Genomic DNA, 144,179 nt, shown 5'->3' with positions numbered 1-144,179 from the left:
TTTTGACATTTGTTTCGGTGGTTGTCCCATTTTAGCACGGATCAGTGTCTGGTGCACATCAATTTCACATGAGTTAGATCCAAAATAAAACACAGCCAGAGGAGTTATGGCTCCCTGGTTCTTGCATCTCTTGGAATGAGGCTTCTGGACATTCAGTACCAGAGAATGAGCAAACAACATATGCTTAGCAGCTAACCTGTGTCTCTTAATTGTATAATCTCTGTTGCATCAACAGGCAACATATGCTCGATGGGTCTTCTAACAGCAGGTATATGTTGAAATTTTTTGCTCTAAAAGCACCAGTAATAATGAAATCCTCTGTGGTACATTCAAACAAACAACAGGCCAACAATAAGAGTCCTCTGAGGGCCATATGTGTGGCTTAGCTTTTATTTCCTCATATGCAGCCTAAAGTTAAACGGATCTGCTTGAGACAATTATTGGAATGAATCAAAGGCAAAGATCTCTTTATATATTTATAAGCTTTCAACTACACTGTTACTCTTATTGACATTTCTTTTATTGGTTGTGTTAATCTTTATTGAAGAATGTCTCAAAATCGCATTAAAACCGTCGAAAGAACAGCCTGCTTTGTAATTTCAAGTTGCTCCCAAGTTGAGCATTACAAGAGCAGAGTCTTAAAGTTACAGCTCAGAGATGTTTACTGCAACAGGCAAAACAGGAGCTCTCTGAAGTGGAAGAGATAACACTGAGATGTGCTTGACAGTTTGTTGGAGTTCTACAAATTAAAGGGAGGCCATGGTCCTCAAGTGAAATAACAAATGCTATAGCAGATGGACAGATAGATTCTAGTCTTTGGGCAAAGTGAACCAAAAAGCAGCAGTAGATACATCATCAGAGAGCAGGAGCGTGGTGCATTCATATTAAGTTTACTAGATAGATAGATAGATAGATAGATAGATAGATAGATAGATAGATAGATAGATAGATAGATAGATAGATAGATAGATAGATAGATAGATAGATAGATAGACAGACAGACAGACAGACAGACAGACAGACAGACAGACAGACATTTCATAGTAAACTAATCTGAAACAACAGCTACAAAATAGGCCTCTGCTATCAGTGCATGTCATCTTATTTGATAATAGGACAATAACAATCAACAATCAGTCAGTTTCTGTCATCATAACTTATAAACGCTTTTATGAACACAGTTACTTAGGATATAAAACATGCTGAATGCCTGTTTCTGTATGAATTGTGGTATGTAGCTAAACCTTGAGACATCTTAGAGCTCCATAGAGCTAAAGATAAAGACTATTCATAATTCTAATTAGCTGTTTATCTAGTGATAGAAATGAGCTTTAAAAAAGGGAAAAGGAAAAACAAAGAAATGTTAGTTCCAGGTCTATTAAATGTTGAAACAATAATGAGCTGACTCATGATTATTCCTCAGTAATTAAAAGCACTACCTGCATTATATTATTTGATAAACCCTCATGGGGAAATTCATCCTCTTCACTTGACCTACACTGACTAAGCAGTGAGCAGCAGCTCCCTTTAACTGAAGAAGAGATTACACCCACGGAAGGGAAACACCAGAAATTCTTGGAAATGTAAGGACAGCAAAATGTGTCCATGTAAATTAACACCTCTCGTCTGAAGTTCTTAGTGAAAGCAGTCAACAATAAAACTTTAATGCGATGTTCCAGTTGTGCTGTGGAAATTGTGGTAGGCGGGCTAAATGCACGAACATAACATTAAGTTGGGAGGGTGTCGCTGAGAAGAGACAAAGCAGGTCCTGCTAGTTTCAACAGTCCTGGCTTAATGAACAGTGACATAAATAATCTCTGCAGCCAAGTCACAGGTGCACACTCCAGGCTGCTGTTAACTCAGTCAATCTGACAAACATTGATCAAAGGCAAACTGGCTCAGAGATCCCATACAACACTGCTTCTGTGTAGGTTATCGGTCACAGGTTTAACTGTAAGAGAGAAACTAGTGAACACTAAAAATGCACTGCAATTTTAAACCAGACATACCATTTCATGCTCTGCAGTGACACAAATAATAGAGGTAGCATATTTTGCAATGCGGTGTTCTCAGCGCCAATTACATAATTATTATGTGAGCTTAAAGCAGGAGAATCCCGATCTGCTAAATTTCATCATATTTAAGTACAGACATTATTAACGGACATCCCAAGAATCTAAGTTTGGAGTAAATGCAGCCATTTAAATTTTTAATTAAGCCCTTATCTCATGATGTGGCAGAGAATTTTTACGTACTTTTACATTTACGATCCCCATCACCCACTGACGATTCTGTGTGTCTTGTAAAGAACTAGATTCACGTTCTACCACATCTTACTGTGAACTGAAAGAATCGCATGATTAAACAGGTCTGTCTGTTATTGCTCAAACCTGTTGTGCAATTAAAGTGCAATTAAAGGAAATCATTATATTTAATGAAATACTGAAGTGGTGGTCCACTCCTTCAAAGGTTTTCCTCATTGGCCCTGCAAGGTCAAGTGTATGTGATTCTGCTCTGTTCTCTATATGAGTTTGGCTCACCAACTTATTGAGAGTACTTAATGACAGCTGTCTCCGCATACATACGGCATTAAAATAGCTTTTAAGCAAATCCTGTTTCAATCATTTGAGTAACAGTCTATGATAAATTGATATCTCACACTGCCACTCATCACTCAGACATGCTTTTTTATTTTACATATTTCATGATCCAACAAATAGAACGTAAACATTTTCAGTTTTCACTCATGTGTAGCTGATTGTGGCTAATGTATTTACTCTTGCTTCCTAAGGTGCAGGCTCATTTCACACCAAAAGCGATGCGTTTTTGTGAAAAATTCACTCTCGAAAAATACACTGTGGAAAAAAACACATCAAGCGACGTTGCACATCGGGATATTAGAGCCACATAAAAAAAAATATTTAAATTGGTGTTAATTTAGAGATAAAACTGAAAAAATATTTTGAGAATAAAATTGAAAAGTACAGATTACAGTTCTTGTTTGAAGTCATACAACTAACACAGCTGCTAAAGACCACCCTGTACAAAATGCCTGTGTGTACAAGTTATTGAAATGACTTAATCAGCTGTTTTTTTTCCGAGTGAGCATCTGGTGTTTTCCACTGCCTGCCTGTGTTTACCTGTGTCCGCTTTCTGGGTGGAGTTATTGTTCTGAAACTTACCCTACTTACCTGACATCCATCCATCCATCTATTCTCTTCTGCTAATGGCAATTAGTGAGGCTGTTTAAAAGACCAGCCCTGCCATCATTGCTCCACCAGTCTGTCAGCTACCTCATGGTGGTAACTTGGCCTCAATGCTTCTTGTGATTTTGCTCATGCTTTGTACTTACCATGGTTTCCCCCTGTCTACAGGTCTCCTCATCAAGTCATCACTTTGCTCACCTGCAGTTAATTATCTGGACGCCGGTCATATCTGCAAGATTCACCACACCTCTCTGCATCTAATCTAATCTAATCCTTGGAATCTAAAGTACTCGCCGTGTTCACCTACTTGTCCTCCTGCCCGCCTCCTCTGGATCGTCAGGAACATAAAGTTGGAACCTCACTCACTCAATCACCTTCCGGATGCTCACTCGACTGCCTTCCCTTAAAGCTTCACAACCTCCACCTGCAAGTAAGCACTAAGATCAGTATTCTTGTCACCTTCTGGTACTCATTCCTCACTCCCAAGTCTAACTACACTCTCTACCTCTGTTGTGGTGCCTCATGTCAGAGACCCCACGTGTCGTACCCACGCCTTGTAATTGTTGTCCTTGTGTTTGCAATAAATCTTAGTGTTGTTTCTGCTTGGTCTCTGCGCTTGGTCCTCTCCCATGTACTGGCCTCCAGGCCCCTCTGACACTTTTTGTGTTTTGCGATACAGCATGTAACCTCTTTACTGCATGAGGGTTTAACCATTGGTACCCTTGCACCTGTCCGTTGCCAGCTATTTCATTTTTCACAAATCTGGCCAACTCTTCCAATATTGATGCAGCTTTCTGCACCATCTCTTGAATGTCATTATACTTAACGATTTTGAAGTACACCCTTAAAACAGATGTGTTAATACTAACACAATTATTAAAGTGATGCCAATTCCTAACACAATGTGTCTACATCAAAGTAAGGAAACAATAAGTTCCCATTTTTTTCCCGAATATCTACAATAGAAATATGCAGTTTTTACAATGCCCGTACAACTTTATCATTATAAGACTGAGCAATGAGCTACCAGAACTTTTTCTTTAATTTTATAGATTTATTTCTATAATCTAAGCCTATCTAAAAGATTTGTGCGTAAAGATTTAATTCCTTAACTACAGTAGTAATACTTTATCATGTAGAAAAACTGAGTACTGTTAAAATTACACTTCTTTTCAAGAAGTCAGGGGATATCAGAGGGATTAAATATGCAGTTAAATTTCTTTATACTCAGGATTTTTACCAGTCCAGCCCACTTAAATTGAAGTGGGCAGTATGTGGCCACGGTGTATAATGAGTTTGACATCTCTGGTTTACAACAAATATAAACCACTGGTTAAGCTCAACAACAGGAGGGTCAGATTAGACTTTGCCAGCAAGTATCTAAAACAGCTTGCACAGTTCTGAAGGGGAAAAAAAAACATTTGGACAAGTCACACAAATCGTAACTTGCACCAAAATGATGAGATGAGAAAAATATAGAGAAGTAAGAATTCTGGCGTGTGCAGGATTATACTCTTTGCTCAGATTCGAGCCCAACCTTACAAATCTGACTGAACTGTCCTTCAAAATGCAGTAAGCTGAAGGCAGAAAGGAAGTATTCTTCAATGACTAAGTCAGGCAGCTGATTGCAACCCAACAGAGAATGCTTTTCAGTCAGGATAGACACACAACCAAGCAATAACTTAAGGTCCTTGTAGTAACAGACGACAGACGACACAGCCATCATGGGGTGTATCTGGGATGATCAGGAAGAGGAGTACAGAAGTCTGGTGAGGAACTTTGTCGCATGGAGTCACACAAACCACCTGCAACTCAACACCTCAAAGACTAAGGAACTGGTTGTGGACTTTGGGAGGTCCAGAGCAGGTCCACTGCCGGTTCAGATAGAGGGGGAGGAGGTGGAGGTGGTCAACAAGTACAAGTACCTCGGGCTGTGGGTGGACAACAAACTGGACTGGTCATGCAACACAGAGCACCTGTATAAAAAAGCCCAAAGCCGACTGTACTTCCTCAGGAGGCTGAGGTCTTTTAACATCTGCAGGAAGCTCCTGAGGATGTTTTACCAGTCGGTGGTTGCTGGAGTACTTTTCTATGCTGTGGTGTGCTGGGGGAGCAGCACAGCAAAGAAGGACTCATCCAGGCTGGAAAAACTGATCAGGAAGGCTGGCTCTGTGGTCGGCATGAAGCTGGACACTCTGGTGACAGTGGCAGAGAAAAGGACACTAAAGAAACTGCTGGACATTATGGACAATGCTGGGCATCCTCTGCACACGGCCATAAACAACCAGAAGAGCCTGTTCAGTGACAGGTTGCTTCTCCCCAAGACAAGAACCAACAGACTTAAAAACTCCTTTGTCCCACACGCCATCAGACTGTTTAACTCCTCTCTGGAGGGGAGAGGGAGGGGAAACAGGAGGACAAAGGAGGGGGGAACAACTAAGCTGTAGTGCCTCTTCACCTCACTGTGCAATTACCTTTGTGCAATACTTTTTGTTAATAGTCAACGGTGCAATAGACTCCATACTTGAAATGTGCAATCCACTTGTATTTTTATTTTTATTTTATTCCTATTTATTCTATTTATCCCCTTTGTATATTTTTATCTATATATGTCTTTGTATTTATATATGTGTGTGTATGTATATATATATATATATATATATATATATATATATATATATATATATATATATATATATATATAATATTCTGTAACTCTATAACTTCTGTCGGTGCTGTGCTTATTTGGAACCGAATTTCCCAGAGGAACCCACCCGAGGGATTAATAAAGTTTTATCTTATCTTATCTTAAAGGCCTAGCAGAGCATCTCAAGGGAAAGAAACACAGCACTTGGTGATGTCTGTGGGTTCTAGACTTCAGGCAGTCAAAATCTGCAAAAGATTTTCATCAAAGTATTGAAACCAATCCTTACATCAGATATTATGTTGATTTAAAGTCCAATGTGGTGATGCACAGAGGTAAGATTACAAACCTGTTTCCTTGTCCAAGTACTAATTGTAGATGTTAGTCCTTGTCAGGCAACTTGTGTAGTCAGTGTGAAAATGGTCAGTGACCACCAAAAAAACTATACATACTATTACAGCACTGCCATTTCTATCTTCCAACAAATCATTTTACTAAACTGGAAAAAGTCAACTAAATGACTTGAATGGACAGCTGAACTTTCTATTTATAGAAGAGGGTGCTCTAATTCTTGTAGACAATGATAGGCCTGTTGTTTCAATGGCTGCTGAAACGCCGTGAAATCTTGCAAGAAGCTCAAACAAATTCTGAATTATTGAACATTTCTTATAGTCTATAACAGGGTCAGTCACCCTGGTGAACATGAATGTCTGTCCCGCTCTGGCTGGCTAAGTGACTAAGTGATGAAGTCACACCATTGGCTGTTTCGCAAACTGACCACTGTTCACTCAAACAGTGAAGTAGCCATCAATAGTGACATTTGATGCACTGAAAAGATCCTTCACAGATTTACCACCATACTGAGCACTAAGTAGGGTTCAAAAGTCTGGTCAGCATAGAACTGAATGGTTTTAAACTCTGAGTCCGAGTCAGAAACCAAATTATATTTCAGTTCAAGCGGACTCTCTGCTTCTAAGACTTTAATCAAGAACATCAGTGCCATTTCCAAATTCTTTGTTAACAAATGATCTTTTTATCCATCAGTCTCTTAGATTTAGATTTGCAATAAATTTAAAAGCTGGATGCTTCTTGTTGGAAGTTGCTTCATCTGAAGCCCAAGCTCACTAATTAGGAATACGCCAATATCAGGTTGCCCTGGGCACCAGCCTTGGATAAGCATTTGTGAAGGTCATCCCACTCAATCAGTTTGGCTTGTTATTAAGTCAGTCAAAAATTCACGACTCACAACACTTTCATAGGCTGTGAACATCAACACCTGTGACTCTATTTCTTTTAATTCATAAATAACGAACAGATAGGGAAGGTATGTTTGGGTCATTTGAAAACAAACACAGGTTTATACCCTAAGAGAGCAAAGCAAAACATACCCTTAAACATCCTGCACATCTTTTGTGATGTCCTGTCCTCCTTTCACTTTGATTAAATCTCTATTACCCAGATGGTGTTTTGCAAATTTCCCACACATTTCTGCACACTTAAAGTATATTAATTTCACATCTTTCTTTTTAAATCAGACATTCTCTTCTATCAAAGCAGCAGCTTTGAATTACAACTAGAGGCTGACCTCCTGTGCAGATTTTTTAAGACAAGATGTGACCTGAATGTGGCATCTAAACTTAGCCATTGGCATACAGTCAGTTACATAGTGAAATGCACTGATATCTTTCAAAAGCAGGCACAATAAATTTATTTAACATATGTCTTTGTGCTCTACTGGTTTAATCACTGTGTCATAGCAGCGTACATATTCTTGTACATGAACACAGCAAGAGCCTTATACTTTTTGCAAATATAGGTATAAATCAGTGCAGGAACACAAACAAAAAGCCTGGAATAACTTAATGGTATCAAACAGCAAGCCTAAGACTTAAGACAGATTGTGCTGTAAATGGTTGATTATTGAATAAATAGGACAAGCATATGAGGCAGCCTATAGTGTCTGATTTTCATCCTTCTTGAAGCGTAGGTAGGACTCCTGAATTTGATTCTTCTCTTATGCTCTGGTGCCACACTGCCAGAAGCAAGGAAATGGCAAGTTGGAATGAACAGCAATGTGACAGGCTTGAAATTTAAGTGCTGGATGAAGGTAATTTTAAAAAAAGAAGAAGAAGAAGAAGAAAGAAAAAACGGCTATACTGAGCTGAACATCAGTATAAGCATGAAAAGGGTAACAATTTAACCATGTTCTCATTTTTCGCCAGGAAACGTACACATTTTGATGTCATTCGTGACATAAAGATCCTGAATGAAGATCTGTTAGTGATTGAAAAGCACTGTCTTCAAGTTTACGGAACAAACAATGCAATGTTAAATGTAAATAGACATGACAAATGAATGCTTCCAGTGTGGAGATAATTTAATGCACGAATAACACTTGAATGAATGAGGGTCCAAGCACCACCTATATGACAGAATCCTGCCAAAATGATTGAACTACTGAGTCAGTGATTGAATTATCAGCAAAATAAATGTACTGTATTTGTAAATGGGCAAAAAGTAAGTGAATAAAAAAATGCACTAGTGCCATGATTGGCACAAGTGTTTGTATAAGACCACATATAGATTATCTTGTTTCATGAGGTGAATACATGCATGCATAAACCCACTTTAAAAAGATGCACCTTCGTTGTTAGCAGGTTATTCACATCCTAGTCAGATCTGCTTGTTTGCAACCAGTTTCATTTCAGGTGCTCTTGCAAGAGTGAGTTGGTCATCACTGAAAAAAACTTGCTGCGTTTGCATTCATAAATCTGCAGATTGTTGGCAGAAAACTTTCCACTCAGTGCTTTTCTGAATTGTGACCGCAAGCAAGAAGTCTAGCTCATAGTGTTATAAAGTTGTCAGAGTAGCTGACACGACCACCAGAGACATGAGAAACTATCACTCGTGATACATGACCTACAGCTTTGGAAGCCACCAGTCGATATCTTTGTTTTCCAGTAATAAATAAAGAGGGAAAGAATGTCATCATGGCTGTGCATTTATTCAAGTTGACCAAAAAATTATCACTACTTGTATACCAGGACATATATAAATACTGTGTTGGTCTGACAAGACCAGTATTTTTCCTCATTTCTTTGTTTTTTGTTTTCTTTTGTTTTGTTCTGGGTTTTTTTCTGTTTTTTTCTAATAATGCATTCTTACTATGACCAAAGAAGGCCATGTGTTTTTAAACTTTGAACATGATATAAGACCTGAAAGCTTTTAGCAGTGAGTTTTTGGGTTACAATGACACTGTGAGACCAGTGGCCCACTTCTTTTTGTTTTTTGGGTGTCAAATATGTGGCACAGGGGCCAGAATTGTGGGGGTTTTTTTTGTTTGTTTCTTTGTTTTTGTTTTCTTTTTTACAATCCAAAATGAAATTCTGTTTTTCAAAATTTGGCCACAGTGAACACATTTTATGTGAATTAACAGAAGCTTTCCATTTCATAATTACAGCACAGTCTGGCCAATAAGCTACCAGCACTTTTTTCTGTAATTTTACACATTTCTCACAATTTAAGTCTCAAAGAGTTGTGCTGACAAATTTCTTCATTTGCCGCAACAGCATTTCTTTATCATGTACAAAAATTGAGACTCACTGTGAATTTCCAGGTCTCCCTTGAAAAAGAGGTTTTTAATCTCAATGGGATCTTCCTGGTTAAATAAAGGTTAAATAAAAAATATATATATATTTTCTTTAAATTTAAATAGCGAGAGGTTAAATGGGTAGCTAACTTTCTTTAGACAGAAAGGGGAGCTTCACCCGTCTGGACCACTAGAGATCAAAGTGGGGTGTATGTTGACCACGGTGGCTTTTGTGATGTTTTGTATGTATGTAGTCATGGGTTGATTATAAGGACATTAGTTACCCTCTGACTCTTCTTCTAGCTTTGCTTTGATACTGACATTTTTGCTTGTTTGTCTTTGTTTTGTTTTCTAAGATAAAGTGCATTTAAGGGGTGTATGTTTGATCCACAGCAACACAAACACTTCTAAATAGTATGGCGTGTATTGTATCGCTTTAATTATATAAATGTGCTTCAGGAATGACATTCTTCCCTTTGCTAGGTGTTTTATCTGAAGTTGTTCAGTACAACTTTACCTGTTCTACAAAATGAAACACAGCTTGGAAACTATTCCCTTATTGAACATCACTGAGAATACAAATATCTGCCTTTACCCTCAGGTGCTCCATGTCATGAACAATGAAAGTCTTTTGGAAAAAGGAGAGAAATCTGAGAAGTACAACACACAAATGCACTTGAGACAATCTGGCCACATACCAGACTGCTTTTGATTTATAGTTTGTTTTTTCCCCATCCCTTTTTCTAGAATTTTCCTGCATTACTTAAATGGGAATACTTAATTGTAGCTTCTTTTTAAGCTACATTTCTCTCATCTGTACATGCTGACTACATAATCACACTAAGACAACAATAGAGGGAAGAAGGTGGTTTAATACATCAAAACATGTTACAGAAGCAGAGTGATAAAATAAGCAATTATCGCTGTCATGTTTCTCATTGAGCTTTCCTGTCGCTGCTCAGCGTGCACGCCCAATATTGATATCTCTATCTACCTTGATCCTAATTATGCTCAGAATAATAGCTTGCTGACATGCGAAAAGCATGGCCTTATGGGAGCAGGATACTAAGCATAGTCTTCAGAAGCTTTCATTATGATGTTCTAGGGGCCTGTAATTTACCACTAAAATCTGTTTTGCTGTTCAAGGAGATAGGAGTTCACAGTCATTTACAAACCATAGGCTTTTTTTACATGTACCACTGGCAGTGATTTGGTTTTGCAATATTTTTTATTTGCTTTGCACCTTAGCAACAAATCCCAAATGGGAAAACGTTTGGTAAAACTGAAAGGAGCGTCAATTTAGTCTCGTAATAAGCACTATCAGGGTGATTTTAAGCAACATACTCATACATACACATGCTTATCTCAAGCTGAGTGTAGACAAATCATTCTAAATACTACCTAAATCACCACTAAAAATACTGCTACTTGACATTTAGAGTACGTTACTTTCATGCCAAGTCTGCTTTAGCACAAGGAGAATGTGTATTTGGTTTCTCCCCCAGATTTCCGGCTTCACTTTTGACTAACAGACCAATAAATAGTCTGGTACATCTGCGCAAATTCCAGATAAGTGAGGCTTTCGGCTAATTTTAGCAATATTTTGTGACTTTTTTAGGTCTGGTGTCTCAATGGTTGCACAGTTGCATTTTTTCTGAACTAAAATATATCACTATGGGATTTCCACAGTTAACAGCTTACATTAAAACAAGATTATATTACAAGACTCCTGAAATACTGTTTATAAATATGAAAAAGATGCCGTAAGTTTGAATTAAATTGCATACATTTTCAACTCGGAAAATTGTTGGACACTGGTAGAAAACATTTGCTCACAAGGCAGAAGGGACAGAAAAGGAACACATACATGTAAGGAAAGGTCTTAAAATATGGGTTATCCCAACTGGATCTTCATCAAGTCGGGGAATATGCACTGGAAAGAAGGTCAGACGCCAACTAGGGAGAAACAGGATGACAAACAGAACAACAAAGTCATACCTTATGTAACAGGTTTGTGGACAAATTTTCTCGAAACGCGACATCCAAGTGTACTTCTGACCCTGCTACACCCTCAGACAAAAAACTAGTTCATCCCAAGCAGTGTTGCCAACTCCTCAGTAAGGAAAATTGCTATTGGCTGTCCTAAAAGTCGCTAGAAGTCGCCAAATGACGTCATCGCCTAATTTGCATAATTGGTCATGCTAATGTAATTGTAACCTGTGTTGTTGGAGAGAGAAATAACATCGTGGAAGAGACATAAAGTGAGTAAAAATCGTCCTAAATGCAGTTAGAATTTATTTAGAACTACAAATTTATATCAGCTGTGAACATCAGAGTGAATTCAAACAGCATCACTTCACTCAGGTAAACACCAGGCTTCAAACAAAAAGAAACCAACTCAGCTATAAGGCGCGGTTTGCCCTGTGCATGTCCATCACATTTCTAACAGGTATTTCAAACTGTCTCTTCCTCTTTGTGAAAGCTTATTCAGGATTTCTTCCTTTGTGTAATAAACAATTTAGCAGGATATTAATAGATGCATCTGCAACTGACACAAAGGATTTGGTCTCTTTGAAGCATGGTTAGTTGGCTCATCGTGCTTTGAAGACTCATATCAAAGAGCTAATCGGCATGCTTTACAGTTGATAAATGCTGTTAATTGCCTTTGAAAATTCTAATGCTCATGTTTATTGAGGAATTTATGAATAAATGAAAATTAAAAAGTGACTTTTACATTCAAGTGTAGATGTCATTTCCTCTGCTTCTCTAGAAATTGTGTAAAGATAATCTAATCAGCATTTTTGTTGTCTGAGTGATAAAGCAGTCCTCATTAGCTGCAGTGTAACACCCATCACCTGAATCAGTGGATGACACCAAGTCATGAAATGCTTACTCCCAAAGGGTTATGTAGCTGCATCGCAACTAAATTGCTTGCAGTAACTATCACATTAACTTCCAAATTATTTAAACACTAACATTTAAAAATGATTCATCGTACAGAGATTTAAACAATCTTAACATTTTCACGGATTATTTCATAAGTTTTCTGATAGCTTTATTATCCATCTTTCTAAAAATGATGTCTTATTGTAATCACAACTTATCAATTCTAGTGTAGGTACCACAGAAAACTATGATAAACTATGTATAAAATGAAATTTACTTGATTAGTATGCATTTACATTATATCTAATGATTCAACGTTTAAATATATATATTTCAGTTGCATTTCATGCAAAATTATTCCTTTATGTTTATTTTTTACACCAACACTTTTGCACCAGTCAAACACAGATTCTACATGTTTTAGCCTGACGCCATCCCCACAGGGCTGCAGATCAGTGGCCCTGAAGTGAACACTTTGGGTCACAATCATACTTTTAGTTCAACTCCAAAGAGCAACACTTACCTGATGACTTTGTGCTAGGCTTAGATTTAAAGCTGTTTGATAAGCAATTTGCAGAACTAATAAGAGCGGAACAGCTTTGTTAACAGTAGTCTTGGGAGGGGCAACATTCAGCTCGTATTTCATCAGGCCTCTGATTGCAGGGATTAATTAACTCTGCAATCGCTGCATATGTCTCGGAAGAGTGTTTCCATTTTGATGTGGGAATTCTTGATGCAGATTTACTGTAGCCTAATTGGTTTTGGCAAGATTACATAGATTTTTTTTTTTTTCTTTAACTTACATAAAGAAACAGTTTTTTTTGAAAGACGAAACATGCTGAAGTAGCACACTCCATGACATTGCCCCATATGATTTGTGAACCTGCCATTCATGTTACATTTCACTAAAGAAAGTAAATAAACAATGCTTTAACCCACAACGCTTAGCAATGTAGTAAGGAGATAATAATTGCCTGCTGCACATCAGTCACACACCCCACCGCATTCCCTGTAAATTTTATATTTACAACCAAAAAGAATGTAAGAACCAAAATACATCCACAAGCATTAGTGTAGCCCATCATAAAATGCTATACAAATAAACACATTATTATGTTTCAGTAAGACATCATAGTGAGACTCTATACTGCTGTTTTGCTCCTTTTCTGTGTTCTTTATTGCAACATGGGAGATTTCTCTTCTGCCAAATGTGAAATAAAATGAATGTAAATAAACATGTTGATAACATTAAAATAACACTAGTTATCTTTGGCTTTGGCCTGGTTTTGGGTGATGTAGCTCAGGAGGTAGAGTAGGTCTTCTACTAGTTCGATGGTTAGTGAATTGTTCCCTGGCTGCTCCAGTCTGCATGCATAAGCATCCTGGGCAAGATACTGAACTCCAAGTAGCTCTGTGTATGTGAATGGGTTAATAAGGCATGTTTATGTACAGTACTCAAGTAGAGAAGAACTGCCAACCTGTCCTGAACTACTGAGATAGGTAAGTACGAAAGGTGTTTGTTTGCTTCATGTTTTGCTTTTTAATTGCATCACCTATAACTGCAAAGAGGTTTAGGGAATAGTGCAGGCGCATTGATGGATGTATGCTAGCTTGCACTAGCACAAGGTTTTATGTGCAATAATGTTTCCAAGAAATACAGGCTTGTTATGTGGTTGTAAATATCCTCAATATCCTATCCTTGTGTTTTGGACAAAATATCAATGTTTTATGTTTTAGCAGGAGGTGCCATACAGTTACGTTTACACTGTTATGGTCTTCTTTTGGGTTTTGTTGGGGGGTGTTCTTCTTTTCTTCTTATTGTTTTAATGCAGCAGTGCTGTTTGTTTGTGACAATCTGCATACATTTTTTTTTTAAATTTATTTATTTTTGACTGAGTATTATTTCTAAAATTCCGATCAATGAACCCACAGATCATTTCTGTTCAGAGCTGATTGATTTCATCAGGGTACGTATATATATTTCGAACAGATAAAAGTTGCAATACACGAGTAAGAGAAGTGCTACTTCCAGTTGATGTAAAGTAATTTTAATAAAAACAGACACTGCTAGCTAAATGAGCCTGTTAGTGTGACCTGCATGTTTTTGACATTCATCATTTGTTAAGCTGTGGCTCCATTAGTACCATGCTTACTATGCATATGAAATGGACCAACCCAGCAGAAAGTAAAAGAAAAACACATCCTTCTGGGTGCAGTGCAGTGTTCTCTGAACAACATTTAATCTGCAGTTGTAATTATAGTCTTTTAAACAGTGTTTTGTTTTCTAACAATGGATAAATAGTTAGAAACTGAACTCTCTCTGGATTCATATTCATCTTTTCAGCAGCACCTGTAGCTACACGCCCACACCAACAGCCTCTTTTGTTTTATGCTTTATTTCTTTTTTTTTTCTTCCATAGTGCTATTTCTGGTTTGAATGCCCACTACAGGAGGTTGTGCTTGCCAACAGAGGATATCGTCACACTTTTTATCTTGACCTCAGGTCCACCTTTGTCATGGTTTTCACACTTTCTCTCTCCTAGCATGAACCTGGGGGTACAGAAATGGTAAAATGTTCAAACCTGCCAAAATATCTAAAGGGATAAAGGGTAAAGAGGTCATGTAGTTTCATGTAACCGCAAAAAGTTTGGCTGCCCAGTGGAAGGACATATCTGGCAGTATATGTCTGCGCCTAGGCCAGTGTGCAGACAGGACTGAGTGGTCCTCCCTCGGGGCTGCCACTCTCTGCCTGCCAAGAGGATGAGGCACACTGTTGAGGTCTCTCTACACAGCAGCACCCCTGGGACCTGAGTGTATGGGTGTCATGTGAGCAGTGAGCACCCACACCAGGTTTGGTTTACTCTTTTAGATATATTCCAACAGAGGCTTTAATGAGTTTCAGTTTTATCAGGCACAAAGAAATGAATTTTCCTTTCAACAATCTTCCTCCTGCCATTTCAAAGAAACCAGGAAATAAATCCTTTCAACCAGTTTGAAAGGTTGACAAAACCTGAATGTCTATCATATATTCCTGCGATATGAGTTTCTGCAGTGTTTACCAAATAAATATTTTTATTACCACATTTTTAATGCCAGTGTTATTTCATCTTTGTCAAAGGAACAAGGTTTATATTAAGCAAATATACTATGTGTTTGTAAGAGTTTTTCAGTACTTTTCAACACTAATTCTTATCAATGTAAATGATTATCTTGATCTGGAGCTCACATAGTAACATTAACCCCCAAAAATAGCTAATTTTAAGTTTTGGTTCAAAAGGGCTTCCCTTGTATTAAGAATCATTTACTTTTTAGCAGGTTTGACTAGAGTTTGACTAGAGGACAGAGCAGTGTTTGCAATAGGCCTGAATTAAAGAGGACTGGGCTGCCAGGTTCATGAATAACTTATCGTGACAGCAACAGAAAGCGAGAAAAATGCATTTCATGATCTGCACATGTAGTGAGAAAAACCCAAACTGCAACCTGTTGCACTTTTATTAAAGAGCAAAGTCATTCAAATCTACTACAAAATTGCTCTATAAGAATAGATCTGAAAAATAAAGCCAGTCAGTCCCTGGAGCCCCATCCTGTCTTCACCTAGGGCCCAATTAGAGGAGTTGTAGTGACAAGTGAAGCATTACTGCCCTGAGCCAGCCAGAGAGATCTGGACTCTTGTTTATCTCTTATTTCAATTGTAGAAACCACATTAGAATTCTTCTTGGCACACTATTAATAAGTGCCAAAACAACGTAAGCCACATGGCCAATATATGTTCAATTAGGATTACCCAGAGACACAATTCATTGAGAGTGTGGAGTTCAAGTCTTTGTGGAGCTTGTCAAACTGCACAAACTTCCATACAGCTTTAAAGGGTTCGGATTTGCAATTAACTAAAGCAACAGCGAGGAGAACAATGCACCTACCCAGCCACCCCCGCCCCAAAGCCTTTCCATTATTTTAACAAGCACAACAACATATTGTATGCTAATAGATTTCCTCCCAGTCCTCTAGAGCTCACCCTGCCTGTTGTCAGTCTTGTTGATTAACAGGAACACAATTAGAATTTCAGGCTCCTGTTTAGCATTAGTATTCTTGATATACAGCTTAATGCAGCTACACGGTGCTCTAAGGTGTCACCCACATCCTTTACCTGGCTATTTCATCCTCTGGAGGTGTATTTATTTGACCTCAGATGAGTATCATTCTTAACCCCTTTATTGTGTTAGTTTGAGTGATTGCATCTCAAACAAAGCCCCTAGCCCTTCCAAGCGCATTCTAATTCTAATATACAATACTGTACATGGAAAAATTGAAGAAGATGCTACTGTAATTTGACTTTTACTGAGCAGGCTAATTCAAGGCACAGTTTTAGTACAAAAACAAAAAGGTCTGGGGGAAAACAAGTATTACTAACATTTTTAAACATAAAAAACACATCGTGCGGTCTTGTAAAACAAAGTTAATTAGAGCTCCATCCATCCATTCATTTTCTTTCACTTATCCATTTCAAGGCATCAGCAGGTGGGTGCCCATTGCAGATGTCATAAAGCAAGTGCTAGGGTACACCCTGGACAGGTCACCAGTCTAATACAGAAAGACAGACAGTCATCACATTCACGTGTAAAGCCAAATTTGAATCATTAGTTAACCTAAGAAAGCAGCTCTATGGATTGTGGGACACCCACACAAGCACAAGGACCACATGCAAACTCCACACTGAAAGACAGCCAGTGGATTCAAACCCAGCACAGTGCTTATCTATCAAAAAGAAAAAAGAATGAGGAAAAAATTAGATAAACTCATTTCTGATAAGTTAAAAATTTGATATTTAGAAACTGTCCTACAGTTCACTGGCGAAAACTGTCAACTTTGTCAGCCATGGCAGTCCGCTGTAGTTCTTGTGGTCTAATTTGTGGTGGAATTCATGAACTTTTCTAAAGGATTCCCCCTTGTTAAGGCACTACAAGCCATTTTCATCCATCCCCACACACATTAATGCAGTGCTTTATTCTGTGCACTTTAAGCACTCTCACATCCACACCAATGCCTTAACTTAATCTAACATGTATCTCTTTTTACTGGAGGAAACTGAAGCACCCAGATAAAGCCAAGGAGGGAGAGAGCTTACCACTGCATAATCCTGCTGACCATTATGATACTGCTATAAGCCTCAAATTAAATAAGTGTTTACTAAACTATGACAATCCCCTGTCACACAGACCTCAAAACTGTTTGGCAGCAACCAGTTGTCAACCACCAGTTTGGGGGAAAACTAGATGAATGCAAGTGGTTCCTGGCAGTGACTCTGAACTTGATTGTTAACAGCCCATTCATGAAGGTGAAGTGGACAGTTGGTGTCATAACCAATGAGACTGAATACGCAGGACTCAGGAGATCAGATTTAGTGAGTTTATTTACAGTGCTAGAAAAAGTAGCTATTTACAAAACCGTCATGAAGGGACAAATCCACAGTCTCTATTTACAAAGCCCTTGACAAGAAAGGCCCATTGGTCCATTAATAATAATGGATTGCATTTATATAGCGCTTTTTGAGACCCTCAAAGCGCTTTACAATTCCATTATTCATTCACTCTCACATTCACACACTGGTGGAGGCAAGCTACAGTTGTAACCACAGCTGCCCTGGGGCAGACTGACAGAAGCGAGGCTTCCATATCGCGCCATCGGCCCCTCTGGCCATCACCAGTAGGCGGTAGGTGAAGTGTCTTGCCCAAGGACACAACGACCGAGACTGTCCGAGCTGGGGCTCAAACTGGCAACCTTCCGATTACAAGACAAACTGTCAACTCTTGAGCCACGATCGCAGCATTAGCGCTGCAAGGGTTTCTCCACAAAAGACAGAAACGGGTAAAATGATTGTGGCACGTAAAACAGTTGCACTAACATGTTTAGTTCAACACCCAGGCGACAACTGAAGGTTTGCTCCCAGCATAAGTAGTGGCAAACTGATCGGCAAATGCAAACATGTGAGCTTGATTGCTTCAGGTGTACTGGAGAGGAGGGTGGGAATCTCAGAAGAATCCCACCCCTTCGAGGCAACACACACACATAAACACACACAAACATCCACACACTCATATTCAGAGAGAGGAGAAAAAGAAGCCAAAGATCCACAGGAGACTGGAAGACCATGAAGTGTCAGTAATCACCAGTCACTAGAGAAAAGTGTATTCTGTGACCAGCTGAACAGTGTTTGCTGGAGGATGCTTGCTGTCAATCAGCAACATCCAGTAACCACAAATTGTTGATGCTGCACTGAAAACCCACTTGCTTTGGTCATTAATATTTAGTCTTAGTCACCCAGCAAATACTCACCAAGTGGTAATGCAACTGTATGCTCAGCCTTGACCTTCAATGTAAAAGTTGCAACTTTTGAAATGTTGGTTACAACCCGAAGGAACAACTTTGACTTTCCTTAGGGCTTCCTTGAACATTCTTAATTTCCAATTTGCATTGCACTTTTTCAGATTTCGCTACGGTTAATAAAGTAAATCACAGGCAACCATCACATTCTGCTAGCAACCAACCAACTGTAGCCTTTGTGATCAGTTTTAACTAGGAACAGCCAATAACCTCCAACAACTATTCACCAGCAAATCTGGGAATAGTTTCTTTTTTTACCTTTGTTTTTATACAGATATTTCATTACAATACTACATGGCATATTTATGTAGTGTTAAGATAAAATCACTGATGAAAATAAGAAAAAACAGACAGACAGATAGATAGATAGATAGATAGATAGATAGATAGATAGATAGATAGATAGATAGATAGATAGATAGATAGATAGATAGATAGATAGATAGATAGATAGATAGATAGATAGATAGATAGATAGATAGATAGAAGCTGTGCTACCATGTGAGAGACGTTCCTCTGTAGCTCCTCACATCAATATTTATGTCAGCCTTGAAACCTTCAATACCGGTAAGGTTCTAATCAAGAACTCTTTGAAGTTGTTAACAGAATAAAAATTCCTCTACAGAGGATTCACTGTTTTCTCCTCCATTTTATATCACTAAAATTGTTTTTTGTTTGTTTTTTGCTTTTTTACTAATGCTGTTCCAAATCAGAATTTACTGTATGAACGTGTAGCATGATTGTTCAAATAAAAGCTTGTTGCAAATGAGACATTAGCTGTTGTTAGTCATATTAGTTGTAATTCAGTAGATCCTGCTTCTATCCCCACTCCTCCACAGACATCCCACACAGTTATCAGGCTCTATGAATAATATATTCAGAGCACTCTACCAGTATGATAATATGTTCGAGGGACCTGCCAGTTAATGATACACTTGTGATTCTGTGTATGAAAGGTTTACAGACACTGAAAAGTACACCATCTGGTAGTCTGAAATTTTACTTTTCAGTTCCTGAATCCTGAGTCCATGAATCCAGCTACATGTTTTGCTTAAGAACAACAAGACACATGTAATGTATGTTGTACATGTTTAACATTGATCCGTTTACTAACACCAGGGTTAGTTACAGTAGATACCATTTTATACACATTTTAGAATAGCAATTAACTCTTCCTACACACCCATGGAACAGAAGGACAATTATGGTTGCGTATTGTGCAGCTGTTTGTTTGCCTATAGGGCACTATTCTCAAGAAACACACAGTCAAATTATCACCTAGATAATGTGTTTGGTTTATGGAGCTTAGTATGTGATTTTATTTAATTTTCCGCTGGTGATGTTACTATGCTTGAAGCCTAAGAAAACTGAACCAGTGACCAAAATATTGACGTACCATCACCATTTGAGCTGCTATGGCATTAAGTGGTCAATATTTTATAATAAGGAATCTGATAACTATGTGTGAACAAGAGATTCGGTTGAATCTCAAAGAGAAAAATCACAAAATGACAATGCAGAGTAGTTTAAGTATTTTGTTCTGTTGTTATTTATTTATGTATTGGATTAATTCTTAACATAGTCACCAAATTTGACAAGCAAGAACAGATAGCTGCTCTGATGAACTACTTGTAAACTACCTGCACTGACTTGTGACATCACCAGCTTGATATCACAAGTTCAGTGTCCAGTGAAAAGTGTCACTTCATGTACATGTTTAATACTTGCCCAGATACAACCACTATGGTGTGCATCATTTTTAGTTTGGCTAAACAAAATGGCAAACTATTTATGGATGTTACATTTTGTGATCTGTCACAAAATACATACGTGAAAGGGAAGTAATAACAAAAGCAAACATTAGCAGAGGTCTAAATACAAAATCCACATGACAGGAATCCAAAAAAGTCTCAGCTATAGAAAAATACATGGATAGCAAACAGTCTGAAAAGGTACAAAGAAGAAGACAGCATGATACATATACAAGACGCGTTTTAACCAACATGTCATAGATGTAAGTATGAAAGTAACGTTTATTCATTAAGCACTTTTCGTGGACAGGCAGTCACAAAGCGCTGTACACGGAGGTTAAAATAAACACAACGTTAAAGAGTGAGACACAGGTGAGCAAGACACAGGTGAAAACAGTCAAGCCACAGCAGCAAATCACATTAAAAGAACTCACACGTGAGAGCATCAGGAAATCAGTTAGAAGGCAAAAACAGGAAGTAAATATGAAAGGCAACACACAAAGAAAAGCAAGAACCAAAGTAAAGCCGGACGAAAACCAGGTTTTCTGCAACTAATTTTGAGTTTGACAGTCTCGTCCCACTCCACCTGAACCAGCTGACAGATGCTTTGATTAATTTCGTCATTCTTGAAGTCGCTGTCAAACCTCAGAGCAGAGTGAATTAATCTGTTTTCTTCTTACAAACACTGAAATCCCAGTTAGACATTAGTTTGGTGTGTTTTGTACTTAACGTGATTGCTTTATATTCAATCAGTAGTTAGTGCAAGGTTACAAACAGCAATTACATCAGATTTATTATAAGCGAAGAATAAACTCTATTAACTCTGTGACTCTGGGCAGTAGGGAAGCTGTCAGGCTGCCTGCCAGTTTCCTTGAACTGGACACATTTATGTTACTGTAGCAATAAATGTTTAAATCACACTTCTCCGTATCAAGCTTTAGACACATAACGCACTCATCTGTGATATCTCATTTACTGTGTTGCAATCAGTCGCAGTGGTGGAAAAATGTCTGTCACAGTTGGAATCTTGGAGATGTTGTGAATCAAAGTAAAAATGACTTTAAGATTGTAAGACCTGGGTTAAATGTGCTTTAAAGTGTTTTTTAAAATACAGCCTGCAGACAGTCTGACTGTGTTCTGAACATCTCTGGTTAAATTTTGTTTCAGATTCAGTCAAAAGAAATAACCATGTCAAACAACCTTTTCCAAGGTTTAGAACCTAAAATTTAAAGTATGAACCTCACTAGCTCATTTTTCACTGAAAATCACCTAAATCAGCCTCAGTGGGTCTAAAACGAACCAGACCAACCCAAAGGTAGTTTATCATGGCTCCATAAGCAAACCATATCTGACATAACTGAGGGAGGATTCAGGGTCACCTGATCCAGCCCTAACTATAAGCTTTTTCAAAAATCAAAGTTTTAAGTCATATCTTAAAAGTAGAGAAGGTGTGTGTCTTCTAAATCCAAACTGGGAGCTGGTTTCACAGAGGAGGGAAAACTGAAGGCACTACCTCCAATTCTACTTATACTATTGGGCTGATGCAGTTCTATGAGGTTAAGATGGGGCCTGAATTTTCAAGATGTCGTGTGTCAGGAGAATGATTTTAAATTTAAACTGTGAATTTAACAGGTATCCAATGAAAAGAAGCCAATATGGGGAATTTACTATATAATGTTATACAATAACATTATGCAGTAACTCTGTGTAATGGCTGTAATAGATTATAAAGTGAGAAAAATATAAGAATAGTTTTTCTATGAATCTTATCAAACTTTAATGGCAGAAATAATAAAATCTTCTAAAAAAGATTTTTACAGCTCATAAGTGTTTTATGTCTTTACTGAATTTTTTCAAAAACTGGTGCAAAAATTGTTTTGGTTTTTCATTTTATGCAATAAAAAACAGACTTGAGAGCAGATCTGCCCAGAGTTTATTGATGTCTGAGTTACTGCATCACTGGTCCATCAGTGAACTGTGGCCGATCTGTTTCTCCACATTTTTATTTTCAGTCACCTAAATTTTGGTCCTGTCAGGTTACACCTGAATAATTTGATTTAAAACCTAAATAAGATTCCAACTTCTAATAAAAAAGTATGTGTGGATAAATTATATCCACACATGACAACAGAGTGGTCCAAGGTAATTAAAATCAATATTTTCTCCCATCCTGTTTTTTTTTTAAGATAAACCTACACTGACACACATACATATTGTTCAGTCCACTGGATTAAAATGGAAAGTCTGCTTTTTATTTAGCCATTGGTGAATTGTGCTATCAAAGCTTTATTGGTGATTGCTTTCTTTCTACAGCATGCGGATGTTTAACTCATGGTGAACATACTCAGAGTTGATTGGACTTATTTTTAAAGCCACAGTTTATTGAAAATGCTTCCAGGAACAGGGCCTTGTTCTTTTCAATGTGGCAGAAAATGTTACTGCTCTTTCCTGGTGAAAGAACAGCAGTAATACATATATAATTTTATCATTATAAAACGTGGCTAGATTTAGTATTAATGTGATTGCCTTAATTGGAACTGGATACTTTTAATCTTACATTTTGGTTTTAGATTATATTAAATTATAGCACTTCACCTTTTCTTTCGGTTGCATTAAAAAAACGAGATGCCAATGAAACCAAAAAATATGAGCTTTACATCAAAATGACATCCAAACTGACAATTCATGGAAAGTGCAAGGCTGACATTTTGGTTTGTTGAGCTTAAATGCATTGGTGTTGACATTTTGGTAAATTCTTGCTCCTTTCAGACTTACATTGATGTCAGTGAAACTATTTATTTCAAATGGCTCTCTTTGATTTACCTTCAGTTTTCTCTCTGCCTATTTATAGCTCCAAACTGCTGAGATTTCAACCTTGTAAACTTTAATCTTTAGATTTACCAAGCCAAGAACCACTTTGTCTTAAAGCTCAAAGTTGCTGCTTCTATCTTTAATGAGCCAAGTTCATCCCAATTATGTAAACATCAGAAGACACTCACAAAGCAGTGAGCTTTATGCAGATTAAAGGAAATGAGATGATCTTGACAGACTTGTATTCCAATGTTTATCCCATTTTAAAGGGTCCTAATACTCTGAAGCCTTTTTTTGGTGGGTTTTTTGTTCCTTGTTTTTTATGTCTCGCAATGCCAGCATCTTCGTTTTTATCCTGATAAAGTTAGTGTTCATTAAACAACAGTTTGATATTATGCACTCCTGAGAGACATATTTTTACAGTCTTATAAGCCGCTTTTTTTTCCTGTTTAAGCAACTCCACTTTCTATCTCACGTGAAACTTTAAAAAGCAGCTAGGTTGGACTTTTTTACTTTTGCTAGATGGCACAGAAAATCTAGTGATTTAAAACTAATTAGTACAATTTAATTAATGTACAACACCGGTTAATTTTTGTCCATAAAGTAACACATCCACCCTACACTCAATGGCAGCATCTCTCTCTTCCTCTGCGACAGGAAGTCTGTTGCTGTGCTAGAGTAGGCTGGCATATAACCATACAACCACCCATACAACCACACACGGCACAGAGTGGAAGAAAGAAGGCTTTTGTCACAACCGTTGCCAACACTTGCCAGATTCAACAAACTAATGTGTGTACGCAATATAATCCACTACACAATTCACGCCAAAGTAAAAATACAATTATTGGAGAATTTGATTAAGAATTAAGGATTTGATTTGGATGTTTGTAAATAAAATGAATTAAATAAAATAAAAATTTTCACTTTTTGACTGATGTTTTTGCTTTGGTGTAACTGAGGACAACAATTAGAAACAAGTAACATCCTTAGTGTGTGTGTGTGTGTGTGTGTGTGTGTGTGTGTGTGTGTGTGTGTGTGTGTGTGTGTGTGTGTGTGTGTTCATTATCATTATTATTCAACTTCATTAATGTGTTAATTAGATTGACTGGCTGCCTGGGTGGCTTTCACCAATTCCCCATTTTCCCCATGAGTTTCTGCTTCCTCACTGCAAATAGTTAATCTCATTCACTTTAACCTTATTCCCTTAAGAAGGGCCACCATGGGGAGTCAAACTAATGAAGCGATTTTATTTATAGAACCTGCTTGTTTTTAGTGCCAGTGTTTCGAAAAAGTATTGCAAGAAAACGCGATAAAGTCTTTTTATAATTTGTCATACCCCTCATTTGAAATCTGCATTGATGTATTACACTGCTGTGCTATGGTCTAATTTGCAGTACCATATTCAGGTAAAAAAAATGTGAATGTCAGTAGGACAAAGACAAAATATAATATAAAATCTATTTACACAGAATAAGTCACATTAATGACTGATTACCTAATTATAATTATGCAGAACTAATCAGTATCCCTCAAGTGCTGTAATTTTTTTGCCTTTTACTGTGGACCGCTGTAAGACATATTACTAACTATGTTATCTTTTTTTTTTTTTTTTTTTGAGTAACTACTTTTGTACTTTCAAGCATTTTCTGTGACAAAATACATTTTTGAGTTTAGATTTTTACAAAGCACTCTTTTTCCCCTCCTCTGGTCTCCACAGGAATTTCTCTCCGCAAGTAATCTTTTCTGGACATCTTAACATCCGTACATTCAATTCAATCAATACTTTCCATTTGGACAATGAATGGATTTACGTAATTGAACCTCTGGGGTCTGCCAGTATACCATTCAGTCAAGTAAATGGTTCAACAGCTTACTGATATCACAAATTTTGTTGCACTGAGCTGAAAACAGTGAAAACTGCAATATAATGACTAGAATAGTGTTCAGAGAATATACAGACGTACAGTGTAGCACTCACAGATGTTACACTGTATACAAACAGTAAGCACTCAAGCCAGCTGAAGGAATTTCCTCTGATGTCGCATTATCCTTTGATAAGCCTGTCAAAGACTCTGTAACATCTCTGACAAATCATGTGCAATTTCAGGAAGAATATGGCATTTTTTGAGGGGGGTTCTGTCATTTTAGCAAACAGCATGAACTCTGGTAGTTCTACCTGCATACAAACTTAATTCAGTAGTGCATTTTTCTCACAAAAGAAACAGACGTCACAGTTTCCTTTGCACCTGCAGCTGATGCTTTCCTTCCAATAGCTCTTTTTTTTCTCAACTGCACTGCTTGCCTAAATGCAGCAATTAGATGAAGTCATTTACACCCTAGGGCTCTTTAGCAGGCAAGACTTCTCTTATCTGAATACATTTGTATTTCTGAATTGCATGTTAAAGTGTCATAAAAAGTGAGGAAATGTATTTGTGTATATTTAAGCACGTTTTTGTCTGTAAAAGACATCTTAGGCTATCTGATGTTTTGTCATCGTCACAGATTCATCCACAATTGCAAAAATCTTGAGGAAAAAGTGACATAGGTGTGTTGTTACTTATTCTCAGAGGGATGGAACAGACTCCAATTCTGATATTTTCAAGCAAACGTCTAACTTTGATGTTGCAGTTTTACAGAACTGCCACACTCAGTCTGAATAGTTTGCGGTGCATGAATCCCATCAAAAATTATGGAAACATGACAGGAAGCAGCCTCAAGAGATTACTGTAGATTTTCAGTCCAGTCGAGAATGCCTGAAATACATTTTTCTGCTCACAGAGCGTGGAGTTGTTCAGCTTTCATGTAAACTAAAAGGAATTTCGAAATTAAGCATTCTTTAGAGAAGCAAAGGTAAAATGTAAATTAACAGTTAAATGTCACACAACAGGTGGTTCCTTTTTCATCCAGCTCTACCTGCGTTTGTCATTCATTCAGTGCAAAACAATGATGTTGAATAATTATGACATTTTAGCAAAACGTCCACAGGACTGTGAAAGCACTACCCCACCCACAATAACACTAAACAAAACAACAGAACATATATTCATTTCACTACCTAATATAAGACACATTTCTTCTTATACTTCTTTAAGATTGTAGGCTTTATCCCTGCCCTTTAGTTATTTTCCTGTTCTGTAAAGTGCAGCAAACTCAGGAATTACTGATCTGCTCCCAGTAACAGGATGAACACTATATCAAAACAATAATTTGCACTACTTGTGATGCTTACATCCTTGCTTGACCATTTGAATCTCCGATCTGATTAAAAGGCGACGAGCCTTTCTTAACACATTTGCACAACCTACTTTTATTCATGCAGATGTCATGCATGTCTTCAGAGGTGCATATGAGATGTGCTTGGTTTCAACTAACTGCTCCATGTCACATGTACTGAAAGCATGAAGCCAGCAATTAAAATTACCTTTTAGAAACTGTACATTGGAAGATATTCCTGCATAATGCAGACACTGCTAAGTTGTGATCCATCTCACTAACTACCCCCCATTTTCAAAGTCAGGGTGGTTTCATCACCAATCATCACCATATTCCCACACTAAGCTGCAATGTAACAATAAGGTGATATTCACTTAATATTTAAAGCAATTCAACCCAGTACAAATACGTTTATGTGTTACTATAATACACAAATCTGTAATTGTTTGCCTCGAGGTCCTACTACACCAACAGGAGTAAAGAAACCAAAATTAGCACCTGAAGGTTCTCATCCAAATCGAATATTATCGACAACAGCATCTAATTTATGCAGGTTATATTATGCCATCATCATGTTGCCTAGCAACCACCTATGAATGGGCTAAAAAATAACTCAAGGTGTTTTGGAGTTTATGAACCTACAATACCTTTATAAAAATTACCTATCATTTTAATTCCCAAGCAATAACATGCAATTTGTGTCTGCAAAACTTGAATGCATCCATGCATGATATTTTATGATGTCATCGTGATATTTAGCAACCACCTAATAATGGGCTAAAATCACAGGTCAAAGTTTTCAGATCATCTATCAGTTTTGAAAAAAACCTAAAAAGGCTCAAGAACAAACCCCAACATAGAAAAGAACTACGATTCATTTCAATCCCAATAAAGCAAAAATAAATGCCCTTTATTTGTGATGGTAAGCATGACTGTAAAAGAAATACGTTCAATAAGAAGTTCAATAAGGAGAGATCATTTGAAAGGACAGGACCCCACAGAGTCTAGATGCTGGTGGTGGTGAAGATGATTGAGGCCTTGGTGGAACACTGAGTGATTTGGGTCAGGTGCAGATGGGGAGGAGGTGACTGATGGGCTCAAAGATTGTCTCATAGAAAGTGGGTGAGAAGATGATTTGACTAAAGAAATAGTGTCGGTTTTGAGATTGACAGTGTGGGAAAGTAGTAGTGATGAACAAACTAGCAGCCTGACACCCAGAAAAGCAGGCAGATGAGTGACTTAGATCTTCCTTACTAAACTTATTAAACAGTATGTAATACATCTATTTTTTGCCGCTTAACGGAGAAAATAGATAGGGTCATAGGGTGGGCTGGAGCCTATCCCATCTGTCACAGGACAAGAGACAGGTCAGTTGAACAGGTTGTCAATCTGTCACAGGGCTAGCACAGAGAGACTATTCACACTCACATTCAGACTTATTCAGGATTGCCAATTAACCTATCTCCATGCTTGTCTTTGGATTATGGGAGGAAACCAGAGTACAGGGAGAAAACCGACGCAGACACGGGGAGAACATCCAGCCAGATGGTGGTTCGTGCTGTGAAGACATGGCTAATCACCACTGTGCCACCCTGTTTTTGTTAGTACATTTTTAAAGCTCTTCTGACAGCATATATTGACCACGCAACTTTAACCAATTTGTTTTCTAAATGGAAGTTAAGTGGAAAATATCACAGAAAGTCAAAATATATTCTCCTAATATTCAATCAAACTAGAAGCATTACAATTGCATTCATGAAGCCAAATGAACGGTGGTGCAGTGGTTAGCACTGTTGACTCACTGAAAGAAGGTGGAGTTTCACTCCACCATCTGGCCAGGTGTGTGTCTGTGTGAAGTTTGCATGTTCTCACTGTGTTTGCGTGGGATCTTCCAGGGTGCTCTGGCTTCCTCCCACTGTCGGTGGGACCAATTAGTTAGTTGGTGATTCTAAATTTTCCATAGGTGTGAATGGTTGTCTGTCTGTGACCATAATAAGAATAAGCGGAAGAGAATGGAAGGATGGAAGAAAAATTAATAAACAGTTTTATCGTTCATGAATTGCCATTAATCTACAGTATATGGAACCTGCTACTTCTATTTCCCAGAACTTATTTTAATTTATGTATTTATTTAGCACATAGAGGAAAGTTTGAACCCCAGGTAAGGTATTAAATAAAAACAATTTTACCAGCTTTAGTGTAGCAGAGAATTTGGCTCCCCTGTTAATGGCCCTAATTAAGGAGCCCTAATTAATAATACAACGTCTTAAAAAACAACATAAGTGGTGGATGTTACTGAAGCTTTAGTGCCATTACAATGTAACTGCGTTATTAAGTGTTTTTAAAGAAGCTTGAATACTATCAGTCAGTTATGAAAAAGTTCTACATAAATATTATACCATAGTAATTTTTTACAGAATACTGTTTGTTGTTGATAATAACTGATATAACGTCTATTTCCCAACTGTGATGCTCCAATAAATTTGGAAAGGGAAGTTTTAAACCTTTTTGTTAAACAGCGAATGTTTTATTAAAAGGACCTTTTTATATTTTTCATTTTAGAATATGAAATAGTGTGTGTCTGATATGGTTGGATAATACACTGGGGAATGTTTCACACCCCAACAAGCATGAATTACTGGGCCAGTAGCGTAAATTAATAAAGGGAATGTTTATCTTCCACAGGACATGTGTTGCTTAAATTTAACCACATAATCTTTCTCAAATTTGATACAAAATGCACACAAAACTGCTGCAGGTCACACAGTTTCAGTTAGCTCATTAATTTTGTAGTAATTATGAAAACAAATCCTTTGGGCTGTGTTCTCTGTATTCTCCAACTGTAAAAAAGAAAAAAAAAAGCTCTTTAATATTATTTAGTCGTACACTTTTTATTTCTTACATTCGCTATATTTCATCACATTGTACATATTTACGTTTTTTAAAAAACACTTGTGAGAAACCACAAGACAGACTATTCTAACAGTGAAACAAGAAAAAATCAAACTAATCAACTGTTGTGTGTCAGATGACTGTTATCATTGTTTTTGCATTTCAAATTTTATGGATGAAAGCATAAATTCTAAAATATCTCAGGGAAATCCAGCCATAACCAACTTTAAGATGAGAGGAAAATAATCTTTACACATTAGTCTAAATTCTGAGACTCTCTCTGGGTTATTTTCACCGCAGAAGAATGCTGATTTAATGTGAAGGGGTGTATATTCATTTCAGGGCACAGCAACAAAGCTGCAAATGGAACAATTTTCTGGCATCGCTGACTCCGCTGTGAGATGCCAATGATGAAAGCATAAAGATGGCTTCATTCAACAGAACTTCACAAAATTGCATTAACATACTGAACATTCAACCGCCCTCTACCCACTTTGTTAGGTGTATGCCACTAATGCAAGGTTAGTTCCGTTTTTTCTTTTAATTCTTCATGGCATACATTCAGTGAGGTGTCGAAAACACGCCTCACATATTTTGGTCCATGCTGACATGATAGCGTCATGCAGTTGTTGCAGATTTATCAGCTGCATATCGATGATGTGAATCTCCCATTGCAACACATCCCAAAGGTATAAGATCTGGTGACCGTGGAGGCCATTTGAGTACAGTGAACTTTTGTCACGTTAAAGAAAGCGGCTTTTTTATCCTGCTGGAAGCAGAAAAATGATCATAAAATGATGGATATGGTCAGCAACAATACTGGGGTCACTTGGTACTTAGGGGCCGAAGGGTGCTAAGAATATATCCCTACAACATTATACTCCCTCTACAAGCATGAATGGTTGGTAAAAGGCAGGATGAACCCATGCTTTTATGTTTTTTATACCAAATTCTGACCCCACCTTGCAAATGTCACAATAGAAATCTAGACCCATTAAACCCGACAACATTTTTCCTAGCTTGCTTAATTTTGTTGAGCTTCTGCAAATTGTAGCCTCAGTTTCCTGTTTTCCCCTTAATTTTTTTTTTTTTTGGTCTTCAGCTGCTGTGCTGTACATATTTTAGTGATATCACCTCAATGAATGGCCTCAGTCTGGTCATTCTCCTCTCACCTCTGGCATTAGCGAGGCATTTTTGCCTGCAGAACTGCCACTCGCTGGATATTTTCTCTTTTTCAGACCATTCCCTGTAAACCCCAGAACCCTACACCCTAGCTCCTTAAATAGTCAGACAAGACCAACTGGCAACACTAACCATGCCACCTTTCTTTCATCATATTGATGCTCAGCTTTAACTTCACCAAGTTGTTTTAAGGATATATACATGTCTACAGCGGGTTCCTGCCTTGTAATTGGCTGATGAGATATTCCTATATATACAAGCAACTGAACAGGTTTTCCTAGTAAAGTGACTGTTGAGTGTACATTTGAACATTTTGTTTTATATTTTAAGATCTTCTTTTCCTCCACTGCTCTCCTTTATTTATTTATTGCTGTTACTTAACAAAACAGTTTTTTAATGCCTTTCAACTATACTTCAAACATCTATCGATTTTATCATTAGGCTACACCACACTACACACAGTAGTGTGATGTGGCTCAAGAGTTGGGAGTTTGCCTTGTAATCGGAAGGTTGCTGGTTCGAGCCCCGGCTCGGACAGTCTCGGCCGTTGTGTCCTTGGGCAAGACACTTCACCCACCACTACTGGTGGTGGTCAGAGGGCCCGGTGGCGCCAGTGTCCGGCAGCCTCGCCTCTGTCAGTCTGCCCCAGGGTGGCTGTGGCTACAATGTAGCTTGCCATCACCTGTGTGTGAATGGGCGGATGACTGTAAAGCGCTTAGGGTCCTTAGGGACTAGTAAAGCGCTATACAAATACAGGCCATTTACCATGTGGCCCATCTAGCTGCTAACAGTGAACCTCGGGAGGGAGCAAATGTCAAATTCCTCACTTTTTGGGGGAATAGCTCTGGAGTTTAAACTTTCATAACAACTGGACACTTCACCTGCCTGAACCTTTTTCCTTCTTTTGTAGGAAATTGTCTTTCACTTAAGTGTTTTCTGTTAATGCCAATATATTCATGTCTTTTATGCCCTCAACATAAGAATAATATCAGTTAACAAAACAGCTAAAACTGGTAACTGTTACATTCCTTGCCACCTGCTGTTTTTGACAATCTTGGGGAGGTTTAGTCAGCTATGATGGCTAAACCTCCTTCCTTATTTGGAAAGAAACCTAAATGTCTTTCTGTACTGCTATTTTATTACAGGGGAGGATCTGGGGAAATGTATAATACCATGTTTTTTCCTTCCCTGACTCAGTGGCTGGCCTGAGTCAGGGACTCTAGGTCTACATGGTATTACAATAACACTTTCACATCTCGTATTAGCAGTTTTTTTCTCATTATTTTGTTTATATGACATAAATTAACAGCTGTTATGTAAATTAATTGTCATCTGTGTTATTTCTGTACAAACTTTACAAGATTTAATTAGTTGCAGGCCTGTATTGTAGCCGTTGTCATTACAGATTAATCTGCTGATTATTGTCTCCATAAATTAATTCAGTCTATAACAGGGGTGGGCAATTCCAGGCCCCGAGGGCCGGTGTCCTGCAGGTTTTAGATCTCACCTTGGGTCAACACACCTAAATCACATGATTAGTTCGTTACCAGGCCTCTGGAGAACTGCAGGAGCTGATTTAGCCATTTAAATAAGCTGTGTTGGTTCAAGGACACATCTAAAACCTGCAGGGACACCGGCCCTCGAGGCCTGGAGTTGCCCACCCCTGGTCTATACCCTATCAGAGGATGGTGAAAAATTATTTTCCAGGGTCTAAGCTGATATACTGCAGGCATTAAGCTTTTTTTTTTATTGTATATCAAATATTCCGATAAAACATTCAGTACACTGGGATGAGAGGGTTGGGGTGTGGTCCCTGTTTAAGTAGACATAAACACTAATGTATCTCACACAATTTGCTAAGTGAAGTGTTATAACAGTTATCAAAAATAAATAGCTATAAATAGCCATTTATTTATTTATTTACCACATGTGTTTGCAGCTGCCACTAAAAAAAGTAGAGTATGGCATTGTGTGCTAAGACAATTTTGTTAACATAAAATGAATGGCAAAAAGAATAAAGAAATTTCATATTCTCCGCTTTTTATTGGAAATTAATTCTGCTAAGATACAGCAGTATGGTGTCAGAGCATGTCAGGCAGCAAGACGGTACAGTGGTTAGAAGGTTCTACATAGGTACTCTGTCTTCTTCCCACAGTTTCACTAAGTATGTTAAATGGTGATTCTAAATTAGCTGTAGGTGTGAATGGTTGTTTGTCTGTTCTATGTTAGTTCTGCAATAAACTGGAGACATGTCCAGTGTGTACATAAAACCATCTGTCCTTTTGTACCCATTCATCTTGGCAACTGTATAATAGGAGGGATTAACCACATGTAAAATGCCACCAAAAGGGATTATGCTGTTTTATTGATTAAACTATTGTGTAAGGTGCTGTATATGGATTACGCGTGCCTAGTTTATGTTTGGTCACGTATGTTTTTCGAGGATTATCGAAGTATTTGTGGGCTGACACATAGAAACGGACAGCCTTGTGCCTCGTGTCTGTGGAGTGTTTAGCATTACACAGTATATTGGACAGTCTTTGGCACACGAAGTCTATGTGCAAGTCAAGTAACTAAAAAGTGGTGTGATACAACAGTCCCTGAGTTCAACATGGAAAAGTGAGTGCACTATTGCAGTACTCAAACATGTTCCTCTATTTTTTGACCAACACGTTTTGGAATCTGGCCATAACCCATAGCACACTGGTGATATGAAGATTTCCTATATATTATGTTTGCAGCGTCAAAGATCAATTCTAAGATTTTATGTTTCAAGACAAAATTTTAAAAGATCATCTGGAACATTACTGCTCTTAAAATTAAATGCAACCTCAGATTAACAACAAAATGTGACATATTACACTATGCCAATATTTATTTAATAAAAATGCATCAAAATGTAGATGCAATGTGTGGAAAAACAAGAGGGTGAGTAGCACTAGGTACTGCTAATGAAATAAATCTGATTAACTGGTGATCAAGTTTTGGCAGTTTGCTGAGATGGAGCATTCATGTGTGTGTTAGCACAATGCCAAAGAGGAAAAGCATCAGCAATGATCTTAAAGAGGCTATTGTTGCTACCCGTCAATCTGAAAAGCGCTGTAAGGCCATGTCCAAACAATTTGAAGCCCATCTTTCTACCGTGAGAAAGATTATTCACAAGTCTAAAACATTCTAGACAGATGCTAATTTTCCCAAGAGTGGAATCCCCAGCAAATTCATCCCAAGATCAGACCGTGCAATGCAAAAAATCTAAGCGCTACATTTCAAACTCTACAGGTCTCAGTTAGCATGATAAATATTAAAGTTCATGACAGTACAATTAGAAAAAGACTGAACAAATATAGCTTATTTGGAAGGGGTGCCAGGAGAAAACCTCTTCTCTCTAAACATGATATGGCAGCATGACTTAGGTTTGCAAAATTGCATCTGAACAAACCACGAGACTTTTTGAATAATGTCCTTTGAACAGATGAGATGGTTTTGCACCCACGGGTAAAAAACTGATCATTGTCAGACAGAAAACAATTACTTTAAGTTATTGCTGCTAAAGGTGGTTCCACAAGCTATTGAAGCATGGGGTGTCCTTAGTTTTTCCACACAGTGCTTCTGCATGTTGGCTTAGTTTTTGTTAAAGAAATCATGACCTGGTATACTACGTCATGTGGTGTTGTTCTTCTGAAGATGAGTTGAAATCATTTTAAAACCCTTTAAGGACCAGATCATCTTTTTTTAATAATGTCCTGATTAGGGATGGGTATCGAAAACCGGTTCTTGTTGAGAACCGGTTCCCACTGTTTCAATTCCTTGGAATTGTTTGCCATTTTTGCAAACGATTCCCTTATCGATTCCAGTCGCCCGGAATGACGTCACCACGTTGCGGAGCTTCATTTACCTGGCAGGAAACATGGCGGCTCAAACGCTCAAAAGTTTGGTTATACTTTACAAGAGCGGATGACAACAGGGCAACTTGCAATACTTGCAAAGTAGATATTTCATTTAAGGGAGGAAACACTACGAATATGCAAAAGCATTTGCTCACAAAACACGCGATGACCTGAAATGAATGTCGTAATTTTAATTCCGCTCCGGACTCGTGAATCTCAACCCAGCAGCAGCTTGCACCTATTTGCCACAGCAGATGCCCCGATTTTCGGTAAGTGAATGTGTTTAATTGTAGGCAGGGACATTACTGGATATTCTTGTGTAATTGCTATGGAATAATTTATGTTATACTTTGTTATTGCTACAGAAGAATATTTATTTTATTATTTTACATTTACTATTTTTTTTTTCCTGGGGACCCTGTGACACCCCATGGAAGAGCCATAGGCTGGATCTCTTAAGATCTCACTGTTGGGTTTGTAAGGCCATGTTACTCCTAAATTTCTATCTTGTTCAAAGAGAAGATATAAAACAAAGTTCTAAGCTAATCGACCTTAGTGTTCTCCTTTTTTTAAAAAAGAATCGATAGAGAATCGATAAAGAATCGAATCGTTAAACAGAATCGAAACTGGAATCGGAATCGTGAAAATCTTATCAATACCCATCCCTAGTCCTGATATGTAAAACCTTCTATTTCACATGATTATGGCTTGGAGCCACTGATATACAAGATGAATCTATAAATGAAGGAATGTTTGCTAGGAATAGTTTTGGTGATTTGCAGTGCAAAAGTGTGCGAGAGGTCAAAATCTATCAATTTTGCATTTTCATTTAGAAATGTAAAACAGATTAGACTGTAATGATTAGACATTATTCACTAAATTAAAACAAAATAAATAGTATGAAAGCTATCAAAACAGTCGATATTGTTATAAAGAAAGTGCCACCTTGGTCACACTCTGTAATTGAAAGGGGCGCCTCAGAAAGTACATACGTCCCCGAAGAAGGAGGGGTGACTGGAAACTGGCTGTAAACCACTGGGCAGTTGGCTGTCAGCTGGCTTGGTGTAGTTGTAGCTTTATATGATCCCAATGTGCAAATGGGGTTTTTAGGACAGCGTCCTTTTAATCCACTTAAGAATTAATCTGCAGGTTGCTGCAAGACCTAAAATCATAAACAACTTAAGAGCAGCAACCTTTTAAAGTTTTTTATTGAGCAGCAGAGTGCCATGTCAGCTCTAAAAGATGATGTAGTGTATTAGAAACCTGTAGAGCTCACAGTTTTTGAAGTTTGCTGTGTTAACTCAAAGAAAGTTTAAGTTTGGTTTGTCCTTTCCCATCTTTTTTGATTTTCACATAGAATATACAGTAACTAAAAGTATACAGTAACCGTTTAACAATAAAAGCACAGAGGTTTTGTGCAAAAACATATTTGTAAATTTCTTCTTATTGCAAACATAAATCTCTACTACTGCTGGATTTGGTGTAAGACATAAAATTCTGAGTCTGCTACAACCAAAGGAGCCAGTAAGTCAACCAGCAGACTCTAGTTTTTATATTCAGAAATAACATGGCCATTACCCTTACTGTAATGACTGTACATGGCAGCTCACTCAAATTTATCTCTGTAATATGAGAATCGCCACCTCCTCAGGTCATAAACCCTCGCAAATATTATATAAAGGAGGAGGAGAATTACTATGTGGTTAACAGTCATATAATAAGACGATTCCGCTGCAGATGAGTTACAGGTTTCATAACTTTATTGAACAAGCTGGAAAACTGCAATATCCAGTGGCCGATAATGACGCTATGTGTTTTTGTCTTGCGACGCGTCTTGCAGCATGAAAGTATACTTCTCAAACACCTCAAAATTTGAAAAGAACCAAAATAATAATGTAGTTGAACAAGATTAATGCCTCCATTAACTGTTATCATCCAGTCAGGAGCAGCGTCACGAAGTCTAAGATACTCAAGATTTACAGCGCCACCTGATGGAGCAGATCTGGCAAGCAGTGTGTTCAAACAGTGGTTCATTTACACGTGTGATAATACTAAATAATATAAGTTCAATGGCCATGTTTTGGTCTCTATTCACTCATCAGAGAAATATGCGGCTCTTTAGGAGGTAATTGCTCTGTTTTGTTTAACAACTAGTTGCAAACTTTGTTTTTCTGACATTTCTTGCTGGACAGGTACCGAAAGTGGATTTCTGGAACCAGTAAACAGTTGTTTACTGGTTCCAAAAGGTCAGGGAATTAGGCAGAAAATAAAAATAAATAGTAAAAAGCTTGGAAAATGAATTCAATAAGGTCAGTCAGGGCATAAATAATTGTGAGTAAACCACTAGAAGCTTAATAAACGTTTGTGATTAGAGCACTTTTAAGCATGAAATTGAAATGTTAATGAAAGCAATAAAGACACACGCACTGCTTTCAGTTCAACAGGCTGGACCTGCAGTCACCTGCTAATGTAACGCACATGTAGATATTTTAAACAAGTTTCACTTGCTGAGCGTCAGCGCTAAAGATACATAAAAGTGCCTGACTGCTGGCCTGAATTAGTTGTATGCCGGGGGCTGTGCCCAAAGAACTTCTGCAATCAGTCAGTCAGGTGGGGAAAAGTACAAATACCGTGAATCAAGGAAAAATTGAGTAAAGTCCATGACATTTAAATGTTTCATGCTACATATGATATAAACATCTTTCCTTTATTATTTCATCTATTAAATATTAACATGAATGTAAATATTCAGTAGATATTAATAAGCCCAAAGAACCTGGAATAATGCATATAATTCATACAAAAACATACTACCATAAAATATCAGTGAATATTGCTGTTTCATTTTGTTTTTTTGTTTTTGTTTGTCTATTACTTTCATACAAAAATGATTTTCTCAGTAAATACTAATAACCGTCTTCCCTAAAACAGTAGCAGAAATGCCTTCAGGGCAGATTACTACCTTTCCGCAAGGTTTAGAAATGCAATTAAAGTTATGAACAAAATTACTCAGCCAAAGTAGATTTGTTTTTGTCTCCTCCAGTTTAAGAACAACCCTCCGATGATAAGTTACTCATCCATTGTCACTGTGATTGCACATCCAGTTCCATGATAGAGAATAAGCTCATTTCAGTTTTGTCATGGATAATGTCACCTGATTTTATGCTGCTGAATCACAACAAAACAGCGATCAAAGTATCCACATAAATCATCACTGACAGGGCATTTAAAAACAAATATACATTAAAATTTCAGATGCAAACTCATACCGTGCCTTGGCTGTGCGCAGACGTAAGCTTGGCAACAGCACACCCACATCTGGCACCAGATCATCAGTTGCATCTTTGTCTTCTACTTCTATCAGTATATTGATTAATAGTGACATTTTATTTATTTATTTATTTATTTATTTATTTATTTATTTCATAACTGTAATCGCTTTGTGTGCAACAATGTAAACAATAAGCAGCAGAATACAAAACCAGATGGACAGCAGTATGGTGCGTGCGTAACTTCCCTGGCAGTCAGTTTGGATCAGTTATACCTTTCAGCTACATGACTCATCAATTTGGATGAACACACAGAATCAGGATATCATCAAACTCGGATGCACCATTGGCACAGAGACAAATTTCCTGCTTCTTGGAAACATGCAAAACATTGGCCAGGAATAATCAGCGAGTATGCTCTGCCATTTCTTTCACAATTCACACTGAATGACCTGGAAACATGCTGGTGTTCTTCTCTCCGACGAATAACAATAATATCTACCTATAGTCCTGTTGAGAAGGAGCAGCTATTTCCATGTTTAGTGCTGCAGTTGTTTGTCTGTAACACTGGAAATGAACCGATAAGACAATAGAACTTTTTTGTCATTGAGAGCAAAATGCAACAATCCAACTCAGTCTCCCCGAGAAATGACTCTATAGTCATAAGATTCAGCAGTGATATTATGTCATTTTCAGCCCTGATGGCGGCGTATCAGTCGTTCAGTTCACTGCTGTGCTTCAGACTGAAATGTCCCATCAGCTGTTGGAGGGATTACTGTGAAATTTTGTGAAAATAAGGCTCCATCAAGAAAAGAGTGTCTCATGCTGAGCCTCTAGAGATAAATTTCCTGTCTGAGTGCTGTGCTTTTTCTTTAAATTCTTTAGATGCATTAATATATTACTTAAAACAAACATTGTCCATGCTTTTCATTGCCTTATAAGTCACACAAGGCTAGTCAATAATAGGTCAATGACCCCCAACGACCACAGGTTATTTGGGAAAAATCTATGTATGTAATATGCGTATTCCCTGACTGGGTGGCAGGTAGATTCTGAAGATTGTGGTAGTCACTAGGTGAAACTAATCATAAAGGTTTAATATATTGCACCAAAAACCTCCTTGCGCTTGATTTGGACACTAGCAGGTTGTTGTGGTCACCCATTATTTGCATAGAAGATACCAATTTGTGCAATACACTCTTTGTCAGAATACACATTTTTAACTAGCAACCAGTGGTTCCCGTTAACTGGTCTCTAGACCTGTATGACTAACAGGGGATTTATACTTAAGAGTTTAATCTATATGTAGGTATGTCACAACCTCAAACTCTACCCTAAACCCCTACCCTGATGTGCAGCTTCCAGGAGGTGATACTACACATCACATCAGCACTGCTCACCACTACTGCAATTTGCCTGTTCTGTGCTTTTAATACCTCCTATGCATTTCTGGTTACTTTTTTGTGCCAATTTTTAAATTTTTATCAGTGAGAGAGCCTGAACATAAGGGAAAATAATAATAGCCTCAATAGAAGGACTCGCAGCTGTCAGCTAATACCTGTAAGGAGATTGCTGAAACAGAATGGACGCGAGGGAAAGTACAAAGAAGTGGAAAAACTGGGAAAACTTGTTTGCTTACAAAAAAAAAAAGAAATCACCACAACAAAGAGTGGGAACTCTAAAAAAAAAAAGGTGCATCATTTTACTTGTGGCTATTGTGGCTGGCACCACATTAAAAACGTGGAGCAAAAAACATAAAACACCAAGCAAAAGCATGAGTGCTGGTAATGACATCAGCCACTAACAAAGCTTAGATCTTAGGCTCTACAAATATTTACTACAGAAGTCTAAATCAGCCACAAGGCTTTACTAGTGACCTTAAACAACATGTATCTCCCATTTACATGGGTGTTTTCCATCTGCTTTGTCTTGGTACATACTTTTTCACATACTTTATTTTACGATGGCATTCACTGCTTGTCTTGATCTCCCTCTGTATTTATCTTTCTTCAGTCATAACCAAATGGTTCTGTCTTGTTCTTAATCACAAACTTGGAGTTGTAATGAGCACTTTTTTCCCTAATCAGCGCACAACTGATTGCCACCCCTCTTACAGCAGCTGAAATGCCTTCCATATGAAACAAAACTCTTTCATATGGAGGGCACTGTACTGTAATGGCTTTTCGAAACAACAATGTTAAAACAATCTGTTGTTGTTTGTCGTTTCGTTCCAGTGAGCCGTGACTCATGCTGGCAGCTGCCCTTTAAGAAAAGGACTGGCGCAGGTGTGTATGTATATGTGCGTGTGGGCCGTGTTCGGTGAGCACAGCGATACAGTTCATGTGTGTAAATGTACTCAAAAAATGGGGAGAAAAAGTTGAATTGAAGATGAACATTTTGATGTTTTCTATTTTATGTCTTTATTTATGCAGGGAATGTGAAGAAGAATTGCCTAAAAACGCTCCAGGGCATTAAATAGTGCCACTCTCCAGGCAGCGTGTTGTACAAAATGAATACAGCAGTGTAATATGTGCAGTCATATGCATCTATCAAAAACGTTAGAAATGGCAAATAGCTTAGCATTTTACTTGAAAACGGTGCATCCCATAGACTATTGCAAGGTGTAATGAATTCATCCGTCATAAGACACAACGACAACCACACGCACAAAAGCAAAAATGTCAGCACATCAAAACTTTCGGTTAAAACACTAGCAGGTATAGTTTTGGTTGGATGGAAGAAGTGACTTGCCCTTTAAACAGGTGTGAAGATGACTTTTCTGGTTACTGTGAAGAAGGGACAAAAATAATGAATTTACTGAATCGATGAAGTCCTTGATAGTTTAAAGTAAATTTGCCAGATAATGCTGGGATGAGCATGATGTCATAAAGTTTCATTTGGAGTGAAAAGCTGTTCAAAGTAGTCACCCTATGTTTTGGAGTCCTGCTGGCACAGGTTCACTCATGCTGTGTGTTTTCTGTCATCTCCTGAAGCTTTTGTGGTTTAATTGCCATTCTGTCATAGTTAATGACGATTTCCTCATTCGCTGGCCTGGTTCGTTGCGGGTCTGATTGCTTCTTCCTTAGCAATTCAGAGATGTCTTCGGTTAGACAAATTACAGTTTTCTTGAGGTAAATTCTTGCTTAAATTGTTTTGGTGCTCTTTTGTGCTCTTGATTTCATGACATTTTGTCCTGGTTTAACTTACTATTGCAATGAGTTTGTTTCAAAATACTTTGGAAACATGCAGCTCTTCTGACATTTGTGTTTCCTATAACAATATTCACAATGCTTCTATTGTTCTAAAAAATCAGACATATTTTAGATTTCAGATTTCATACAATGAGAGGACACTCAGGCCATAAATGTATGCTTTACAGAACTGAAGGCTGGTTTTGACCTGCTGGACCTTACTATGATTCTGGCAGTTTCAGAAATCATCTTGGTTTATAAAGAACAGGAAGTCCACTTCTCATCTAATGAGCATTTCCATATAGAATACCTTATGTTGTTTCATCATGTCTCTTATAGTCTCTGCTGAGACGATATAATTACCGCTGCAGAAGATGTTTGCCTGCTGTTGCAGTTTCACGGGGTGCATTTTCAACACCAAAGTGGTCCCCCGGGGTCTTGTCAGTTCATGTGATTGTCATTTGCTTATGGTGATCCTGACACAACAGAGGGGGCAGGCTGAGGGGAGATGGATGCACCATTTATTAGAAGTTGCAAAAATGCATAACTTTTCGCTACTTTCTCCATAGCAAGTTGTGATTTTCAAAAGTCCAGAAATGAAAATATTCAGGTGTTAAAACTATAAAGAACATAGTTAAAGCAAGTCTGGAGCTCAAGCTGATTTAGCTGCCAATTTTGTCTGCTGCTATTAGCTGTGTTTTCCTGAATTAAATGTGAAGCAACTGTGGCATTATTGACTGAGAAGTCCCATTTCAACACTCAGCAGTGGAAGAATTGTGTTATCACCATGACTGCAAGCTACATAAACTTTCACTCTTGAGTAATAATGCTTTAGATTAATCAGGCAAATTGTGTTGTTGTGTGTGTTTCACCAACACACAGCAAGCCAATACTTGGTCCTTTCCAGGAATGAACAGCCACACTTTGGAAAGTTTTTTCTTCTTTTCACATCGTGAATGAGGAATTGAATTGGGCTTTAGTGGAGTTCTCAACAATGTACCATAAATTGAGGCTGTGGGCTCCAGAGCATTCTAGCTTCCTCATTCCAGCAGCAATTGGTCACAAGTGATGAAAATCAGAGCTAAAATGTTCCTAAAACAGACAATCAGTCTACAAAAAAACCTGAAAATACACAAATATGTGAAACTAAAAGTTTTAACTGTCCTTGCTCTGTGGAAACATAAATTATGTAAAAGATTATCTATTATGAATTAATGTTTTAAATACATCCTTATGATACTTAATTTTAAATGTTATAAATCTTATAATAACTTTTTAAAAAAATCTGAAATCATCTCTAGCCATAACTGGATTATCAACAGGCCTAACAAACACAGGCCTAGGAGCCCAAAGAGTCAGAAGTTTGGGGGGCAATCTGCAAAACCATCGACTTTCATACCAATTTATCCTCTTCGTTCTTGGGGCTTTTAATTTAGCCAGCTGATATTCAGGCCAAGACTTCCTGTTACACATTGCTCTGACACAGGAAGTATGGCAGGCATTTCAACTGCCTGTGGCCCGTGTTCTTTGGCACATCATCCTCCCATGCCACTAGATGTGAAATTAAAACCAAACAAGTTCCTCTGAACACGCAGAAAATCAAGCCAAAAAGAAAAACCACTGGTATTAAAAGTCATATTTTTAAAGACGACTAGCATTTTACTGTAATGTTGTTTGGATCTGCTGGGTCAGGAACCAGAAAGCCTGTCAAAAGGCAATATTAATAGTTATTATACCCTTCCATTATATGAACCATCAATACTATGGATGTTTTTCTACAACTTGCTGCTATGATTAACTCACTATATTAGGACTCCTGGGCTTATTTCACTTCCAACCGCAATCAGTGCCTTTTCTCTTTGTTAATGGTCACATGATCCTGAATCGTATTTTTAGCAGCAGAAACATTTACTGCTTTGCTGACATGCTGAATCTGGATTATGTGATAAATTTCTCATGCCTGCTTTAAAAATGGAAAAACACCATTGTCAAGCATTTCATTTTAGTCAGTCAATGAACAATTTATTGCAAAAGGAAGAATTAATGCAGAGCTATTTTAGTCATCTCTCTTCATTAAAAAGAAAGTCCACTACAATTCAGTATTGAAACATGCTATTCCCTTGACTTTCAGAGTGACCTAACTTCATAATGATCCAGTTCTTATGAGTGAGTTTGGATTACTTTTCTGTCTTACAGCTCAAGCAGCAGAGCCACGAATCTGTATCTGAGTGGCTGATATGAAGCCTAGTGGTCAGAAACATTTTGTCATTTTCATACAACTACAATATTAAAAAAAACTATAATTTCCATGCATTGTATTGCTGCATCTAAAAGCATGCAAAGATTTAAAGATTAATTAGTATGCACACTTATTATAAGACTTATTTACCAGCAGAGCAAATGCATTAGACTTTTCAGCAATATTACAAGCTTAAATATCAGTGCTGAGGTCTCCAGCAGTGTGCCATCAAGTCTTTTGGAGCAAACTGACAATAAACCTGCACTGATCATTTATCCAGCCAGACAGACACAGGGGCTTTCTCAGCAGAGGTTAAAATTTTGCTTCATTAGTCATTCTTTTTTCATTAATTCACATTCAAATTGCATCTCCTGTTGAGAAAAACATCCAATTGTTCAACATCAACAAAATGCACCAATTTCTTTTTTTTTCTTTTTGTATGACATAGTCGATTTAACACGAACATGTTTTAAAAGAAAAGCAACCAAAAATACTGCCTTGGTTTTCAACTAAGCTGCTGCATTTTGTGTGGATTTTACTCAAACAACAGTGTCCAACGATACTGGTGGTGTTAGTATCTGAATATATTTTACTGCCTGATTCGTAAGCTCTGAGTTGCTGGTGTGTTGTAATGGATGAAAATTGATGCTTCATCCGGGATGCCTCCAGAAGAAAGACTAGCATGCTAGAATTGTATTGAGTCTTCTACCATGGTTCCCTCAGGTAAGGTCAGGAAGGGGTCGCCATCGATCATGTTTGGAGACTACATCTTTAGTGAAAGTAGAGAACATGTGGAAGATAGTCTGGAGTGGTGGGTGTGTGCACTGGAAACAATAGGAAGCAACACAGAATACACCGATCAAGTATAACATTTTGACCGACAAAAAGGAGTAAATAACATTGATTATCTTTTCATCATGGCACCTGTTAGAGGACAGTATAGAAAATTTTCCCCTCAAAGTGGGACTGCATAGCCTCAGACCAGTCAGGGTGCCCACGCTGACCTCTGTCCAGTGCCAAAAGCACCAACAATTGATGCATTTGAACTTGACCAAGAAGCCATGGAAAAAAGTGGCCTGTCTGATGAGTCATATTTTCTTTTAGTAACATGGATAGCAAGGTACGTGTGTGTCACTTACCTTAGGGACACCTCTCATAAGAATGCACTATGGGAAGAAGGTAAAAGCCAGTGGAAACAGTGTGATGCTTTGGACAATGTCCTGGTAGCAAACCAATTTCAAAATGTCAAGATGGAGATGGCAAACAACTTGAGGTTTTATAATGACTAATAACTAATAAGCTGACTAATTAACAGGTGATGCAATGGTGATTAGGTTTGTCATTTAGAATCTCTTGATTTGAAATAAACACCATGAGACTTTGGACACCCATGTTGCACACAGGAAAAAATTGCCTTCTATTGTATGATTAAAGTTGTGAAAGAGTGCAACTCTGGCCACTGTAATTTATGGCATTGCCAGCCCTCCATTATTATCTCCAACCAGAAAGTGATGGTGGCAAATAGTTGGTTTTCATATTTCATCTGGCAAAAGAGCAACAGCCTGTACTGATGCTAAAGGGGTAAAACAGTGCTGAGAAAATAAACTGTGGGTAATAACACAAAAGTTTCATTTATTTATTTATTTTTAGGTATTTTCTGATTAATAATAAGTCTAAAAAATACACTTAAAAGAGATTGTGGTGCATTCTTTTTATTGCAGCTTGCTGTGGAAACTTTCCAGTCAGCAATGCAACGAGGTTGATCGACTGACAAACTCATTTTGCCATCTCTAGAGCTTTGACAATTGGGTGGGAAAATATTTTCATCCAGCAGCAACAGTGTTTTCTTCAACTTATACAGGCTGTGTTTAATATTCAAAGATATGGCTGAGCACCTCATCCGAAAAAATATAAACTGATTATGAATATAATGCAGATATTCTGATGCAGCACATGTAATGGCCACAGTATCACAGCAGGCCACTGATATGAATAATTAATCAGATCCCTCTCTTAAAAAGCAGTACATAAACTAAAACTCAAGAAAAGGCGGTGAGAGCAGAGCTCTACACCGACTGCACAGACCAGCCAAATAAAAGAACAGGAAATTGTATCAGAGAGAGTTTGTTGTTCATCATGCTTTCAGTCCAACTGAGAACATTTTCTGCAAGAGATAGGATACCTTCATCCAACCAAGGTTATTTATGAGATGGAAATCTACTTTGAAGGAAGTCCTGGCCAAACTGCAGCACAATTACATTATATAAAGCTAAGGAATCAGCACAATCATAAAGAATAATCACAACAAAAGCAACAAAATAACAAAAAACTATATATTAAGTCTCCATTTACATAAGTCTCCATTTACAAATTGCTAAGACAGACAGACAGACCCAGCCAACATGTATATATGGGCCCCACCTGGTTTTTGCTCGGGCTGGATGGGTACCATGTGGGCATGGGCTCAAACTGGGCTTTTTGTATGGGGCCTACTTGGGTTCTTCACATTAAACCCATATGGGCCATCCCAAGTGAGCACTTTTAGTAGGTCCTAGCTGGGTCAAACATGGGAAACACTTAACTTGGTCCAAAATGGGAAACACATGTAGGACCCACTTGGGTTTTCCACCTGGGTTCGACATGGGCAAACACAGTCATTTAAGGATAGGCTGTTGTTGTGTGCCCCAGGTGGGGCAAAGTGAGGTAATCAATATATTTTTTTAGCACTGATGACATAGGTGGGGCCCACCTGGTCAAACTAAATGGGTCACACATGGGCAAATGCAAGTCAGACCCTGAAAACATGTCTATGTGGGCCCCAGGTGGGGCAAAGGTGAGGTAGTCAATATATTTTTTAGCACTGATGACACACGTGGGGCCCACCTGGTCAAACTATATGGGTCGCACATGGGCAAATGCAAGTCAGACCCTGAAAACATGTCTATGTGGGCCCCATATGGGTTATGTTAAGTTAATATGGGCATATATTTTACGTGGGCTCAAGATTGTTTAGTATATATGGGACCAACTTGGGTTTCTCACATGAAAGCCATATGGGCAAAACCAAGTGGAAACATATAGTAGGTCCTGGCTGGGTCAAACATGGGAAACACTTCACTTGTTTCAAAATGGGAAACACACGTAGGACCCACTTGGGTTTTTCACCTGGGTTACACATGGGCAAACACAGTCATTTAAAGAAAAGCGTTTGCTGTGTGCCCCAGGTGGGGCAAAGTTAGGTAATCAGTATATATTTTTTAGTACTGATGACACAGGTGGGGCCTACCTGGCCAAACTATATGGGTCACACATGGGCAAATGCAAGTCAGACCCTGAAAACATGTCTATGTGGGCCCCATATGGGTTATGTTAAGTTAATATGGGCATATAGTTTATGTGGGCTCAAGATTGTTTAGTATATATGGGACCCACTTGGGTTTCTCACATGAAAGCCATATGGGCAAAACCAAGTGGAAACATATAGTAGGTCCTGGCTGGGTCAAACATGGGAAACAGTTCACTTGTTTCAAAATGGGAAACACACGTAGGACCCACTTGGGTTTTTCACCTGGGTTACACATGGGCAAACACAGTCATTTAAAGAAAAGCATTTGCTGTGTGCCCCAGGTGGGGCAAAGTGAGGTAATCAGTATATATTTTTTGGTACTGATGACATAGGTGGGGCCCACCTGGTCAAACTATATGTGTCACACATGGGCAAATGCAAGTCAGACCCTGAAAACATGTCTATGTGGGCCCCAAATGGGTTATGTTAAATTAATATGGGCATATATTTTACATGGGCTCAAGATTGTTTAGTATATATGGGACCCACTTGGGTTTCTAACATCAAATCCATATGGGTGGGCATCCAATGTAGGTCCTAGTTGGGTTAGTGATGGTAAATGTGTACATTGGTTCAAAATGGTAGCACATGCTTATGTGAGGATTCTTCTTCTGTGAAGAGCCTGAGAAAGTGTTATTTGAATAAAGGAGGATTTATTCCAAACAAGCCCATCACAGATTGCACACAACCCAGGGAGTTCTGAAAGTCAAATTGTAAAAAGAATCTCAAAAGACAGTATGAACATAACTCTCTTTTATAACCTGCAGACGGCACCCATGGGGTACCATTCTCTAACAAATCACCCTAACTTTAACATATTTGGCACAACCTCAGTCTATCACTTTTGCTACCCGTACGTACAGTCAGATGTTCTTTACCCTTCATTTTTGACCCTCTCAGTATTTAGCCTTGGCTAGCAAATGTACTCAAAGTCCACATTGAGACCTCAAGATGTTATGTGTTATCAGACACTACAACCCAGCTGTCAAGTGAGACTATAGGAACTTTGGTGTTTTTGAACATTCAATGTTACTCAAAACACTCTGCACACTATTCCAAATAACTGGTTTGAAACTGGTTACTTTTTAATTTTAGATTTCATTTTAAGTACTTAATGTGAACTTTCAGCGCTCTGCATGGTAGGCTGCATGGTGAGGCTCAGATAAGATAAGATAAGGACTTCATGATTCTTCTTAGGTAAATTCACTTGTCACAGCAGCAATAATAAGTGATTAAAACAGACACAAGAGTAGAAAAAAAGAAAAGCAAAAAATACAAATAAAAAACCTAAGATAAAAGCGAATTACACCGACAAAATCCAGATTTGGCATTTGCAAATTAAGGATTACTGGTTGTTCAAACAATTAAGACTATTTACTTGAGCAAACATGCAGTTGAGGATTTTTAGTAGATCAGACACACTCTACTGTACTAGAGAAAAGACAGTTAGCTACATGGAAGATGGAAGTTTTGGTTAATCAGATCCAGTAAAGCTCCTGAAGTATATTACCGATCTGTTAAAATGTTACTCTTCAAACTTGTGCCCTCAAATTATATAACCAGAAATAATTTATATTTTCTTTGAACTAGTGGAAAGGAGAGGGAATGGGGTCTTTCAAGCAGTCACACTTCAACTGTGAAACTCCCTTGTCCTTATGGTGTATTGACACTATTGAAACTTTTCAAAAGCAGTCTAATGTTAGAAGAGCTTTTAGGTAAACTGTTATTCTTCTTCTTATCATTATTATATTTTTATTAATTATATTTTTATTATGATGTTGATTTGGGTGACAATTTTTGATAAATATTATATATTACTTTTTTAAACATATTAACCATCCCTATGCTTAAAAAACACTTAAAAATAAAATTGTTCTTTTAAACTTGTGCATTGTTTGACTTTTAAAATTTTTGTATCAGGTGTAAAACGACTTTTTAAATAAAGTTGTTTTTAATGTGAGCAGCTCCTATTGGCTCGTTTAAAAAGAGGGAGGAGCCGATTGCACCGCCTAGCGTCTAGTCTTCGCGGTCTTTCGTCAGTTGCCGCCTTTTCTCTCCCTGGTGTTTGAGAACGTGGAGGACAAAAGGATACCAAAGAATCGAAAACTATGACAAAGGTAAATACTTAAAGTTTGATACGTTTTCATCAATGGTTATTTTAGTAACTTTCTAAAGTCGTCCTAAACGGTATAAGGGGGAGAAGCATAACATCTTTAGCTAGCAGGTAGAACTGGGTTAATTTACTGCATTGTCTTTGGCAAACATAATTTAAAGTTAATTACAAAACTCTTACTGCCTATATTCTACTCAATAAAGTTCATCTTATCTTATTCTGTTTTCATTGCACCATTCTCTCTATACAGTTTTTGAATTTACACACTATAACGTACACGGCAGTTTTTTTTTCTGTGCTTCTGCAACTGTTTCTTAGGTTTTCCTATAAGGTTTTTGTAATTAATTAAAAAAAATTATATTATTTTTTTGGCTTTAGTGGATTCCTGCTCTGCTAACTCGGCCATTATGCACTACCCAGTAAACAAAATGGCTGAACAGTAGTAGATGCCTGCAGCTGGAACAGTTTTCTGATCTGAACGTTTACGGTAATGTTACCAGGTATGCATTGTACTATAGGAAAACGGTGGTGGATCAGTGTGCAAAAAGCCCCCAAAAGAAACACACAGCTTCTTTAGCTCAAACACTGTCTGATCTCTTAGATACTGTGCTGTTCCATCTAGTTATTGGTTACTGAGAAATGTTAGGTCATTAATTAATTAAGAGAGTGCAGGTGTTCAGATCAGATGGTGAAGTAGGAAAATGCAGAACATGTTACTATAGCTGAATGCTGTGTAAAATACTAGTAATAAATCTAACTCCCATTTATGGCTTTTACTACTGTGGTGCTAAATTAAAAATTACAGACATAATGAAATCTGCTACAATTACAAAGCTTAAGTTTAAAACAATTATTATATATTAAGCATTTTTTTGCTCTTTTTTTTTTATATTCTTTTTGCTAATAATGGACTCAATTTTATTATCAACTTCAAAGACCTATTAAACTTTTAAACCATTAAATCCAGGAAATTAGATGCCCGTAAATGTACGAGACCCTCTTTATGGCTAGTATCCCCAAATATTTAATAATCCTTTCTAAAAGTACACAAATTTTGTTCTTTTCAATTAAATAGTGCATGTTTAATGTATTCTTGAGCAGGTAAAAATTCCACTAAATTAGTTTTTGCATATTTTTAAGTATAATCAAATTTTTATAGTTTGCGAGTACTTTTAATTTGGAGATTTTGCCACTTGATTTGAAGTTTGGATAGTGCTTTACAGTAATTTGTAAATGTTTTGAACTCATCTGGCTTCTTAATAATTTAATAAAAAATTAACAAGCCATGTAATAATTTGAAAACCACTAGGGACCACTTATTACTATGTCACCAATTTTTTACTTAAAGGAATTTAGGATTTATGTCTGTCAAGTCATTTCTTCTGGCATAAGTCACCATTTTGATATATCTTTACCTGTGACTTTAAAGTCTGTCAGCTAGTTAGATACATTTTTGCACTGCTAGTGTTTGCTGCTTGAATTAGTCAGTTTATCATATAAACACATGCAGTGCCTTTCAAACTTTTAATTACACTGTTCATTTTGTGCATTAGTAAGAGAATCTTTTATATTGAATTATCCTGGGAAAAAACAAAAATGTTTGTATTTTCTCATGCACTTTCTTTCATTTCCTTATCACGTTTAGATTCTTCAAGATCACAAGCACCATCTTTGACATGTAAGTAACTTTCATATTATTTGTATTACTTATTATTATTATTATTTTTGAAAAGTGATGGTCTTTGGGGCATCCTTTTTTTACTGGTATTCAGTATATATATATATATATATATATATTTATATTTATATTTAGGCACAGGAGGCAATGATCAATTTTAAAATTTAACATTTATTTAAATTTCCATCTTTTATGCTAACAATAATGCCAACAGTGTTCTCTTCACTTGTCCCACAACTCTGACAGTTTTGGTCCTCTGCTCTCCTCACAATTGGCTGATTTCCATCTGAGCTGCTACTGTCAACTGCATTAAACTGATTTTACATTGCCTTGTTATTCTAATCTTTATCTGCGTTTTGGACTCCAAAAATTCACACCTGCTGTTAGTAACCAGAGCTCACAAGAGTGTAAGGCGTGTAGTTCAATAAAGTGATCGATGTGTTCACTAGCTGATTTCAATAAACCGGTAACTTATCAAATCCATATTTTATAGGAAGTACATTACTGATAAAAGTGGTAATAAACACGGTAACCAATAAAAATTTAAATTTCCTGTTATAAAAAAAAATACTGCTGTGAGCTCGGTTTTCTAACACCAGGTGTGAACATCTACAGTCTTTAAGCGCTGGTAAAGATGTAAAAATAAAAGCATTCAATAACATAACATTAAACACTAAATTAGTTTGATGGTGTTGACTGCAGCAGCTCAATGTTAATCAGCTGATGGTGATGGAAGCAGATGAGCGTTTTTCATCATGGTTGTTAGTGATGTGTTGGTCAAAACGAAACGTCTCTTAGAGCCAACTCTTTGAAGTGAACGACACAAGCGTGTTTTTTTTTTTTCTCTCTCACCCTCTCTCTCGCACTTTTTTCCCGCTTCACTCCGCACACGAGCCTTGTGCTTTGCGCTGGGAAGAGGGGGGAGGGGCGGTAGTTACACACGCAGTAGCACAGTAACAGAGCAGGAGGGAGAGAGAGAGAAAGAGAGCCAGGGACAACAACGTCACATTAGAAAGGTATAGTAATCATCCACAACTATTTTCAATTGCGGATGATAAAGGATTCAGAAAGTTTATTCATGCAGGCCCATATGACAGAGAATGTGCATATTCTTTTTGTTTTCATATTTTAATTTATATTTGTGTTGTGGTTTGCAGTGTTTTGTGTTGTTTCACTTTAAATTTGTTTAAAAGGAAAAAGCTGAAAATTTAAATAGTTAAAAGTTGAAATGTAAATAGTTGTTTTTTGTATTATATGATTTATTTATTACATTTTATGTGGAGAGAATAAATAAAAGTATATTGACGGTGCCCGCTAGAGACAAAGCACGTACAAACCCGAAAACACGTAAAAATTCCAAAACACGTAAAAACTCCATAGCACGTACAAACTCCAAAGCACGTACAAAACACAACAGAAGTGCTCCAGGATGCTAGGCACAGTGTTGAGCTTTTGTTACCTAGTGGCTACACAAGCCAGGAAGTACCAACGACCGGATTTGGTGTGTGGTAGTAACAGGTAAATGAACAGTTTTTGGAATTTTTTATGAATATATATGAGTGCTTGTGTATAAATACACAAACAATACACATATGATTTCAATTGTGTAAATTAAGTGATCTAGATAGCTCTGTTTTGGAAGTTCAGTTAACGCTAGAAATGGGTTTTGGAGTTTGTACATGCTTTGTCTCTAGGGGCCACCATATATATTTATATATAAACATATATAAATAAAACCACGTTTCTTTTTTTACATTAGTAATTCCTTTTGTGCATAATTTTATATTGTTGTTAATAATAAATTAATTAAAGCAACAAAACAACCTGAAGAGCCGGTTGGGAGCCGAAAGAGCCGGCTTTCTAAAAAGAGACGAAAATCCCATCACTAGTTGTGTAATATGCTGGTATTGATATGATCAAAAATGAACTGAGTTGTTTCGTATTCTATAGAAATTGTACATCTAATTAATAACAAGGCTTTCTGCTGATGTTATTAATTAAAAATTTATTGTTTTAATTTTAAGCAACAACTTTTTAGCATGCAATCAGTCCATGCTGTACAGGACAGATTTGTAAACTGTGCATACAAAAACAGACTATTTTACAAAATTGCTCTTTCAACAAATGTAAATCACAGCAGATTTTTTTTGTTGTAGGTACACTGTCACAACTAGAAATGTGGGGGGAAGTCCTCAAAATTGAAGGCAGAACAGGAAAATACATGGAAATTTTCCTTTAAGCACATCAGTAAAGGTCGATCTGGATACTTGATAACTGTTGGTATAGGTATGACATGAATTTGAATCTCCATTATCACAGGTTTTAATTGGGAGGCAACATGCAGATATAAAGGAGGACTATAAACAGCAATTCCTATTGCATACAACTGTTTTAGAAAATACCAACAACACTGTTAATTTATCAATTGCTGGTCTATAGACTTTACAGTGTGGATGGATGGAAAATCCATCTGGCTCCACTCTGGCTGAATTGGTGCTACAAACAACTCTGCGCTCGGCTTTCCTGGCTGTGTGTGGATTTATACTTACACATCCAAATTTTGACCCTATTTTTCTTCCTTTCAGCTGATTGGTCAATTTCATGTCAATCACCAATTAAACAATCCAATCAGAGAACATCTCCAGAAGTTGATTCTGTTCATCTGGACGTAGCATTTTCAGTGGGAGAAAATGCTGCAAGCGCTACGTCCAGATGAACAGAATCAACTTTTGGAGATTTACTTACCTGGATGATTGAGCATGCATCAAGACAATCAGAGAACAGATAGGTTTGGCTGTTGGAGGGCTGCATTACGGAGCTTCAGGTCCTGGAAGAATAAATTCCCTTTTACATACCAGACCAGCATTTTTCTTCATTAGCACGAAGGAAAACAGTCTGTGCGTGTCAGAGTTCAGTGGTTTTTGTGTCCCAGGGCTTATAATATGTGTAAAAATCTGGCCAGGGACCATCACATGACACTGCTATCATATTTTTCTGTTGCTATCATGTTTCTTTTCTGAGATGTTGTTACTTTTATGACAGATGTAACGAGAAATCTTCCAGAAAGTTAAATTTTTTATTCTAATCAAATATTTGATTCTGATAACAGATAAAGATTTTTTTTTTTACTTTTGTTCTGCTATTTCATAGTTTATACAAATTTTGGCCAATTCCTAGTTATTTTAACCCTTTAGCCCCCAAAAAGTCGCCAGCGACAGGTTTTTCCAAACCTGTCTCGTCAAACCTGAGCTCTGCCAGGGGCCCAACACGCCTGGACTTTTAGAAGAAAAGACATGTCCGAAAATAAACCACAGGGTCAAATACTTGATTTTGTTCAGTGTTTTAGAGTTATTAATTTGAATTGACTAATTTAAATATTTTATTCATGTACATTTTGATTGCCTTTAGTAAAAATGGCAAAATTTCAATTTCTTTTTTTTTTCTGTTATTAATCCTTGATTACATTCATATAGTATACAGTAGAGGAAAAAACCTACCAGACCTACCAGTTATCCTGCGTAACATTATTGGGGATAAAGGGTTAAGGAACCGCAATTAATTTTTTTAGTTTAGCTTGTGTTTACTACCATATTTTTTTTTATCACCACACAGTAAACATTAAGTAATATGTAAAGCGTCCATTTATCCTCCATTCCGGTCCATTATCTTAAGCTTAGGCTGCTGCCCCTCGACCCAATCCGGTACTAAGTAGAGAGGCCCAAACTTCGCTCTCTCCAGGCACTTGGCCCAGCTCTTCCGGGGGAATCCCAAGGCATTCCCAGGCCAGCCGAAAAACATAGTCCCTCCAGCATGTCCTGGGTGTTCTGGGTGCCCAAAACACCTCACCAGGGAGGCATCCTAACCAGATGCCAGTATCTAATCTGTCCTTTTTGTATGTTCCCCTCAGGTTGCCATGGTAGCAGATACAGGGGAAACAAGTGTAGACGATGCCACAAGAAGGATGATGAAATTCCTCATATCACCTGAGCTGGCTGTGGAGTACAACATGCTTGGCCGACATGGGGAAAAAAAGTTCAGAGATTTGCGTCTTTTTAATGTTGTGTATGGTAAGTTAGTTTCACTTGAGACATTTGAACTTTAGAAAACGAAACTTTTTTAATAAAGTGTTTGAAAGTATAACTGAGATTGGTTATCATGCAATTTGTATATATTTTTTGAGGCAATAAAGTGAAATAAACATTGTTCTTTGCAAATCATCACCAAATGAAGTAAGCTAAGGTTAACTTTACTTTGGCTTGCCCATTTTTCTTCTTCTTCATTTGCAGAGGCACTGAAGAATTATTTAACATCAAAAGTCAACTTGCAAGAAGCAGAGAAGGCTCTGTCCAAGTGGTTCACTGGAGCTAAAGACAGAGGAGGACCGAGGGCTGCAAGGGTACAAAATAGACTTACGGCTCTGTAAAAAAACAAAAAAAGAAACCCTGCTGATTCAAGATAAGCTTTTGAGTTTTCCATCTGACTTTTTCCCCATGTTGCTGCAGTTCCAAATATCTAAGGAATTTTGCTGTAGTTTGACATTTCTAGTTTTTAAACATTTACGCACTTTGGAATACAGTTACGTAAAATCACAGTTGTTGGACAAAATAAATGTGAAAAAATGTTGTTTTGTGTACCCTCGTGATTTTTGAAATGGTTTTATTTACAAACTAGATTTTGTTTGCGGTCAGCTTTAATATATTTGGTGTCTTTGTGTCACAGAACCTGTATTAGCCGTCTGAAAAATTGATTTTGTGACTGTTTTACTACGTGGGGCCCACTCAGTGCCAGAACTTAGTCAATTCAAACTAGAAGTAAGATGCAAATACAGAACCCACTGCTAATGCCATTACAACTTTTTAGCTCATGTTTTCCTCATGTTGTACCCACTAAGAACTTGAAAAATGGGGCCTAGGTGGGTTTCATTGTACTTTGCCCAGTTGGGGTCCATTTAGTTCCCAGATTTTACCAATATAACACCAAAATGGGCTTATAGAATGGGGCCATTATGGAACCCGCAGACAATCCCACTTAAAACCCACTTTTTAGCCTATGTGGTGCCCACATGGTACCCACAAAACAACTTGAAAGATGGGGCCCGGGTGGGTTTCTGTGTACTTTGCCCAGTTGGGGCCCATTTAGTTCCCAGATTTTCCTAACATAACACCTATATGGGCATTTAATATGGGGCCATTACGGAACCCGCGGACAATCCTATATGGGGCCCATTTTTCAGCCCATTTCCAAACCATATGGGCCCCACATATAAATGTTGGCTGGGGACAGATGGACAGATAGACAGATAGATATGTGTGTGTACACACACGGAAATGTGTGCCGGGTTTCGGCAAATGGCAGTTTTTAAGTACTTTCCCCTACGGATCAATAAAGTATTCTGATTCTGATAAATATGGAGGGAGAGAGAGAGAGCTTGGATCCTATAAATGAATCACAATTGATAACACAAAAGGTTCTTGCATGTTTTGCTGCTGTGCGTCTGAGAGCCTCTGTTTATTTGGGAGGCAAAAGGATGGCAAAAAAGAGACAAGGACAAAGTGACCTGTGTAGTTATTATGTTGATGAGAGATCATATCATTTTGGCTGCTTTGACAATGGTGATTTTTCACTATTAGGTTCCATTAGTTTTAGTTTAAGACTTTATCAAGGAAATTACCCAGCATAATTTTCCATCACAGCACATGAGATATTGTAGTTTGGCAGTTACACAGCCTCCCCAACAAGAGTTGTTACAGATTTATGCTGTGGAAGAGCAAAAAAAAGTCACATTAAGGGTGAAACACCTTTTATATATTCTGAGATAGAGGCTTGAGGTCAAATTTAACAATAAGCTTGGTAATAAATATGACAAAAAGACACCTATATTCATTTAAGAAGAAAACTCACATTTGTTTCAAATAGAAATATTTCTTTCAACATACAGGAAGGACTACTTAATGCTATTTTCCCAAATCTATAGCACTATTGTGAGGAAACAGAGGAGAGAGGACTCAAAAGCAGGATGCTGGCAACAGACTGAAAAAGTAAGATGAAATTATTTTATTCAGACTAAGAAGATTGACAAACAAGTCCAAAAAATAGGTATCACCAAAAAAGGAGAAAACAGGAGGAATCATAGAAAGCAGAAAACTGAGGAGCTCAACAGAAACGTTGACAATGCACAACACGAAGACTTCTACTACTTATACACAAAGGGCTGCTTAAACAACAGGAGACATGTGGGGAATGACAACAGCTGAACACAATTAACACAGGTGAGAACAATCAGGGAGTCAGGGGAGATAGAGACAGGAAGCAAAGCCAACAGAAGGCATGAAAGAAAACTAACCTTCAAAGTAAAATAGGAAGCGTCCCAAAAGACACATTTTAGATAATAAGACAAAAGTGAGAACAGATGAAGGGAACACTGGAGGAACAGATGGGGAAAAAGTAACAAAGTCATGAAAAAAGTACAGAACGTAAAAACCAAAGCTCATCACTGGAATAACCATGAGCTAAAAAGCCTTATAAACTAAAAAGCTGATTTGCCAGAAGAGAAGGCAACGGAATGTTTTGTGGGGGTTTTGTTCATGAAGACATTGGTGAAGAGTCCCAGATATTTAACCCTTAGTGGGGTTTTCCCCACAAAGGATGTGTGAAGGTGAAATGTCTTCACATGTGTGACTGGGTGAATAAAACAAGCAGAAAGTCATTTGATTGCTCATGTTATGCTAAGTGATTAAGATGCAGACACATTATAACTCAACATGTCTCTTAATGTTAACATGATTAACATGATTACCTTTTAAGAGTCATAAATATGTAGTTATAATTAGAGATGGACCGATCCGATATTACGTATCGGTATCGGTCCGATACTGACGTAAATTACTGGATCGGATATCGGAGAAAAATAAAAAATGTAATCCGATCCATTAAATATCAAAAAAGCACCTCACAAAACTTTCGACACGGCGTAACTCTCCTCATAACCATAGCACGTTGGAGCAGTGTGCTCACGTGATAGAGCGGCTGTGTGTATTTGTAGCCTCGCTACCAATCCGGCATTTCATCTCCGAGGAAGTGATCCCAGAGAGAAGTAAAGCAAGCTTGTAAGTTCATCTCTGAATGTTTGTAAAGCATTCCCGCGTTAAGCTTAACAACCAATATATGGAGCGACTGCCTCTTCTCTCCCCCTCCCTCTCCTGCTGCTACTTCAATCATGAAACTGATCAGTGATCAGCTGATCGGCTTTTCTGTCGCAAGTCCCTCCCTCTTGTTTGTTTATCTCCCACTTTGCACCAGAAAGAGGAAACCAGCGGCTGAATAACAGCAGCACGTTTAAGCTTGATAATCTGTTGTTAGAATTTATTTAATATTACTTTCTAGACCAGGATCCTTTTCTACATAGCTGACGGCTGGTAACTGTGCAGGGGCGGATCTAGCAAAGTTTAGCCAGGGGGGCCGATAGGGCATGAACAGGGAGAAGGGGGCACAAAGACATACTTTTCTTTCTTATTCTCATTTAAAATGTCTAGCTTTTATTAAATAATTATCTGAATCTTACACCCAAAGTTTTAATCTGATGTAAAATGAATAGAAGTCCATTACTGTATATAGTAACTATTAAGTCTAATATACCCTAGTAAGCTATAGTACTTTTTCCTTTGGGAAGGTACCATCTGTGCAGTCTGCAGTTCTGTTGAAGAAAGATGTTGAATCTATTTAATTATTCTTGAAAAATAATTTATTTCTGTGCATTTTTTTTCACACTGCATCAAATTAAAGTTGATTACGTCGATTAAGCATCATGAGGTGGAGGGTGGTTCCTTATTTTTTCGTTTTGTTTTTTTTTTTGCTGGGAGTTTTAGAGCCCTATTAGTTAGGTTGCTTACCTTTTAAAATACCAGAATAGGGAGGATGGAGTAGGTTTAAGTTTATTAGATTGATCAGTATTGCTGAACTATGAAATATTTTGGGTGCAGTGCATTTTTTGCATACAGGTATAACAGAATAGCTTTAGTGTTTTTTTTTGTTTTTTTTAACTTGAGTATGAACTTATACAAAAAGCAGCAAGATATTAAAAAAACAGTTTTATTGATTAAAAACACACTATATCGGATTCATATCGGTATCGGCCGATATCCAAATTTATGATATCGGTATAGGACATAAAAAAGTGGTATCGTGCCATCTCTAGTTATAATAACTCTGTTGTGGTGATGGAGGGCAGGCGATGTATCTTGCCTTGTTTTCTCCAGAGCTCAGAATTATACCTTACAAACCTCCAATTCAGACAAATTAACATCATCTATCTTGTGCTGTACTAGTTCTTGGCAAACAACAGAGATATAGAAAAAAAATACAAGCACAAAATTTGATTGAGTCACCCAATCAAATTTTGCTTTGAAAATGGGAAATAGGAGTTTATTGAAATATGTGCAAACGTGAATGAAAATAAAGTAATATAAGGCAAGAATGCAGTATGTACAATTCTGATGAGCTTTGAAGATCCTAAGGCTACGTCCACACGTACCCGGGTATTTTTGAAAACGCAGATTTTTCTATGTGTTTGCACCTTTCGTCCACACGTAAACGGCGTTTTCGGTCACTGAAAGCGGAGATTTTTAAAAACTCCTGCCAGGGTGGATATTTATGAAAACTCCGTTTTTGCGTTTAGGTGTGGACAAGAAAAACGGAGAAAACGCAGCGTCAAAGGTGTGCGCATTTTTTGACATCACACTGTGCGCCAGGTTATTGTTTCGGTGAAATGAATTTCTACAATGGCGGAGTTACACAAAATACCATTACTGTTAATTTTACTCTCTGCAGTGTTTAAATGCTTACATATACACACACAGTTACTGTCCCTCCACACATAGGACTCAGTTCTGCTTCTATGCGCCATCTTTGTTTACGCTTTCCCACCCAGGCTGACTTCTGATTGGCCAACATTTCTACACGGATAGGAATATAGCGCCACCTGCTGCTTTGGCATGTTCCTAGCAGCGTTTTCTTTCGTTTTTGGCTTTTACGTGTGGACTGGATTTTTTTTTTTTTAAGACGAAAACGGAAAATCTCCGTTTTCAAAAATACCCGTGTATGTGTGGACATAGCCTAAGAAAGACTGGAGATCCACTGCTCAAGACCATTAAGAAAAAAAAGGAACACCTGGCTCCTTGGAAGCAAAATATAAAGACATTAGGAGTGATCTGAGACTTTTACACAGTAAATATCTTTAAAACGATGAAGTTCGTAATGATAACATCTGATACATATTGCTTTAACTGTGTAGGAAGATTGAATAAATGACTCAGACTCCAGGTGTGCAATAAAGTATAACACAGGCAATGATGCATAAGGTTGTGCCCCAAAAATCCATACTGCATAATGACACTGAATCCCTGCCACAGAAATAACAAAATAAAGAATATTCAAAAGAGACATCATGCCTACTAAATACAGTAGATTTGAGTGCAGTCGATACAGAATATTCTCCCACACAAAGCGAATGGAAGAGCTCCAACTGAAGAAGACATAAAACACTGTGGGTGGTGGTGAAACACCTCAAAAAGAAGTCGTGCAAAAACAAACAAAAAAAAAAAAGTAACTGAAGTTTTGTAGACAGTATTTTGATGTTTAATTCTCAGTTGCTTTGCAAAGTTGGCGTTTGAGTCACGTTCAACATAGTTTGACAGTAAAAATGCTTAGGAGCACTGATATTTTGTTAAAGTGTGCAAAATCAGTCTCTACAATAACAGTGTCTACACTGTGAGGGAGCATAAAGTACAGGGAATAGAATTAGTATGAACTTGAAACTAAGCATCAGTCATCTTAAACTCATGTGCACAGAAGCTTAAAAAAAAAAAAAAAAAGTCACTCAGCTGCCCTTTCCCCATACTCTTCTTTTCCAGTTTAATCTTATTCCATTCCAACTCAACTCAGCAACCTAAGCCAAACCTAGTAAAACTACTATGATGCCCCCAGGAAAAGAGGCGCACAGCAACAAGCCCAAAACACCAGAGGGATGTTTTTCTTTCTTTTTCCTGAACTCTTGCTCTTTCTTTCCTCTTTCATTTCTCCCAACCAAAGGACATAGCAAGAGAGGTTCATTCATTTACCAGCGAGCTGAGGAAAATGGATGATAGAGCAATTCTGAAACAAAATCAGAACAATAAAATGGGAAACAAAAGGATTGCTCATCCCGCAGGGGTAGGCGAGTCTTGTCACAATTGGAGAAGTTTTCGAAACGTCTCCTGCTGAGCCTCTCCTGCACCTGAAAAGAAATGAAAAGAGGAGGACGGCAGCAAAAGATTATTTTCATGAAATAAAGCCCATACAGCAAAAGATGAAGCCACCATATGGCGAAGCAGTGGGAATAGGTTGTAACTGTGCTGAAGGACGGGGACAGATATGGAGAGTTAATGGGACTCAGCTGCTGCTCATTGCCTCATCAGGCCACCCCTCACCTCTCTCCGCCTCCTGACCAACAACCTGACGCGACCTTGGTTGCCACATGCATCCATCTTTTAGGGAACTTATTTCTTTGGTAGTTTTCATACCGATTGAATCAATGTAGTATTCTTGAATATTAGTTTTTTCAAACATGTCAAATAGAGAAATAAGCTAACGTGAGACATCTTTCCCTTGTTGTTTCTCAAAGCACTCATATGGAGATGAGGGTTTCATTAGCAGCCTCCTATACAGTTCACTTCAAAGCCTTTTTTGCAAGTTCCTGTGGCATTAAGGCAAAACAAGAAACATCCCACAACATCCACTGTAAACACACAAAATTCCCTCTTAAATCCCAGCTGATTATTTTCTCTGGAGACAAACACTGGATTAAAATCTGTGGGATACTGCAGAAAAGCATATGCACCAAATAGTTAAAAAGAAAAGAAAAGTGAGTAAAACATAAATAATGGCCTGGATTTTAGCTTCTGTATCTGTGTATCAGTGATGCAATGTTTATTCTCATAGCTTATTGTATCTCAACACTGATACTGATGCACTGTCCTGAAATTGGATAGTGCTTCAAGTTAACACAAGATCATTGCAAATTATATGAATATTTAAATTCACAGCTTGAATCAACCAAATGCAGTATCTATAACAACTATAATTCAGTCTTCTTGCATAACAATGAGGACATGTTTTTCCTCTACATTCATCAACCTCCTGCTGCTCTCCTCTCTGAGAGAATGTTAGATGCCTTGCCAAAAGTGTTATCTTCCTCTCCTGCTGATAGAATGACAACTCCCCCAATAGGTGAAGTTTTGCACCTTCCAGAAATGAGACAAGTCGACCATAACAACCAATAGAGCACTGCTGGAGCCGGCAGACACCTCATCGGACCTGTTTTTCATTCTGCATGAGAAAAACAAAACCCAACACAGCGCCTCTGGTTGTACAACCATCTCTCAGTACAGCGCTGACATGAACCCAAGGGGCGCTCACTGTACAACCACGTGAAGTCCTGCCTTCAGCATCTCTAGAAAAATTAATGAGCATGCCCACTCCAGAAGATCCCCTTGCTTCATCTCTCACTTATAAGTAATCCAGTGGGCTTATAGTCATTACCTGAGTTGCTAAATGGATGAACTTTACTTCAAAGGCTCAGATTTGATAAACATTTTTCATTTATATAACTACCGCTAAGCAGACTTACATAAGCTTTAACACAATGGGAATATTGCCCGATCTACTGAAACATTTTTCAGCATTAAATGAAACAATATTCACCAGCTGCAAGAAAATGTGTATCTGCAAGCAACAGAGCGTGGTGTAATAAATCTGCTCAAAGCAGCTCCTCTTATATTTCATAACCTGGAATTAAAATAAATTAAGTGCCTCTGTCTGGTCACAGTTACATGAAGTAAGATGTCATACAATTTGCCATTGCACCATCTGTCTTTAACCCAGTCTTCAATCCCAGTTGTATTTTCTCATTTGTCTGCTCACCAGCAAGCAGACTGGCTACAAGATCCCCAGAAGATAGATCCGCACCTGTCCCATGGTAAGTTAATTAAATGGAAAAGAAAACAACATTTAAACTTGGATTTCATAATTCTGTTGTTTATGGAGAGTTGCTACTTACAATCTTAATTCCAAAAAGCTGTTATGCTGTCTGAAACATAGATTAAATGTGTTAATAATATGTTAAAATATGTTAATAAAATACGAATAAGTTAACTAGCAACACAAGGGTGGAAAAGTAAGTGGCACTAAAAAGAAACAGCTTGAAGAACATTTTGCAACTAATTAGGTTAACTGGCAGTTGGTTGGTAACATGACTGGGTATAAAAATAGCATCATAGAGAGGCAGAGGTTCACCGATCAGCAAAAAAAAACTGCGTCTATAACTTGGAAAACAATTTCAGAACACAGAACAAGACTTTGAATATCTCATCATATATAGTAAACAATATCATAAAAAGATTCTGAGAATCTGGAGAAATCTCTGAGTGCAAGGGACAAGGCCAAAAATAAATATTAGATGCCTTCAGGTGGGACTACATTAAAAACAGGCATGGGCTGAGGAACATTTTAGGGAGAAAATATAAGTGCCACATTCTTCTGACAAAAGAGAAGAGGGACCATCTAGACTGTTATCGGTGCTGCATCTCTGTTGGTATAGGGGTGCCTTAGTGCCTATTGGCAACCCCCGCATGTTGAAAGGCACTATCAGTATGTACTAGTCTTAGGGTAACGGATGCTTTCATCCAGATGAGATTTTTTCATCAAAGGCCTTGGGTATTTCACCAAGACAATGCTAAAATGCATACTGCATATATTGCAACAGTGTAGCTTCATAGTAGAAGAGTCCAGGTTCTAAACTGGCCTGCCTGTAGTCCAGACCTTTCACCAGCTGGAAGCATTTGATACAGCATGAAATGAAAAATACAACAAAGAAGATCTAGGACTCTTTAGCTGCTAGAGTCCTATATGAGATAAGAATGAGACAACGTTCTCCTCCCAAAAGCCCAGAAACAGATCTTTTCAGTTCTCGGGCATTTGTGGAGTGTTGTTAAAAGAAAAGAGGATGGTACTCTGTGGTAAAGATGACACTGACCCAACTTTTTAAAGACATGTTCTTGCCATCAAATTCAAAATTAACTTTTTGTTCTTTAAATGGTTCGTTTTTTTTAGTGTAAGCATTTGAATTTCATATGTTCAATGCTCAGTGTTCCTATGTTCAATCAGATTTTGTTTACATTTTCACAGCAGCTTTTCTTTCTTTTGTTGCATATTCTAAAACAATGTTGATACAGCATAAGGATTCTGCAGCAAAAATTATTTGTTTCTAAAATATCTAATTGGGGAAAATGGAAAATTATGACATAAAAACAACATGTTAGTTAAAATAAAGTATATTTGTGTAGCCTGTGGTCCAATAATCAGTGGTCCAACAACACTCCTAGTAGTAGACTGAGGATTTTATGACTATGTCCCCACATCAGATCTGGCCACATATATTTCATGTGACATTTCTTCCAATTGAAAAAAAAAAAACTAAAGTTGATATTTCTGTATAAATAATTACCTAAAACTACCTGAGTTTAACACATCCAATGAAATTAAAATAAAAGAACTCAACTGAACCAAAGAAAATATTGCACTTAGCCATATATTTGTTTAAGACAGACACTTCTGAAGGAAAGCGACTGAGAAGGAAAAAAATATGTGGATCCTGAGGATATGCAGTAAAACTGCAAGAGAAATAAGAATCCGGTGGTCTCAGTCAGTAGAATAACAATCAGGCATGAGTGTGTGCACTGGTTTTATTCAAAGAACCAGGATCTATGAAAGTCTGATCCTCACACTACATATTTGAAGTGAATTATTATCATGAGCAAAAGAAGATTTATGAGTTCTTCAGGGGAAACAAAACATAATGTGCTGATCATGACTCAAATTCACAGTCAGACACACTGTGTGCAAATGATTGCGATTCAAAAACAGTATTAACCTCTACAGAACCAACAAAGATTGCTCCAAGAGCAAGACGTGTGATAGCCCTGAAAGTCAAAAAGGTAATTTCTAATAAATCCTATCTAACACTGGCCACTGTCCATGCTCACAAGTCCACCATCAGGAGAACACTGAACAGCAATGGTGTCCTTGGCATGGCTGCAAGGAGAAATCGAGCACTCCTCAAAAAGAACACTGCTGCCTATCTACAGTTTGCTAATCATGAGGACAAGCCAGAAGGCTGCTGAAACAATGTTTGTGGGTGGATGAAGCCAAAATTAAAGTTTTATTTTTAAAATGAAAAGCACTGTTTGGATAAAGGAAAACACTGCATACCAGTAGTATTACTGTGTCCCAGCAATGAAACATGGTGAATGAATGACAGCTTTATTTGTCGCAAGCAGGTTGCCCTGCAGCGAGATGGTAACCCCCCCCCCCCCGACCTTACACACATAACACAGACATCACATGGGATTACAAGTCGGAGATCGGTAGCGTTACAAGAAAAACACTGAAATGTACACAACAACGGGAAGGTACAAGAGGAAAAAAAGAGACCTCCACTCATGCTGTGCTTCCATGGTAGGACAGCACGAGAACAGGAAACAAAAAAACTCCTCTGCACAAAAAAGCACATAAATGTCCACAGCACAACATTATGGAAGACATGACAAGCCACAGGGATGGGTAGGGGATGAGGAGTAACCCCAGGCAACACAGCAGCCATCCTGCGACGGCGCCGTCATCTCTTCGACAGCACGGGCCCGGACCCGCCTCGTGTTCCCAGGGGGCAACAAGCATCGAAGGCGTTGGAAAGGGAGGGGGGATGAGTGAATGCTTATCAGTGTAAGTGTATGTGTGTGCGTGTCCATAGTTCAGCTGAGACAGTGTCCTTCGGCCTATCAGGCTAAGTAAACAGTCCTCCAGCCAATCCAGGTGTCCTTGCATGGGACGGGAAGAATAGCCGTAACACAGTCGTTATCAGGGAGTGATTGTTCGGCTCCAGCCTTGGGCCTGCAGCTGGCGCCGTGATGGGGGTCCGCAATGTTGATGTTGATTTTGTAAATTTCCATGCGAGCAGCCCAGGAGAATTTTCAGGCTGCCCTAACACTCTGACACTGGTCTCTCGATCTCCCGTTGGAGAGTCGCGAGCCTCCCCATGATGGTATCAAACTTCTGTTCCATGGTGTTGTCATTCTTTTGATTCTGAGACCTCACAACTGCAGTGATCCGTTCCGCGATGTCTTCCAACTGTCGCTCAAGGGTCGCATTTTGAGCAGGCCTCTCTCTGATGTATCCCCCCATACGCTCAATGTTGTTGCTTTGAGCCTTCACAGCCGATGCAAGCGTCTCCAAGGTGTTGACCATATTACGTTCGTTGTGAGAGGTCGCGCCTCGTCCCATCACTTCAATTCCAGCGGGCAGCCTTGGGGGGGTTTGAACAGCCGGTTCCGCTCTCTTATTTCTCCGATAAACCAGGGCTAAGCCAACTCCGATCAGCAAGAACCCTGTTATCACGGTTCCGAATAGATAGATATCTTCAGCGTCCTCGATCAACAGTCCCGCCAGGCACATGACCCTCCAGTTCTGCCACCCGTCCATCGTGTATCCGGCAGGGAAAGTCCCTCCAGGGCACTCAGGCTCTCCCGAGCCCAGACTTCTCGTTGAGAAAAGGGTGTTAATAGCATTCAGAGACCAGTTGATCATGGTGTGAGTATCATGGTTTCAGTGGTATTTTTGCATCTTATAACAGAACTAAGCTTAATTTTAAGTGAAAATGGATTATGCAGCATGACAAAAAGCACACATTGCACCAAATACTTGACAAAGAAGAATGAAGTCGTTTTGGATTTTTCTCCAACATTGGTCTGGAAATCCACCAAAATTCCCAATATCATAATAAATTTACTCCTGAAAAAATCATATTCACTTGACTACATTTCAAGGATCCGGGCAGAATGCTGATTTAAAACTGATTTAAGACTAGGATCATTCAGGAAAAGAAATTTGTTCAATATTAAATAAATCACAATTACTATTTAAAAGAGCAATGATTGATATTGTTTTTCAGTTAAATGAATATTAACACTGCCAAGAGATGTGAGATATTTCTTGGGTTTGAGTATACCAGAGATCTTCTACAGTGGGATTTGGAGATCAGGGAAGAAAGAGAGAATTTACAGTCTAATGCAACATTCTGAGTCATATTTCAACTGTGTGACCTTTAGTCAACAGATATTCCAGCGATGTACCTGATCGAACTAGTCTGGTCTTTGATGTTTGTTATTTTGACTTTTCATGCCAGAGTTAAAAGTCCTATATTTTTTTTTTTATATAATTTAATATGTGTTAAATATATATTGTATGTGTTATTTTTAGAACCATTATTAACCTCCTATTTTAGCAAAACTGAAAGGTTTTAAATGATACAAAGCGATTAGACATGGAGGAGGGCTTCACAAAGAAAAACCGAAGGAAATCAAATCATATGTACTCTTTAGCTGATTCATGGGGAACCTGGTGTTAAGATCTAACCATTTCAAATGCTTGAAGTGTTTGCAAAGACTGATAAGTGGTGTTCAGTCTTCAAAAGATAGCTGATGGTAATAATGAAGCATTATTATTCCAGAGCTCCAATGGGTTTAAATCTAAACGTCAAAGGGCGTATTTTTTTAAGAGCAGCCATTTTTTTCTCTTTAAATATTTTTATTGTGAAGCACAAATAACAATCACAAATTGTCCCATAGACTGACATTGCTTCCTATTTACAGTTTTGGTATCAAAAAAAAAGGGAAAAACAAAGCGAACAACAACAACAGCAACAAAAAAACAAAACAAACCCAAACAACAGAAACAAGAAAAAACAAAACGTACCGAAAAGGGCGGTCAAAAAAAAAAAAAAAAAAACCCTCCTCCCTACACCCTTCCCTTATCCCAAAGTGCTATCAGCTTATTTTAAGCAATGGTGAAGTCCACATAATAACTCTCATTTGTTCATAATTTCCAGGTGCTCAATGAGCGGCCTCCAAATCTGATCGAAGTCCTCCAGTTTGTCATTTATAATGTAGCGGATCCTTTCCAGATGAAGAGTATCTGTCAATACTGAAATCCAGGCTTTCAAGGAGGGCACTTCTTTTCCCTTCCACAGGAGGAGAATCGGTCTCTTTGCACACATCAGGCCATAGGACAGGAGGGGGATCTGTGTGCTCTTAAGTTTTTTAGATTGTCCCAATAGTCCAATAAGAATCAAAATGGGGTCAGGGTCTAACTGCACATCAAAAAGTTTGGAAAAAAAAGAAAAAACTGAAGCCCAAAAACTTTGTAATTTGGTACACATTACAAAACTGTGAAGCAGATCAGCTTCTGCACATTGACATTTATCACAGATGGGTGACGTTTCAGGAAATATTCGATGTAATCTGGTCTTCGAGTAGTGCAATCTGTGCAAAATTTTAAACTGAATTAACCTATGTCGGGCATTGATAGAGCAAGAATTAACATAGCGTAGCCCTTTAGTCCAGATATCATTATGAATTTCTGACCCTAATTCCTTTTCCCAAGCTGATTTTATTTTACCTGTATCCTTCTGCCGGAGTGACTGTAATATCTCATATATAGAAGCAACCGCATGCTTTTCTGTTATACAATCTGCCAGGCATTGGTCAAGCTTACCTGGAGTTGCAAACTCAAATTGTTGTAGTTGGGACCTTACATAGCTCCTTATTTGAAGGTATCTAAAAAAATCACAGGCTAGTAAATTGTACTTCTCCTTAAGCTGTTGAAATGAAGCAAAAGAGCCCTGAAAATACAGGTGTCCCACATTTCGCAACCCCATTTCCTTCCAGCAATCAAATGTCCCATCTAAAACTGAGGGTTTGAATGCAGGATTAGCTGTAATAGGTGTCAAAAGCGAGAAGGCTCTGAGTCTATACTCTTTCACGATCTGTCTCCAGATTTGAATTGTATTGTGAATAACTGGATTACAGTTGTAGTATGTCTTTTTAAAACGAACAGGAGACAATGCAATTGCACCAAGAGAATAAGGCACACAGTCCTCTCGCTCCATGTCCAACCAACTTCCCATTATAACTGTATCATCTATCCAATAAGCTATGTATTGCATATTAGCTGCGAAGTAATAATTTTTAAATCAAGATTACTGCATTTAATTGGCATCAGTTGGCTCTTCCCCCAATTTACTTTGTAACCTGAAAAAGAGCTAAATAAATCTATTGTTACTAGCACCTTAGGGATTGAATCTAATGGTCTGGTTACAAACAGCAGAATATCATCAGCATACAGTGAGATCTTATTGGAGGTGTATCCTGTATTATAGCCATGTATTTCTTTATGTTTCCGAATTGTTTCTGCCAACGGCTCTAATGCAAGGTCAAACAATAAAGGGCTCAGCGCACATCCTTGTCTTGTGCCACGAAATAGCTTAATTGGTTCGGAAAGGGAATTGTTTGTGAGTATTCTGGCACACGGATTACTATATAACAATTGAATCCAGGAATCAAATTTAGGTCCAACTCCGAACTTACTTAATACTGCATATAGATATGAGCAGCCATTTTTTTAACATAATGTTTCATCAGCTCAGACCTCTTAGAGTAAATGTTGCAGTTATCAGTTTACAGAGTGCTGCCTATAAAAAGCAGTAAGTGCAACAGTAGTGCAGACATTATGTTACCGGGAGATGTGGACATTATGTAATATTCAAAGCATAAACACAATTGGCATATTGTAGTAATAATGTTGATCAAGCACAGACAAACAACCAAGACAGAATAGCAAGGCACTTTGATAACTAGTAGGGGGGAAAAAATTAAACGCATAAAAGGTGCAAATCATATAAGGAGCCAAATGAAGACATGAAAGCTGAAAGTGGGAATCCTAACAAGGAAGCTGACAACAGAACAGACACAGACTAATGAAGAAAAGGTAATCAGACACAACAAGGGTGGAAAAAAGTTGGGAAGTAAAAACAAAGAAGCCAAATGAGGGACTAATCTTCAAAGTAAAACAAGAAGTAAACTGAAAGGGAGACCAAGAGTGCAGTCAGATGATTAAATTTGCAGAGGGACACTACTAACCGAGTGAAGTGACCTGGAAAAATCTCTCTGACAGCCATAATTGTTTGATTTCTCTAAATAATAAGGAAGGATCCCTCATTGGAACAGATTAAAGGTTAACTACAAACAATACAGTGCTGTGATGAAATCTGCTTCTTATCAAGAAATGATCTTGCATTATAGAAGCTCTCTAAATCAATATTATGAGCTACATTAACTGATCAAAGTGGTTTTGCATTTTGCTATAGTTCAGTTGGCATTAGTCATGTCCATTCCTGTATTTTCAGTCTTTAGGATTATCATAAAGTGAACTTTGGGTCATCTTGGATAGGTGATGGAGGGGAGCAGGGAATTTTATTTTGTGCACAGAAATCTTCAACAAAAAGGTGGAAAGGGGTTACCCTGGATCAGTCTCCAGCACAAAATATTTCATTTCAAAAATGAATATATTTCATTTTTTTAGGCAATACTTTACTTTTTCTGCGATTTGCAATTTCATTTTTTGTAAGTTCATCTTCTGGACATTCTAGTTTCAAAAGGACAGACATTCATCATCACATTGTTAAGAAGTCTAGTGCAAGTGCAGTCAGATTGTCCACATACTTCACATTTCCTAAGCTTTTATAAATTCAGTTTCCCACCTTTTCATGACATTTTCCACTGAGGTCAAGGAAAAGTGATTAGGAGAAGGATTTAGGAGGTCAGTTTTCTGGACTATATGTCTGTACTCAAAGACAGTGGGAACATAAAAATGGCAAACACCCTCAAATACATAAGGAAAGGAAAAAAAAAGATAAGAATTGAAAACACAAACAACAGCTTATTAATAAGACCGTGACAATAATATTTGATCACCATCTTCTCCTTCTCTGCACTCTTTTATCACACATTAGTTTACTAACCCAGTGTGACAAATCACCAGAAAACATCCACACTTGCAAAAATCTTAACACAAAGTTAGTTCAAAGTTTTTATCTCTCGGTTTCCCTTTTCCGCTCTGCCCCGTAAATGTCAGTAGATATGGGGTTACAAATGTACACCGTGCTTTGTTTATCCTCAGTCTCTTTAACCCTCGTACCACATCCAACCTTCACCCTGTTTGCAATAATGTTCCTGACATTTTTCTGCAGGACTGCTGCAGCCCCCGATGAGCAAAGATCAAGATTGTTCACTGATATGCGTCCTTTTGTATAACAATGCCAGGGAAACAGACACAAAATACCTGTAAGTTTTTGTGTTTTGTTTTGTTTTTTTAAAGTTGTCTGAGAGGCAATGAGGCACTATAAAAATGATGTCTGAAGAGAATATTTTCCCTCCCACGTATTCTTAGAAACACGCTTGTTTACCAGAAAATTTCCATTATATTAAATGGCTTGCCCATCATGAACTAAAAGAGTTTCCAGTAAAAAAAAGAGTTGCGGTCTTCATACAGCCCTAAGATTTCAGATTCTTTTTTTCCCCCTGTGAAGATGGTATGAAATTATCATCATAATAGTATTCATTACTTTACGTCAGTGAATGCCTGCTTGGCTCAGTCTGCTAACATTCAGGGACAGGCACTGGGAATGATGAATGTTGTCAGACGAGCAATTCATTTTGGCAACTCAGGTCAGCCAAGGGAATGAAAGGCACGATGGTTAGAAAAGATATTTCCATTTCTTTAATTTCCTGCCAATTTGAGAGTTCCACTGTGTTAATATTAGAGGCAATGTTTGTTTTTATTAGTGGGACAGAGCAAAATTCAAAAAGGAGGTCTTTTTTCCAGAAAGATTCAGAGTTTTTTTTAAACCGTTTTTCCAAAAAAATCTGTTTGGTAAGAGATCAACTCTCTTTTCAAATCATTTGAGGGCTTTTCTAATTGGCAGTCCTCTGCACTCTTTTGCCACCAGAGTAAATAATGTCAGATTACACAGGAAGAGGCTTAAATGTATTTATTATTCATGTGAACACATTTTTATTTATAATGTAAGAAAGGTAAGAAATTTCAAATTAATTCCTGATTAGGATGACACTGAATAGCTGTTAATTATATTCTTCTGCCTTTTCAACAAACTTGTCAGTAGTACTTTTACTTCTTGTCTTACAGTCAAGGTAAAAAGCATAAATTATAAGGTTTACATATCAAGACATAATAAAAGAAATATCTGGTCTTTAGTAGGTCTTAAATACAACCTGAGATTAAAAATAAAACATGTATTATACAGATTCATTATTTAATAAAAACTAAACCAAAACACAGAAGAAGTATGAAAAAAACTTAGTAGACCCTTATTGCTTCCGTGGGAATTAATAGGGTTAGTAGCAGCCAGGTGGTAATTATAAAATGAAGTTGATTAATTGATCATGAGCAAGTGTCTGTAAATCAGACGTTTTGCCAGTTTGCTGGTCTGGACTATTCAGGTGTGTATTATTACAATACCAAGGAGGAAATACATCAGCGGTGATCTGAAAGAAGCGCTTGTTGCATCCTGTCAATCTGGGAAGGGTTATAAGGCCATTTCCAAACAATGTGAAGCCTATTGCTTCTACAGTGAGAAAGATTATTCACAGGTGCAAAACATTCCAGACAGATGCTAATCTTTCCAGGAGTGGACACCCCAGCAAATTCACCCCAAGGTCAGAGCGTGCAATTCTTAAAGAAATTGCAAAAAACCCTTGAGCTACATCTAAGACTCTACAAGCCTCAGATAGCATGCTAAATGTTAGAGTCCATGACAGTACAATTAGAAAGACTTGGCAAGTGTTTCTTGTTTGCCAGGAGAAACCCACTTCTATCTAAAAAGAACATGGCAACATGACAAAGGTTTGCAAAGTTGCATCTAAACAAACCACAAGACTACTTGAACAATGTCCTTTGGACAGATGAGACCAACATGAAGATATATGGACCTAATGCACAGCATCACATTTAGATAAAAACCAAACACAAAGCATAGGCAAAAAAAAACAACTTTGTGCCACCTGTCAAGCACAGTGATCGAGGGATGATGATTTAGGCTTGTTTTGCAGCCATATGAACTAGGCACATTGTACTCACTGAGCTGACCATGAACTCCTCTGTATACTAAAGTAAACAGGATAATAATCCCAATCACACCAGAAATCTACGATAGATGCTGCTAAAGGACGTTGGAATGTACTTAGAGTTGTAGTTTTTCACACATTCTGCATTTTGGCTTTGTTTTTGTTAAATAATATGTCATGTTTTGGAGTTCATCTGAGATTAAATGCTCCAGATTTCGAGACCTGCTAAGGATAGAATACTTTTTATGAAAAGTAAAGTTCATATAATCCTATGCAGCAATAACAAACCAAAGCAGTTAAAACTGGTGTTACGTGGCAGATTGTAAAGGTAATTACCACATCTCAGCAGACAGATCTGAATATCAAAATTTGTGGCTTTCTGTTTTCCTCTCTTCATTTACTATTATTTACAACGATACCTGCAGCTGTCCAGGGAAGAATGAATTAGCCTGTGAATGAATCATCATTTATCCTGAGCCGAAACACTCGGGTCCAATGGAATTTACATAAATCCCACAGTAATTCTGAAATAATTTAAATCTAAATAGCAAAGGGTTGAATAATCAACAAGTAATGAGAAGTAAAATTGGTCATCTGTTCACATCTTGCACGATCAGCTTCATCAACAGGCATGGCTGCTCCCGTTCATTCTAAGCAATCATCTTTAGGGGTCAGCCTCCCTTCTATGCAGTTAATTTTACCAAGAGGCATGAATGTTTCAGTTCACACTGTATTACTCATCACTCCTGAGACAGAAAGGCCAGATAACAGCCATATTAATTTATTCATGTGAGCAATCTCTTTCTTTGGTGCTTAAATGCAAATTTGAGCTCGATTAGGATTTTAATTTTCTTTTTATGGCAGGATCAGACTTGGAAAAAAAAAAACAATTTAGGACTAAACTGATTTCAAAACAAGAACAGCTTGTGAGTCATTTATTATATTGTATTTTCATAAGGAATAAAATATTTTCAGTTACCGTTTGTGACATAGATATATTCAGATATACATTCAGCATTAAACACATTTGGGGGAAAAAGGCAAACATGAAATTTAACAAAATATTCATATTCAGTAAAATTACATTCAGACTCGAGCCACTTCTTTTTTTGTGTGTTTTCATTGAAGTAGTTTTGTTTCTGCATCAGTTCTTCTTTCTTTCTGAAGGTTTTTAAGGCCTTTTAGTTTTCTTTCTTTGGACATTGGCTGGTTTCTTCACTCATTCTCAGTCCCATCTTTGCACCTCACCAGGTTTCTTTTGTCTTGTTTTGTTTGTTTGTTAAGCCAAAGCACTGACCTATAAATCATTTAAGCACCAAAGAAACCAAAATCAGTGGATGAACCAGTGTTGTGCATACACATAACAGTAAGCAAATAATCCATTTGAAAATGTATCTTTGGGTAATTTGTTACCAACAACCTGTCAACAAAACATAATTGGTTCCCATTTCTTGCCAAAGATAAAACAGTTTGAAAAAAATACTATTTTCTGACCAACAAGGTGATTCCCAAAAAACTATTAGCTAAAAATGTCACATGTTGGCAGGGTGTGTGTTATATTCTTTAAAAAAAAAAAATTGGAAACTGGACAAGTAGAGGACAAAAGAAGTGTCAGGCCTAAAAAGCAAACTACAGCAGATTGCACATGGTCCTTCAGTTGATCCATCTACTGTTCGCTGAATCTTCATCGCAAATGGTCTCGGTGGAAGGGTGACTGATGTGAATTCCTTCTTAAGAAAGGAAAATAGGGAGAAAAGACTGAGGTATGCCAAAGCAGAAAAGAACTTGACCAGGCACACCAGGAAAAAAAAAAAAAAAAAAAAAAAAAAAAAAATCAGGAAAAAATAAATCATTGCCCCCATTTGAGATTTTTCTAGCAAAACATTAGGAAATATGAGGTGGCTCAACATTTTTGCACAAATTTAGAATCTAAAAAGCAACATGCACATCCTCTAAATGTTATGCATCTTTGACCTCATTACTCAACTGTTGTAAATTACTAACTTCCAAACATTTCTACCCAAAACCATAAGAGAGCCTCTTTAGGCTGTTTATCTCTCTAGAAACTGGATTCGCTTTGACTGCAGTACTAAGGATTACTATACCTTTAAAAGCAAATTTAAAGAACTTTATTTTTATGGTAGACTTGTTACAAATCCACCCACAAATTAATCAGAATTCAAAAGAAAAATACTTATTTTACTTGAGATCAAGCTATCGTCTGGCTTGACCTATAACTTTTTACTAAAGAACCAAATGTTTGCCAACACAGATGTTAATCTTTTGTACCGATTTATTTAACCATGAAAGACATACGAGCTGTAGAAGTATTCAGCAAATTGCATCTCTGTTTATAAAATGAATGGAGATTTTTCCTTTTAGAACCAGGGGTGCCTGAAATAATTCCTTCTCCTTTGAACCTCTGCGCATGGTTGCATTTCATTGTTATTCACTCATTTGTACATGACAGAGCCCTTTTGGCCAAAGGGTAAAGCAACATCCCAAGTACGTGTCCAGCTGGAGACCTTTGTGGCAAGTCATTCCCAATCTATTTCTGTCAGTGGACTAAAAGCATAAAATGCCCTCCAAGAATGATAGTTGCTTGTACATACATGAAAACGAATGCACTAAGACGGGAAGAGAAGATAAAGATATCGTATATGCATCTGGCTCTGGTGAATGGCGCTTCAAGTCAGGACAAGACTGTGACACTATACGACTACAAAATGTGCTTTTATTTCATGACCAGTTGTACTAAAAAATAAAAACAAATGAAAGTGTTCACCTCAGTGATTTAAAGGAGATCTGTGAAAATATGAAGGAAAAAAAGAAAAGAAAAACTGAAATGACTGTGCTTATCACATTTTCACAGGAAATGGACATGTTTTCACTGTCAGAACCCAATAACACTTGAGTAGCATCCCACTTCCAGTTAGTCATACTGTGTTTGACTCTTATGTATTAGTTTTCCCTCTCTGTGAGCTCTCAGTGAGAGAATTATTACATATTTCTACATGGCTGGCAGTGCAAATTATTAGCATAAGCACCACTGGTAGATGACTTTCTGTAACAAAGCAAATACCAGTCTGAGTGTGTAGAACAAACACTTGGGGCAAACAATAACTTCAGAGAAGCACTGCATTGGGCTCTTGAGGAATATCAAACTGATTCTTGCATAGGTTTACATATTACTGATTCACTGCTGCTGTGTTAAGTTTGCAGGGCTTAAAAGCCAGCATCACAGTGTTTAATGTGTTTGCTTCTGTGCCTGGAGCAGTCAGCCTTACTGATGCCTCAACAGTGCCATCTTTTGATGACAGCCACTAAGAGAGCCCCTTCGTCATGCTCAGACTGAACGGAGCACACACTCCATAATTAAACATCACTTTATTGGCCTTCTGTACATTCTAGCAAGGAAATATCGTTCAGCTGAGTCTTTTCTGCTGGAATCTGGCTTTAAAGTCCGAACACTACTGAACACACTTGAGAGCGTTTCCTGCAGTTTATGAGCAAGGATCCCGTCCCAGTATTTACAAAGAAGAGAACCCTGGGGCTGTAAAATTTTCTCAGCCAAGTCTATCAAAGACAAACACATTGTGATGAGTCTCTCGTGGTCCATCTCTCTGAAACCGCTGGCATTGGGTGCCATGTCACTCAGGATGACATGAGCCTTGCCGTGGGGGAGAAGCTCCAACAGCTTGGCATGTGTGGCAGGGTCTGTGACATCGCAACTGGACAGGAAGTGAGCACCATCCAGAGGCGGTATGTTCAGCAAATCAATGCCAACAACCATACCACGAGGCAACTCTGGATCTAAGGTAATAGGAAAGATAGTGACTTTAATTTACAAGCTTATTTTTTCTGTTATTTAAGGCTGAGCTACAAGAAAGACAAGTCTGGACATAAAAGCCAGTCTATTTCCTTGCACAATCAACTAGAGAAGCAAGACAACTCATTTGATAATTATAATAACACATAATTATATCAAATTATAATAGCACGTGTTCTATATTATCATCAATACACGTTTCTTTTGTGAATTTTCTGCTTTTATTAATGCATCTGCCATAGGCTTCAATAACTTTCAGCTTGGTAATACATCACAGTCTATCACATCTGCTTCTGTTTTTTGCAGAGCACTGCTTTTTGTTTGTGTGGTAAATGTAGTGCAGACTCTTCCCATCAATCTGCATCACTAGGAATAAACGCCGACATGATGGATATTAAGACCGGCTTCGGTTTCTGAATGCTAATATTCAAACCACACTACAGATATTTAAAAACAAAATCAATCAATATGACATTTTAGGATGCCTATATAATCTTATTAGGAAAATTAGGCATGAGCCACAATACTTTACGCTTGGAAAACTACAGAAGCACTACGCAATAGGGAAAAATCGGACAAAATACTGTAAGGTTGGGCTCAATGTCGTCCCTGACATACAGTCTTAGCAAAATCACAAACTCTAGGTTAAACGTTGTAACAATCATATCATGGCGCCCCTCCCACTAACCTGTGTGATCTCACCTGTCCTCTCACCTGTCACAGCTGAATTGACCCTCTGGACTGCCACCTGGCTCCAGGCTCCAGGAGCAGCTCCGCAGTCCACCACAGTGTATCCAGGCTGTAAGAGCCTGAACTTGTCATCTATCTCCAGAAGCTTGAAAGCGCTCCTGCATCGAAAGTTTTGGGCGTGGGAAGCTTTGACATACGGGTCTTTAAGCTGCCGTCGGAGCCAGCGCTGCTCCCCTGGCGTCTTACCCTTCAGTTTCTTCATCAAACACAACGAGGAGTGCAGATATCTCCTCTGCAAGGAAAACATCCACATTGTTATTACAGTGCGCAGTCACGTGTACCGCATGCTGAACTGCGCTTGCGTCGAAATACACGAGCCCCCCCTCCTCATTGGTTAAGGGCAAAATCGTTAGGTGCGTGCCTATATACGTCCCCTTACTGCAAAACATGTACACAACAAGTGTTCCTATCTGGGACAGATTGAAGCTAATGTGCCTAATTTATTTTTCCATTTGTTTTAAGTTTATACAATACTGAGAAACCCTGGTCACATTTCTTTATTTATTTTTTACTGTGTACAAAATCTTTTAATGTGTGAGAAGACAGGCAGGCTATATTAAGCCAGTTCAGCATCCAGACTCTTATTACAGTGCTGTAATATGTGCAGAAGGTGTGACACTGTCAAAGACAGACGAGGCCTCCCCTAATGGAATAGATTGCAGCATATGTAAAGCACAAATGTACGGTGGCCCCTAGAGACAAAACACATGCAAAATCCAAAACACTTGCAAACTCCAAAACACTTGCAAAATCCAAAACACTTGCAAACTCCAAAACACTTGCAAAATCCAAAACACTTGCAAAATCCAAAACACTTGCAAACTCCAAAACACTTGCAAACTCCAAAACACTTGCAAAATCCAAAACACATACAAATTCCAAAACACAACGGAAGTGCTCCAGGACGCTAGGGGCAGTGTTGAGCTCGATTTGCAAAATAAACGGCAAGTTTGTCTGTATGGGACGGTCTAGTCTCCGTCTCGCTTCCCAGGTTGCCTAGCAACCATGATGAACCGCTGGAAACGTGTCATACAACTTTGTTTGACAGAAATGAAGGAGAACATATTTTGTTAATTTGTTTGTTTGTTTCTACAAGAGCTTTGTGTGATTTGATAAGTATCTGAGGCTGAGACCACAGGACAGTAAAACATGATTTTTGGGCTTCATTTCTGTACTGAACAGTCATTTAAGATTAGTTAGTAAATAACAATTAGCTAATGTTGTTCATGAGACTAAAGTCATATCACTTTGGTAATGTAAATATAATATGGCCAATATTATAGTTATTATATTAATCATTATTAGCTATTACAGCAGTGAACATGAACTCTGTGTCAAATACTGAGCCTCAGTACAGATTCAAGTTGCAGTTATTTATATGTCTTATCACCTTAAATCTTCACTCAAAGACAAGTGTCTTTGACAGTGTATATATAGGTGTATCATATATAAGAGACAAATGTTGTTCCTTCAGTATGTTGGCATTACTAAATTTGGCTCATTGCTTACATATATTTATAAAAAGAAAATGTACAAGCTGTGATAACTGTTTCTGATAGAATGAAGAGTAGACTGAAATATTGAATATTCCTTTATTGGGTGAGAAAATCAGACCATGTCATAACTGCTTTAAGTCATACAGAATAGATATCAGAGCCTTAAACAGGCTGACTTCTGCTAAATGGGTCAAACTGGGCAGAAAGTATACAAACACATAACATCCTTATAAAATATGATGTAACACTATAGATCAACTTACCTCAGAATATATAAAGCATATAAACAATTACAGCAATATGATGCAACAAACACAGCAGTGCTACTAATCCAAAATACTCAAAGCTTCATAGAACTGAAACAAACATTTATTTTTAGGTCCATTCTGCTGCTGATACATACTTTAGGTTTCTGAATGTTAAACTTGTTGCTGCCTTTCATAGTGTGTAACTTGAAGGCCCTGAGTACTTTCTCCCACACTGAAAACACTGGGAGGATAAAATTATTTGAACATTACCTAATAAGACTGATTCAGGACAGACAATTAGTGATTCTAAACTTTTCTAGCAGTCCTTCACAAACAGGGAACAGTCTGTCTATTCTCTCCATCTGTCAGCTGCTGCTGGCTCTTCCTCCTCCTCTTCCTCACACACTGCTGAGTTTGTCCTGGTCGATCATCAGGGGTGCAAAGCCTCACAGATGATGTGCAGCAGTGGGTCCCTCAGTCTGTCCTCACTCTGGACACTTGGAGTTGTCACACATGGAAATCAAATGTGTGATAAGCTGCAGGATTCAAACACAAGTGTAACTTATAAATGAATGTTCATACTTTTATTACACAATCAGAGAGAAAGAAACAGAGAGAGAGAGTGAAGGACAGACAGACAGGTGACAGTCTCAGGTGTACACACTGCTACAAAACAACACAAAAGAAGGAGGATTTAGTTTGTGTTATTACGAAACAAAAAGAGTTCCCAGATGGTACAGTGGACACATGTGTGACTCCTGTGATTAAAGCATCTTTCTTTCAGCTTAACGAGTGAACCGTCAGCTCGTTCAAACACACGTTAAAGTCCGTTTGGCTCGACACCACCGAACAGAGGCAGCAATATAACATTAACAGTGCAGTGAATCCTGCTTGTGCCGTGATATTCAGGACTGCAAACCGAGCAGCATCACTGACTTTCAGCTTGTTGTGTTTGTGGATATATGACTGACTTTAATTATCCATAAAATCATTACATTCTCTGTAAGATTAAAGTCAACTATTGAACGGCGTATATTTTGAAGTAAAGGCTTTAAAACCAAGTTAGTACAAACATCGCTAATGTCACATAACTTTCCCGACATGTGGCCAACAGTAATGTTTTAATGTTCTTCATTATAAAAACATTTGCGCATAAATAAGTGACATAATATTCAGTACTTACTTCTGAAAGTTTACTCTTCGGCGGCTCCGCTTCCGCCGTTTTTTTCGGCAAAATTATCCACACCACCGCCGCGCTATGAAATCTGGGATATGTTGGGCCCATCCTTAAAATTCAGGGAAATTAAGGACGCATTTGAGGGCCGCATTTCGAGCAGCCTTCGAATTGGGACAGCCTTCGTTGTGTCGCTGTGACGTAATCGGCCTTAAAATGCGGCCTTTAAGGCTGCAGACCCTGAATTGGGATACAGCCCAAATCCGGTCATTGGTACTTTCTGGCTTGTGTAGTTACTAGGTAACAAAAGCTCAACACTGCCCTTAGCGTCCTGGAGCACTTCCGTTGTGTTTTGGAATTTGCATGTGTTTTGGGGTTTGCATGTGTTTTGGAGTTTGCAAGTGTTTTGGAGTTTGCAAGTGTTTTGGAGTTTGCAAGTGTTTTGGAATTTGCATGTGTTTTGGAGTTTGCAAGTGTTTTGGAGTTTGTACGTGCTTTGTCTCTAGGGGCCACCGTACTAATGCTTTCCAAAACGCTTTGGAGAGTTTGATTGGCGAATAACACATTGGCTCATCAATTCGATTAGAACTCTCTTTGGGGGTTTGGTCAGGAAGAGCATCTGATGTAAAACTTTACCAAATCAAAACATATGGAGCTACCAGCTGAGGCAAGTACCATGCCATCCAAGTACAGGAGACGAAGTGGCATTTCTTCAGATCCCCTACAGTGATTTCACATTATGGAATGTTGTATGCTGTTAAATGTAGATTCATTTGAGGGCCGGGAGATCACATCTGTTAGTAATGATCTTTACATGCAGATAGTTCCCCAGATTCTCTATAGTCCAGCCATTCATCCATTTTCCTTTGTTTATTCAGTTGTTTATCCAGTTAGGTTTCTCTATAAACTTGTAATAATAATATGGGCCACAAAGATGATTTGTTGCAATTTTAGATTGGAAAATGTTCTTCAGTTTTTGAATGGTAAACTCAACCTTAAATTTTACAGATTTCAGATGGAATCTTTTTTTGTAAGGCATGACTAAAGTGCATTTAAGTATTATTGCTTTTCTTATTATTACTAATAGTCTACATAGTAATGAAAGCAAGTAAAGAAGCTTTTATGGCCTGGATGACTGAGAACCATCAGAGACATAACGAAGCTTTTAGAAGCAGTTTTTGTTATATTAACAAAATAAAAATAATCAATCAATAAAAATTTTATTTTCAGTAGAAGTTTTCAACATAAATAGCATGATAATAACATTAGCTCTGATGTTACTGATAACCTCCATTTGTTGTTGGGTTATCTTGAGATAACACGTGCTGTAACTGCAGCATTAACCAGCTGCAGTTTCTAGTCGAACACATTTCATGGTAACCACGGTTAACCGATCTAGCAAGAAAGCGATGGACCCGGTGGGCTGAGTTTACGTCAATCGTACTCATCCACGTTCTTACGTATCAGCACATCACGTGACAACCGATCTGCAGCTGAACGCGGGAGTTGTTGAACTCAAAGTACACTGTTTTTATAAGCAGTTTTTCTTCTTTTTTTCTTTCGGCCACCGCTGAGGAAAATTTCCTTTTTTCAATACGCTAGCACCGTTTTACTTAGCAGGTAACCATGTTAGCACACAGCGGAGTGTGCAGCTGATTACGCTTACTGTGCAGCACAGTGGAGATGCATTGCGTTAGTGTAACATCAGATTTCTTTACTTCCACACTCAGGCGAGATGTTGAGCTCCAAGCTGCTGACCCTTGTGCTCGTTGTCCAGCCGGGCAGAGTGCTACTGGGCATGAAGAAGAGGGGCTTTGGTGCTGGAAAGTGGAACGGGTTTGGGGGCAAAGTTCAGCCTGGAGAAACCATTGAGAATGCTGCTAGGAGGCAAGTTTAGTTGCGTTCGACATTTTTTATATTAAAAAAATAATAATTATAATAAAAATAGACTCACGATTTAAATGATTTTGAAATGAAGTGGTCTTAAGTGTGACGAAACTAATTGGGAAGCTGTTTGGAAGGAAACAGCAGAAGACCCCAAAAGCTGCAACAACGATCAGTTAAGAACGGGAAACTGAGGGTACGATTCTCATGGGGACCAAAATTGGACAATAGAAGACTGGAAAAATGTCAACTGGTCTGAGTCTCAATTTTGACTGTGACACTCAGATCATGGGGTCAGAATTTGTTGTAAACTACAGGAAAGCGTGGATCCATTCTGCCTTGTATCAGCAGCGGGCAGTATTGGTTTAATGTGTGGGGGATATTTTTTTGGCACACTTAGGGCACCTTAGTACCAGCTGAACATCATCTAAATGCTACCTGAATATTGTTGATGACCATGTCCATCCATTTATGCACCACAGTGTGCCCATGTTCTAATGGCTCCTTCCAGCAGGATAATATACTTCATCGCAAAGCTTAAATCATCTCAAACTATTTTCTTGAATCCCCACCACACCACGTTTGGATGTGCAACTATGTTTTTTTGTTTGTTTGTTTGTTTTTGTAGTTGGGTTGGGTTTTTTTGGGGGGGGGCGGGGGCACAAATTCCTGCAAACACAAAGCATCTTTTAGGGTTTTACAGGTGTAATTTTTTTATAGCCCTTGTGGTTTTATCTAAAGTAGCTCTAAGTCTAGTTTAATCAGTTTCACAGTCCATATTATCACATTAGTATCCACTTTGATACCTGCCAAGGTATCAATACACTTACAGCTTTAACATGAACCATTAAAAACATATGACAAAACATAACACTGGGTTTGGAATTTTAAGACTAAACTCTGTCTGTATTTGTATGCAACAGCAAAGTACCAATGTTGTGCAAGGGTTAAGAAAACGACTGAAAAAGAGGGAGTTTGCTATGTTTTGAGTACTCTGTAAGTGTGTGGGGGGAAACACATTAATGTGAAGTCTGGACAATCTGCGATCAATCATCTGCAGGAAATTTGCTTCAAAGCAAAGGAAGGAAACCCCCAAAAAGCTATCGGGCGAGTTCTCAAGCCGTTTTCCCTTAAACACGTAGTGAGACCAGCTTTGTGTTTAGGATATTTGGAATGCTAATAAATGCGATGGGTAACAAGACTGAGTTAGAAACACTTAGTTCTTCATGTAATGGTCAGGTAAGGGCAATACTGAAAATCATCTTAACCCACTTCTCAATCCTAGCTTCACTCCTTCCATTTAATAAGTCCTGGTCAGTGAATAGGCAAACGTTTATTTTGCATTTCTTCCACAGCAATTTCAGCTTTCACGTTTCCCAAATTAACTTGTTTAAGTTGCTTTTTGAACCTGGATTGGCTCTCAAAACCTTTAACAGACTCTAGTGTCCAACTCTGCATATCATTCTGTGCAGTGAAGGTGAGACAACAAAGATAATTAACACCAATCAAAACATTTCTTTTAGTGAAGGGAACTTAAGGTTGTGTTTGGCTTGAGTACTGGGGACTAAAAAGCCAAAATGAGGGCTCTTAGATAACGTGCTGTGACTGAAAATATTGCTAGACAAAAGAGCTTCTTTTAAAAAGTGTGATTGATTAAATAAAAAGAAAAAGAGGAAAACTGCAATTTGTAATTAATAGTCCTAATCATATAAATTAGTGTCTGTTAATATGTTGAGTGTAATGTATAATATTCTGTGAAAGGAACGTTAAAATTCACTTGCTGCTGGCATCTACCAGCAGCTTTTAATGTGGAGTGTTTTCTTGGATGCTGCTAATGCATCATTTTGGCTGTTGTTAATTTTTTTTTATGATTGGGATGAATCCCCAGAATATAAAACAACAAGAGCTGCTGCATCGTTCCAGAAAATCTGAATTTTTTTTCAGTCTTTTAAAAGTCGTCATCCCTGCCCCTAACAGTTCTTATCTCTGAAGCTCTTGTGATGAGTAAGATATGTATCAAGTGTACCTTTACCAAGATTTAACATTCTGTAAATGAATGATGACACACACGGCTGCAGCTTTCCAGCCACCAGCCGAGCACATCACCAACAACAGGAACTGACAGGACCCAGTACAGACTCTTTATGCCGGCGAGGCGTGATTGCGGATGCCGCTCAGGTGCGTCCGCCTCCACTGCAGCGGCACCGCAGACCACGCCCTGCCACACCTTCATAGAAAGCGACAAAGCTCTTATATTAATTTCTTCTCTGACGACACATTTTTATTAGAAAGCAGCCCCGGAGCTTTTAGGCTATGTCACATATTAGTGTATTAATGGTAAGTTAATGGTTAGTTACTTTTTAAATAAAGATGGGAGAGAATAAAAGTACTACAAATTTGACATTCAGTCAACCTGAACATGCTATTTTGGCATATTTTACTACCCTCTGCAACACTTTGACCCTGATCTCAATGTTCACAACACAAGCTCTTATCCAGACCTTTTACTCTCATACTAATTTTTTTTAATAATCTTAAAATGTTTTGTGTAGAGGGTAAAGCAAATGCCACAAATCAATTGTGTCCTAGAACCACTGATATCATTACTTTGCCATTTTTAGTTGCTTTTAGTGCCCGTGTGACGTCTACGGTGAGCTTATTTTTAAGACCCACGTAATTAAACATTTATTTGATGTTTTTTCCTTTCAGAGAGCTGGAAGAAGAAAGTGGTCTCACGGTGGATGCACTCGACAAGATCGGAAATATCAAATTTGAATTTGTGGGAGAAACGCAGCTACTTGATGTCCATGTTTTCAGAGCCGACACATATAATGGAGAACCGACAGAATCCGATGGTATCACGTCCGCTGCACCACACTGAAAAATGAAGAAATCCAGTCGTATCATAGTTTGAAAGTGGTTGAAATGAGAGGAAGCAGAGAGCTTGGGGTGGTGAATTTTAGTTCACTGTTGCCTATACGTTTCAGATAATGGTGCCCTATGAGAGGAGATGCAAAGACTGTTTGTTGCACAGTGCCTAACAGTTTGGCACAAAAATATTTTATATTTCAATATATTTATAATAAATATAATTGAGTCCTAATAACGTGATATAAACCATTTTTTGTAACTTACTGTTAAAGTGATGTTTGACCCAAACTTATATCAACAGTTCGTTTTTCATATCTGTCACATTTCTTATTGAAAATAATATTTTAAAGGTTTCATAAAATCAAATTTGTTGAATATGCAAATCCATCCACTTTGGTGACCCCTTAATAATAAGCAAATAAGTGAGCAGCCGAAAGAAGCTTTTTAAATGGAGTTGAGTAGAAATGTTAAGTAGCAAGGAAAACCATAATATAGCTAATAATTGTGCAGTACTGGAGCAGATGTAGTTAAGAGTTCTGTGAAGTCTGTGAAAAGCATTTGACCTCCTCCTGACATCTTCAGGGGGCTTTGTTTTGCAGGCTCTACTAGTTTTATATTTTTCCAGCAAAATTTAAAGTGAAACAAGCAGTCTGAGCAAAGCAATTGAAGCCAAATTCTTCTAATAACTAGAGTCAGGCTCTGACATTAGGCTTTTTTGAAATGTTGGCCCACTCTTCTATGCCAATCTGTCATAGTGCAGCTACACTGGGGGGTTTCATGGCGTTTGAGTTCCATGCAAGGTTTATGATAGCAAGAATAGGAATAGGCGTGATGTGCAAGAACTTTGTGGTTTTTGAGGGTGTGCTAGGGAGGACCGAGTAATTCAAATCAAAGGTAAGGTACAATAACTTACAGCAGACAGAAGATTGGAGTGTGTGTTCAAAGCAGAAGGTTACAATAAAGGTTTGATTTTAGTGATTTTTCTTATTTGAAAGAAATGAGTACATGAGGTTAGAGAGCTGAGGTTCCAAATTCAAATGCTGGTCAAAATAACTGCCAAACTCCTCACAGATTATTTGATGTTGCAGGGCTAATGACCGATCTCCTTAAAGAAGCTGTCAGGCCTGAACACATGGGCCTCAGCTTTGAGATACTTAAAGACACTCAGTCGGTAATGATAGTGAAAACTGGTTGATAGGTGTAATAGGAAAGTATAGCTACATATTATCAGATGAGCAGCAGTAAGAAATATGAGATCTCTAAAACATGAAATATGTAATGAAAGCAGAAATGGTACAAGGGTGGAGCTTTGAGAGATGTCACATGGGAAAAGAGAAGATAAAGACAAAGTTATTATGAATTTTGAAGTCTCTGTCAAATAACTATTATTAAAACCATTTGAGAGCAGTGCCAGAAATACCAGATCAATAATATGTTAATTGGTTTAGTCTGATGACTGGTATACTTTTTTTTTTTTAAGTACAATGTCCCTCAACCAGCTGAAAAAGCTGGTAAGCAGTAGTTTTGTGAGTTATTTTAGAAATTAGTAGGAGTCTGGAAACGGGTCTGCAATTGTCTAAACCAGTCGTATCCTGTGTTAGATTTTGTTTGACTATTTGACTGTTTTGTGTGAGATACACAGAAGTAGGAGCGTGTATAGTATATTTGTGAAGTGGAAAGAAAAATCTATAATTGTGCTCTCAGTGGTAAAGATTGTAAATAAACAAAGAAGAGTTGATGCCCTTAGCAGGAAGAACTTGCAAGGATGTCTTTCCAGGCAATTTAGCCAAGGTCAGCAAGGTGAAGTCTGGAGGCGCTCGGCAAACCTCAGCTCCTCGAGCGTTCAGGCATTAGCAGTGAACCAAAGAGTCTGGAGGGTAAAAGAAGTCAAACAGTCAGGAGGTGAAGTGATAAGTAGAGGGAAAAAAGTTTAACTGAAATGTGGTGAAGGGAAATTGTGTAATGTGGTTTTAACACCGATTTAAGTAAGTAAAAAAGTAAGTAAAATTTATTTATATAGCGCTTTTCACAGATAAAAATCACAAAGTGCTTTACAACACAGTCTTCTTTAACAAGACAGAAATTAAAAAGTTGAAAAATACTAATAACCAATTGGGGGATTAATTAAGTATGAGGTTTATTTAGTCAAGAACAGTCTAGTCAAGCCATTAAATTAAAAAAAATAAAGATCCAACCATTTCTAGCATCTTCTTAAGGTTAAGAAAGATTGAATGAATATGGTGGAGTTTTTTCTCTCTAATCTTTGACTAGAAAAATTTTGAAAAGAGTAATTTTAGCGACAATAATTATTTCAGCATACTTATGAGCGTTTTAAGGCACATCAAATAACATTAAGTGTTTGATTTTAACAGCTTATCATATAAAAGTTTTGTTTTGTATAAAACAGATAAGATAAGGCAGGAAATGAGTGCAAGTGTTATCTGCACTGTTGTCTACTTAGGATTGAAGTCCTAAAGCAACTTGAATTGATTTAATAATAATTCTCTCCATTCTCTGGACAGTAACTAAGAAATGACAGTGAAAAGGCAGATGATAAAATGCTATTTCATTCTCCGGAGGTCTAATTATTTTTTCTTTTGTTTTCTAGAAATGAGGCCTCAGTGGTTCGAAAGTGACAAAATTCCTTTCAGTCAGATGTGGGCCGATGATATACTGTGGTTCCCTCTGATGCTGCAGAAGAAGAAATTTGTTGGATACTTCAAGTTTCAGGGTCACGATGTGATTCTCAGCCACACGCTGGAAGAAGTGGAGGAGCTCTGAAGGGAAATAATCAAGCTGTTACTGGTGGCATTTACATCAGGGACCAATATAAAACCTGTGAGAAATACCAGGAATAATCCAACGGTTTAAATCACGGTTGTTTTGTGTCATTATGCGGAGGAAACGAAGATATCCTGTGGAGGGTTTACATGTTACGCAGCTGTAACACAATTAGAAACCTTTTTATTTCTTTACAGGGTTTTTTCCCCATGAAAATCAAAGCAGCAGTACACTGAAAGAAAAACATCCATATTCTCATTTTATTTTTAGAGTATCTGATTCAACACAATTCAGGAAGCACCTCTTTAGTGGAATATTTACAGTATATACAGTTCTGAATTCATTAGGTTTCATATTCTGTGCAGCACATTTCCAAAATTAAGGCGATTACTAAAATAATTGTTTCATACTGTGTGGGAGTTTCTTCATAAAATACACGTTTAAACCAGTTCATTTGCAATTTGAAACATAGCTTCTTTAACATGAACCCCAAATTGCACCTTTGTTACATATATTTGAGTAAAGTATATTCTCTGTTATATGACAGTATGTGTGTACAAAAAAACAAAAATGTACATAATTTTAGAAAAGTACAAAGTCAGACAGTGAATGAGAAGAAAATCCAGCAAAATTCAGACATTTTTGTCTTGATAATAATACATCTGTTGGCTGATGTGCGCAAAAATCTTCTTAAAAAAAATTAAAGTGATGATTGTTAAATTGGGGTGATGCAGGAGTCCTGCTTTTATGTACAGCAAAGGAGTGTATTTAGGCAGCTTTGTCTTTGGTAGTAAATCAATAGCTTATAGTGTTATTATTGACATTATGTCACTAGTGCCAGACATTATCCTTTCATAGATCTCACCTCTGTCCTTCAGTTTAAGGTCAGATGTTTGAAATAGCTTATAAAATAAAAACTGGGACGCTTGCAAATACTTCAGGCAGCAAAAACAAAAAGCAGGAAAAGTATGCTGATGCACATCCCTACGAACTAACATTTATAAAATAAAATAATATACTGGTTCAATGTTATTAAGCAAGAACATTAAGGTTTTTAATAGTCCCATCCTTTAATAAAGTCAGCCTTTCTGTCCTTCACTACTTATTTCATCTTAGTGTGGAAAATTGAAATATCACATACAGGTGCTTTAACTAATGCACCAGTCTTGTATCTGTTGTAAAATAACACTTCATAGGATTTTCCTGACATGTTCAAATAATTATAAAAAGTTAATGGTGAATGGACTTTACGCAGAAGCAGAGCATAAAGTGTTTTACGAGCCAGCTGTTCCATGCAGGTGATATGGCCATTGATCAGACAAAACAAAGCTGAATGAAAAAGCTGTGCTCCCCCCCCTTTACCATTATTTTGTAGTTTGTAATTCTCAGTGGCTGTGTTTTTTCTTTTTCATCTCATGTACATTTAGGTTTCAGATGGAGTGTTTCAATCCATTGTTACCGCTGAAGAGACACCCAAGCTTTGGCTGCAATTCACTCCACACCTCCCCCATCTAAAAAGAAAGGGAAAACAATAGTGTATTTTACTGCACCGAATATATTGCTCAATAGTTTCCAGCTTTAAAAAAAAAAAAAAAAAAAAAAAAAGTACTTGAACCACAGAAACTGAAAACCAGCGATCAGAAGGAAGTACATAACCATTACTGCTTTGCTTGGTTTCAAATCCCAGATGAAAAAGTTCGGTCTGTTCAGCTGTACCATCCATCAGTTTCAGTAGCCAATTTAAAACTTATTTGACCTTCCTGGAGTGGTGTCGCCATAAAGGCGGATCTGTAGAAAAGTTATTTTCAAAAAACTGTCTCACCTCTCGGTGTCCTTGGACCTGGGAGTTAACAAAAGATCCGAGAATGTGCGAGGTAATCGGAAGGTAAGTGAAGATAAGCTGTGTTTCTTGATGAAGGCAGAATAGGGAGAAGTAGTTACGCAGCTCCATGGTCTGGATGGCATTTTCTTGCTGTTATTAGAATAAACATACAGGAAGATGTCTTTACCGTTTATTAAAAGGTATATAAACACTTTATGGAGTAAGCATTGTCTAATTTCATATGTACAAGTGTTGGGACTAAATAATGAAAAAAACAACATGATGAAGCTCTACTCTCATTGCCAAAACAAGAAGCACACAAATTATTCAGTTACATTTAAAAGAGTCGATAGGATTTAAAATTTTCCATTTTGTGTTGTCACGTCAACACTGTAATTACCTTCCATCATTCATTTATGACTGTTGTACATAATAATACATACATATCTCACATATTAGTCAACTAATAATCTCTCTGTTTTTAAGAGAGCATCATATGCATTGATGGGACACTATGTATATTTTGCCTGCATAACCATCTCTAGGGTTTACAGAGAATGGCTTGAAAATGCTTTGTTAATGACAGAGGTCAGAGTGGAATGGCCAGACTGCTTAGATCTGATAGGAAAGCAACAGACAAATAAATAAAAGTAGCAAAAGAGCATCTCTGAATGCACAACACATCTAACCTTGAAGCAGAAAGGCTACAACAGTCAAAGACCACACTAGATACCATTTCTGTCAGCTAAGAACAAGAAGCCAAGTCTACAAATTCACACAGATTCACCAAAACTGGACAACTGGAAACTGATGAGTCTTGATGTCTGCTGTGAGATTCAGATTGTAAGGTCAGAATTTGGTGTAAACATCACGAAGGCATGGATCCACCCTGTTTTGTTCAGGCTGGTGATAGTGATGTAGAAACACGGGGATATTTTCTTTGCATACTTCAGGTGCTTTAGTACCAATTAAGTGTTTAAACAGTCTATTGAGGAGTATGCCTGTCCCTTTATGACCACATTGTACTCATCTTCTGATGGCCATTTTCAGCAGGTTAACATGACAATGTGTTCACTGTACTCGAATGGCCTTCATAGTCAATACATCTCAATCTAACAGAGCACCATTGGGATGTAGTGGAACAGGATAATGTGCAGCTGACAAATTTCTCTCATCCCCAACATTTTAATTTTTTTTTTTTTTAATGGCTCACAAGGCTATAACTCCATTCATATGCAAACCCACACAATTATACGGTCAGTGTGTGTGTTTTCAGGGCACATGTTACTTTTATATGAACTTTAGTCACTGTAGAATTTTACTTTTAAAGCAATAAAGAAGTTCACACTCTAAAGGCTCACAAAAGAGAAGATGAAATGATCACCTGAACAATTCGCGACTCCAGCTGCTCCACAGATGCCGGCTCTTTGTGCTGCACAGTGGCACTCATCATCTGCCTCTTCATCACACTGTACTTGTGCAATGCTTTCTGGTGCTCGTGGAGGACGCCCTTCTCATGCCGCTCACAGAGATCCTTGAGAAACAAAGTACTTCTTTATTTGACTCCAAATTGTAGGGAAACACGCTGTGCTGCACATAGCAACCAGGGGTAATGGAAGAACTTTATGCATGTTGTTTTTTTGGTTAATAGATTTGATAGACGCTGTGGAAAATGATTTCTTATTAACCCACCAGCTGCTTTGCAAAATCAAAAAAATTCCACCCACGAATAAAAACAGCAATTTCAATGGAGTGAGGTTAAAACAGTCCATTACATAATATTCTGACTTTGGTTACTAAATGCACTTCAATTTAAATTTACAAATATTTATTGTGCTTCTATCAGAAAACAGCAGGCAGAACAAAAGTAACTGCCACACAAAAGGTTGAGGATCCCCTGGAGGTGGAGTGAAAGGCGAGAACCAAAAGTGAAACTCACTCACCCTGTACGACTGCAGCAAATCCAGAAAAAGATTCAATTTTTCCACAACATCATCTTCTTCTCGCCGGCCCTGAGGACATTAACAAAACAACATTTATTACCCAGTGCCAGTTTTGGACAAACACAGCAGAGCAGGTGGTGAAGATGAAAGACTGAGGGCTGTACCTGCTGAGCAGCTTTGTCAGACAGCACAGCAAACTCCACAGAAAGGCTCTTCAGCGACTGGCGCAGGGTCCCCCAGGTGCTTTGTGAAGGGGCCAAGGAGGGAAGAGGCGAGGCATCTGAGCCCAGTGTACTGCAGAAAATACAATATTACAGAGGGAGAAAGTAATATTGTGGTGTGCTAGCTGCCAAACTCATTTCAAGTTAACAACCAGGAACAGAATCACAGATAACACTGAGGATTTGAACCTTATTACCAAAAACTCCAATACCTGCGGATACTACAGAAAGATTAAGTTTATACCCGTAATAATAAAATACCTGAGCTCTTTGCCAAACATGAGGAGATCAGATGCATTGTCCTTAGAGCGCTCCACCATTTTCTCAGCTCTGTCCCGCAGCCTCTGGAAGCTGTTGTGGATATTTCTAATCATCTCTCTGCTTGTCGAAAACTGAGCCTGAATGTCAGCTGGGAGATATTCCTGTAACGCAAGCGAGGCAAAGCTCTTTTGTGCCATCTGAATCCTTAAAAGCAGGCGATTCTTTATGAGATAAATACAACTGGAGTCATCAACCATGTGCAAACCTTTGCCTGAGTTGCGATTCTGTTAATCATGAACTCGTCACCCGTTTTCTTACAAGTGTCACGCAGCTTAGACTGAACATCCTGTGTGGGAAGAGGAGGGTGAGGAGGTCAGAGTTTGGGGGGGACGACACAGATTAGCTAAAACAGGATGCATTGCACTGTCAGTCATCATGACCATAATGCTTACTGTGCAACAGCCAGCACAAAAGAAACAGGGAGTAAGTTAAAGAAACGACATACAGAGCCACTGAAAGTGAGGAAGGTCTTGACCAGCTCATCCTCTGAGAAGAAGGGATGTCGAGCCACCAAGTTAAGAAATCTGCCGAGACCACGTCTCCTCCCCTCAATGAACTCCCGCTCGGAGAGAGAGGTCAGGACTGTGGACAGACGCAGGACAGAGCAAACACGATGAGCAGTTTGACCAGGAGTGTTAGCACTGACAGAGAGGGGTGTGTGGGGTATAAAAGGGGGCCAACTTTAGCTTAAACTTGAAGTCCATGTCAATTTACTCAAAAAACATAAATGGAGAACTCTTCCGATGTTATGCATCAAAAAGCACCAATGGTGGGAAGGTTGATTTGCATATGATGATGCATTTTTTAAAAATATACTACAGTTGATTAAGACTTAAGTGAGTCGGTGTCTAACCAAGCGTGTTTGTGAGGATTCATCAGTGCATAAGAATCTACATAAAGAGGAAACAGGTGGATTTTTACACATCACTAGTTTCTTTGATATTTTTTTTTTAATTAATCAGACACATGATGTAACAGCTGTTTGAAACCTCCTGTATTAATATTTAAACTTTTATTCTTTACCCGCCAAAATGCTTGGCTACGTGTTTGTCAACCATTCTGTCGAGAGTATACACCCAAATAATCTCCAAACAAATCTGAAATAACAGACATGTTCAGCTAAAAAAATAAACTGTAGAATGATTCGATGCAGAAACAAAGACCCTGACCTACCTCCTTTTAACATCCTTTTAGGTGGCAAAGCTGGCACGACTCTGTAGGCAAATCTCTGAAGCAAAACCTCGTGGAAGACATCAAAGTCGCTATAACGCCGGTAAACTGATATCTTATAACGCTGAATAAAACAAAAAGCAAAGACAAGAAATTTTAAGAGAAAGAGTAATAGTGTAGTAGTTCACATGGTGTTCTAGACCATTGTAACACACATATTTAATGTATCAGGTTTTACCTGGCTGGTGACCTGGTACTCCACATATTTGAGGAACAGGCCTTTCTTCTCAGGAATGAGCTCCACCTGGACCGTGTCTTTCCCCAGAAGCCCATCCAGCGTCTGCGACAATGTCAGCACGTCGTCCTGAGCCGGCTGCATCCTCAGCGTGCTCAGGTCCCTCGGCTCCCCGAGCTGAGGTTTCGGTAACTCTGACAACCACACAGCAACAACCAAGATCCAATATTTGTTTTCCGTGATTGAATCAATGAATCTAGAGAGAAGTGAATTTCCCAAGTGCGAGGAATGCCGATGTTAAAACCAAGACTACGTGTTTCCCTCTGTTTGTCTCCTGCTAGCCCAGTATTGTGTGTAGCATTCATGTGATCTGCTTTTCATTTCTTCTAGGACATTCCAGGAAGATCGTGAATTGAATGTAATGTACTCCCACAAATGCATAAGACTGGATTCTGGATTCTGGAGCTGACAAGGAAGTGGCATGCAGCAAGCTGCCACACTGGCCACACCTGAAATAACAGAGAGGCCCTTAAATAATCACAGAAGGTCGGGGATGGATCTAACTCAAGCCAGCATAATGGCTACCTCAATGAAAACCATAAAAACCTCTCCCCCTGTCATCTTCCCTCTGTGGGGCTAGTGAAAGAATGCTACACTTAAATATAGCAAAGTCTTCCTTACCAAAATAAAATAAAACTAAATGAAGCCACGTGAGGCAAGTGAAATGAAAATTTTATGCAGTTGGTACTTTTCAGTTTAGAGCTGTCATTTAAAAAAAAAACAACTTTCTATTTAAAAGTGAAACCTTACATGTACATGGTCAATAAAAAGAGTGACATTTGTATCTTTGCAAATGATTTATCCTGACAGCAGAGGAAGTGCTGGCGTTGCCGTTTTACACACTGAAGACTTTCCAAACTACTCATTAAGTAAAACATTTACTACACTGCTGTCACTGTCCCCTACCTAGTATGCAGTTCTCCAAGAGTTTGGGACTCGGTTGCTTGCCCTGCTGAGCGAGAGCAATCAAAGCAAGTGCTTTATAGAGTGATAATTTGCTCAGGAATCCATCGGTGGAGTCAACATGCTCAGCAATCTGAAGAGAACAAAGACAATATGGCCTCAGGGTCACAGTTTTACAGTCTGACAACCAAATTCAAATGTGGTTTGCATTCCTTTTGCGAAAAGTGCACAGTATACACAAAGGCAATGATATGCAATGAGGTCAGGGAACGGGAAACGGGAAACCTGCAGACATTGTAACTTCAGAGGAATTTCATATTGTGGATGTGTTGTACATCTCAGCATTAATGCAAACAAAAACCACGGGATACACCGCTATGTATTCAATGCCTACAAGCCAACAATACTTCCTGCTGATAAGATATTCATCCCACTATCATTTGTCTCAACCATTCATCCAACTCAGGGTGACAGGGGCACTGGAGCCTATCTCACAGTGGCGACCTGATAAAATATTATGTCTTTATCTACTCTGTCTGCATTTGCTAACACTAACTCACAAAGCATCCCTTATCAAAATTAAAGTGAACAGTTGAGCAAAAATGTGGCATAGCAGCCCATTTAATTTATTAAATTGTCTCTTTGACTAAAGGCTTCAATTCACCAGTCTGTAATCCTTTTCTATGCCAGCTTCATGTCACTATAAAACTGAGTGCATGTGTCACATTGGTAATATGCAAAAAATAGGGATGAGTCAATGGGATATTCCTCTATTATTTCGGTTCAGTGTTGGCCTTATAGTCCATTACAGTAGGCTGCTTTGGACCAGTGCCGGTTAATAAGTAAAAGTTACAGTTTTAAATAACACTGCAGTCTCTACCTGTCGCAGCATGAATGCTTTAAATGTGGACCCCGCACCTGGTTTAAGACCACCTTGGAGAGATCGGTCCTTTGGAGCAGCCGCTGAAAAACCTCAACCTGCACTCTCTCATCTGTCCTACAGCGGATGGCCTCATGCACTTCCCTGTAATAGGCAGGAACTGAGCCTAAAAGAGGAACAACACCTACATAGCATCACAACTGCCCAAATATGAGAAATATGCCATCATTATAATGAAGTGGTAACCAGTGCAGGGGTCACGAGAAACTAATTTTATGAAACTACAGGATTTATTTCCTATCTCGTGGTTTTATATTACCCCTCATAGAAATTACAGGCTACTGTGTTGCCTTGAATCTTTTAAGGCATCCAAAAAACAGACAAAAAACAAACAAACAAACAAACAAGAAAAAAAAACATCGGAAATTATTATATTAACAACTTCAGTTTTAGAGCAGTGCGGACTAGATAAGATTAATACAGCTCAGATAAGTTCACTACGGGGTTTTTAGGTATTTCAGTGGACAAGGGAAAGTTTTCCAAATGGAAGTAAAACAGCTCCCAAACTAAGTAGCACTGTTCACCGCTTACATAACCTTTACCGGGGAAAAAATCACCAAGACTGTAGCTTTACTGGTATCAAGAAAGCATCAACAGGTGAGATAAAACGCGCACATGACGGCTTTTCAAAAGAAGATTGATTCCGATCGTAATGTTGCCTACTCAGAAATTCTCATAGCGATTTTAGTTCGCAGGAATATTCACACTTTAAACTTTTCCGACATCGCAACGTCGAGAAAAATAAATAAATCCAATGTGGAAATCATTTGGCGATACTGTCATAAAAAGGACTTTAAGAAGTTTTGGCACTCTACCTTCACTGATCTCTCCTGCCATGGTTCAGCCTGTCATGTGAGCACGGGAGCACCTCCATGTGATTTCCTGAAGAAAAGAAAAAAAAAAACCCATGCAATTTATTTCTTAAAGTTGTAGCGATCGCTGGCTCAAGTCCGAGCCCAGAGATGAATAATCCACATGAATTAAGTGCAGTAATTTACTTACAGCCACAGTTAATCACCAATTGTGCCTTTAAACTGCATTAATCCGAACCAAGAAACGGATTTGGGGTGTGAAGAAGCGATTTATGAAGCTCCCAACTCTGTGAGACAGAAGTTTATCAGACTTATCAAACTTGCAATGGGGGGAAAATGTCTCGAAGGGGGATATTTATTTCATGGTTTCACTTGGGAGGTTTAATTTTAGTTTATTCTCTGTTCCTCATTCTTTAAACTTGTCTGCATGAGCAATGGTGCCTTCACGTGCTCCTTGTATATTTTAGCTTGAAGGATAACAAGATGCACAGGCAGAGAGTTTAATTGACATGACCGTTGTTGCTGTACACATAACCGTACTGTTTTAGCTGTATTATCTTCACGTGTTGTTGTTGTTGTTTTGTCGTAGATATCAACAATAAAGCAGAAAGAGAATAGAAACACGAAACAAAATGAACAGGAAACACTCTCAGATTATCAATACACATTATTTTCAGGAATAATGTGCAAAAGGCTTGAGCCACACTTATTTCATTATATTTTGTTAGAAATATGGAAATACAAATTGTAACCGTGTTTGCAGAATACTAATTAGCTTGAAAGTCAGTGTTTTTGGCACGACTACCTTCATTATTTAATACAGCCTGAAGTCTCTTATGGTTAGACTTTATTGTAATATTTTATTGTAAAAGCATTTTTCAAGAATACTTCTCCAGGCTTCTTAAAGGATATTCAAAGCTCTTCTTTGGATGTTGGCTGCCTGTTGTTTCTTTCTTTGTCAGTAATGTTGGATCCAAGCTCTGGGGAAGCTAATCCATGACTAATAGTGTCCCACTGTGGGTTTGGGAGTCTTTTTTCTGTCCAAGTATGCTTTTACTCCCGTGGCATCATGTTTGGGTTCATCGTCATCATGACAAATGAAGCTGTTACCAGTCAGATGATTTTTTTTTAGATAGCACCACATGCAATCTGGTGGGTGTTGGAGGTTGTTCTGATTTCATAATTCCATCAAGGTTCTGGTGTAATTTTGTGTAATTTGGCATTTTCCCTCTATTCTCCTTCCTTAATATTTTTAGATAAGTTTATTGCATTACTTTTACAAGACTTTTAACTTTTCTTCCCGCTGTTCAAAAAAAAAAATTTAACTATCTTAAACCCCTTAGCGGAGACAATTTTCTTAGCTGTGTCTCAATAGACAGCTAGTCATACTTTTTCCGACATTACCTGAACCTCCCAATATCCCTACGCTGCGGCTCCTCTGGGTGGCGCTGTTGGGTCATGTTTTATTTTTTAAAACATATCGACGGTGTTGGGCTACTTTTTGCGGGCCGGGGCTGGGTTGGCTGCCAGCTGGGTGAATGTCGTGAACAGTCGCCGAGTTGGGTTGGCTCCAGCCTCCCGCACGAACGATAACTGGTTGGAGATCTCGCTCGGTAGTTTGAGTCGTTGCGGTGGGATAAGACTGCGAGAGATGAAATGAGGAACTACCAAATGAGCAAGGCAGGATGCAACAAACCGCAGAGGAGAATGCCAAGTGAAACAAAAGAGGCTGGTTCTTCTGATTCCTCCTCGACTCTCAGCGGACTCAACTAACTAGCAGCTAAACCGGCTAACGTTAGCAGACTTAACGCTGGCTAACCTACTTTACGGGTATAAGTAGCTCTTAAAAAACGAAGATTTTATGTGATTTTAAATGGACTTCTGTGCTTGAGAGATTACAGCTAACATTAGAGCAAAGTCCCAACTGTCACACAACGCCAGAGATAATTAAGTTGACAGAAAGTAACTAGCATGACTGAGGTTTACATCGAGTAGTTAAGGTTAGCTGAGTGCTAGCTGCATCAATGTTTGTGAAGTTAGCGAGCTGTTGTTTTGTCCGGGCTCGTGTTAATATGTAATGAAAGCATTTAGGATTTTATACGTAGGTAAAAAATAAATGAATGCAATGTTTATGATTGTCAGAGCGAAGAAAACACTTAAACATTACTGCATGTGTTTTTGTCATCCATCCCGGCTACAGATTGACTGTATGAGGTGGATTCTCCTCCGTGTTTACACTTTGAAGCACCCCCTCTCTCCAGCCCGCTGTCCGTGGATCTCATTGACATTTGCTCCCCATGGCAGCGGTGGTTAGCTACACTCCACCATGGTGGGTGAACCTGCTGCACAGACTTCCACATTTCAACTTAAGGTTCGAGCAAACGAGCAGTGACTTCAGACCAGAAGACTGGACGTATCAACAGGTAAAATAATACCCTGCAAGTTCCTAGACTCGCACTTGGGGCTGTGATATTATCAAGTGCTTGTTTTGGTATCAGTTTGATAAAATCCCAAACCTCCATTTCGCAATTGTAGCATGTTTGGGCATGCTGGGCTACAGTCTGTTTTTTGTTTTTTTTTCTTTCCTGTAAGGTTGTCATTTAATATTATTAGTTGTATTGGTGGCAGCTGATCGTTCTCTCCACCTTTTGATCCCTGACACCATCTGTGTGTGTAGCTTTCCAGACACTAACCAGCTGGCAATGTATAGTGTAATCCAGGCCACATAAGCTGACCTAAGCAACCACTTCCTTATGTCTTATTTTCCCTGTAATCTTATCATGGTCAGTATTTGTTACACCACATGGGGGGCATTAAGACTCTGGAGTACCCAAAGGAAAAAATATATTTATTCCAACAGACTCACATCGGGGAGTTTAAACTGAGGGCAGGGGTTAAGGAGGATTCTGCACAGTCTAATGAGTAGTTTAGACTCTGGGGGCAAGGGAAAGCAGGGCGTTTGTTCATATGATTAATATTAAATAGAATCTTCTAAATTTAGGTCACATAAAGTGAGAGTTTTGGAGAGTCTCTGCAACTTGTAATGTTCATTATAGGTACCCAGCTCTAGGTGGTTATTCCCTTCTTCAGACCCATTAGTTCTATTGTCCTTTAATCAATAAATAAATTTGAATTGCTATGAACAATGCATTGCTTTCTTTTTGAATTTATGTTCAACAAAGATGGTGTTTATCATCTGTGAAAGCCATGTTGTTAGATCCAGGTAACACTTTGCAGTCCTTAATTGTGTGGAAACTGGTACAGCTAGTCTGATAAGTAATTGTTTTTATTTAGGTTTTAATAAAGAGAGATCTGCAAAAAGGTTTGATAATAATTATAATTATGACGACAGACTTAAATTCCTCTTTTTATGTATGTTCTTTATGCTGTTGGTGTTAGAAAGTGCGTCATTACCAAATCCTCAGTACTTTTGTGGTTTTTAATAAAGCTCTGGGTCAGTGATTACTAAGAGCAGGCAGACTAATGTAGAGGAGCATTGTGAAAAAAAGTGTAAAAATCTACAGACATGAGTTAACTTCAAGAGATGCATCAAGATCTAACCCCGTTTCCCTTTTACCAAGGAAGAAGATTCAGAAAATCGAGAAGTGAATCACGATTCCTCCGAAACGAGGAAGGCGTGTTCCAGACATGCGTCTGCAATTCACGGTCATGGTCCAGATCTTATACAGTTAAAAGGATGTTTACACTTTCACTTCTGATTATTTCCCTGTTCGAACTAACATGTTACCTGCTATCAAATTCCTTTAGTTAAACATTGATTTTAATGGTGCGATTAGATTTTAGTTTGGAGCAAGTGAGCATTTTAAGGAGTATAAAGTTCACAGCTTTTCACAGCAGCTATCCTGGTAGGAGTTGATGGATATAACAAAAGAATAACAGCTCTCAAAAACCATATTTCACTTCATGCCACAACTTGAGAAAAAAAGAATTCCTTTGGTCCCAGTTTGCGAAATGTTACACCCCTACTGGATAACAGCTGTTCAGGAAGTTCAGTGTGAACAATATCTCTTTAAAAGCAACAGATCTCTGTTGCTTTTAACAAGACTATTAAAAGGGTAATCCAGCTGTTATCTGCTATATGTTCCTTTTCTCAGTTTTCTCATGACAAGTGCTGCACATAAAATGTGTTATCATTGGGACAGCTTACAAACCATAATTATTGACTGACTTTAATTACAGGCTGCTAATTATTGCCAGTGCAATGCTCCCTCTCAAGCTTCAGGGACATTCTTGACTCATCCAGATGGCTGAGAAATTAATGGGGCTCAGGCTGCATCTAGGTGATTCAACTTTTGAGTATGTCATTCTTACATCTTGCCCAGATGGTAAAGATGTGATGCACCAAAATTAATCCTCATTATGATCACAGTCTTTCCTCCTGGTTGAAGTATGCAGAGCAGCATGGATGAGGCATGGCATTATTTGTGTATATCACTGGGAACACGGGGAGTAGTCAAATACTGGCTGTGTTCACTCGCTGCTTTGCACAGGTCACTAGGGCGTGTCATTCACTGCTTTGTTGGGAAAACTGAACGAGTAGAACAACACTGGGTTTTTCACAAAAACAAAAGTGGATGGAAATCTGCCCCAGCAATGAATCCTCAGGAGCATACAGTGAACACATAGGCCCTCTGTCTGACCTACATACGAAGAGCTACAGTTAGTGGAGAGAGGTTTGACTATCACATTGTACATCATTATACATTGTTGTGGTTTTTGCTGCTCTTTGCAGTTGTGTCTGAGATCAAGTTCTCAGTTAAGTCTTTCAGTTTGCAAATCAGTCAACAGACTATTTTGTCTTCATGTTTCTGTTTAACAATGAAGCACACACCACTGTTTAGACTGGGTGTAATACAGCACTCAGATAAGATAGCAACATACTTGAAGTTGTGTGCATTTCCATTGTGGGACACTTTAAAAGCATTTTATCCCAGTTGCTGCTGCTGTTGTTGTTGTTGAGGAAAAACCAGTAACAGCTATGAAGTTTTCCATAACTCCATTCTTCTTTCTACCAGTCAATCCTGTTACTGGGAGGTGTGGCGCTTGCCTGTCTGGCTCTGGACCTCCTCTTCCTGCTCTTCTATTCCATTTGGCTGTGCTGCCGGCAGAAAAAAAACGAGGAGCAGCCCAACGCCGACTGTTGCTGCACAGCTTGGTGTGTCATTATTGCAACGCTTGTCTGTAGGTGAGTATTAACATGGGACTGCAGTGGTGATAAACAGTGTTGGTGATAACATATTACTCTTGAACGATACAGACAGCCTAAACACTGGCAATGGTTCAGTCCATGATGTCAGATCCCCAAACACAGAAGTTGGCAAAGGATGCATCTATTGAAATGGCTCCAAAAAAATCCAGAAATGTTTTGGTTTACTGATTATGACATAATGAAATGGATGTTTGATCATTTTGGTGTTTATGAATTTCCTTCTTTGTTTCTAAAGCTTGGAAAACATGGCAAGTGTGACTGTTTATTTAGCGCTTGTCACTCATGGTGCTACTCTTGTTCTTCTTGTTTTGTAATAGTGTTTTGTAAACCAATTTTGGTTGAGCAAATTGTTATACGGAGTTATGAGGAGCCCAATGATAAATGAAATAATTCAATCAATGATAGCTTTTTCAGATAACACATGGTTTATGATTTGATTTTGTTTTAGAGTATGATTAACAGTATGAAGTGTTATAGAAGTTTGCTTGGAGCAAATCATAATGGAGGTACTGCACTCGGCATTAAGATTTTGTTTTGTTTTTTGGTACTGGTTGCTTTGCATTTGCATAGCGAGAGATAAAGCCTTTGAAGCATTGGTAAAGGGCAGTAAACCAATCTAAAGCCATTATTAGCTGAATATGCAAATAATGTGGTCAGCTGCTACAGATTCAGAGTGGGTTGAGCCGTGCTGAAACAAGCAGTCCTTTGTGACGTAGTTCATAGGGATGAATTCAATAAATATCTAAATTTGTGCAGTTTTATAGTTTATTGGTTCTCGGTGGTATTATCATATTAAGTTTGCAAAATTGGATGAAAGTGCTTACGATGTTGGAAAATAACCACATCGAAATAAAGCCCAGACTTTGTATCTGATGGTTATTAATTAGTGGAAATGTCAGGGTCTGGCTCCATAGGTAACTGTCTAATGTATTTACAACCTGATCTAATGTCAATCAGCAGTATCCTTTCCTCCAGTTGATAGTCCCATCAATTGCTTGTCACAGAGTTGATGAAAGTCTCATTACTGGCCGGCCTACTTTGCAGTACTAACAGCTGTTTCGCTTTTGTTGCTACAAGTCACCTAGTTTTCATTCAGTGGTTTCTGTATTGTTGCTAATATCGTCCTGAACCATCTAAGGCAGTACATCACTCACACCCACACTGAAAGCCTCCACATACCATTGTATACAGAATAATTTAAAAACTGTTGCATTCCTGTGTATGTTGGATTGTTGCCACCACAACTGTGCTGATGGGAATAAACAGTGTGACAGGAATTTGTGAAGAGGAGGATGTACAGTATATGAGCATTATGTACTTTTAGGTTTTACATTATTATTTTTTTAAGTGCATAGTGTGAGAATTGTACCATCTGGACACAGTTTTTGTCCTTGGAAACTGAATTTGTTTCCTGTTTTCCTCCTCCTGTTGATGGGCCGCAAGAGAGCCATCACATTTGATTCAGAGTAGCACATAGAGCTTGGGGACCTGATGAGTACAAGAACTGCATTACAATCACCGTATCTGTGTGCGCGCTTGTACCCACGCATAAATGCTGAGCAGGGGGCAAAAAAAGTTGGAGAGATCTGACATTTCTGTTTTGCTTTGCTTTTGTTCGTTGACAGTGGGTCCACGCTCAGCATCACAGTATCATTGCACAAGAAATTGCATCACTTAAAAATAAAGGGATTATCTTCTCACTTTTTTTTTTCTTTTTATGAATAGTATAGAGTTTCCACAGGGTCACATCTCACCAGGGAGTTTAGTTTGTTTTGTACTGTGAAGCTGCTCCTATTTACCTTTATCACACTGCAGAGTGTGAGAGGAAGAGATTAGCAGCACTCCAGGAAAAGGGAAAACCTTCTGATCTACTGAGTGCTGTTGGCTGAACACTTTTAACCCACAATGGTTCATTCATAATCATTTCATCTGATACAATCTGTTTATAGGATGAATGTCATAGCATAAGTGCTTCCAAAATGTCCACAGCTGCAATGCAGGAACTGATGTCAGAGCTAAATCTTTATTATTGTGCAGAATTGGAGTTGATATTTTATCACTGAAATATTAGAATATACCAAACAGTTTTTATTGTAAATATAGTTAATTCTGTATGTTTTCAATGATATTAATAAATGTGAAACTGTTTTTGCCATCGATGTGCCTTCGGAAACTGTTGCTCATGCATTAGAGAGAGCTGTTTTTCTGCAGCTTGAGGCCTGCCTGTGCTAATGGGAGCAGACCTCCTGCCTCAGTACAGCCTTTGTCAGTCATAGTGTGGGGCTTGGGGCATAGCTGGTCCATTCCTCTGTGTTTCCATGGTTCTGTATGGAGTCTTTCTGCAGAAGCTCAAAGGAGCCTGTTGACTGGGGTCTGAACCGACAGGGTTAATGTAGAGTTCACACGCCTCTCTCCCTGGCTAGCTGTCCCCCTGGCTTGCTCTCTTCTCTGTCTCCTCTCTGTGTCTTTTTTAGCTAATCCCTCCTCCTCACCACCCTGTCTCCCCTCCCTTCCTTTTGTCTCCCTTCAGCGCTGGTATTGCCGTCGGTTTCTATGGGAACGGCGAGACTTGTGATGGAGTGAATCGAATGACGTATTCTCTCCGCCATGCTAACCGCACGATCACTGGAGTGCAGAAGTTGGTAAGACACAGTGCACAAATTATACCAAGAGGTTTAATAATTAATCGCTTTGCTGCCACAAGCAACCCCAGTTTCATTAGAGCTGTGTAGTGAGCCCCACTTTTCTTGTCTGAACTCTTATCGTGGCCTTGTTTGGCCCTGTTTTGGCTCTAGGTCTATGACAGTACTTCCTCACTGAACCAGACAGTTGATGACAATCTGCAACAGCTTGAGGGGCAGTATGCACAGCATGCAGACTACCTGTCCATCATCCAAAAGCTGCAGGGCCAGCTGGATGAGCTGGTCAGACAGATGGTGGAGATTCCCTTCTGGGAAAACTCCAACATCTCCCTGGATGAGTTTGCTGGCAAGATTGAGCTTTTTGACTGGTACAGGTAAGACTGGGACAGCGGAGCCTAAGCACCACTTTTGCAGTGGTATAACAGCAGACTAATTATCTCATGCTACATCTATTTGATTAAAATGATGCAGAAAAAAATCGAACTGTTTTACTGGTGCTTATTACAGCATTTATATTTCATTGAAATTTAGTTAGTTTTTTCCTAGTTAGACAGTGCTGCTGTGTTGGATGTATTTCTGTATTAAAATGTCTTAAGTGATTCAAGATAGCAGGATGCAATGGTAGGTACAAGCAAGCAGGAATTTCTTTAACTTATTCAGCCCATAACTAGGTAGCTGACGTGCTTAAAAATTGCAAGCCTGGACTACATTTCTCTGCTAGAAAATTAAAGCAGTGTTTAATTTTCTCATGCATAAAATATATCTTTGTTTATCACATGGTCAGAAAAACCAGCTGAATGTACTGATTTCTTTCAAATAAGGTTACAGAGACTCATTGCCTTTACTATATGTGGATCAGTTATGCTGATATCTGCAGCACCCCTAAAGGACAACTGTGAGTGAGAGAGGAAAAATACCCTGGAATTGTGGTGTCAGTTAAATATACCAAGTATATCCTTGAAGAATAGGTTCACAGTCTGTTAACAATAAACCCTTTCCCATGATACTTGCTCTTACATGCATTCAAAAGATGTGATTTAATCGTCACAGGGAAGAAAAGGAATGCTACCACCTAGCTACAAGCATATATTTTTGTTTAAATTGTGCTCTTTTAAAATCTTATCTTATCCAAGTTGCAGGGACAGCAGCCTAAAAAGGCTTATTAGCCTCGCAGCCACATCTTTCAGCTTAAGCAGGTGGACACGGTTTCCAATCTTGGGTCTTGCCTGGGGCTTAATCAAATGCCCAAACCACTTCATTTGTGGAGTAGTGTCTCTACTCTGAGTCACACCCAAATGACCAAGCTACTCGCCTTATCTCTAAGGGAGAGCCAAGCCACCCTTTTGTATATGCAAGTAGAAGCCACGTCCTCAGTCAGCCAATCCACAGGCACTGCTGCAGACCTCTAATCAGTATTACAGAAAACATTGTGGAAAGCTGTTGTGGACAGCCCCATAATATCCAGAGTTTTAAGAAATGCAGGGCAAACCTCATTCACCTAGCCACCCAGAAGATGTTTAACTACAGTGACCTCCTCTCCTGTGAGAGATGAGTCACCCCCGGACTCTGCTTCTACTATGGAAGGCATGTCAGCGGTATTAAGGAAATCCTCCCCAATCCCCATTGCATTTAGAGCAATGGGGCAATTTAGAGTAGAGCACCACTTCCTCCTATGAGTTGTTCCATGGTCTCATTGAACTCCTTGGACGTGAGCTATTGCTTCAGCTACTGCCAGAGCTGCACTTTGCTTGAGCTACCAATATCTCTCAGCTGTCTCTGGAGTCAAACAGGATAACCAAGTCCAACAGGACTCTTCCAACAGCTCCCTTCAACTCTGATGTCTGTGCCAGCACCACAGCTCAGCTCCTTTCTACACCCAAGTGTCCCAAGTTATACGGCTGCATCTGATCATTTGATGATCAAACTTTGAAACACTTAAAAACACTTATGCTTGTAGATGGTGTTCATTGTGCACTAACTGTAGTTGGCACAGAAGTCTAAAAACAGAACACCACACAAGTTCACAGTGGGCAGACCGTTCAAATCCAACCAGGTCGCACTGTCATTTCCCATGTTAGCATTAAAGTTCCCCAGTATCGATGACTCACTCTTTCACCTGAACATGCAGGGAGGTATTGAACGAGTAGATTACAAATATACCCACTCCTGCCCACCGCCACTCACCTAGACAACTCCTGAGTGGACCTGATGGAAGTTCATCCCCCAATCCAGGAAACTGGTTTCGTAGCCTGAGCTGTCCATTAAGCTCGGAATATCTAATGCAATTATCCCACTCACCACCTCAGACTCCTTCTCCACCAGAAATGTGACATTCAGTGGTACCAAAAGCCAGTTTTTGAAAGCCAGAGGTGAAACCGCTAGGGCTTCTGCACCTGACTACCATCAAGTCCTTAAGGCTTCGAACCCACAGGCGAGTTGACCCCTATAGCTACTTTGGGCTGCTCTGCCCAGCCACCAGATGCATGGTGAACTGGTCCCTTGATATTTATTTATTCATTTATTTTGGGGGTCATCAGAGGGCTTTTCTAATTCGCTCTTCATCTGGCCCCTAACCCTCCTTTGACATCCTTTTCAGTAAATGAGTATAAATATTCGCTGGTAACTTTTATTCTCACACACCAGGGTTGCCCTCTGGGTTACTTATGACATGTCACTTACAAGTTGCCCCAAGACAAGTATGACTTAACCTCAGTTATTTTCAGGTTCTCATTTCTTTATTTTTTTTAGGTTTCATGTTCAAGTGTAACAAACCTTTCAGGAGGCATACCTATAATACACAGGATAAGCTGAAATCATTGTGACTGATGTTAAGAGAACTACTTCTTTACTGAGAGATGGTTAGCTGTGCTGCATTGACCATTTGTTGTTAATGACATGTGTCTTCACAGGTGGCTGGGCTACATAACCCTGCTTCTGTTCGATGTCCTCATCTGCCTTCTGGTGCTGTTTGGCCTCATTCGCAACTCCAAAGGAACACTCATAGTGTGAGTCTCACAAGATTCAAGGGGAAACTCTTGTGACCTGGGAAATGATTTAGCTGAGTGGCGGTTACCATACATGAAACCACTTCTTCATTACTGTTCAGTTCATCCAAAAAAGTTTGTTTGAAATTTCAGCCCTTTTTAAAACTAATTTCACGGGAGCATCACATCATGATCAGATCAGTATTTTTGATAACTACTGTTGACACAAGTGACATTTTTGGCCTGACAGGTTTGCGTTTATTTTGTTATGTACTATCTTTGCACATAATAACACAGACTCTCTGTATCAGTTCTTGATATTGGATATCCTGTGTTCTTTTTGGATCACTCAATATTATTCAATATTGTTGTTTAGCTGCATCTGATTTTAGTTGCTTATGTAATCTATCCATGTATGTATATTGGTGATTTCCTTTGCTTTCCTCTTCTATCCTTCTGCCTTTACAGCTGATGCTATTCTTTAAGATTGATCTGCAGATCTTTGTGTGTTGAATAAATTGTCAAATTTTCTATCTTAAATATCTTTCTTTCTGCAGTGGATTAAGTTGTTTTTGCACATGAAAGCTGCTGCTGGTTAAATATACTTCTCACTTCCTTTCTCTCCCCAGGGTGTGCCTATTTGGTGTAGTGGCTCTGGTAATCAGCTGGGTCTCCCTGGGGCTGGAGTTTGCTGTCTCTGCTGTAAGTTTCTGCATCACTGCATGATCCTGTTGGGAAAACAGTTTTTGTGGGCAGCCTGTGGCTGCAGAGCAGAGTTTTATTTCATTTAACTAGTAGAGTTCATGAGTCAAGATATAAGGAGTAATACACTAAATAGTCATGAAAATAGCAGTGCCTATGAGAAGGACTATGCTACACAAGACCTGTTTATTTCTACTGAAACTGCTTTTACTAAGTTATAATAAGCATATTTCATAATGTTTGATATATATTTGTTAATGGGGTTTGTGCAACAATTTACAGGGGATTTATTTTTCTAGGTACTTATTACAGAAATCCTTAAGACTAATGATATTGATTAAGATGTGTGATTAGAAGCAAAATAACTGGTTGTTATGCACTATGGGGGTAATATTGCAATTTGTGCTCCCAGAAGCAGAAAGTGGTAAAACTGTCTGCTTCACTCAGGTTAAAAAAATAAATCCATATATTTTGTTTATATTGTTTTGTATTACATAATTTAAAGAGGCATTTTAAATGAATTTTCCAGGAGGTTGAAAAATGTTGATGAACATTAATCTTTATTTATGCAAATTAAATATCCCTGTGGAGGATTTCCTCCCCTGCAGATGAATCAAGCTGTTCACACCTAAATGTGCTTATTTTTATTTATTTAATTAATTAATTTTGTTTGATTGCTCTCAGCAGAGATTGAGGGAGCCAGCGACATGAAGTGTTTATTTTTTGGTTTGTTTGTTTTGTTTTTTGTTTTTTAAAGCTGCAATCAGTTCATCAAAGATGATGATTCATTTGCAATCATGCCTGTGATGGCGTTTGACTGCATTTGAATGCAAATGTCACCAACTGAGTCCTCTGCATTTATAAGTCTAATTTGTGTTGTTTTTCTAGACCACCAGTGACTTTTGTGCATCTCCTGATACGTATGTCACTGAAGTGACAAAGCAGTATCAAGTCATCAATAAAGGTATGAGCTCCTCTTATAAAGATCATTATGTGGTAAAGATTCAGTAAGTTCTTCAAAATAACTGAATTTTGAAAGGGCAAAGAACAGGATCTGAATGCTTTGTTGTGCTGCACTGAGGTCTCATTGTTCTGAAGGGTCATCCTTGCTCTTCTCCATAGACCATAGCAGGTTCCAAGTACTACTACCACATCTGCATTGGGGGAAGAAGGACAATGGGCTGCTTTTTAAAAACCACTACAGACAGCTCTCAAACTGTCTGATTTTAGTAATTGCCCTATCTGTCTCATGATGGGACACATGTAAGAGGGAAAATAGTACCTTGGATTTGCGTGAGGAAGATAAGAACCGAGGAGCACAGTATCCGGGGCGCAGTATATTTCCTGCATCCTCCTTCAGTCCTTGGAAGGGGGGGAAAAAAGATAATGTGTCTCTGAAATAAGACCCATAATCACATGTTATAAGCGCCACCAAGGATTTGGTGCTCCTATTTCTGCTTAAAATCCCTTATTTGACATCAGCTTAACAAAATATATCTTCTTCTAATCTCTTAAACATGGAGATTGCCATGCTTTGGGCAGAAACCAGGACATTAGCTTTAAATGCTTCGTTGTATGGTTAATCTGAATAATGAGCACTGGCTCACTGTATGCACTGAACTGTATAATGCTGCAGCTTTAACGCTTTATTTTACCCTAGGGCTAATTTATGCAGTGTGGGGGTTTTCAGTTTTGCTTTTTTTCTCTTAAACACATGCTAACTATTTAGCAGAAAAAAGGAACTCACTTATTATTACTGTGATGAGGCAGTAAGTATATTGCTATTACAGTATTAACACAAAGTGGGGGAAGAAACTGCTGTAAGTCCAGACTGGGTTCTTGTGTTTGTCTTTTTCTCCCTTACAGCTTTTGCCTTCATGAAATTGGACTAGACAAATCTCTGGATAGCACAAAGTGTTATTACAGCACTGGATTTATTGCTTTTCTCCCCTCAGTGGTTGTGGTAGCATCATTTCAACAACACTCAATGTTATTTTTCATGCGTGTGCTTTCTCGTTGTGTGGTTGTTAGGCATTTTATCAGAGAGAAATTTAGGCTGCATTTTGTTCTGCTGCAGCCAGTTTTTCTCTATTATTATGATGGTTTGTTTTCAATACAAATGGTGGCAACAGTGACAAAGATGAGCTGCAACTCTGAGCAGGCTTGAACTCCAGAAATTCCATAAATGCTCAAAACAGCTGCATTTGTGCGTTTGATCCCTCTGTGTTTAGAGGAAGTTGGTTCCTTGTGAACATTTGCTTATTTAGTCTATATGACATCTGGTTTTCAACACATCCTTGTGTTTGGGAATACTCACAGTGCAACTCATTCATTTGTTCTGACTGCTAAAAATCTAACCTAGTGCAGTGACTGGATGCCAAAGCTATCTCTGATGGCATGGCTCACTGGCTCTAATCATAATACCGAACAATACGTGTTTGTTGTCCTTTCTTTTGAGGGTTCCTCACCGAGTTATGAGCAAAACGAATTCTTCTTCTTCTTCACGGGGAAATGGCATAATACTATGAAAATTATATAAACCCACTTCCTGTCCGTTATATTTATTTGATCATGAAAGCCATAACTGAGTCATCATTTAACTATGTTCTGATACCAAGTGACACAAAAACTGATCCCAACCCCATGATGAGGCATCCGTAGTTCATCCACAGACTTCAGGAAATCTGCTCCTCCTGATATAAATGTGTGGGTGTAGTTGTGAGAGCTGGACCAACAGAAGCTTGCTGATATGTACTTTTAAATGCCGGAAATTCGCTTCTCATGCTCAGCTGTGTGGGAAAAGGCTCCTGACACAGCAGTGAGTTTGGACGTCACTAACACCATGTGTCAGGTTGGTGGTGTTCTTACTGCCTCTATCCGTGGACGTTTCTGTATTCCACCGCTTCTGAGTCACGCTCTCACGCAAAAGCATTTCTCATCTACTCCTTCTCAGTTCTGTGATTTTTAACCTAACTGAAGTGGCCGGTAATAGCAAGTGAAAGTCTGAAAAATTAATTAGTCTTCTTTGGCTCATCGTGTAGCAGGTTGCAAGTATGGTCATGTTGTAATTTAACAATGACTCTAGAGGTGTTGTTTTCCTGAAGCTGTTTGCAGTAAAGGCTTAATCCTAAGTCTCTCTTTGGCTGTGTAGTGCTGATTGTTCAAGTGTTGCTGCGTTAGGAGAAAAACACATTTCCATTTAACCTCAAAGCTCATGATTAACTTGTTCATAGTTACAGTAGCCATCAGTGTCTTACAAGGCAGCATTCAATGACTCAAGACTAGACAGTAACATAGTATATTTTAGCCTTGAATCTTAATGTCTGAACCAGTGACTCTGTGAAGACGAAGCACAATGATGCAAGAATGAGAAATATAGAAAAAAGCCATAGCTGTCTTGTCCTGCAGTAGTTATAATCAGTACTTTTTGACAGTATCTCATGTTTTGAAAGTGGTAACTTGTACTGATAACCATGCAGAGAATCTGATGCCCACCTTTACACAGCTTTTTAGTGAGATTGAGCCCTCTCTTTTTTCTTTTAGTATTTAACATTGTAGGATCTTTAGGCTTGGTAAAGCCCTGAGGCTGTTGTTGCAAATTGAAATTGCATAAATACAATTTGATTGTTGAACTCTGGGGTTCACAATAAACATTCAGAAACCTGCTGCATTGCCTGGCTAGTATTAAAAGGCAGACACACAAAGTTAGCAGCTGAATACCTCTGTGTACTTAATGTTCCTGGACTCCGACTTGTACTAGTAGTAAGTTGACTTTTTATGTTAGTAATTTTTTGTTGTTGTTGTTGTTGTTGTATGTTTCCCAATGAAAAAGTAGATTCTCAAACATGGCTATGTTTTTAAGACCGAAGGTCAAATTTGCACAAATAAACTCATGAGTCAAAAGCTCAGGCTTCATGCTGCTCTAATTGTGCTGTTTCTAGCACTTGTCTATTTTTGGCTTGACGTCAAAGGGGAGGGATATCCTTAACATGGTCATTGCAAGCAGTCGGCACAAGTTGTGAGCACAGAAGTTTTACAGATCTGCTGTGCAAGAAAGCTAAACACAAAAAACCTTTAAAGGGGCAGGAGCTTTAATAACTACTTTCACACAATGGATGAACTGAGATAACGCACCAAGGCTCAGTATTGCATAAATGCACATTTGTTTTTGAACTGTAAATCATGCAGAGCTATATTACTAGACTACAAGAATAATATATGGTCCTTGACATTAGCTTACTAGTTCCCCTTTAAGGTCAGCTTACTGTGATGTGCAAGACATTTGGACCATGTTACAAAATCTGACAGTGATATAGCAGTTTTTTAGCTGCTAGTGGTATCTTTTAATTTAAATAGATTTGTAGCTGATTAATCCTCTATTTGATGGTAGGGTTTTTTTAAGCGTCTTAATTTGTCTCAACCTATGAAAGCAAGGATTTCCTTTCATAGGTTATGTGCAGGTTGTTTGTAAATATATTTTGCTCTCATTTTTAGTGCATTTTGAGTTAAGTGGAATGTGTTGTCATGTATATCTGTTTTTATAAAAAAGTGTTTATCAAACAGTGAAGCTAACGGTGCCTGTAATTAATTACGTTGCAAGCTAGATATTCATTGTATAAAAGACAAAGAAGAATAATGAATATAACAGTAATGCAATTAGGATAAAAAGAATAATATTAATAAATAATAAATAAGCAACATACATGTCTGTTTTCATACATGAGCAAACTGAACAAGTGCACATGAAAGATTCCTGGTTCAAACACATATCCCTGGAACAGTTGCGTCAGGAAGGGCATCTGGCCTTAAGGGAGCAGCTGAAAAAGCTGCCACATTTGCCATATGATAAGCTAACAAATGTTGTTAACCTCTTTGCAGTTGAATAGAACAAACATCCTGAGGAAGCTTAAAAGTTGACACATTTGGCAGTTAAAACCGCTTTCAAGTTACGTCGTCATAAAGACTAGCCGCAGCCCTACATGTAACTTCTTGTGGCTCTGCCAACATGTTCATATGTGTTCTGTTTTTTCTTGCAGAAACCCTTCAGTACTACCTTAGTTGCAGTTTGGAGCAGAGCAATCCCTTCCAGCAGGTTTGTTACATGTGTTATTAGATCCATCTTTGTGCATGTTAAAACAAACCATTTCAGGCTCATAATGCTAAAATCTCAACAGACATATTTTCTGCATGATGTATGACCTTGTTATTAGGAGGAATGCAAGTAGGCACCATGGGCCACTCCCACTGCCTCAAAGCAATTTTTTTTCCATGCAGTAGTACAATACATTTCATTATGCCAGCAGGAAAGCTGATGCAGAGCAGCACTTCCTGTACGTCCATGGCGATAGTGTGGGGCTGCTTCAAAGGGTGTTGGGCATGAGAGATGTTGTACAGAAGTTACAGTTACTGTGAAACTGCGGTTTTCTTTAATGGAGTCCCTACATTTAATTTCTCAAGCTCCATGAATAAATTAGAAGTTTTGAGTGCAGCTAAAGCTAGGCATCTATTGTTAGTCCTTGTGTATAGAGAACGAAGCGCTATATATACATTATATAAGCCTTGAAGCTCTATAAACTCAGCGTGATTTCACAAGACATCAGCTTGACTACAAAAGGAGACAGCCACTGAAAGCCTCTGGCACTAATTTAAAAAATGGAAATACTTTTGAAATATGCTGGACTGCTACAATATTCAGTCTTTTTTTTCTTTTCAGAGGCTTTCCGGGAGCCACAAAGCATTAGTGGAAATGCAGGATGATGTGTTTGAACTGCTTCGATCTGCCACCAGAGAGTATATACAAACCAAGGTATGAACCACACCAATAAATTACCCTTTACTTGTAGTCCCACATTACATGGTATCTCTAACGGTTTGTGATGACACAACATACAAGTGAATGGGACCTGTGCGGCCTGCAGAGAAGTGAAGTGCACCTGTCCACATAAAGGCCTGCTGACAGCCCACCTGGGACCTGCATTATGTGCATTAGGCTTTCACTGGCCCTTGTCAATACAACACTATGCTATTGTCCAGGGATGGTCCTTACTCTGTGTTGACAGAGGCCTAAAGGAGAGCTGACATAGGGAACAGAGGGAGGCATATTTCACTTCACATACCCACACAGTGAAATTTGCTGAGGTGACGGAAACACTTGTGTTTTTTTATCTGGCAATCAGACATTTTCTGCCAGATCTAAAAAAAAAAAAAAGAACTAGAGGGAAAAAGGGAACTGTCCATTAAAATGTATCATACATTATAATCTGCTTTTTCAGCTCTGGCTCCTTTGTACTGCTGTTTAGTGAAGCGAGACAAATACCTCATAAATGTGCATTGAATAATCACGTTATCTCATTCTCCATTGTCAAGTGTTTAAACTATTAACAGACAGGGTGAGGAAACTTACTGTGTAGTGTGTTTTCAGGTAAACGATGAGAAATTGCTCTGATTTTTACTTTGTTCCACTTTTTTTTTGTTTTCTTTTTTTGTGGTTTCAAGCCATTGAGCCATTTTTCAACAGTGCACATTTTGAGTTTCCCATCGCTAATTTACAGGGACGCTTGGAAGAGATCCAGAGGATACTGAACACCACAGAGATCAGCCTACATCAGCTCACTGCATTGGTGGACTGTCGCAGCCTGCACATGGTGAGTAGAAGAGTTACAAACTGAGACACTGTTAACTGTGGGGTTGCTCGTTGTCTGATTGAAAAAGGGCCGGCGGACTTGATTTGTACTGACATCCTTGTAGTGCAGCTTAGTTGTATAAAGCAGCCCGTCTTTTATGCCTGTGCAGTTGACTACACCTGCCATCATAAATAATGTTTCCTTTCCTGTATGCAAGTTCTTGTCCAACTGATGCTGGCTGTGTACCATTTATGAAGCTGGCTGAATGACAAGTTCTTGGCTATGTCTGTGCTTTGGAAGATTGTCCCTCAGTGGCTTCCAAATTCCAAGTGCACATGTGCAAGTGAAGCACTTTTCTTGGTGCTATCTGCTCTCTTCTCTCTCAAAGAGTTCCTTGGCTAGCAACACAATTATTTTATTTAAAGAGAGAGACTTTAGCAGAATACAAATATTTTTTTTCCTGCAGTGCATATAGTCAAAAATTTTCAGTCACAATGAAAAGATGAAAACCTACTCTGCTCCCCTCTAGTTTGCCAACTGTGATCTCATTTGTTTGACCTAGTTTAAACAAGAAGTCAAAGCAGATGCATGTTAAAGACCCCTTTTTAACTTCTTCCCTTCTATTTTGCCTTTTTCCCTTATGTCTATCAAAAAATAAATAAACAAAAAACTGTTTGAACGTGTTTAAATCTCCCAAAAACTAAAATGAACACCTGTGCTTGTTACAGGACTACGTCCAGGCCATGACGGGACTTTGTTATGATGGACTTGAGGGTCTCATCTACCTCGTGCTCTTCTCCTTCGTCACTGCTCTCATGTTCAGCTCCATTGTGTGCAGTGTGCCGCACACCTGGAGAGGCAAGCGGTACGACTTTCATTGACCTCATACAGTTTGCACAGTCCTCCTCAGAAAGACCTTGTAAAGTGGTGCAAAAGCTTTTAAGCTACGTTTATATTGAGGACTTTATATACAGTGAGAAATAATTCAAGAGGAAAAGCCCATTAATTAATCATGAATTTGTTGCATGTTTTTGTAGCCACTTGTTTTTACATTACAAAGAAATTACATGGGCAGAGAAACATGATTGTTTTTCTGTAAGACTTGCGTTTGTTTGTGCTTGAAAGACTGGTTTTTGTTCACTGCTGGGACAGGTCCAGGAGGCTCTAGCTGCATCCTCAAATAGATTACTTCCTGTTAAACCCCCATCAAATGTGCTATCTCACTACGTTTTTGGTTTTTTGCAGGGGTGGGGTGAAATCATTCTGATTTCTCTCTTATTAACAGCAGATATGGTTTGCTAACAGGAATGTGATTTCTCAGGCTCAGCTCAGCTGCTCCATATAATTAACTTACCATCGGGGGGCATGTTCATCAGTTTGATCTCAGCTAGAGCTTCCTGTTATAAAGCAAGGGATTACATGCTACCAGTCTGTTTTTCTCAGTTTCCCTGCCAAGCTTGTTTTATTTTATTGCTGTAATAATGCAGCTAATTACTTAACAGCTTGAAATGGCAGGTCATTATCAAGATGTGCTTTTAGTATCGAAGTTTAGCATTTCCTGTGCATTAATGTTGTCAGTAAGTTATTAGCACAGTTTTCCTGACCATGTAGAATCAAGTGATTGTATTGTGAAGTGCTCTGAATGAGATTCCATGATGTCATGGATTAAAAATGCATGAAATCAGCCTGTGGGAACACTAGAGGGAGACAGGCTCCATGTTGCCAGCGTTATTGTTGCTCTGTTTTGACAGGCCATGTTTAATCAGTTAATGTTATCTCATACACTACTGAGCTTCCATGTTTGAAAAGAAGCAAATAGAATCCCATTGTTCTTGCAGAAGTAATTTTTTTCTTGGTCTGTTAAAAATCACATGCAAAAGTAGGGCTCTTTGAAGGAGCAGGACCAATTAATTGAGTCATCTTCTTTGCTTCAAAAAGCAGAGACCTTATCTTATTGTCTCCTCCCGAAGCAGAGATGAAATTGAATCAGAATGTGACTCAGACTAATGAAAAACGTGACCACGTGGCGTCTTTATGTTCTTTTGTTATCAGTGAGATGGGACACGGGGTCCCCCTGGTGGTGGTTTTATATTGTTGTGTGGTGTTTTGCAGGAGCGAGGAGGACAGTGAGGACGAGTCTCTGAGCCATGGAGGGAGGCAGAACCATGATAATTTGTACCGGGTTCACATGCCGAGCCTGTACAGCTGTGGTAGCAGCTATGGTAGCGAGACCTCCATCCCTGCTGCAGCCCACACCGTCAGCAACGCACCCGTCACAGAATACATGTAAGACATTACTCGTGAAATTTGAAGGGAAAACCACATTAAAGGCAAGAGGGGTGGATGATATATTTTTACAAGACAGCCCAGATTATGCACCGTGAGGCTGACATTAGATTCCTTGTGTATTCAGGAGCAAATTTATCTGTCCCCAGACAGAGCTCTACTCCTATAGCAAGCCATGTTATGTGCAGCAGATGCAGCTGGCGTTCTCCAGCTGTGATGCCTGTGAAAATCAAAGCCGTCTGCCTCCTGAATAATGCACACATTTTGGGAAACTTGAGGAGGGAATGATGATTTTTATCGCTATAATTTACTTGGAGATTTTCATGCTCATAGTGTATGGTTTCAAATCTACAAATCTGTTTGTGAGTACTGACACTGTAGTTGTGTGGTCACTGAGTTTGATCCAATCGTGTTTTTCCCCTTCAGGGCTCAGAATGCCAACTTCCCTAATTCTCGCTGTGAAAACACACCACTGATAGGACGAGAGTCTCCTCCACCTTCGGTAAGTGTTGTTTTTCCTGTCAAAGAACCTCATAAAAATATTCAGTCTGCACCTTTACACCAGATGAAAAACTGAAGAACTAAACTAGAAACTGTTAACTTTATTTTAAGAGACATATGGAATGAAGCTAACTAGACAGGTGGTGTCTGTATACTGCCGTGTGACTTTGATGCTTCCTTGGAGTTTAATTAATTAATGGTAAGCAGACATAAAAAGGTGGAAGGAGAGACAGAGAACTTCAGAGCATCTGTCTCCACTGCACATGATGCACTGACTGTTTGATGGATGTTTATCTTTGCTTAACGGCATTGGCACCATGAAACTATCGGGAGATTGTTCGCTTTCTCTGCTTAACTCGCTTTCCTTTCTCGTTATCACCCCCTGCCTCTGCCCTTAGGTTGTTTACACACATTTTTCTTTTAATGTATTTGAACAGAGAACCTATTCAAATTTCTTGTTATAAGAAAAAGTACCCATATCTTTAGTATTACTACGTAAAAGCTCTAATCACTTCTTTGTTTTGTGAATGGTTGAAGAAGCTGTGGTTTCCGTGTTAGTCGTGGAAAACCCCAGTAAATTCACCAGAACCCGCCAGATTTAGTTCCTGACTTCCTTAAAAGATTTTTAGAAACTTTATGCTGTGAAAGTTGCCGTGCCAAAAAAGAAAAGCTCATTTGTTAGTATAAGCCATGGAAATTAGCCTTATAGAGATGAGTCTCTGGGAACTGTTTTGTTTTTGTTTTGATTTGGTTTTTTTTGTTTTTGTTTTTGTTTTTTTTGAGGATCCACCCTTCTAAGTCTTAATCAGTCTCTCCCAGCTTTAGCAGTGCTGTGCTGTACTTCAGCGGTCCCCAACCTTTTTTGCGCCACAGACCGGTTTATGCCCGACATTATTTTCACAGACCGGCCTTTAAGGTGTCGCGGATAAATACAACAAAATAAAACTAGTACCGGTACCGAAAAAAAGAAGATTTATTCATAACACACGTGAAAAGACCCAGGAAAACCGAGTTAACGATAAAAACGATAACAAAATAACGCTGAAAACCGATAAAAACCCTGAAAACCATACATTTCACACCTGAGCCTCAACTCTCGCGGCCCGGTACCAAACGACTCACGGACCGGTACCGGTCCGAGGCCCGGGGGTTGGGGACCGCTGCTGTACTTGATCTTGTTAAAAGAAGGGGCGACAGAACTCTTGCTTTCTCCTTCTTGAAGCTCCAGCTTTCTCCCACAATTTAAAAATACAAAAGGTGACTTAATAGGGAACTTTAAATTTCCCACAGATGTGGATGTGTGCATGAATGTTTCTCTGCCTCTCTGAAGTTTCAAACCTGTCCAGGGTATAGTTTCTTCACAACCCTTAAAACAAAAGCTACCATAGCTAATGGAAGTGCCATGCTGTCACCAATGTTTTCTGTGTGTCACTTGAAAAGTTACAGAGAGGAGAAAAATCCTGCATACTGTCCATAGCGCGTTGCTTTTATTGGTGATCAGAAGTTCATTGAGTAAACAAATGGCATAACACAATGCTATAAATCCCTGTCCATGTGTTTTGATGCCGAAGAGTTATTAAAATGGTGTTGGTTTGTATCACGAGGCAACCTCGTCTTTCCCTTCTGCGTATACCTGGCCTGAACATCACCAGATTTCCTGCTCTCCCCGGTGTCTGTGTGTCTGTCTGGACCTCGACACTGCTTTGTGTATCTTCTCTATATACTCTCTTCTTGTCGTTTTTGTTTTTGCTTCTGCGGATCCATACAGTTGTATTTGACTGCTGCGGACAGTAACAGCGGTCACTGCTGGCAGTTAAAGCCTTCGGAGAGTTCAAGATCGTTTTGGTAACCTCATCTGCTATGCTAACAGGTACTAAACATGCCCGCTTCCTCCCCCTGCTGGCCTGTTCCTCCCCTGTACCACTTCCCAAACTCCCAGCTCCCAGCTCTACTCACCCTTTATTTAGGACCCACCAGATCTAATGGACCCCTCACCCTCACTCCCCCTCTCTCCCGACTCTTGCTAAATGTCCTACCTGGTGTCTCACCTGATGTTTGTTTCCTGTGGCCCCAGGCTGCATGTCCATTTACCCCCTGCAACTCTGATATATTGGGAGGAAGCTGTAATTCTGCCTTAAGGCACACCATCTATGAGTCAATAACAGTCAACATTAAATTAAAAGTCCATTAAACCATTTCAGTGATAATGTGGATGTGCTTTGTCTTGATTCTTGGCTTCGAGGGTGATCTCATGGGAGTTACAAGTAGACATTTTAAAGTCTGTTAGGATTGTTTACTGGCGTGTAAAGCAGGGACATATCACTTAAAGGTACTGACTTTGGTATGACCTTTAGTGTCTTTCTATTTTCTAACATTTTCCTCACTGACACTACATTTGATGATAAAAACAAATTCATCCATCATTTCTTTACATTCTCAAGTACCACCATTATCACTACAGTGGTTACTGAATATATAAACGAATAGTTAACACCTGTGCTTGTTAGTCTCTGTAAGTATTTATGACAATGTGGATGAGAAAGTAATGGCGGTGTTCTGAACTGAACCCAGCATTGCCTGAGTTCTTGCATTGAGAAGAAATGCATCGTGGGGAAAAAATATGAAAATACTGATATTTTTTTTTTATTTATTTATTTTTATTTTGTTTCTGGACTTGAAACATTGAGACAAGCTAGTAAGAAAAATGCAGGGTGCTGACAATGTTTACAGACAGTTCAGCCTTAATAACTTTCCCCAGCCTAGAAGATTTTAAACTGTTCAGTAAAACTGGAAAGATTAAATTACATTTCATAACTTATTTTTAGAATTATAATCATTTTTGCAAAAAAAGTAAACAAAAAAACAATGAAATTGTAAACTTAACCTAAATTATTATCGCCATGGTGATTGACACTGTTCCCTAACAGCAAGAAGGTCCTGGGTTTGGATCCCACCATCTGACTTGGGCCTGTGTGTGTGTGTGTGTGTGTGTGTGTGTGTGTGTGTGTGTGTGTGTGTGTGTGTGTGTGTGTGTGTGTGTGTGTGTGTGTGTGTGTGTGTGTGTGTGTGTGTGTGTGTGTGTGTGTGTGTGTGTGTGTGTGAGAGTATGAGAGTTCTCTCCTCTGGCCTCCTCCCAAAGTCTGAAGACATGCAGTTAGTGGGGTTAGGTTAATTGGTGGTTCTAAATTGCCCATAGTTATGAATATAGGTGTGAACGGTTGTCTGTCTTTCTGTATTGACCCTGTGACAGACTGGTGACCTGTCCAGAGTGTATCCTGCCTTTGGCCCTGTTGTAGCTGGGATAGGCTCCATCCCCACCAGCCCCTGAATTGGATAAGTGGAAGAGAATGAATGGACAGATAATTACAGCCATAAATTGCGTATAAAACCTGGAGATAGATTTAAAGTCTTAAAAGTGAGCCCGGTGCACAAGTGTTTAAACCCTGCATTCTTTCTAATAGCCAGAAGGGGGCAGTTACTTTACCCGAAAAAAGTCTGGAGCCGAGAGCAAATGTCGGAGTCCAGTAGTATAGAAGTCCTTAGTAAAACTGACCTCTTCTCCTTTTTGAACTGTGACTCATATCCTGATGAGTTAATTATCTCAGACACTTTAAGTCTTATGTTGTGTAAATTATAATCACCATTATAGGCAAAAGAAAGAATACAGCATTGCATGTTTCAGGGCGTGGCTACCTATTAATTAATAAATCACTGCTGCATGGGGGTGTAAGGTGTGGTATCTGTCAGTTACACAGTCACATCTGTCCATTTTATCACATCTAGTTTAAAAAAAGAACAGTGAAAATGCTCAGCTAAGCTTTATAGCAGGACTTAAATAACTGATGGGTAACAGCACAGCGGCTTTGTCCCTCTTTAGCATACAGCCTACGGTTACAGCCCTTCTAATGTTGAATATTTTACTTAAACGTGCATGGTAAGTGTTGATGTTTCAGCCCATATTGTTGGAAATACTTGGCTTTCATATCAGCAGGCTGTCTGGACGGCTCTGAGGGTTGATCTCAAAATATGACAAAGTGCCAACCAAGTGTTTCGACAGGAGTGTGAAATGCAGCCTTTGTGTTTGCATCACCTGTATTCAAAGAACGCATGGCTATATCCTAAATCTATATGAATGTTTGGCCCTGCAAGCGAGCACGAAGTCTGGCAGGATAAGAGTGTCAAAATGATCCTAAATTGCGTCCAGCAATTTCTAGTCTGATGTCTGTGTACTCTGTAGCTGTTGTACATGTATGTATTTTGTATGTCTGTTCGTTTTTCTGCTGCTGCTTACCTTTTCTTTTTATTTATTTCTTTTTTTGTGTAAGGGTAAAAATCTGCCTTTTGAATCCTACACAGAATGTGGTTTCAAGTATTTTTGAGGAGTGGTACTACCTGGAAAAAAGTGAAACCATGATGTGAATTGTCTTTTTCTTTTTTCTTTATTGTTTTTCTTCACAGTACACCTCCAGCATGCGGGCAAAGTACCTCGCCAACAGTCGACCAGATCCCAACAACACTCCGGCGCATTAGACCCCGACAGGCTCATCTGGTCTGCAGCACTGATGCCACTGAAGTCACTCAGAAAGCCCCTCCATCATCTTTTTTTTTTTCCCCATAGATCATTTTTCTCTCAGTCTCTTGCTTCTTGCTGCCTGACTTGACTTAATATATGAAACCAAATGTGCTTTCGCTGGCTGGTTGAAGCAGAGCTTTGGGACATCCATCAAATCTCATCTCATGAGCTATGAGTGCAGGAACTTGTCTACATCTCCTCGGCTTACGTTTACTACTGCACAAATCATCATTGGTGCTGGGAAATTAACTCTGACATGATGGTGCCAGGGCTGACTTTGAATCTTTCTTTTCTTTTTTTTGTCTTTATGAATGCACCATGACACGTACCAGTCACATCTAACAAGCATTGCTGTGTCAAGGACTCTGGAAATGCTCATAGACTAACATTGATTACTACTGGTTGTTTTGATTTGTAAAGTACTGTACCATACTCAGAGAGGAATACATTGCACATTCATACAAACTCTTTTTTTAGTTCATGTTTTTTTTGTCTCCTCTAAAGCATAACATACAGGAAAAAAGAGAAAAACATTTTTTTCTCAGTTCCTCAGCACTGCTTTCTGCTTACTGGCTTAAAAGTACAAGGTATTGTTATTTTTACTGTGTACACGTGACACATGCACCACACACTTGGATTTCTCTGGCATTGGCATGCTGTTGCATTTTTGTCTTAAACCTGATTTCTGGAAACCGCTTTCCTGCAGTATTGCACGTCTTATAGTCCTTTTAAAGAGAACTTTATTTTCTTCTTCTTCTCGAGACCCTGTTATTTCCTGTGGAGTGTGCGTGCTTTATTTTTTGTTTGTTTTCAGACTGTGTTGAGCCCCTGTTACACAGCCAGGACTGTGTGAAGCTGTGATTGTGGCTCATAATTTGGATTGGACAAAGATGAACTGTGTTGTAGGGAAGCAGCAGCACTTAGTGAGATGATTCATTTTTCTTTTATATACTACTGGAAGCAGTAAAAAAGCAGACACTTTTAACTATCTATATATATATAGAGAGAGAGAGAGAGATGGTGAAGCAGGGGAGTGTGTGAGATTTCTTTTTATATTCCTTTTTATTTTCTTTCCCCTTACACACTTCAGGATAGTATGCATTAACCATGTTCCTGTTAAATAAAATCATGTGCTCTCTGAGCAAAACTGGGACTTGTCCACACACATCTATATCCGATGATACCCTTCCCTGCAAAATGAAACCGCTTCCTCCTCCCAGTGACTAACCCTCTTAATCCAAATGTGTATATAAAAAGAAAATATGCATATCTCAACAGAAATTTCAGGAGAAGCTTCATGCATAGGCAGTGCAGTGTTTCTCAAATGTGTTTTAGCATTTATAATCAAAAACTGTTACGGGTGAGTGGATGCTGTGAAGGGATTGCAACAACTGTGCTCTCTGTACAATCTGAAAATTCTTTGCTACGTTTCCTGTTGAAGCATGACAAACTTTGCAACGTGCAGTGAGATGTTTGTACTTCTGCTTCCTCAGCTCGCTTCTTAGATGTGCTTCGTGATCAGTACAAGAGGTGATGTTGAGACTGTGCCAACAAGTTAAGCACAACCCTTACTGTTTTGTTTCGTTTTTTTAATCTCTTTACTTAGTTTGTTGAGAAAATGAGCCTGACTGGTTCGAACCACCTATATTCTGTTAAATGTTATTACACTGATGCAGTTTTTCTCCTTTAGATAGTCATACTCTTTGTTGTTTTGTAATGCAATGCTATTATACTGGTTATAAACTATTACAAAATGAAGAAAAAATTGTGAAATTGGCATTTTAATTTCTTTAATTTCTACATTTTTAAACAACTTTTTTTCTATTGGGTTTGCTAGTTTATTGTTTTTAGTTTAGATTTGTAGAAGCACCGTGTGTTACTTCATTAATGTGAATATGGTAAATAGACTTCAATTTTTCATTAAAATTTTTGTGGAGGAAAAAAAATCACTGTAGATGTAACTTTTTTGTAAACACTGTGGTCGTCTTGAGCTTGAATGCTGTGTTTCAAAATTAAAGAAACCTTAAATGTAGTGCAATAGGTCATCGCACTTCTTTGTGCTGTTGAGACAGAAAATCCCTCCTGACATCCAGTAGGTAGCAGCAAAACCTCACTGTAGTTCTTAGAGACAACTGTTCAACTGCTCAAGTATTTAATCAGCCAGTTACATGGCAGCGACTCAATGCATTTAGGCATGCAGATACGGTCAAGACGATCTGCTGAAGTACAAACCAAGCTTCAGAATGGGGAAGAACGGTGACTTAACAGACTGTTGCATGGTCTGATAATCTTATAGATTAACCTGCAAGATTTTCTCACACGACCATCTCTAACGTTTACAGAGAATAGTTTGAAACTGAGAAAATGTCCAGTGAACAGCAGTTCACCAAATTCCTTCTTGATGCCAGAGATCAGAGAAGCAAAGTCAGACTACTTAAAGCTGATAGGAGGCAACAGTAACTTATCACAACTAAGGTTGAGAGTGTAACTGAGTTATGCACTCTCTGAACACTCAACATATGTAACCTTGAAGCAGAAGATTACAGCAGCAGAGGATCACACCAGGTAGGAAACAGCCTACAATTTGCACAAGCTCACCAAACTTGAACAATAAAAGACTGGAAAATATTGCTGGTCTGATGAGTCTTTATTTCTTCTGTGATATTTGGATGGCAGGGTCAGAAATTGGAGTAAACAACAAAGTATGGATCCATCCAGCCTTGTATCAACAGTTCAGGCTGGTGGTGGTGTAATGATTTGGGTGATACTTCTTTGTGTACTTTGGGCTCCTTAACATCAGTTGAGAACTGCTTAACCTGAGTATTGTTGCTGGTCGTGACTATGCCTGCATCACGACAGTGCACCCATCTTCCAGTAGGATATCACGCCATACCTCAAGCTCAAAATCTCTTGGCCGTCCATTGTACAAGACTAAAGACTAGGAAGGACAGAGCCTTTCGGTCTGTGCCTCTAAGGCTATGGAAAAGCTGACCACTCCAGCTCCATTTAGCTGACTCTGCAGAGTCTCCTGCTACTTTTGTTATGTTATGTTTTAATGTGTGTGTGTGTGTGTGTGTGTGTGGGTGGGTTTGGGTTTTTTTTTTTTGGGGGGGGGGGGGGGGGGTTATGTTTTAATTCTTGAACAGTGTTTTGTGACTTATGTCTGTGAAAAGCACTATAAAAGTAAAGTTTTACATACTTACAAAGTTCAAATCATTGCAAATGGATTTCTTGAAAATGACAAGTTTGGTGGACTAACAGTCACCAGGTCCTGATCCAATAGAGCACCTTTAGAATATGGTGGAATAGAGGTTTGAAATTATGGATGTGGAGCCAACCAATCCACAGCGACTGTGTGATGTCATCATGTCAATATGGCCTAAAGTGTTCGAGGAATGTTTCCAGCACCTTGCTGAGTATATACCGTGATGAATGAAGTTAGTTTTGAAGGAAGAAGGGAGTCCAACTCTGTAAAAGCAAAGCGTACCTAATAAAGTGGCTGGTGAGAGCATACATCTAAATTGATGCTGTTTAGAAATGATGTTTTATGTTCACTTTGGTCTGTTGTTTATGGGTTTTTTTGGGGGGTTTTGGTAATTCTCTTTAAGCATCAAGTGCTCTCCGACGTCACTACATTTAATGTAAATATAGGATATGAGTCGTGAAGCTTGACTATTTTAAACAGCTAAGTTTCTCAGAAAATGTTAAGGCGATACTTTCATTTTCAGCCCCCACAGGCTGCTGTTTTCAGAGACAGAGCTCTAAAATTACAGTACGCTGCTGGTGAACATCGTGCAGCGTTTAGCAGCTGAAATGGCGGGAATCCTTTACAGTCATTGATGCAAAAATTACTCCAAATAACTGAAAATGTTTAAAATGTTTCACGCTCTTTAAAATGTGCTGATAAATCAGTTGGTTTAAGAGCTTTTTGGACCCTGAGGGGACATTTGTGAGAGTTCAAACTCCAGAAATTCATTTAAAAATGTGCTCCGCAAACTTCAAGTCTTCAAATCGACTGAAGTCAGCATTGAAGAGGAAGTGTCCTACTCAAAGAAATCTTTGGCAGGCAAAGTAAAACTCATGCAAACATGGATTCACTTCTGTTTGCACCATTTTGTTATGAGCTGTTGCATCTGTGGATGCCAAAAAGAAAGTCTTCATAGCAGTGACTGGATACTGACCTGATGCTAACTGTCTCCTGCATGTGGCACATGTAGTATAGATAAAGCTATAGAATTTAAATTTACCAAGACAATTATCAAAACTGGTAATAGTATTTACATACAAATGAGCTGAACTGAACTGAATTAAAGGGAGAAAAAACCCAACAATCCCTTATGAGGAAGCACTTTGAAAAGGAAACCTCCAGCAAAACCAGGCCCAGGGAGGGGCATCTGCCTCTGGATTGTATTTTGGGGGGTAACGCTGGCCTCATTTTCTTCTTTTTCTTGCAGATTCTCCTGGAGTGTCTCATTTTGGGTCTGACAATGATCTGGTTTGGAAATGTTGGACTCCTGTTTTTCTCTTGTCTCTTGCAGAGACTGCAAAGGCTGCCGCAGTACAATCTTCTCTTCTTCTGTTTGCTGGAGTTTGTTTTTGATGTTTGTGTTCTCCTAGTTTTACTTCTCTGCGATTTCCATGTAGAAAGTTTTTGTCTTTTCCAGTTCTTGTTTTAAGTTTTGTGCCTTCAAATAATTTTTTTCACTAAGGGTCTCACTGGTGCAGAGTTTGACTCTGAGCTCTGCGATCTCACAGCGGACTTCCTCTTCCTGTTCTCTGCGTTTTGCAATTTTCTCTTCAAGATTTTTGAAGAGCTGATCGCAGAGTCAATTTCATCCTTCATCGGATCTCCAACTCAGCTTCTCTTCTGCATTTTCTCTACTCCACTTTAGCTGCAGGCAAATCCAGTCATTCTGGGATTTGTTCTTGGTACCTTTGTGGTTTGCAGCTACCAATTTGTTGTGATTTGTTTGCTGCCCGTGCAGATAAACCTTCAGTTGGAATCTCAGCACAGGAATCTCATCTCTTATATTACATGGAGGTCTGTCATCATTGGGTAGAAAGTGAGCATTGGGCCAATGTTTGTGTTTCGTTGCATACTTTTCACGTTCCTCATCTTTATTCTAAAAGCTCACTATAAGTCTGAAAGGGAAGGTTTACTAGATAAGTAGTGAGACATCCTATGAAGTACAGTTGGGAGATAGTAGCACTGATAAAAAAGACAAGAGGTCAAGCTGAAGATCCCAGAATGAACAAGAAGATGATGGTAATTCACATCTTTCTGGTTTGCATTATAAATTTTAATTTCCAGAGTTATTTCAGTTACTGTAGTGGAATACGTATGAGCAGGTTTGCCTCCTCCGAGGAATTTACAAACATTATATTAAAAGGAATTGGCAGGAAAAATTTGTATTACCATTTTAAAAAAGGCTGAGAGGGGTTTCCAGTTGCCTCATAAGTTACGGTGTAGATTTCCCTCAAAGCATAATTCAAGCATAAAAGCATCTGTTTCTTCAGCTAAAAAGGGGGCGGCATGTCCAGCTAATGTGTAAAAATTACATGTGCCAACATTTAGAATGAAATGTAGAGGAGAAAATTTGAAGTTATTCACATTTACTCTCTCGGAGGTTTTGGGGTCATTGTTGCCTTCCTTTTGCAGAAGAGAGCCTGATTTTTTTTTTTGTCTCAGGTTTATTTCTGTCGCTATGCAGTAACATGCGACAGTGTGGTTGTAGTTCAATGTGAGCTGAGGAGAATAGGCAGCCTTGTGTTTGTGACATCTCTGGGCAGACAGCAGGCGAGAGGTCAGTGTCAGCACCGGGCCACTAGTCTGGTTTTGTCAACTTCCTTCATACCGCCAACCAGCTGCTGTTACCCCGTTTGATACTGCAACTGATCATTCAAGAACAGACAAACAGACTTTTGTATTTTAAAAATACCCCTTTTTTTAATCTTAAAACTAGTTACTTTATTTTAATTCTTTAACTATGTGTCACATTTGTCTATCAAAAATGTCTCTTCTTAGTTTAGCCTACTGAAAGACAGTTGTAATATTCAGATTCACTTTTTCCCCGAATGATAAATGCCAAGATTACATCATCTCCTGGGCTCCTGCTGTTTTTTGTGCGGGCTGAGCAGTAAACAAACAAAGCACGATGGAGGCAGGGAGGTTTTCACAGCCCGTCTAATACAGAGACGCAATTGAAATTTCACACAGCCTCACTGTCGAGGAAATTGAATTACACTGCTTGTTGCTGGACTGGAGGAATGCATTACTAATGCTTTGAGGTGACGAGCTGAATGGAGAAGGGGAAGGAGGGGGGAGCAGTTGGGGAGGGTGAGACTGCACCCTCTGACCCCCCCCCCACCCCCCCCCACCCCCCCCCCCCCCACCCCAAAAAACCCTCAGACAGACACTTCCTGAGTCTGCTTTGGCTCTCTTCCAGATGGTCGGGCCATGGCTTTCCTTCTTCTCTGCCTTCTCAGTGCCAAGCAGCTGCATGACTGACGGCCAGGAGACACACAAGAGTTGAACCTCACAAGGCAATTAAGACCTCCATTTAAAAGTGCACCAGTGTAATCAGCCTAAACCTCAGGGCTGATATTGCCCCTCTGAAATCTTTCTGGCACATCCTAATTCAGCTCTTATATCAAACAGCAGGCATTGGAAAAAAAAAAAAAGAGGATAAGCAATTTTAGCAAAAAAAAAAACAAAAAAAAAACAAACAGAAAATGAATTCTTTGCTGACAGGTGTTTTCCAAAACATGTCATAATTATTTAGACTTTATTTGAATTTATTTTTTCTTGACTTTCTGGAAGCGTCGAGTTTCCATTTGGCAAGTGAAGTTGATGATAGTTACACACAAAATAACTCTATCGGGGTCAAGTTGGGCTCCGTCTGTCGGCTTTAAATGTTGACCGTCATTCACTCTCTTACATACACCATAAAAAAGAAGGTCCACCCTCTTTCAATTCAAAGGTTTTATGCATTAAGACATAAATTTTAAAAATGCAATGTTACAAAGTTTCTTAAGTTCATTGAGGCTTGCAGGCATTATTTTTTGTGCACAGATTTCTTAAGACCCTGCTAGCATTGTGGTACATTGAGGTCTGGCCATTGCAACACTTTGATTCTTTTTGTTTTCATCCACTCTGTTATACATGTGCTGTTGTGCTTGGGCCCGTTTGAGCCAAGCTTACCTTGAATACTTTGGTATACCAAAAAGTTCATGATCGACTCAGGTGCCCCGCTCCCATGGCTGCAATCATCACTGCTATATCTTATTGTCTGACAGTATGATTTCTTTGTGCTGTGTTTGGTGTTCTGTAAATGTGGTGCTGTGCATTATGGACAAACATCTCCACTTTGTTCTCGTTCCTCCAAACGCCGTGATTCCAGAAGTCTCGTTGTTTAATTAGAAGCTACAAGTCAAGTTTCTAATCATATTGTCGTTAACTTTAATATCTAACATGATATCTGATGCCTGTAGGGTTTTTTTGTTTGTTTGTTTATATTGTTTTTGCAGATTCTCTGTGCACTCTGACCCTCAGGAGAAATTTGTGGGACATCCAATCCTGGTAAGATCAGCAAATGTCAAAGGAGCAGATGATTATTTTTATTATTTTTATACATCCTTTTATGCAAGGTTTTGAACTCAGAATAGCTGCTTTTATTCAAAGTAATGCAATAAGAGCAGTGAGAGTGAAGCAGGAATAAAAAAATATGTGTGCTGAGTAACTAATTGAGCAGCAACTGCTTACTAAGTTCAGTAAAATAAAGGCCTCCTCACGTTTGTCACAGCAATACAGTCATGTCACTTTTGTGGGTTGTTTTCTGTGGTTGACTCAAGGAATGAATCTCAAGGAAGCTGACTTTTTGTGATGAAAGATACTCATCGGAGTAGAAAGTTGAAAAATGTTGTTGGTATATTTGAATATTTGAAAAATACACACAACGGGTTTAATGATAATCAATGTCGATATGTATGCTAATAAAAATAGAACAGTAGAAGCTGCTTTCAGAGCGACTGCGAAATCTTTTCAGGTTTGAGAGATGATTAATGAAAGACTAAAGTTCCACACACTTTTCTATTACCTGTGATTTTAGTGAAATCACTTTTATTTTACAATTAGATGGCGTCAATTATGCTGCCTTTGTGGTCACAAACCTAAAAGATGATGACCCACTGGTGTTATTTTAAAATGTGTTGTACATCCTAAGATTATCATAGCTTTTGTATTTAAACTACAGCTGTTAGTGGCATAAAATGGAAAAGTTCCATGTAATTATGAATGGTTCTCACGCTTTGCTATTTCTCATCTTGTCATCACAGTATAGTTGAGGCAAACTCTACACGTGAGCACCTCCGTGTCCTGTCAATGCTTTGTTGCTCAGCGGGAGTGGAGGAAACCGGGCGCCTGGCTTGTCCCTTTTGTGGCAAAGCTCCGAGGGAGGCTGCTGCGTCCTGAGAGTCAGCGCTCACATCATTCACACCTCACCTCCTCCTTTGTGCACATCACCCCAAGCAGTCAGTGGGAGCACGTACCCGAAGAAAGATTTATGGAGCAGGCCATTTATCCATGTCCTTGCTTTTTTTCCCCATTTTTCTGAGCCCTGCTCACTGAGATGCTTCACAACTTTCTCAAAGTTTCCTTCCTGTTCTTCTGTGTGAAGAATTTGTCATGATCCAGTGGTTCACCACCAACTCCAAAGAAAAAGCCCACATAAGACATTTAACCACATGATCTCATCTAGCAGCCAGGACATTAAAGTTTTCTTATTACCAAGGTTACGACAAACATTCAAAAACACCGTCTAAATGAGGAGAGAGTCACAGTTTTTGCATTCAGACACATCTAAAAGGTCTTTTAGTGGCTTTGGTCAAATATTATGAGCATAATGTAAAACCTTTGGTTGCTTGGTGAGAGTGTTCCACCAGCTGTCCTCCACATAAAAGTCTGGTGCATATCAAACCAAAAATATCCTTAACAGTTGGTTACCAGAGTGTTGCATTGTTATGTGGAGATGAGTTATCAGTGCCTGAGGTCATACACCACCGTTTGCACCCTCATGTGGATTTATGCAAAACCTCTTTAACCTTTCATGCAAATGATCTTCAAACAATAAATTTACATAGCAGTACCAAATAATTAAAAACCCAGCTCGCCCGTGATAGACTCGAGACCTGTCCAGGGCTTACTCTGCCTTTCGCCCTCTGACAGCTGGGATAGGCTCCAGCCTCCCTGCGGCCCTGAACTGGACAAATGGTTAAGACAATGAATGTGTAGATGGATGGATTAAATCACCATGCAGAAATGTAATGTTAGCCATGTTATTTTAATGCAAAGTTACTGAAATCAGTCTTTTAAGCCATGTATATACACGTTGGGTCACTGTGTAAAATGTAAATTTAAAGACAATGAGTGGTACTAAAAAAGAAACAGGAGGAAGAACATTTTAGAGTAAACTGACAACAGGTCATAACATAACATGGAAATCATTGCATAGGTTTAGGAACACTTCCAGAAAGTTTACCGTGCCATCCACAAATGCATGTTTAAGCTAAAGAACAAGCTATGTGTGAACATGGTACAGAAACGCTGCAGTCTTCTCTGGGCCAAAGCTCATTTAAAACAGAATGAGACAAGGTGGGAAACTTTTCTGCAGTCAGACGAATGAAAGTTTCAGATTCGTTTCGGAAAACATGGACACCGCATCCTCCGGGCTAAAAAGGAGCGAGACCACCATGCTTGTTAACAGGACTCAGTTCAAAAGCCTGCAATTCTGATTGGATGGGGGTGCGTTAGTGCCTGTGGAATTGAAAGCTTGGACATCTGGAAAGTCAGTGCTAAAAGGTATATACATATTTAATTTTCCTGATGTTTATGAACTGTTGCTTAAAAAAAGAAAAAGAGAGAGAGGATGCTAAACAGTGGTAAATCAAATTCAAACAAGCTTATGTTTTTCTTGATATGATAATAAAATATGGTATATGCAAATCCTCACATTCTGTTTTTATTTCCATTTTTCTAAAAAATTCCAACATTTTGGGAATTTGAGTAGTATGTAAATCCAGTATCTTTTTCGATGTTATCATCTTATCCATGTTTGTAAAGCTGACAACTCCTGATCAGCCGTGCAGCCGAATGAGAAAATGAGCATGGCACTTACAAACCATCTATGCTCTGTTGAACATTTCCAAAACATCATTACACTGATGCAGTTTTCTTGTTTGGGGGAGCTGTCATATTCTCGTTGCTATGTGTTTCCCAAGGCATATACAAAGTGATGGGTTTTAACCTCGTCATTTTGTATTTTTAATCTTATTAAAGTCAGTCTTTCTAACACTTTTAGTACTTTAAAAATCATCATGTTGAAAAATGTGACCTTTTTCTCCCACAAGCAGCACAGTAACATGGAGAATATACTCATTTTAATTGCTCATTGTGACTGTTTTACTTGTCTGTCTAACTTTTATAAACTATTTACATCATCTCATGCAGTATAATCTAACTGTATTGATTACTGCATGTCAAACACTTTAGCTGCTTCAATAAAGAATCAGAAACTAAATCCTGCGCAAACAACCAGGGGGCCACAAGCCAGTGTACTCCTAGTGCTGGTCCCAAGCCCAGAATAATGGGGAGGAGGGTTGTATCAGATCTTAGCCAAATCAAATATGAAGAAATGAGCGTTCCATACCAGATCGGTTGATGCCTGAGCTAACAACGACCAGCACTGGTAATGGTGCTGATCAGCAGGCTCCCATTGGAAACTGTTCTATTGTTGGACGGAGTTTGGACTGTGACTTGTATAGGAGAGAGCTGGCTGATATGATGAAGACCGGGAATGTAGATGTATAAATTATACGTACAGGAGACCAGGTGGAAGAGAAGGAAAGGCTAGAAGCATCCAAACTGTTCTACCATGATGGAAGTAGGGGTGTGGACAGGATTAGGAAAGAGGATGTCAGAGGGACACCTCAGGTTGAGTGGATTAGACATGGAGGAGGGAGATTGGACACAGTAGACAAAGGATGCTGAAGATTTAGCTGCTGAGTAAGAGCACCACAGAGGAGGTTTATGGATATAGAGAAGAAGCACATGCAGAGAGTTGGTGTGATAGAAGAGAATAAAACAGAGGCACTATGGTGACCGCTAAAGGAAACAAATGAAAGAAGAAGATGGTAGAAAGCAGTAGAGTACAGTAGAGTATAAAGCCCAGATACTGATGACAAAATTCCAACGAAAACAAAGAAATATAATTACAATTTTGTAAAAATGTCAATGCTTAAATTAAACAAGATTTCTGTTGGAAATCAATCAGGACAATTATGTGACTTTTTTTTAAACATGAGCTGAGATAAATACATTTCTCTACAAGCTGGTTTTCCTCAACATTCCTCAAGCCCTCCACTTGAGTGTTGCTTAGTAAGTTCAAGTCGTTCCATTGCCAGGATATGTGATACGTGGATTATGGTAAACTCCCAACTTAGGATGGCCTATAGAGCACATGCAGAGCAGGATTAAGTTCTGTGCCAGTTGTTGTGAGATCTCTCCGCGGGCCCTGTCCCGCCGCTCCTAATCCTGCAGACAATGCAGGCTGTTAATTGGAGACTGACTATTATAGCAGAGGAGAGTCACGAAGACAATGTGCGAGTGGCCTGCGTCGCTGTAATCCTCTACACTCTGAGGAATGTCCCTCTGTGGCAAGCATCCATACCTCACCAGATCTACTCCCAGCACCCCTTTTCCATACACACACACACACAAGGGGTTTTCCATTCTACTGACAGTTACAGTGTTGTTAATGAGTGAAACGCAAGGAGGGGAGCACCTTTGCAGAGTTGTGAAATTTCACATTTTCCTCTCAAAACGCTGATAGGAGGTGTAAAAAAACACACGGGGGTGTTTGTGTTTTAAACAGACTGTTAACAGGCTAATTCAAGGGTTTCCGTCATTCCAGACCTGTGACACTTTTAGATCTGAAAGATACTGACATCTCTTCATCAAAAACCAAATCTAAATACTAATGTGTATTAAACAAACCTTAATTAAATAAACTATCAATGCTGTCGCACAATGACAAAGAGTAGAAAGATCCCCAGGCTTTAGCTAACTTTACATTTCTTTTATTCCTATTTTAGATATTTTGTGTCTCTTAAGTCATTTTGAATTTTGTTATATTTCTCTTTGCGGCTTCTTTTTAAGTCTTTCTGGTTGTTTTGCGTCAGCTTGTCCCGATTCTTGCTTTGTCGCTGTTGTTATTGTCTCTGTGGTTGTTTTGAAAGTCTTCGTGGTCACAGTTTCGATCATTGTGTGGTTCCAATGTGTGTCGTTGTGGTTGGGGTTTTGCCTCTTTGTGTTGATCTGTGTGTTTTGTGTGACTTTTTGTGGGTTGTCAGTAATTTAATGTCTGTTTATTTTTCCTCCTGTGATGATTTTGCACTGCTTTAATTGTTTAGGCTCTTTGCGGTTGAGTGTTTGACATTTAGTATTTAACCTCATACTGAGGTTCTGACCCTGGCTCCATACCTGGTAGGGTAGGGTAAACACTGTGGATGGCCATCTAAATACCAGGTGGACTAGTTCTTTATCATTTTGAACTGAGTGAAAAAGTTTCCCAGTAGTCATAAAACACTTAAAACTGCTCTCAGCTCAGTCTGTTGGGTCATTACATGGGTGACAGACAAGACTCTCCGTGTTTTTATATTCAGTTTCTCCCCCTCGGTAAAAACATGTGGGTGGGCAGAGAAGCTGCATTTCTCCTAAACCATGACTCAAACTGAGACAAACACAAGTCATGTTGGCTTTTTTATGTTTTGTCAACAGAACGCGACAGACATTTTGGATACTGGATTCTTTATTAGTGAACAAACCCAGAGAAACAGCCCCCCGGTAACATTTCACCACGGTTCACCGACTGGCAGGTGCTCCGCCTGAGGTGCCTGTTTGCAGTTCGTGTAATCGTTCACCTGTCACCGCATCATACATATGCACTTGAAATCATTCCACCTCTTTCAACCAGTCATTCTAAACTTTCCATCAACATTTCCTGCGAGCCTTTCAGTGACATGCAAATGACCTGATTCGGTTTTTACTGGACTAATTACTCAGGTAGTAAGCACACTCTTTTCATGTTTTGCAAAAACAAAAGTATTTATAGCTGTTAAATATTGCAGTTTCTAAGAGTCTGATTGCTGCTACATTTTGTGTCCAACACGCTCGCTTCTTTAACAAAGCTCTGCTCAATCAGTCTCCCTGTGTGAGGGTGAAAACTTGGCCTAAGCTCTGGGTGGAAATTGAAATGCTAATAGCATACACTTAAAGCCTCAGCCTGGCTGTGTTATGCTGCATTTGCTAGCTGGTAACAGATATAATTAGAATAGCAAGGAAGGCAAATATTGGAAAACCACCAAAAGAAAAATATGTAACAGTGATAATTGTTTCAGAGTTGCTCAGAGATCTGAATTACACGTAACCTCCAGGAATTGGTGTTTTCCAATCCTCTCTTGGCAAATTTGTAAAAGCATCCAAACTTCTTTTTTTATTGACTTGTACTTTTAATGATTTACAACTGGGAAAACTGTGTAAAACTGCAACTGACTCTGAGTTTTCCTCCAAGGTTAAAAAGATTAAAGACAGATTAGACCGAGATTCTAATGATTTGTTGTTTATATAAAAACCTTTCCCTCTTGCAGGAAAAGATCAAACTGCTCCTGATCCAATTACTGTTTGCACATTCACAGTTTAATAATACAAGAGTTTTGCACTTAAGCCACATTGTCTTTTTCCCATGGTGCAGTGCCAGGGAACAGATCTTTCTCTTCCTCTTAGCAAGACGAAGAAGCAGAATAAATGTCTACGAATCAAAGTGTCTCTATTGCTCACTTTAGTTATATGTGTGAAACCCGTGTGCAGATTAATTGGAAATGTTTTGTGAGTTAAAACAGAAGAGAAGCGGGGAAATTTAGGCTGCAGAGGGCTCTTGCTGTGTTTGAACATGAGCTTTAGACACATGAAAGACTCAAGCTTTTCCCACTATGCATCCATGGAAGACAAAGCTGTGATTATGGTTTGTGGTGAGGATGTTTGCTGTGAGTGATTTGTCTCCCATGCAAGGTTTTGGTGATGGATCTTCAGTTCAGTGTCTCCCAGAGTTCAGCCGGGATGTGCTTCGTTTCAAGTAAACTATTTGTTTTAGGATAAAAAAAAAAGTTTTTAAAAAAGAAAAGTTGTTTTAATTAATATTTCATTCTTCACAGTGCAGAAAATAAAATGTGACAGATTTCTGCCTTCTTTAAAAAGTTCCCGTGTTAGTAGTAATTTGGGGTTTTTTTGTTCCTTTGACATGTTAAATCCCTTGTGGGAAGACACTGAATTGCCGTCCGTCATAACAAGTGGTGGAAAATAAAAACTAGATAAAAATAGCAACACTTCAGTGTAAAAAGAGTCCATTACAGACAAAGCTGATAGTGTTGATACATAAAAACATTATTAAATATATTTTACAGGGCGGAAAGTGTGACCCACCAGTAAGTGGTTTATTTTGAGCTCAGCAAGAAAAAGTCCACTCCTGTACATTTAATCTATCACATCTTGTTATAGCAGCACACGAAAACATATCATTTCCCTTAAATGACAACTCTTCTGGTCTACCTGTCATAACAGTGAATCTAACAGCCACCTCCACTGATAAATAAACATATAAACTGACACAACAATCAAGAATTTGTTGTGTGTGCGGTTTTAAATTTCTTTGGACTCTTTTTTTAAAATATTAACCAGGGTGGCTGTAGCACCGAAGGTGGAGTGGCTTGTTAAAAGGTCAGCGGTTTAATATCTGGCACTTCTAGTCTGCGTATCAAAGTATCCTTGGGCAAAATACTGAACCCTAAGTTGCCCATGATGAATCCATCAGAGTGTGTGAATGAGGCTTGTGGCAAGAAAGCACACTGAGTGTTCAAATGGAATAGAAAATCATTCTATGAGTGCTTTAATTAGGTGGTTTCTGTTTGGTCTTGTTGTTCTCTTAGATTGGATGATGGTTGGGCTCTGATTCCTGTTTTGATGTTCATTATCATTCCTGTGATAACTGGAATGACTGCGCATTGGTTATTCTCAGATTTATAGAGTTTAGTGTTAGTTTTGTTTTATTTTTGCTTTGTCTGCTACTCCCGAAAAAGGACAACTGTGGAAAAAAACAAAACCTTGAATCTCCCAGTGTCGTCCAGAGTTCACGAGTGACAGTTTTGTTACGAGATTTAATGTGTGATTTAAGTTCAAGTGTCCATAAAGCACCACGTACTACAAATAGGATTAATGTGAGCATTAAGTGTAACATCTTAAGCTTGCAAGACAGTCAAATAAAAACATTGCCAAAAAAATGGAAAGTTTCTCAGTGGTTATGCATTTTTATTCAGAGTTTTAGGTCCCACCGTGGGTCCCATGGTAGTTAATACCAGGATCAGCTCATAATCCCTGAGGAGCCAGTTATTGGGAATGAACTGGTCAAACCCTCCAGATACTGGAGAATAAAACACCACAGTCATTTAGCACAGTTTAAAGCAGTCCAAAAAAAAAAAAAAAAAAAAAAAAAATACAGGTCATTAAGTGTATGTAAACCACAAAGGGGGAAATTACATTCTAAGCATAGACAATCCCTACTCATTTAAACAAAGGCACAGTACACAATACTGTAATCAAGATGTATAGCGTAACCCAATATGGGTGAGAAATGACACAGAGGGAACACAGACACCTCCATGAGGAAACGCTGATGTCGCTTTCACCTCGCAGGCCTCAACAGTAACCAGCTGATGTTATGTGTAAATAAGGAACATTCATATTGACAACAACACAGAGGCTCAACAGTCTTTTGTGCAAACTATTATAGACTGTGGCTCAGTTTACCCATCTGGTTCTCCTTTTCTGTGCTACTGATTCAAACTGCTCTTGCTTTTCTTCTTCGAATGGGAATCATCCAAACTAAAAAGACAGTAATTCTTCTCTGTTGTACCTTTCAGAGGTGAGGAGCAAACATCAGCCCATTTGAAACACAGCTGTGCAATATTAAAAAAAAAAAGACTTGTCAAAGCAAAGCAAAGCAAAGGTGACTATAACCCCAAAGCAAAATCTCTACCACTCATTACTTTTCCTTGATTGTAACTAATGCAAGGAGTGTTATTAAATACATCAAAAGGAGCAAATGTTGAGATTTTGAGGGGTTATTTTTGTTTTTTTGTTAGTTTGGCTACAAATCTGAAGTATATCATTAGAGGACGTAAACTAGGTAAGTTCGTGAAATAAAAACAAAACTATGAGGAAGGGAAAAGTGCTTTGTCCTGATACACATCAGATTGGATCGCCAAAGGATGCGTTTGGGAATCTGCCAACTGCCAGCTCAGGTTATGGGGAATATAACACTGTTAACTTAAAAGCACAACAACATCTTCATATTAGAGCAAATGTCCGGAGTCATCTGATACAAAAGAAATACACAAAAAAAGCCAATTAAATGAGAAAAAAAAAAAGCCCAAAGCCTACAAACATAGACTTGAAGGGCTCTGCATTTTAAAAAGCAAAAAGAGGTGTTAATGTAAAGCTGGCAAAAGGCTCAAATATAAGACAATACATTCTATGAGAATAGCAGATACATTTACAAGCAACATGTACATCACAAAGCTCAACTGATTGCCTGCAAAGCTTAACGATGAAAGCTACTTCCTGCAGAGCTGAAGTCCTCCGACCGTACCCCATAATACGGGATGAGGCTCTGGCTCCAGAGAGGAAGGAAGAGTCCCGAGGCGGGCCGCACAGCAGCCCAGTAAAACTATTAAAAACCATGCACCACTGCAGCAAGAATACAGCAGCCACATGGTCTAATACCAAACACTGGTCTCCACGAGCCTTTCAGATACCGAGGCAAGACGGAGACGAGGATGAGAAAGGAGCGGTCGCCCTAATAGGGAACCTGGGGCGGACACCACGGGGTGTCTGGGTACAGGAGACAGTGCACAGACTTGAACCTGGAAGACAAGAAAAAGACTTAGATCTATGTTGAAAATGTGCTTAAATTAATACGTCTTATAATTAAGTACAACAGCCCTCACCTTGATGGATCCTCCTCTACTGGAAATGCTCCTTTCAAATTGATGATATTGCTCTTGTTTTCAAACATCCCATAACTTAGAGTGATCTGAAAAAAAAAAAGAAGAGCAAAAACGTGAACACCACATTCACTCGGATTTGTCCTTTTCTCGAGGATGCAGCATGTCCTATAAGCCTCTCACCTGCTTGTGAATCTCAGATCTGGACACCTGTTGCAGGTTTTCCAGGTGGGAGTGGAACAGGTTGCTGCGGGTCAGGGGGACCCCCAGAACAGACTCGATGATGTAGCCGATGGTGCAGTCGTCCGGAAGACGGATCTTCTCGGCTGTGTTCATGAAGTGACCGCCACTGAAAAATAAGAAGTCACCTGGTCAGTGCCAGTGTACTCTGCTCTACTGTACGAATCCTTTCTACTGACAGTAAGTCACTTTGAAATTGTAACATGCCTCTGAAACACCTAAAGCCTTGCACCTACTGCCTTATAATGGCAGTTCTAGAGTCTCTGGGTGTTGCAAGCTGGTTATAGATCCAAGTAAAGACACGCCCAAGGTTGGCATTGTGATGTGGGTGGGGATTTGGGGCACTACTTCTTGCCTTTATTTTTATTGGGCTTTAGCTTAGAAATGTACTATTCCAAATGTAGTAATCCATTGGATCGACTATTGAGGACGTTTGGGGGGGTTTTGTAGTTTATGTGTTCACTACAAGGCAAATGCAACCTTAGTGCAGTATAATTATAAATATCTTACCTGGCCCATGGGCTCATCTTCAGCGCCAGACCCCGACTCACACAGAAACCTGCTCCTCCTGTTGCAAACCAGAAATTCACTGGTTTCTATAAAAGGAGAACAAAAAGGTTATTAATGCTACCATCTGGCGAGTCACCATTGAAATATATACTGCGATATCAACAACAATCTTCAGCATACCATCTTATTGTCGCCCAGCCTCTCTGTGGCTTCTATTGGCCGGTCCAGACTGGGTTTGCCGAGGTACATGTCCTGGGTGTGGGGGTACTGGGACAGGTGCTTCACCAGGGCCCGAACATTCACGTAATTGTCATCATCCACGTGACAGAACCACCTGCAAAACAGAATAGTTATTAGACATTCTCGGCTAATGCACAAGTGAGCGTTTTCTAAAGCGATGCTTACTTTTTCCCCGACTCGATGAACTTGTCATATTCCACCGCCATCTTGCAAGACAGAGCTTGTCGGCTGTGTGCCGCAGAGCAGTTGGTGTTAATTGCATGACTCCCTGTGGCGGTCATGAAAGAAACAGAGTTATGGCTTAAAACATAATCAATGGCATGGCATCATCAAAGAAGCATCTGTGTATTTCAAAGTCATCTTTCACAGAGGCAAGAAGCTCAGAGCAAAATTTTTATGGCATTTAAAATGGGATTCGGTTTCTCATTGATGGTGCCTTTCTCAAACAAAATGCATCTTTGTTGGCAACTTGAAAGCTCCCTCATAAAACTTACCAATTTTCTTCTTCAGCTCATCATCTTCTCCATCTGTGAAGATGTACGTCTGTAAACAAACAAGGGAAATCACAGATAAGGAGACTTGGCCTTCAGAACCACAAAATTATAGCTACTCTGGCTGATCATGTGAAGTGGCCACACGGTCTTATTCAACAGTGTGTTCAAAGTGTCTCTCTGTCACATCCAGCTGGTGTGATTAGCATCAATCAGCGTTGCTTTTATGCAGTGGAAAACGCATTGAGTTAAACAGCCTCCTGCTCTAATAAAGGCCTTTTGTCCTGCGTTTTACTCTCACCATGGCAACTATGCAGCCGCCCCGAAGCATCCCAGACAAACAACAAAGGAGGAGGCAGACTGTCCGCCTCCCACACACACACCCCGTTCATGTATCACATCCCGTGGCTGAGCCTCGTCGCTCTGCTGGACCTGCTGCCGAGCTTCAAAATGATTAATGCTGATAAAAACAGCAGCATGAAAAAAAATGTCTGTCTCTTTGTCTTCGCATCTGTGTGACTGACAGATTCAAAAACGTTAGAAGAATTAAAACCACCAGACTGCAGGCACTTGTTAAATGTAGCAATTAGTCGTAAAAGGAGTAAAGAACAAAGGGCACCTTACAGGAACACACTTAAAAGAAGCGGGAAGAGATTAGACTTCTCTTTATGACAACTCACACAGAGCAGGTGCGAGCTGCTGAATAGTGGTGATGAAAAGGCGGCCGGCCCCAGGCTTTGTAACCGCCAGTAGTCTGTTTATTCTTCACCTCAGGTGAGGCAGCACCTGCCGAACACCACGCTACCCTATCTACGCCACGTGTCTCTACATGCCAGGTCATGCTCCCTTAACCCTCACTAACAGATAGAGCTCTAATGCCTGCACGTTCACCACCATCGCCCTGCTGCTGAGCAACTGCAATCTGTGATGTGCATCTATAAGCAGGCCGCTGACTTTACTTGAATTAAATGAAACATCGGTTGCTCCAGTTTAGTTTTTGTTTTTCCCCCCAACACAAAGCGAGGCTGCTCAAGCAGTTTGTGGAACAAATTCTGAGCAGATGTTGCTCAACGCTGAAGCCATGAGCCTGTATTTGTTTAGGGAACAGTGGTGGTTTCGCTGGTGAAGGGATCAGAGGCTGGCGCTGTTTGCTTTAAAGCTCGTTCAATAGACAGCCTAATCACTGAGGCAGCTGCCAGAGCTGCCTGGGTACTGACAGAAAGAGGAGGAGGGTGGATGGAGGAGCGGTGGTGGATTCTCACTGCTGATTAGTAAATCAAAAACCGTGTGTGGCCAATCACCCCCTTTTCACCCCCTGTCGTCTTCCCCCTACACACACAGCCAGAGCCTCTTGAATAGAACAATGCTGTCAGTTTTCATGCTGGGTAAAGTCTCCACTGGGTAAACGCTTGCCAGCATTTGCATACAGCTGCAGGAGTTAACTAAAGAGAAATCTCCCAGTGAAGTTTTTTCCTTAGTCATTGTTCCTTCACTGAAAACTTAAAAGAGCTACTTTCATGGAATACTAATTCAAACAAAAAGAATGCACGAGAGAGAAAAGAGATGGTCCTGTGTGGAGCAGAGATAAGAGGCGAGAGGGCAAGAGGTGAGGAGAAGACCGGCGCTGCGCTCCTGATCACAGGAAGGTCTGGCACGGCCCTGTCTGAGCTGAACGTGGTGCCTGGCTGGCTGCCTCCAGCTCCACAGGAAGGAAGGGCACTGGGCTCCCTTCTTTTCCATCATCCACCTCCACCCCGATTCCTTCCCCTTTTTGTCCCAGCTTTTCAAAGCATTTCAGCAGTTTTTGTGCAAACTAATAATTTGGCAGACATCACACAGGATTAGAATTGTTTCATCAGGGATGCAGTAAAAGATAAGTTGATGGCATAAAACGCATGCATTTGTTGATTTCCAAATCAGAAGTTGCAGATTAACAGCAGGATTTCCTCCTTAATGACATCCACCCACTTTCTGACCGCTTGTATTTTATTTCTTTACACTGAAGCCATTTGAATAACTGAACTGCAGCTCCAAGTGGTTTTTTTTTTCCTAAATGCTAAAAGATCTCATTGTTGGACGGCTGGCTAATTATCAGACTCTTAAGAGAGGAATGCATGGCACACCACCGTGAAGATGTCAGTGCCAGCTGTCCAGACACTAGAAATAATTTTGCACACTGGAAGAAAAAAAAAAACAAAAAACGCTCATATGTGCCAGATTTCCAAATGAACTCCGGAAAGAGAGAAAGTAAAGAGGATGGTTAGGAATTAAACTTTAAACGTAAAGTCCCAGCTACTGAGTGTTTTTTTTTCCAAAAGCATTTATTAACAATGTGCATAAAGACCCAAACAAGCTGGATTTACAAAAGTGTTATTTATGCTATGTATGCGCTCAAAGATTAAGAAGGCCACAAGCACTATTGTGTCAACAAACCTATCACAGAGATAATCTACCTTCCCTGTTCTCACAGAAACACCACCAGATCACATACTGAGCAGATGTGAGAAGCAAGCAAGTGTAAAAGCCTGCAGAAACATACTTGCTTATACAGAAATAATACTTTTTGTCCCTTGTGTCTGATACTCCAACATTGATGCAAACTCCACAGATGTCCATCAGCTGAGCGTGAGAATCAAATCTGATCACAGAGGATGGCCATATGTACATGGTGGGAACTCAGAACATCATATGGCTGGCATTAAGGCCTTCCATTGTGCTGTCTCCCCTGACCACCTGGCACCCCTTCTCCAGGAACTCCTTCATGCATTGTGGTGCTCAGTCTGTCCTTTTTGTCCATGCAGCCACCTACCAGCTGCCTGCCTCTCAGCCCTGCTGATAATTCTGTTTTAAATGGGTTAACTAACATCATCCACTGCAGTAATTGTAAACAATTAGCAGAAGCTGTTCCCATGTAAGCAGCTGTTGCAGATCATGGTTTGATCTACTCCATCTAATCATTACTCCTTTTCACACAGTGATTGTGACAGTCTATTATTATTTGAAACCCTGGCATCAAACAGATCCCCTTCAACTTTATTGCTGCTTGGAATAAAAAAAAGAAAAAGAAAACCTTTATGTGACTTCTGCAAAAGCGCATGTGAGGTGTAGGATAAAATCACTTTGACTAGCTACTGTTTCCTCAGCCTTGTCTTTGTGCACCCTCTAAAGGAGCTTGGTTTTCAAGGACACATTTTCATACTCAGCGTGCTCTTTCCCAGCATAAGCAAGCCTATAGATGCACCCTTTTGTCCCAGGCATCCCCTAAACGAAGCCCCCGCGTTCCCATCCCTCCACTAAGCTTGACCCAGACTCAGCTCCCACGTTCCCATGGAGAGAGGGGAGACAAGGGGCTGGGAAAGCTTTTCTTCCCCCTTCAGAAAGAAGCTTTGTTAGCCCTGGAAGGGGGACAGCGTTGGAGTCGGTGGCTGTGAAGCATCCATTGCACCGGGGACATTCACAGGGACACCTCAAAAGAGGGGGGATAATAGAGAGAGGGGAGAGAGGGGGGTTGAGAAAAGGGGAGAAGAGGGAGTTCTGAAACTGCTCCCTCCGTTCTCAGGGACATCACTCAGGGGAAAATAAAAAGTGACAGAGCAGAGGGAATTCAGCATGGTGAACAGTGTGGCCGTTTCAGTATGTCATCTGGTGACAAGGGGAACAATAAAGCACCGTGAACAGCGATGAAACAGCATCATCACCTGCATGCGTACACTGGATTATTGTTACAACTATGCAGCGCGGGCTCAGTAACAATGACATAATCTACAAAGTAAGTCACTGAAATCTTAAACTTTCGGATTGTGCACGCGCAGTGTTTTGATAACGAGCTGAAAATGTTCCATGCTACACTTTTCCCATTTACCTGTTGCACGTTTCTGGAGATCCATGTCTCCAGAAGCAGACTCAGCCGGGACTGGTGGAACTTCTTGGTGGTCTTCACTGCGATGAAGATGTCATCCGCGCTGATGTTCTCAGCTGGAGGGGGGTCCGCGAACGAGCGTGCGGGCTTCTCCACCTCCCTCCGTCCCCGGGTCAGTTTGGTGAAGTAAGCCGAGAATCCTTTCTTATCCCGTGCGCTCTCGGGCGGTGCGCTCTCCCCTTCCCCCGGCGTGGCATCTTGGAGCAGAGCGCGCGTACCGATGTCCCGTTCGCTCGTCACCTCGCTCACCTGCACCCGGTGATGCTGCACAGCAACCAGGAGCAGCAGCAGCAGGCAGAGACATGCTGTGCAGGCTACTGAGAT

The 144,179-nt window shown here is 39.0% G+C and overlaps 5 protein-coding genes and 2 long non-coding RNA genes across 10 annotated transcripts in view; 3 read left to right on the top strand and 4 right to left on the bottom strand.

The window, feature by feature from the left end:
- Positions 1 to 48,603: 48,603 nt before the first annotated feature.
- Positions 48,604 to 54,870, top strand: LOC146388287 (uncharacterized). Of its 2 annotated transcripts, XR_014800033.1 has the most exons (4): positions 48,604 to 49,103; positions 50,249 to 50,281; positions 54,189 to 54,348; positions 54,568 to 54,870. It is a non-coding gene; the product is annotated as an uncharacterized LOC146388287 (long non-coding RNA). The 2 variants fall into 2 exon arrangements; XR_014800032.1 differs by lacking the exon at positions 48,604 to 49,103 and having other exon boundaries at positions 49,996 to 50,281.
- A 20,189-nt stretch (positions 54,871 to 75,059) lies between these two features.
- On the bottom strand, positions 75,060 to 77,218 carry mrm2 (mitochondrial rRNA methyltransferase 2). Of its 2 annotated transcripts, none has more exons than XM_084925484.1 (2): positions 76,877 to 77,218; positions 75,060 to 76,158 (listed from the first exon to the last, which is right to left on the bottom strand). In XM_084925484.1, exons 1-2 carry the CDS (start codon positions 77,175 to 77,177, stop codon positions 75,728 to 75,730), a joined length of 732 nt encoding a protein of 243 aa, XP_084781610.1. In that variant the 5' UTR covers positions 77,178 to 77,218; the 3' UTR covers positions 75,060 to 75,727. The 2 variants fall into 2 exon arrangements, with proteins under 2 accessions (XP_084781610.1, XP_084781611.1); XM_084925485.1 differs by having other exon boundaries at positions 76,889 to 77,217.
- Positions 77,219 to 78,502: 1,284 nt separating this feature from the next.
- Positions 78,503 to 80,103, bottom strand: LOC146388285 (uncharacterized). Its single transcript, XR_014800031.1, has 2 exons — positions 79,852 to 80,103; positions 78,503 to 79,204 (listed from the first exon to the last, which is right to left on the bottom strand). It is a non-coding gene; the product is annotated as an uncharacterized LOC146388285 (long non-coding RNA).
- A 1,120-nt stretch (positions 80,104 to 81,223) lies between these two features.
- On the top strand, positions 81,224 to 88,098 carry nudt1 (nudix (nucleoside diphosphate linked moiety X)-type motif 1). Its single transcript, XM_084925482.1, has 4 exons — positions 81,224 to 81,462; positions 81,573 to 81,729; positions 84,436 to 84,581; positions 87,206 to 88,098. Exons 2-4 carry the CDS (start codon positions 81,578 to 81,580, stop codon positions 87,376 to 87,378), a joined length of 471 nt encoding a protein of 156 aa, XP_084781608.1. The 5' UTR covers positions 81,224 to 81,462; positions 81,573 to 81,577; the 3' UTR covers positions 87,379 to 88,098.
- On the bottom strand, positions 87,607 to 96,186 carry snx8a (sorting nexin 8a). The gene is made up of 14 exons (XM_084925481.1): positions 95,996 to 96,186; positions 95,809 to 95,875; positions 94,972 to 95,099; positions 94,057 to 94,186; positions 93,094 to 93,284; positions 92,859 to 92,979; positions 92,131 to 92,267; positions 91,891 to 91,971; positions 91,626 to 91,786; positions 91,308 to 91,437; positions 91,144 to 91,212; positions 90,585 to 90,734; positions 89,201 to 89,350; positions 87,607 to 88,889 (listed from the first exon to the last, which is right to left on the bottom strand). Exons 2-14 carry the CDS (start codon positions 95,828 to 95,830, stop codon positions 88,809 to 88,811), a joined length of 1,551 nt encoding a protein of 516 aa, XP_084781607.1. The 5' UTR covers positions 95,831 to 95,875; positions 95,996 to 96,186; the 3' UTR covers positions 87,607 to 88,808.
- Positions 96,187 to 97,277: 1,091 nt separating this feature from the next.
- Positions 97,278 to 123,378, top strand: ttyh3a (tweety family member 3a). 2 transcript variants are annotated; one of them, XM_084925479.1, is made up of 16 exons: positions 97,278 to 97,635; positions 98,006 to 98,228; positions 100,842 to 101,011; positions 103,566 to 103,677; positions 103,831 to 104,051; positions 106,587 to 106,682; positions 107,291 to 107,363; positions 108,252 to 108,327; positions 112,400 to 112,455; positions 113,077 to 113,169; positions 113,915 to 114,007; positions 114,715 to 114,851; positions 116,099 to 116,272; positions 116,699 to 116,774; positions 118,542 to 118,643; positions 121,232 to 123,378. In XM_084925479.1, exons 2-15 carry the CDS (start codon positions 98,103 to 98,105, stop codon positions 118,620 to 118,622), a joined length of 1,584 nt encoding a protein of 527 aa, XP_084781605.1. In that variant the 5' UTR covers positions 97,278 to 97,635; positions 98,006 to 98,102; the 3' UTR covers positions 118,623 to 118,643; positions 121,232 to 123,378. The 2 variants fall into 2 exon arrangements, with proteins under 2 accessions (XP_084781605.1, XP_084781606.1); XM_084925480.1 differs by lacking the exon at positions 118,542 to 118,643 and having other exon boundaries at positions 97,279 to 97,635.
- Positions 123,379 to 136,735: 13,357 nt separating this feature from the next.
- Positions 136,736 to 144,179, bottom strand: part of lfng (LFNG O-fucosylpeptide 3-beta-N-acetylglucosaminyltransferase) — a 7,837-nt gene continuing 393 nt past the window's right edge. The window contains exons 1-8 of the mRNA XM_084925477.1: positions 143,799 to 144,179; positions 139,940 to 139,988; positions 139,611 to 139,713; positions 139,386 to 139,539; positions 139,206 to 139,291; positions 138,639 to 138,804; positions 138,459 to 138,544; positions 136,736 to 138,374 (exon numbers count right to left, since the gene is read on the bottom strand). The exon at positions 143,799 to 144,179 is cut by the window's right edge and continues 393 nt beyond it. Coding sequence (XP_084781603.1) covers positions 138,308 to 138,374; positions 138,459 to 138,544; positions 138,639 to 138,804; positions 139,206 to 139,291; positions 139,386 to 139,539; positions 139,611 to 139,713; positions 139,940 to 139,988; positions 143,799 to 144,179 — 1,092 coding nt within the window. The 3' untranslated portion in view covers positions 136,736 to 138,307. The remainder of the gene's footprint in view (positions 138,375 to 138,458; positions 138,545 to 138,638; positions 138,805 to 139,205; positions 139,292 to 139,385; positions 139,540 to 139,610; positions 139,714 to 139,939; positions 139,989 to 143,798) is intronic.

This window comes from Perissodus microlepis, chromosome 4 (genome assembly GCF_051167445.1).
Source record: "Perissodus microlepis isolate ML-2025 ecotype Zambia chromosome 4, ASM5116744v1, whole genome shotgun sequence".
Taxonomy (NCBI): Eukaryota; Metazoa; Chordata; class Actinopteri; order Cichliformes; family Cichlidae; genus Perissodus; species Perissodus microlepis.
Note: the sequence above shows the minus strand (reverse complement) of the source record. Positions and strands in the feature narration are given on the sequence as shown.

Coding starts and splice junctions, on each gene's coding strand:
- nudt1 (XM_084925482.1), top strand. CDS start 81,578: ATGTTGAGCTCCAAGCTGCTGACCCTTGTGCTCGTTGTCCAGCCGGGC. Junction 81,730..84,435: donor ATTGAGAATGCTGCTAGGAG/GCAAGTTTAGTT, acceptor TTTTCCTTTCAG/AGAGCTGGAAGAAGAAAGTG. Junction 84,582..87,205: donor AGAACCGACAGAATCCGATG/GTATCACGTCCG, acceptor TTTGTTTTCTAG/AAATGAGGCCTCAGTGGTTC.
- mrm2 (XM_084925484.1), bottom strand. CDS start 77,177: ATGTGGATGTTTTCCTTGCAGAGGAGATATCTGCACTCCTCGTTGTGT. Junction 76,159..76,876: donor TGTGACAGGTGAGAGGACAG/GTGAGATCACAC, acceptor CTATTACCTTAG/ATCCAGAGTTGCCTCGTGGT.
- snx8a (XM_084925481.1), bottom strand. CDS start 95,830: ATGGCAGGAGAGATCAGTGAAG. Junction 91,787..91,890: donor GAATCGCAACTCAGGCAAAG/GTTTGCACATGG, acceptor CTTGCGTTACAG/GAATATCTCCCAGCTGACAT. Junction 91,438..91,625: donor ATGTTTGGCAAAGAGCTCAG/GTATTTTATTAT, acceptor TATTTTCTGCAG/TACACTGGGCTCAGATGCCT.
- ttyh3a (XM_084925479.1), top strand. CDS start 98,103: ATGGCAGCGGTGGTTAGCTACACTCCACCATGGTGGGTGAACCTGCTG. Junction 104,052..106,586: donor GAGCTTTTTGACTGGTACAG/GTAAGACTGGGA, acceptor GTGTCTTCACAG/GTGGCTGGGCTACATAACCC. Junction 106,683..107,290: donor TCCAAAGGAACACTCATAGT/GTGAGTCTCACA, acceptor TTCTCTCCCCAG/GGTGTGCCTATTTGGTGTAG.